At 36.2% G+C, this 144,179-nt stretch overlaps 10 protein-coding genes across 11 annotated transcripts; 4 read left to right on the forward strand and 6 right to left on the reverse strand.

Moving 5' to 3' along the window:
* Nucleotides 1-4,565: 4,565 nt before the first annotated feature.
* Nucleotides 4,566-16,921, reverse strand: LOC132561576 (uncharacterized). Of its 2 annotated transcripts, none has more exons than XM_060226263.1 (11): nucleotides 16,843-16,921; nucleotides 13,878-13,952; nucleotides 13,206-13,259; nucleotides 12,683-12,761; nucleotides 11,909-12,078; nucleotides 10,577-10,682; nucleotides 8,203-8,373; nucleotides 7,701-7,736; nucleotides 6,669-6,783; nucleotides 5,987-6,073; nucleotides 4,566-5,289 (listed from the first exon to the last, which is right to left on the reverse strand). In XM_060226263.1, the coding sequence occupies exons 1-11, from the start codon at nucleotides 16,893-16,895 to the stop codon at nucleotides 5,165-5,167; spliced, it is 1,071 nt and encodes a 356-aa protein (XP_060082246.1). In that variant the 5' UTR covers nucleotides 16,896-16,921; the 3' UTR covers nucleotides 4,566-5,164. The 2 variants fall into 2 exon arrangements, with proteins under 2 accessions (XP_060082246.1, XP_060082247.1); XM_060226264.1 differs by lacking the exon at nucleotides 16,843-16,921 and adding an exon at nucleotides 16,229-16,265.
* Nucleotides 16,922-17,262: 341 nt separating this feature from the next.
* LOC132561575 (eukaryotic initiation factor 4A-III) lies at nucleotides 17,263-20,217 on the forward strand. The gene is made up of 2 exons (XM_060226262.1): nucleotides 17,263-18,214; nucleotides 18,942-20,217. Exons 1-2 carry the CDS (start codon nucleotides 17,263-17,265, stop codon nucleotides 19,199-19,201), a joined length of 1,212 nt encoding a protein of 403 aa, XP_060082245.1. The 3' UTR covers nucleotides 19,202-20,217.
* A 2,421-nt stretch (nucleotides 20,218-22,638) lies between these two features.
* LOC132561568 (AN1-type zinc finger protein 4-like) lies at nucleotides 22,639-43,816 on the reverse strand. The gene is made up of 7 exons (XM_060226255.1): nucleotides 43,417-43,816; nucleotides 35,525-35,668; nucleotides 34,954-35,143; nucleotides 30,516-30,657; nucleotides 29,102-30,151; nucleotides 26,231-26,382; nucleotides 22,639-25,694 (listed from the first exon to the last, which is right to left on the reverse strand). Exons 1-7 carry the CDS (start codon nucleotides 43,520-43,522, stop codon nucleotides 25,559-25,561), a joined length of 1,920 nt encoding a protein of 639 aa, XP_060082238.1. The 5' UTR covers nucleotides 43,523-43,816; the 3' UTR covers nucleotides 22,639-25,558.
* A 1,994-nt stretch (nucleotides 43,817-45,810) lies between these two features.
* LOC132561570 (sodium/hydrogen exchanger 9B2-like) lies at nucleotides 45,811-57,982 on the forward strand. The gene is made up of 9 exons (XM_060226256.1): nucleotides 45,811-46,255; nucleotides 46,785-46,875; nucleotides 47,353-47,535; nucleotides 48,229-48,404; nucleotides 52,072-52,178; nucleotides 52,723-52,887; nucleotides 53,559-53,667; nucleotides 55,792-55,928; nucleotides 56,678-57,982. Exons 1-9 carry the CDS (start codon nucleotides 45,811-45,813, stop codon nucleotides 56,903-56,905), a joined length of 1,641 nt encoding a protein of 546 aa, XP_060082239.1. The 3' UTR covers nucleotides 56,906-57,982.
* A 4,662-nt stretch (nucleotides 57,983-62,644) lies between these two features.
* LOC132561571 (vitamin K-dependent gamma-carboxylase-like) lies at nucleotides 62,645-80,876 on the reverse strand. Its single transcript, XM_060226257.1, has 15 exons — nucleotides 80,837-80,876; nucleotides 74,926-75,081; nucleotides 74,518-74,683; nucleotides 73,794-73,872; nucleotides 72,454-72,560; nucleotides 71,183-71,346; nucleotides 70,635-70,807; nucleotides 69,079-69,207; nucleotides 68,767-68,898; nucleotides 68,034-68,191; nucleotides 67,338-67,516; nucleotides 66,771-66,901; nucleotides 65,318-65,465; nucleotides 63,933-64,095; nucleotides 62,645-63,430 (listed from the first exon to the last, which is right to left on the reverse strand). Exons 1-15 carry the CDS (start codon nucleotides 80,874-80,876, stop codon nucleotides 63,283-63,285), a joined length of 2,073 nt encoding a protein of 690 aa, XP_060082240.1. The 3' UTR covers nucleotides 62,645-63,282.
* Nucleotides 80,877-83,798: 2,922 nt separating this feature from the next.
* LOC132561573 (COP9 signalosome complex subunit 3-like) lies at nucleotides 83,799-96,955 on the forward strand. Its single transcript, XM_060226260.1, has 14 exons — nucleotides 83,799-83,883; nucleotides 84,410-84,539; nucleotides 85,075-85,187; nucleotides 86,374-86,516; nucleotides 88,491-88,565; nucleotides 90,475-90,579; nucleotides 91,892-91,981; nucleotides 92,306-92,356; nucleotides 92,741-92,842; nucleotides 93,141-93,212; nucleotides 94,377-94,463; nucleotides 95,278-95,391; nucleotides 95,609-95,689; nucleotides 96,084-96,955. The coding sequence occupies exons 1-14, from the start codon at nucleotides 83,829-83,831 to the stop codon at nucleotides 96,141-96,143; spliced, it is 1,278 nt and encodes a 425-aa protein (XP_060082243.1). The 5' UTR covers nucleotides 83,799-83,828; the 3' UTR covers nucleotides 96,144-96,955.
* A 553-nt stretch (nucleotides 96,956-97,508) lies between these two features.
* Nucleotides 97,509-100,766, reverse strand: LOC132561581 (active regulator of SIRT1-like). The gene is made up of 4 exons (XM_060226276.1): nucleotides 100,709-100,766; nucleotides 99,818-99,982; nucleotides 99,266-99,369; nucleotides 97,509-97,655 (listed from the first exon to the last, which is right to left on the reverse strand). Exons 1-4 carry the CDS (start codon nucleotides 100,764-100,766, stop codon nucleotides 97,527-97,529), a joined length of 456 nt encoding a protein of 151 aa, XP_060082259.1. The 3' UTR covers nucleotides 97,509-97,526.
* A 517-nt stretch (nucleotides 100,767-101,283) lies between these two features.
* LOC132561574 (calcium-regulated heat-stable protein 1-like) lies at nucleotides 101,284-107,497 on the forward strand. Its single transcript, XM_060226261.1, has 4 exons — nucleotides 101,284-101,360; nucleotides 102,507-102,623; nucleotides 105,208-105,339; nucleotides 106,143-107,497. Exons 2-4 carry the CDS (start codon nucleotides 102,511-102,513, stop codon nucleotides 106,312-106,314), a joined length of 417 nt encoding a protein of 138 aa, XP_060082244.1. The 5' UTR covers nucleotides 101,284-101,360; nucleotides 102,507-102,510; the 3' UTR covers nucleotides 106,315-107,497.
* Nucleotides 107,498-109,397: 1,900 nt separating this feature from the next.
* On the reverse strand, nucleotides 109,398-118,097 carry LOC132561567 (uncharacterized). The gene is made up of 4 exons (XM_060226254.1): nucleotides 117,878-118,097; nucleotides 114,206-114,405; nucleotides 113,032-113,245; nucleotides 109,398-111,169 (listed from the first exon to the last, which is right to left on the reverse strand). The coding sequence occupies exons 1-4, from the start codon at nucleotides 118,095-118,097 to the stop codon at nucleotides 109,398-109,400; spliced, it is 2,406 nt and encodes an 801-aa protein (XP_060082237.1).
* A 13,158-nt stretch (nucleotides 118,098-131,255) lies between these two features.
* On the reverse strand, nucleotides 131,256-141,763 carry LOC132561577 (uncharacterized). The gene is made up of 6 exons (XM_060226265.1): nucleotides 141,638-141,763; nucleotides 139,305-139,368; nucleotides 138,533-138,564; nucleotides 137,584-137,661; nucleotides 136,629-136,734; nucleotides 131,256-133,067 (listed from the first exon to the last, which is right to left on the reverse strand). Exons 1-6 carry the CDS (start codon nucleotides 141,659-141,661, stop codon nucleotides 132,928-132,930), a joined length of 444 nt encoding a protein of 147 aa, XP_060082248.1. The 5' UTR covers nucleotides 141,662-141,763; the 3' UTR covers nucleotides 131,256-132,927.
* Between the last annotated feature and the right edge of the window lie 2,416 nt (nucleotides 141,764-144,179).

The raw sequence follows: 144,179 nt of genomic DNA on the forward strand, positions 1-144,179 counted from the left end.
TTATTACTTTATCTCGGGTACTTTATCTCGGGTACTTTATTACTTTATCTCAGGTACTTTATCTGGGGTATTTTATTGCTTTATCTCGGGTACTTTATTGTATATGACTAAAATGATTATTATCTATGTAATATATGGTAATTAAGTTAAATAGTGTATAGTATTACTTAGTTCAATATTTAGGTCTATTACAGGTACTTTTCTCTTCATATTATAATAATTTTAGAAATATGTTAGGATGTAGTGCTAAACTTCATCCAAAATTATAATTTATTTCATTTACATATGTTTTAGTGCTAAATGAAGTCAAACTTAATTGTTCAGTATTTTTCATCAAATGCATTTAATCTAACATCTCATTCATATGAAGATAGCTGCTACACAGAATCACATGTACCGTAGTCGTCTATGTTTTAATTTCACCTGAACTTTGTCATGTACCACAGACATAAACTATTTTGATTTGTCCATGGACAGTATTGAAGTTTACATTACTTTTAGGTACTGTATAATAATTTTATAATGTCTAGAAAAAATTAAATAACGATATGTGACACTTCCACCAAATTGTTCGAATCCCTTGTTCATTCCATTTCAATGTATGGTGCTGGTAAATGAGGCTTCTCAGAACGACGTCATTTTAGCAATATACATAATCGTGTTATGAAAATATTCGTAAGATTAAGCAAACTCGCCTCTAATATCGGAACATGGGTGATATGGGCGTGTCGTCTTGTTTATCAAAACTACGTAAGGACGTATTCGGAGTGTATACTCGTTTTCAAAACATTGATTCACACAGAATTTTACATAAAGTCTTTATTTTGTCGTCAAGAAGAGGAAATTCATGGGAGTCACGAGTGAAAAATCTTTCGTCTAAGCTAAGCATGTCGAATATTCTCCACTGTACTGATTTGATTTGTGGGGGAAGGAATGAAGGGAGGAAGAAGAATGCGGTAGGAAATATATCTGTAATGTACACTGTAACAATATTACATTAAGTGAAAAAAATGCGCAACATTAATATTGTGCTCAATCTAGTTGATAAAGATACGTGGTATAGTAACCTCTGGAGAAACAAACCCAACCCAGGAAATAAACTTCGAACTTATAGACTGTTTAAGTCTGATAACTTTCCCGAATTCCACGTTACGTCATACATTCCACGCCATTACAGAAGTCATTTATCCCAACAACAACTCGGATGTCTACCTCTTACGATAGAGACTGACCGATATGTAAATTTACACTCTGTCCTCTTTGTAAAAATACTATAGAAGACGAAGTACATTCTCTGTGAATGTCCTATATGTAACGATATTCGAATTTCACTCTTTAAAAAAGCCTGTACGTTATGCAACGAATTTTACACTTTGTTGATGAAGATAATTTTTGTGTGTATTTCACAAAGGGAGAAACTCAATATCCTTTATCAAAATCAATATAACTAATGATCAGGAGTAGACGTTCTCTTTTGAATTGTTACCTTAACCGATACAAGTATAACGTAAAACACGTGTTTTCTTTTGATAACCATGAACTTTTAACAGTGTCTCGTAAGCCTAATCCGGCTGGACATCATTATGTTTGAACATATTTTTATGTGTTTTATTGGCAATGATGCGTGACACTTTAATAAAATACTATTGTATTATATATGAAGATAGGTTGTGAGAAACACAGGTAAATCTCAGGTAAAAATCCAGGTAAGAAAAGGGCATCTTATATGCAACAGTATATAATGACCTTGCTATTGTTTCCTAAAACAACACCATCCTATTGTATAAAAAATTGTTGGCATTCAAAGAACAACCCCACCTTCTGATCGTCATAATGGTGGGCCATATACTGCGATTTATAAGCAAACCATGAAAAAGAGACAAAAGAAGGACTTCAAAGAAATAAATAATTAGTTAAAAAATCAACAAGCATACTAAATAAAACATTACAAAGATACTCGATTGTTAAATTTCTTCCTTTGCATAATTATTGATTTCGTCCTTTTTTCTTTTTTTTTCTTTCATGTTTATGATTTCGGATGAACACCGGCCGGAATACTAGGACTTATCTTATTTACAAAACCTAAAACACCAAGAGTGAAAAGTTGGCACAGATTGTTAACAACAATTGACACTCCTCCATATCGACAATTAAGGACAGGTTTCAGAAACAAAACGATTCTATGCTGGTTCTAGGAGAACTTCTTTCTGGAGCAAAAGACACTTACCCTTCTATAACACCAGATATCCCGGTAGTTCAAAGACTGGTTCGAGACAACCAGTGGATCGTGGAAATTTTCGAAAACGTATGGAACAAAACTGAGATCTTTCTTTATAAAACAGTAGATTTGTTAAAACACGGTAGAATGTTTATTTTGCCATTTACCAAGTTTCAGGGGCAACAATCTAAATGTCTGACTATCCATTGTTAACTAAACTAATATCCGAGCAGCCGGGGCTGACTCTGTCTGTCTGTCTGTCTGTCTGTCTCTCTCTCTCTCTCTCTCTCTCTCTCTCTCTCTCCTAGGGTAACCAATGTTTTAAAAATGTCAAGTTTATTCGAAACTAGATCCGTCGTTATCACCAGTTACTCGAGGTTCTATTTAAAATGTCTATATCAACCAACCTGAACGAGAAAACCCTGACATTCATACCAAGGGGCCCTAGATCATACATCATATATTCAAAACTTCATGAGAGGACCTGTTAGAATCACACATCGCGTACGGTTTAACTTCATGCACAGAAAATAACGGAAATTCATCAATAACTGATACCATTAAATACAAACACCATTAGCATGCGTTCACAAAGAACCACAAGAACTGATCATGACTCCGTATACCGTAACACACATAACACGACCGCTTTCATAATAGCAATTTGGAATAGGGAGAACGCTGTTTTCGCGGGCTTTAAATTTCTTTAAAAGTGACAACCCAGGCTTGCTAGGAAAATCACACGTGGCTTTGTTTTGAAGATGTATTTTGGTCTCGCTTTTATCTTAAACGCGGCGTTTCATATCTATGTTTTCCAAAATACAATTATTTAGGAATACCAACGAAATCCGACAACGAACTTTGTAAATTTATGAATTGTGTGGAATTAAATTTCGGATTTCACCTCCGTTCAACTAATTTTAATTATTTTAACATTATATCACGAGATATGTAACGTACGTAAAACAGACCCACTACAACAGAGCTCATGGACTTAAAAAAAAAAAAATAAAAGTCGCGCAGAACTCAGTGGCGTCAAAATCTCACCGTATTTCAGCATTTTCGTGAAAATGTCGCTAGGTTGTTGGTTATTTCAAACATGAATGCCTTTCGATAGTTGGTTTGTTTGTTTTTTGTTTGTTTGTTTGTTTGTTTTTTTTGTGGCATCGAATCTCCAGGGAACTTTTAAACGTCACTTTATCCAAATTAGACAACAGCTTTAAATGAGTTATTTAAATATGCAAATTGGATTTTACCCCGATATTTCCGGTCTACGCTTGATCAGGAATTATGTATTATAAAAGTAATCAACAATGGCTAGGAAAGTTACATTTTAATTTGTCGGCGATTGGAACATCGAGAAATGCAGATATACTTATTACTTTACACTTTTTATCGAAGTTTTTATTAGTAATTATTGTTCAATCCAACCAGGGATGGCCTTTTCTAACGATTATACATAATTCATAAAAAATGTAAAACACATACGGAAGGCGTCGTCTTACACTGTAATACAGGCTATCTGTGGTATGACATTTAGAACACACTGACATAACAAAAAACCATTAACAAATACATTGTTTCCTCAATAAAGACCAAACTCGTGTAATATTGCTTCCAGGAAATGTTAAGTACAGCATTTGATAATACGGAGATAGTTTAATCTCTGTGATGCTAGCCTAAGTGGTTTTGCATTTCACACAAATACAAACACAGTATGTTTTCAATAATTGGAGGGAGATTTCAAAATGTTCGATCTAATGTCCCCTTATCAACTTTTTTTTGGGTTTTGTTTTAGTTTTTTTTAATCAAAAATCGGAAATGAAACTACATGTGGTATTGAATTTTTCACGATTCATTAAGGTAAAAAATGAACTATCTTCAAAAGATAAGTTACATGTCATCTTATATGATGTTTGGTATTTCAAGAGTCATCATATAAACCAGCCAATGAGTGACTATTTCTTAAGAAGGTAGGCACTATCTAGGTTTAGATTTTGTGAAACACTGGCCCCAGACAGTTCAGATATAAAATTGAAGGACATTTTTATGAAAAAAAAATTTGCATGTATTTGGAATTATTCTAAAGATATTTGAAAATCCAGAGCAGATTTACACTGTTTAAAATGTCTGGGTTTTCCCCAAAATGAGTTCGTTGAATTGAATAACTTTGATCCACTTTCAAGGGTCTCAGTGGCCAAATGTGCTTAAATCATCAAAGGAATAGAAGACTTAAAAATGAGTTTTATGAATCAGACTTCCCTATTGCTAGTTTTCCTGTTGTTGAAGTTAGTTTCATTGGTCATGTTGTAAAGAAAAGAAAAAGATCTTGGCATTTTCCTTTTTTTTATTTGATTTAAATTACACAGACAACTTTTAACAACAAACATTTCCAATGTGTAAATGTGTCTGTAGATAATCTTTCACAGAGATTTTTCAATAAATGACTTAACACTGATTTGGTGATCTGCTTTGGGCAACCTCTTCCTGGTTGGATGATCTGCTTTGGGCATTTTTCTTCCTTAATACTTATCTATAACGGTCAGAAATATAATGAAGTTCACTGATATGAAAACACTTACACAATGAATGAGCATGCTGGTCTATACGCACAAACACCAATACTTTTACAAATTATTGACTGAATTTGTAAATATGATGGTCCAGGTGCTTGCACTATTTCATGGATTTGTGCTGACAAGTTTCAGTCATAAATAAATATTTATGGAACAAGACGAAAAAAATCCCCATTGAGTATTAAACCATCCTGAGAATTCTGTCGTCTGCTGTGATGTTGATAAGTTAAATAATGTGATAATAGCTGTTTATCCTGGGATATATAATTCTCCATAAGGCTAACCTTCTGTCTTATGTATGTATAGAATTTCCCTATTGACTTCTGTGATGAGGTAATACATTCATTCATACATTGTTCATTGTCAAAAATCATTCAAAATCTGGCACATCCGGGAACGTACAGCCAGATCGCTGGATAACAAGGTTTGCTGCATAGTTTCCACACTTCACACATTTAGCCTCACTTTCACCTTTCACTAACTGAGCAAGGTAACCTGAAAAATCAAAACAAAAACTGAAATATTGACTCGCCTCATGATATTCAAAATACAATCCTAACTTTGCATTCCTGTGGTAAAAATCCTGGTGTCATATTTGTATCCCCAAGTATCCAAATACCAATTTTCCAGTCATCAAAAATTTTTTCCCTGCTTCTGTAGCATTATTTTTTTGAGGGGATGTTTCCCTTGGTTCACAAATTTACACAATCTATATAGGGAAACATCGGCCCAGGGTTTATTTTGCCGACACATGAAACATTTTCGCAGTCTTATACTCACCCTTAAATTACCATATACCTTAACTTTAAAATCAAACTTTACCCTACCTTTCATCTTTATTTACTCAGCCTTTTATTTTCATGTTAAACACAAAGGAAAATGAATGAAAGTTAAAAAAAAGTTTCATTCTCTTAAGTAAATATTCTCAGGATGACTGCTAGAGAATCTGCCACAGATATCAGTACAGGTATCGTGGGGCCAATAGAAGTTATTCTTTCTCTATCATTCTATCGTTAACAGATTTTCTTGAAATGGTAAAGTGATAGTATCCAGGCAAATTCACTTGTCGTCTCAGTCAACTACAGATACTACAAACACGCCAAAAATGCTGATGAGGAATAATGTCAGGATATTTTGATGCCTCCCTTCCGAGGGAGATAAGAACATCTGATATGTGATCGATTTTATTTACCTCCTACAAAGGCATCTCCTGCTCCATTGGTGTCCAGGATGTCCTTAGGTTTGATGGGAATGACCGGATATTCTGTCACTTCACCGTCTGTACAAACAAACATCGTTTACAAAACAAACACTGCAAGATTTCCGTAGGAAGGCTATAAATTAGGTGATTCTTACATCAACCAAGAGAGACATATAATGATCTTAACAAGGAAGTTAATATAGTCATTCACCACTGTGAGATGTAGACAGAAATATCTCTAACACAGAAAAAGGCTATTGGAAAGCTACAAAGAAATTTAATTTAAGACTACAATCCGATAGCCATCCCTTTTATCTGACCAGACACAAAATTAACCGTTAAGAGTAAAGGGACACCTACATTTGATATCTGAGAGTGATGACCACAATCCTGGGTTCTAGTTACTCATCCTTGACCACAAAGACAGAGTCAGCCCATTGCTTAGTGACCACTACCATTGGGTCTAGTTACTCACCCTTGACCACAAAGACAGAGTCAGCCCATTGCTTGGTGACCACTACCATGGGGTCTAGTTACTCACCCTTGACCACAAAGACAGAGTCAGCCCATTGCTTAGTGACCACTACCATTGGGTCTAGTTACTCACCCTTGACCACAAAGACAGAGTCAGCCCATTGCTTGGTGACCACTACCATGGGTTCAAGTTACTCACCCTTGACCACAATGACAGGGTCAGCTCCCTGAGTGATGACCACTGTTCTAGGTTTATCCTTGTTATCTTTAGGTAAGGCTGCAATTTTCTTTGCAATTTCTTTCCTGTCTGTTGTCTGAAAAATTCAGCAAAATATTCATATTTTGACCTGTCTCATAGTTGAACCATTTTTATTCTCCTAAAAGCCCATGCCTGGAAATAAGTGCATCCTCGACTCTAAGCTAAAAGTGGTGTATTGGCTCAATGGGCTGGATTTAGATAAATACAGAAGTAAGACATAAAGAACTATTATACAGTCTAACTTTATTAATTTGAATTAGTAAAACTTTATTTACCTGCTCAACTCAGAGTGAACTCAAACGCAATAAATACATCTTCACACTAAGAATATGATTTCCTAAATTTTGATTACAAGTAAGTCACAACTCCTAGTCACGCAGAACTTTCCTGCACAGCACTGGTCAGAAAATCAAAGGACATTGGTTACCAGTGGGTAGGTAATATTGAAAAGGTGTCAAGTGTAACATTTGTTTTTAAGTGTTATGTTGTACTGATGATTGCTTCTGTATGACCTGTAGTGCTCATTAAATATTTTCCACTACAAGGACATTCCAACTCGGTGATTTTTGTGTGAAGTGTGTGTTTTATCCATTTTTGTTTCTGGTTTGAAACTTCCATTTGTTTACTGCAAAGTTTAATGAAGTTGTGTATCTTTTCCTATTTCGGTGGAAATTGGTATGTGTATTGCTGAATCAATCACCAAAATAGCCTCATTTTTGTTTGCTTCTGAATGCTAAACATTATACATATTTTTACTGCAAAATTTGAAAATCATTTACTCGGTTAGACTCTCTCTACTGATATTCGAATACTCAGATAACTCGGAGTCGTTGGGCTGTGAAAAGACTTGGAGTTATCCGAGTAGTTGAGTCTTTTCACAACGCGACGACTTTGAGTTAACATAGTTGGACTGTATATGTACCAAATCTGCTGAAGATTGGGATAAAAGCTTTAACATTAAGATCAACTTACCCCAAAATCATGTTCTTTAGCAAAAGTGTCAGCTTCCTGTTCAAAAAATGATAAGTATCTGTAACTCTATCCACCAATTATGGTTCTAACGAGTGTAAACAGATCAGTCATTCAAGATTAGTACATTTAAAACATAAAAATTTAAAGCAAGTTCTTAGAAATGGACATGTATTGCTAAACCGTTCTGTAGTCGATGAAAGGTGACTGTTGAAAGAACTCATCAGAGCAATTTTTAATACACTTTCTGTCCAGTGTATATAGGTCAGATATTATGACTATGAGCCTATTGGTTCTTAAGAAGTCAATAATTTAAAAGGTGATGCTTGACAGATAGATGCCATGACATTGCAAAAGTTCAAATCCAATTACAGCATTGTTTCAGTATTGCTCTTAAATGCTTTTTATCTTGCTGAACAAAAAATGTAAAGAATTTTGGGGTCAAATTCTTTTATCGAACCACTGACAAAAAATCACTGTAGAAGGAAATTCTCATACAACTTACCGTTTCATTGCCAAACAGAATGTCCACATAGGGCATGACTTGCATCATGGGATCTTTAAAAAACTGGCAGAGGAATGGTGCTGATAAATTTGTAGTGAACGTCTTGCCCTTTTCTCCGGAGTGTTTCGCGATTCTTAGAATGGCCGAAGGACAAACCGTGAGAGGGAAACCCTAATCAACAGAAAACGAAAACTCCATCAAATAATTCACCGAGCTAACTTAACATTTGTTTAGTACAATTGTTGGCTTCTGCTTAATTATACGCTCAAACTCCTTCATATAATATACCCAGCTAATTAAATACACATCAAGTACAACTGTAGGGTACAGACTAACTTGTACTCTCAAACTCCATTATCAACTGGAGCTGTAAATCTCAGACCCAGCCCCTAAAGTTTCAAGTTGATTCAAAATGGCCATCCAGAGCCATCTTGAATATCATTTCACCCTTAACTAAGACAGACTTCAGTGAGATCTTGGTCAACATCACATGATCTGTATTGGTTCTGTGTACCTTTGATCTTTGCTCTTCTTTCCGCTTCTACATTCAAACACCATGATCATTTTTCTTTGATAAATACCAATAAAAAGCTGAAATTGTCGAAATCCAATGAAGTCTCATCTATGATTTTTTATATCCTATCATTATGGATCTAGGGAAACCTTCGAATCAAATTTGATTAAGATCCACCCAGTATTTTGTTGAAAACTCTTCTCGAAATATAGTAATGTCAATATTTTACAATGAAAATCAAAGATGGATACCTGATGTCTAAAACTTGAAAAGGTAAAATCACAGAGACAAAGAACTCTTCCTCCCAGGAGTTTTAGCAAAAGTCATTGAGGACTTCTGAAGATAACAAGAATCCTTGAAGGACAGATCAATAGTTGAGGGGCTACAGGTAGGTCACTAACAGACAGGCTACAGGTAGGTCACTAACAGACAGGCTACAGGAAGGTCACTCACAGACAGGCTACAGGTAGGTCACTAACAGACAGGCTACAGGTTGGTCACTCACAGACAGGCTACAGGTTGGTCACTAACAGACAGGCTACAGGTAGGTCACTAACAGACAGGCTACAGGTAGGTCACTTACAGACAGGCTACAGGTAGGTCACTAACAGACAGGCTACAGGTTGGTCACTCACAGACAGGCTACAGGTAGGTCACTAACAGACAGGCTACAGGTTGGTCACTAACAGACAGGCTACAGGTAGGTCACTAACAGACAGGCTACAGGTTGATCACTAACAGACAGGCTACAGGTTGGTCACTAACAGACAGGCTACAGGTTGGTCACTCACAGACAGGCTACAGGTAGGTCACTAACAGACAGGCTACAGGTAGGTCACTAACAGACAGGCTACAGGTTGGTCACTCACAGACAGGCTACAGGTAGGTCACTAACAGACAGGCTACAGGTAGGTCACTAACAGACAGGCTACAGGTAGGTCACTAACAGACAGGCTACAGGTTGGTCACTCACAGACAGGCTACAGGTAGGTCACTAACAGACAGGCTACAGGTAGGTCACTAACAGACAGGCTACAGGTTGGTCACTCACAGACAGGCTACAGGTTGGTCACTAACAGACAGGCTACAGGTAGGTCACTTACAGACAGGCTACAGGTAGGTCACTAACAGACAGGCTACAGGTCACTCACAGACAGGCTTGGTCACTCACAGACAGGCTACAGGTAGGTCACTAACAGACAGGCTACAGGTAGGTCACTAACAGACAGGCTACAGGTAGGTCACTGACAGACAGGCTACAGGTTGGTCACTAACAGACAGGCTACAGGTTGGTCACTGACAGACAGGCTACAGGTTGGTCACTAACAGACAGGCTACAGGTTGGTCACTAACAGACAGGCTACAGGTTGGTCACTAACAGACAGGCTACAGGTTGGTCACTAACAGACAGGCTACAGGTAGGTCACTAACAGACAGGCTACAGGTTGGTCACTCACAGACAGGCTACAGGTTGGTCACTAACAGACAGGCTACAGGTTGGTCACTAACAGACAGGCTACAGGTAGGTCACTAACAGACAGGCTACAGGTAGGTCACTAACAGACAGGCTACAGGTAGGTCACTAACAGACAGGCTACAGGTTGGTCACTAACAGACAGGCTACAGGTAGGTCACTAACAGACAGGCTACAGGTTGGTCATTAACAGACAGGCTACAGGTTGGTCACACACAGACAGGCTACAGGTAGGTCACTAACAGATAGGCTACAGGTTGGTCACTAACAGACAGGCTACAGGTTGGTCACTCACAGACAGGCTACAGGTTGGTCACTAACAGACAGGCTTGTACTAGTAGGCTAATAGTACAGCGTGGAGGAATATTATACATTTAAGTACTTACAGAGATATAATAGTATTTGGCCTTCTCCACAAGATTCCAGTTCTCCTCAACATCCAGATGTTCCTCTGTGAAACAGTTTGCAGCAGCCAGATTAGCACACAGAGATCTGTGATATAAAGAAACACAGGATATGGAATTAACCAGCTTGCAAACATGTTCAGTGGCACCTGTATACAAACACATGCAAGACCTGTAGGGCTGTCATTGTACATGACCAGTAAAAGTAGCCATTTCTTACAGCCCAACAATTGCACCACACAATAGATGACAAGTATCACAACAGGTACAGTCATTCATTTATATCACCTGATGACTGAAGGTTTGTTTGTTTGTTAAGTTCATTGCCCTGTGAACAGAGAGATTCATGTTAAGGAGGAGTCTCTAGTAGTAACTAGTGGCTATCTTAGTAAACAACACACAGAATGATCGTTAAATGTCATTCAGAGTAATAAGGGTGAAGAGTCTTGTCCAAGAACAAAGAGAATACATTTTAACTGACTGAGCTGTCGTGGGCCATGACCAGTAATTTGTATGGTATGGCAGATTAAATCTAGATAACCTCCCCTTAACTTAAACAGCTTTTAAACTTCTGTTCCTCTGTTCCTAGAGGTCCTTCTTACCCTAGAGATGCCTTTGACCCTAGAAGTCCTTCTTACCCTTGAAGTGCCTCTGCCCCTAGAGGCCCTTCTTACCCTAAAATGCCTCTGCCCCTAGAGGTCCTTCATACCCTAAAGGTGCCTCTGCCCCTAGAGGTCCTTCTTGCCCTACATGTGCCTCTTCCCCTAGAGATGCCATACCTTTGGTTTATACAACACTATACAGATTTAGATCAGTCAAAGTCCTTCATATTAACATTAACATCCAATGACAAGGCATGTTACTTATCCACATGGGCTTATCTTTATTTCCCTTTCCTTCTGACTTCCTCAACATCAGCCATCTTACCAAATAATCACTATTCCATTTTAAGTCTAAAGACCTGACCCTTGTATACCTTTTAATGCTTCCTTTATTTGGGGTGTCACACAAATTTTCACTTCAAATTGTTCCATTTGTGATGTATTGATTATCTTAAATTCATATTTAAGTTGTAGGATACTGTAAACTCCTGTGTTTTTGTGGGACACCAATTTCATTGTTTTTGATGAAGACTTATTTAAATAAAAAGTACTGAAGAATTTGAATGATACTAAACACACATTATCATTTCCTTAACAATTAATTGATTTGTAAACTAAAAATATTCACAAAAATCCACAAAAATAAAACCCCCACAAAAATAAGTGATAGCAGTGTATTCTAGTCTTATTATTAATTGGCACACTGTAATACCTGCTGGTGCCCGTAACGATGACGGCACATGTGCCAGTTGGCTCCTTATCTGTTTTCTGATATACAAAATTGACGTTGTCATTCTTTGCCTTTTCACACAAAATCTTGCCGTACTTGTCCTCATTTATACAGCCAAAGTATGTTGTAGCATTTGGTTCTCCACAAAGCCACTAAAAACACAATCATTATGCCAATAATCTGATATTCTCTTGTTATTTCAAAGTCAAGAAATTCTACAACAGTCTGTCTCCACATTAAACCATCATTATAAGTTCTTGACTGCAATAAGCAGAGACAGCCAATTCATTTACTGTATATCAATTATCAAGGAAATTGAAACATCATAACAAGAGTAATGAATACAGAAAGCATCAGTGGAGGTATTAATGGAGAAATAATGGTTCTATCATCAGTCATCAATGATAGAAATTACAATTTATCATTCACTGGGTTGTTTGTAACAAAAATAAAAATTCTATCACTCGCTGAGACATTAATATCAGAAATAACCATTTTATCATTCATTGAGTCATAATTATCAGTAATAACAATTCTATCATTCACTGAATCATTGATATCACCATCATTTTGCATGCTAAGGATTATATAAAAGGGTTAAGTATAACAATTTTTGCCTCCCATCTTAAATTCACCCTCCTTTTTCAAGGACAAAAAGGGCAAAAATTAAATGAAAATGAAAATTGAACAAGGGTGAAAATTTCCCTGCATACAGTGTCATTCAAGTAATCATGGATTAAAGAGTATGATCATTACCTGAGCGATTCTGATGGAGTTGAGTGTGGCTCCCCCTGGCACATACTCTACATCAAATGTCTCAGTCATGTCATCGTACCTGTTCCCATGTAAAACACATTTCTAATAGAACACTTGAGTACACAGAATCCCAACATTTAATCTTCATGTTATTCTTAAATGTTTGGGCCGACTCAAACTGAACTAAGGGAGGTAAATCCTAATTAACTTTAGGTAAAAAATATACAGTAAAAGAGAGGTGAGTACTGAGTACATAACTACATATGGACTTCGATTTTGAAAAATTGTCCTAAAAACTGTTCAGTAAAATTTGAAACAAAAATGTTAAGTCTTTAATGTGATGAAATATGTTATACATATATAACTTTTTTTTGGTTACATTTTTCAAGAAAGTATGTCTTCTCTAACATTGCTATGAGAGACTTTGGCAAACTTGGACAAATCAAAGTATCTATTTAATCAGATATATCAAATCTGAATCTCACTACATATTAATGGTTGTCAACATTATTTCTATACATACATGCCCTTGTGCTTATCCTCAGCTAGGATGGCATTGTCAGCTTTCAAATCATACCTGTAAATATGACAAACATTCACCTATACACCAAGTGGAATATGTTCATATTGATTTACCAAGTCCTGAACTCCATCTATAGCTGGCTCAACATTATTTTAACACAATCACTTCACCACTTTGTGCATTATTTATCATAAAGTGTACACATGATTAATAAGAGTGTCACCTAAAAAAAATCTGTCAATTTCATAAGCTTCACTGAATATCATAACATCACACGACACAAAAATTTCTGACAAGTCCTTAATAGGAAACTGTTTCAAAATACCAGATGATGTTGAGTCATCAACTTATGTATATGAGAATTCATACATGAAAAAGCTGGTCATGAAAACAACTGTTACTTATAAATACAATTACCTGTGGCTCTAAGCTAATTATTCATAAACCCTAATACCAATTTTACTGCTTAGAAATAAATTATACATTCTGTTACATATCTTATATATTTTTTCCCAATCCTATTGAGCTCATTCCAAACTGCAATAACTCACTTTTCCAGGAATTCTGTATTTATTTATAGAAATTTATAGAAATAAATTATACATTCTGTTACATATCTTATATATTTTTTTCCCAATCCTATAGAGCTTAATCCAAACTGCAATAACTCACTTTTCCAGGAATTCTGTATTTCCCTGTACGGATATGTCCAATAATGGGTTTCCATACCCCAATAAACATCCCTCTCTGAAACAAAAAAAAACTAATACATAAATTTTCATAAATATATTATTTAAGTGCCAACTGTTTGTGTGAAACATAAAAATACAAATGTAAGTTCAAATAAGGAAATAAAAAAAAATATTTTATAAAGAGCAGTGACAGTATCTGTAACAGTATGTATTGAGGAGCAGTATTAAAAAACGTGGGAAAGTATCAAGGCTGTGAAATTTATCTTAATGTCTACCTCCCGGATTTAGTTTAAACTTGTGATAACTGTAATATAATTACTGCCAAGCTAAAAAAATGTCACAAAGTTTCAAGTTCAATGGCTTTGAATAAACTGCAGTAACAACCTTCAAATTTCAATATTCAAGATGTCCCATGCACAACCAGAACCTATGAATAAAATGTCTCAATCAGAATCTAAAAAAAAAAAAAAAACACCTGCCAAAATACATAATGGATACTGGTGGCCATCTTGAATATCAAATCATGCATGCTCAAATGACAGCAATCATAATTAGGATCCATACTGTGCGTATCCCTGAGATAGATGTAAAATTTGTACACCTCACACAGGCAAATGTCCCTAGGGTCTAAAGATTATCTGTCCAGTGGATCATCAGAGATTTTAAGTACATGTGTACTAATAACGTCCACACACTGGAAAGAGAGTACTGAATAATGTAAATGTGGATAACAATGCAGCACTTCACATTACCTACACATACACCAAATTGAGTTTAAACTTACTTGTGTGATTACAATTCTCAAAAGTCACAACTTATACCATCTGTAAAAGTTCATTTATATTACTTAAGGAGAAAAAAAACATCCCCTTGATATCAATGATTAACAAATAAGCATTATCAAAAGGTCGAGTCTGTCCTTCAGCTCTTACAATCTATAGAACACAAGATTTCAGACCTCTGTTATCTGTGTGTCTTACTGATAGCGACTGAACCATAGGTCAAAACTGAGACATGTGTAAACACAGGTTCACATATTCCAAAAATAATCACTCAACACATTTACTTTTTTTGATATTTTAATTTAGGTTTTTTTTTTATTTGACTTACTTTAAACTCAATATGCCTGACTGATACTTTTACTTGTGTTTATATCTTGAAAAAGGTTAACTGCCCCAGGATAAATATAAAATACTGAAACAGGATATCCAAAGGGAATTTGACACTGTAGAAAATAAGTTTCTGTGTAAAAACTTAATATCATTGCCATGAGTACTGAATATATTGTATAAAAGGATCTTTTGAAAAAAAAATACATACAAAAAAAATATATATCACAAAGAACTTTCTGTGTGAATCTAAAGTCTGCACTGGATAATTATTCAATCAATGAAAAAAAACTCAGATTAATAGTTACTGTCTAATAGAAATGGGAACCACAAATGATATGACCTATCGGTTCCTTCAACAAGAGGCCCCAGGGGCCTGCAGGTCTGCATTGGAAAATTATTCGATCAATGATGAATCAATTTATCATTGAATAATGAAAAAAAAATCAAATTAACATTTACTGTCTAATAGAAATGGGAACCACAAATGATATGACCTGACTGTTCCTTCCACAAGAGACTCCAAGGGCCTGCTGTGTTTACATGGATAATCAAGTAGTCATATGTGAACATGATTCCTATCTAATTACAAATATTTTCTTAATTCAGATTTAGACAATCCTAAACATGGGAAACAACACCCTTCTTTCTGTTTAGCTCTCAAAATGATTCACTTTACTGGAGTTTCTTTGTCCAGCTCATCTTTCCTAAAGATGGGAGGAGCTAAGTTGGAAATGAAGAAGGGGGAAGCCAGGCCATCAATCATTTAATTATATAAGTACACAAAATTGATGCTTTAACTTCAGACCAAACTATATAAAAACATCTGTATTTGTACAGAAGGAACAGACTCCCCCCCCCCCACACCCCCAAAAAAAGATCATCTTGATATTTCAACAGTTAATTCTGTTTCTTAGAGTGAAATGAAATTGTAGTTAAAGTAAGGCCATTTGTAAATGTTGATAACATGTTCTATTCAGATATAGATTTCTGTCTACTTTATCACCTATAAACAACCTGATCATGAAGAATTAGACATTATTTACCTGCAATGGAAAAATCTAAACTTAATTCAGTATTCACTCTTAAATGTAGTTTTTCAGCACAGCTAATTTAAATCAAATCAAAGATTTTAAATCTGCAAAAAAAATAACCCTTCAAATAGCATATTCACATGTTTATAAAACAATTTACACACGTTACAAGTTGTGTATAAACTCACTTTGCCATTTCCAGGTGTACACACTACTGCTGTCGCCTTACTAAGAGGTTGAGTCCTTGATGTATATGTGTATATATACCAGTGGGACAGTCTATTTTATCATACTGGGGCATCCAAACCATGGGGAACTGAAGGCGACATCAAACGCTTTCCATTTTTCATAAACCTTATAGTACAATTTGGCAATAATCAATCATATCATAAACATACCATACATTTGTTGTACATAAATATGTCAGACATTCATTTCCTTGACGTTAAATATAGATATATATTATTGTTGCTTTCCCCATTGCACCTCAATGGTTTATCCAATCAGATTGGTTTCCACACATTGCGGGACCATTTAACGAATGGACAGTTGTGTCTTCATAAAGAGACATTAATCGTAAAGTCATCCATCCGCCGAGAAATAAGTAGACTGTCTGAACAGGCAAGGTTGATGAAAAATAATCTTGCAATGCATGGAAACTGTTATGCAGTCATGCACAGTAGTAGTACAGACAATGCTGCATGCACTTTTATTTTCAAGTGTGACAAGTTGGTGTAATTGAGATAAGGCAATTGATTACCCAATCAGTAATACATTATCTGTCGTTTTAACACACTTTTACCTGATGGCGATCTTTGGTTTCTTCACCGAGGGTGCATCGCCGGTATCGGCCATTCCTTTCGCTTTCTAGATACACGCGTTGTTGTTGCCGCTTGAGGAGTCTAAAGGAAAAGGTGGACGGTTTCCGGAACTTATTTTTTTTCTGATTGCATACAATCTAGTTTTCCAATAGATGGCAATTCAAATATCATAATATGAATTAATGATTTTTTATTTGATTATATTTTTCTTTTTTTCTCCCAGAGAATTTATGACAAGTAATAAATTGGAAAAATGTATGAAAATGAAGTACGAAAAGATATTTTGAAAGAGAACATTGAAACAGGCTATAAGTTTTTGGTCAGCGCTATGTTTTGTAGGCATATATACTAAAGAAGGCATTTCAAACACCTGAGTGATAGGAATATCGACAAACGCAAACATGGCGGAAAGGCAGGATAGACGCGTGGTTCCCGATGATATCATGAAAAACATCGAATTTGAGACGAGTGAAGATGTTGAAGTCACTCCAACCTTTGATAACATGGGTTTGAGAGAAGAACTTTTGCGTGGAGTATACGCTTATGGGTTTGAAAAGCCGTCAGCCATCCAACAGAGAGCGATAAAACCTATTGTAAAAGGTCGGGATGTAATCGCCCAAGCTCAGTCAGGTACAGGAAAAACGGCTACGTTCTCCATGTCCATCTTACAGTGTTTGGACACACAATTACGAGAAACACAGGCCTTGGTACTCTCTCCAACAAGAGAATTGGCAGTCCAAATCCAAAAGGTCATCCTGGCCCTTGGAGATTACATGAATGTCCAGTGTCACTCGTGCATCGGCGGTACAAACGTCGGAGAAGACATCCGAAAACTTGATTTCGGACAGCATGTTGTATCTGGGACACCTGGGAGAGTATTTGACATGATCAGAAGGAGGAATCTGAGAACCCGATCAATCAAGATGCTTGTCCTGGACGAAGCAGACGAAATGTTGAACAAAGGTTTCAAAGAACAGATTTATGACGTATACAGATACCTCCCTCCTGCTACACAGGTTCTGCTGATTTCAGCCACACTGCCCCATGAGATTTTGGAGATGACGAACAAATTCATGACAGATCCTATCCGTATCCTGGTAAAGCGTGATGAGTTGACGCTTGAAGGCATCAAACAGTTCTTTGTCGCTGTCGAAAGAGAGGAATGGAAATTTGATACTCTCTGTGATCTGTATGACACTCTCACCATCACCCAAGCCGTAATTTTCTGTAATACAAAGAGGAAGGTCGATTGGTTAACAGAAAAGATGAGGGAAGCAAATTTTACAGTTTCTTCCATGCATGGTGACATGCGACAAGATGAAAGAGATGCAATCATGAAAGAATTCAGATCAGGTAAACCATTCTATATGAATTTTAAATATCCCAACACTCAGACAGGTTTCTAACCCTAGTAAATATTAGCTGCAATATACTGCTCAATTAGGGAGAATTTCTCTTTACCTTGTTTGCAAGAGTGTCAGGCTGGAAAACTGTAGGTGCTGGGTTTGAATCCTGGCGACGGCATTGAAATAAGTAATAAAAAGAACCTTATGGTGAGATGGACTTTGGCTTAAATGACTGAAATATATCGCGTTGATGAATCTTAAACATTACATATGTGTAATTGGTATTTCACAAGATTTATACAGAAGTCACATAGTTTCTAGTTCTGTCTTGTTTAATTTTGAGACCGATTAGAAAGTGGCAAAATTTTTTTTATTTAAGTATGGGTTGAGTAGGCCATTTTCCATCAAATTTATTGGAAGACCACAAATAAAGTTTTACTAATTTTTCAGGCCTCGATAAGAAATACACACAGATTGAATTTGTTTTCAGCTAAGAAAACTGCAATATTAACAAAATCAAAGTATTCTCCATTTATTTTCTCAAGAAACAAGTATGAAATGTAAAATAAAGTGTATTTTCTGGACATGTACACAGATTTTGATATGGCAATTCAACAATTTTGTGAAAAAGTTGAATAAAAAAACCACCTGTTTTGTCTGAGAGTTCAGATTTGGAAACTTAAGAACATTAGCATCATTGTTAGATTCTTATAACATTCTGCTGTCTGTTTCAGGAGCAAGTCGGGTGTTGATCAGTACTGATGTGTGGGCAAGAGGAATCGACGTCCAACAGGTGTCATTGGTCATCAATTATGATCTCCCCAACAACAGAGAATTGTACATCCACAGGATCGGTCGTTCAGGACGATTTGGAAGAAAGGGTGTGTCCATCAATTTTGTGAAGAATGATGACATCAGGATTTTGAGAGACATTGAGCAGTACTACTCAACACAGATCGATGAAATGCCTATGAATGTAGCAGATTTGATTTAATTTTCCAAATAATGAATATGATGAAAAAACTTGGTGGGTTTGGGTGGGTATTTGTCACTTTCCTGAAGCTTAACATTTGAGATAACATATTACTTACTAGACATCTGGTGTTTCAGATCGTATGGTTTCAAATCATAGATGACTGAATGTGTATTTTTTTGTTTACATGTCTTGTACTGGTAAGGTTTAGATTATTGTAGTTAAATGGCATGTGTATATCATACCTGTCAGCCCTCCCAACCTTCACCAAAACTCCTATGGATATTTATTCCAAATTATGGCTTTTGAAACTCGTAGGACAGTGAGTAGAAGAAGTTTTCCACCATTAATTTGTCAAAGGGAGGTTATAAAGTTTAAAATTTCACAAAACATTTTTATCTCTTAAGATTTGTTAAAATTGACAGGTATGATAGGTTTAAAATGATTCAGGTTATTGTAGTTCAGCTGTCTTATAGATTTATCAGTGTTCTATCATCAACTTCATTTGTATTATAGAGACATCATTCTGACCTTGATCATGTTAAGTTGTACATTACTATTGAATCAGTGCTTAGGGGAGCTGTAATCATACTGTAATAATTGGTATTGATACAAAGGACAGTTAGGCTGTAATCAGTTACTGGTATAATCAGTGATATGTACTGCACTTCATGGGCGTGACTCGCCCCTCTTAATTATGGAACAGCAGCAGAAGTAAATTCTGAGTTGTTTTAGTTAGTAGTTCAGTAGACAGTGCTTTGGATTGAAAACCGTATTTGAAAATTACTCTGTAAAAGTTTCAAAATATTTCACCATAATTTTATTTTTTGAACTCTTATCACTAATAATAAACAGTACAGAAAACAATAAATGATATTTTCTGTCATTTTGACTTACTTAAAATGTGGAATGAAGGATATTAATCATCTGAAACATATACAAAGTGTATTTTTCCAGTAAAGAATGAAGTACATTGTGTTTTTATGTGTCATATGTTCACAAACTTGTTTTATATAATTAAACATCATTCAATTAGTTGTTTGTCATTAGTTTCATTTGTTTTGGTACAAGAAAGTGTATTTTTACACTGGAAAGATTTTATAATGTCCACCAGTAGTCACTGGGTCTCAGGACAGGAGCATTCCATCAGACATTTTGTCAAGGGCATTACTGATACTAAATTTCACTTAATACCTAACTTTACTTTCTTGGGATTGTGGAGAGTTGAAATGAAATATTATGGCTTATTTTTCATTTTTATCAGAGAAAATAGTCACAGTGAATGTTTATGTTATACAAGGTGCATATTTATCTCGCTGGAGTCCAAGTCATAGCCATGTGTTGTAGTACAGATTGTAACGCAGTGTTCATGGTGGGGAATGAGGTGTTCCTTCTTGAAACACTAGTGATTTCTGTTGTGAGATGTATGTTGGTGAAAAGTTCTGTATATGGAGGTTTTTGTGATAGAGGAATTCCTTTATGGAAAGGTGTATTTCAGTGAATGGTTCCTTATAGGGAGGTTTTTATGATTGAGGAATTCCTTTAGGAAAGGTGTATTTCAGTGAATGGTTCCTTATATGGAGGTTTTTATGATTGAGGAATTCCTTGTGGAAAGGTGTATTTCAGTGAATGGCTCCTTATAGGGAGGTTTTTATGAGTGAGGAATTCCTTTTGGAAAGGTGTATTTCAGTGAATGGCTCCTTATAGGGAGGTTTTTGATGGATGATTATCTTGTGAAAATTGTATTTCAGTGAATGGTTCCTTATATGGAGGTTTTTATGAATGAGGAATTCCTTGAGAAAAGGTCTATTTCAGTGAATGGCTCCTTATATGGAGGTTTTTGTGATGGAGGAATTCCTTTTGGAAAGGTGTATTTCAGTGAATGGTTCCTTATATGGAGGTTTTTATGAATGAGGAATTCCTTGAGGAAAGGTCTATTTCAGTGAATGGCTCCTTATAGGGAGGTTTTAGTGATGGAGGAATTCCTTTTGGAAAGTGTATTTCAGTTAATGGTTCCTTAATGAGAGGTTTTTGTGATAGAGGAATTCCTTTATGGAAAGGTGTATTTCAGTGAATGGCTCCTTATAGGAAGGTTTTAGTGATGGAGGAATTCCTTTTGGAAAGGTGTATTCCAGTGAATTGTTCATTATATGGAGGTTTTAGTGATGGAGGAATATCTTGTGAAAATTGTATTTCAGTGAATGGTTCCTTATAGGGAGGTTTTTGTGATGGAGGAATTCCTTTAGGAAAGGTGTATTTCAGTGAATGGTTCCTTATAGGAAGGTTTTTGTGATGGAGGAATTCCTTTTGGAAAGTGTATTTCAGTTAATAGCTCCTTATAGGGAGGTTTTTTTTATGATGGAGGAATTCCTTGTGGAAAAGGGTATTTCATTGAATGGTTCCTTATATGGAGGTTTTTATGATTGAGGAATTCTTTTTGGAAAGGTGTATTTCAGTGAATGGTTCCTTATATGGAGGTTTTTATGAGTGAGGAATTCCTTCTGGAAAAGTGAATTTCAGTGAATGGTTCCTTATAGGAAGGTTTTTATGAGTGAGGAATTCCTTTTGGAAAAGTTAATTTCAGTGAACAGTACCTTATAGAAAGTTTTTTGTGATGGAGGAATTCCTTGTGGAAAAGTGTATTTCAGTGAATGGTTCCTTACATGGAGTTTTTTATGGTAGAGGAATTCTTTTCGGAAAGGTGTATTTCAGTGAATGGTTCCTTATAGGAAGGTTTTTATGAGTGAGAAATTCCTTGTAGAAAGGTATATGTCCATGAAATCCTAACTGTTGCCAAATGATACATGTATACGGTTTGATTTAACATAAAGCCAAGGAACAAATACAATATAGTAACCCCCCCCCCCTTCTCACAAAAGAGATGGGTTTGAAAGGTTATGGTTTACTTTTTTAAAACAAACTTCCTAATACACAGATTTTCAATCATACTATCTTGACCTTACCTAAGCAACACTTTGTATCAATCCCAACAGAATACATCATGATGTTTTGATATCCACAATTTAAAGTTACACGTCAACAAATCCAGAACTGATACAAGACCTTTCTAAATGTGTACAATATGCTTCTGACCTCTCTTATCATTAGGTACATTATATTTTCTCTTGACAAGAACATGGCACGACACTGATTTGTGTTACCCTTTGCCACGAAAAGTGACCATGAAAAACAAGGCCCCAACACAACATGAAAGGATTTGTATTTTCTTCATTGATTCTCTACAAAAAAGAACACATTATCCTTATCTGACATAATTATATTAGGTCACTATTAAATCCATGCCTTGTAATAAGTTCCCACAATGTCTACAACAGTTTGGTAAAAACACCAACAAATGGTTTTTCATATCAATGTTCTGCAATAAGTCCACTCGTTTTAAATTAACCTCCTTGGGTTTATTACAGGATAGATATAAAAATAACAAGAGAAATATGGTATTTATAGTCAACTTGTTTATTCCACACTCAATTATCTGTCCACAAGTTACACCCAATGCATACAATGTATGCATGCACCTTACATAAACACATAAAATAAGGGAGATAACCTAAGAGAGTTATCTCCCCTGGATGAGTAAGATGCATTTAAATTGGTTATTGCTAACATTCTCTAACAATCACTAATTAACAGAAAACAAAAAAGAAATTACATTTGTTTCATGATTTCCTTAAAAGTTAACATACATTGTACTTATATAATGCTTATAGCGGATTCTGAGGCACTACACAGCTATCATAATCAAGTACCAGTCTCTAATCACATTGAACCAGTCACAGGTTCCCTGAGTGATCGCTAAGTCTGCTATTTCAGAATGTCCCATAATTTTCATTCAAATGAAAAATTCATTGCTTAGACACTTTGACTAATATTCAAACATTTTATCTTCAATTCTGTTTCACAATTAGCAATTCTGTCAAAAGTTGTTAATTATTTCAGTGAACATGTTGTGGAGTAATGAATGGTGGAAAGCTCATTTTATTTGGCACTGCTTACATCAACATGCAATCATATGAACTTATTCATATTAGACAATGTATGCATATCTTGAAGGTAATTATGAGTATATTTAAATCTGAAAACAGTACAATTTCATGTAACTGAGATATATATCCACCATGGTTGGCATTCATCATTATTTCATATATTTGAAATTTTAGATCTTAGGAATATTGGCGCCCACCATCACCAAATCTTCATTGGTTCTATGTATATTTCACCATTCCTCTTCTGTTGTTCAGAAATAACTTGTGAGATAACATTTTCACCAGAGATAGCAGTTTGAGAAACAATTTTAACAATGCAGTCGTAATTATCTTGCTAGATTTTTTGCTGAAACTGATTCAATAGTTTAAAAGGAGATGTCCGCACCAGACCCCAATCAGAGACAAGTTACATTTTGAAAAGTTTGATTCACAACTTTCTGGTGTCCTAATTATGCATATCAAGTTTTGTTGAAATTGACCAAAAAGGTTTCAGAGTTGCCATCAAAACACTAACTTCTAATCTAATGATGTTCAATATGTGGCATATACAACTGGTTGCTATCTTCAATATCTTCTAAAGATACCAAAAAAACACAACAGGAGATTTTAAGAAATATCATTAACAATACTTTTTATGAGATAGACAGACAGACAGATGGACGAAAATGACCTGAAAAGACATTAGCATCAACAAATCATTCAAACCATGTCCTTTTCAAACATTATCAAATGGAATGATTTTTGACTTGTGTTACACATCAGATATTTTTGAGGTGAAACAATATCTGACGTAAATCACTGTTAATAATTGTACAATTTAAAATGCAGATCAAAATGCTACCTTGTATTTCTGTAATGAACTGTCATGAATTTTTAAATCATCTGGTTTTATATTATAAATACATTTAAATATCGAAGCTGTAAATATGGTTCTATAATTTTGATTTTTTAATCACTTCTTGTAGTTGTAAATGACCCAGTAAATATTTGGCCTGACATTTCCAGGAAAAATACATATACCTATACAGATAACTTATGTTGTGTACTGCCAAACAGTTAAAACAACAGAATCAAGTGGACATCCCTGCTTCACTGTGTGACAAGTATACATATGCAACAAATTAGTGTGTATAGAAGTTGTTCGAATAAAGGCTATCTTTCATAATTAAAAAAATAAGCCAGATTCTCTATATAAAATAAACAAAACAACAAACAAACCAACAAACTCGTTACATTCTGTTTTATGTCTTCATAATTAAGAAAAGGAAAAGAGGTTTAAAAATTTTCGCACATCAGTTTTACTGAAACGACTTGTCATTATAAAATTTTCAGTAGTAAGAAGATCTGTAATTTTTGAAAAAGACATACAGAGATGTATACCTATGTTCTACTTCATGGAAAGTGACGATGATTTTTAGACTTTGTGACATTTAAAAACAATCTTTTTTTTGGTTTTCACTTTAAACAGACATTACAACAATGAAACTAAAAATCCATGGTCTGGCTTCAACTTTCCATAACAAAAAGTGTAAGTATCACCTCTATTATCATATTCTTCAGAAGGTTATTTGATCTTGTAAATAAAAAGCCTTTATATTTTGAACAACATATTTCATCCAAACAAAACTTTGGACTTCAAAAAACATAAAACACTAATGAAACACAGAGTTTTCATTAAAGATAAAATAACCTCTGCCAAAAGCAGATCATTACAATATTTAAGTTTAATTCATATTTCTAAAAAAAAAAAAAAAAAAACATTAAAAGAGGAAAATGAAAGATTTGTATTAAAATAGTAAAATAATGATTTGTACACTTAATAAACAGTTCCCTATAATGTGGGAAAAACATGAAAGACTGATAAAAATATAAAATATAAGCTATCACAATCATCAATCACCTTTTCAGAACATTCCAAAATTATACACCTGTTTGCTACAACACACCACAGAAAATAGCTCCCTTTCTCCAATTGAAAGTGATTTGGGGTTTCTTTTCTCAATACCTTTCTTCTCTCTGAATAATATGAACTTGTATAAAAATACTTCGTCAGAGATAAGTGATTGTTTTTTTAAAAAAAAAAAAACAATCAAACAAAGATCGCATATCAACAAGACTGAAAAAGTCAAGCTAATGTATATTTTCAATTTTCATGCAAGTATTTTAGAAGAATAAACAGTGGTTACATTACTTTTGTAACAGTGGTGAAAAATCTCACTGCATCTAACAATAGTAAATATTTATCAGGAAAAAAAAGAAAAATTAGTGCCAAAAATTAATTCCCAAGCTCAGGCAGGAGAGAAAGAGACAAAACACAAGGCTACAAAATCCGCTGTTTGGAGGCCAGTCCTACAGAATGTGGTTGAATCCTGAGTTATATCTTTGGAAGCTTGGGGGCACTGACGACCGGATTGCTCTGCTCCAGTAGCTTCCGTCCCTCTGTCTTGTAGTCAAATGTACATTCATGTGACTCTGCATACCGGTGTGTAGCACAGAAGTTATTTCCACACCTGTAATATAAATCAAGTTTAAATCGTAAATTATATAGATTTTTTTCTCTGAGTTGCGTTGCTCATTTGAAAATTGAAGCAATAATTCTCCTCAAGTTGTGTGGTAGAGTTGTCCATAGTTTGAACCCCAGCAGTAGTAGGGTGCGTTTCCTAACTCCTTCCAGTGCAATTTATTACAGATTACAAGGGGACACCTGAGTTGTAAATAGTTGTATCATTGGATCAAAGACTTACAAAAAGGAGGGAGAAATGTAACAGAGCTGGACGAAGTTGATTGTTGACAACTAGGTAGCTAAGTGTTCAGAGGATCTAGGTTCAAACCCTGATCTGCCCATTTATTTTTCCTCTCTCATTTTCCAAAAATAGAATATTTGATGGATTTCAATAAAAATTACGTGAGATCCATCAGCTTAAATGTAAACCAAAAAGAACATGCCTTCCTCGGTCTGCTGGACTGCAGTAACATTTTTAAAGCTGGAATAAAAAAACATAGTTGTTTGATTTACGATTTATCATTCAGTGCAGTTGATACATACCTACAAATATAGCTTGTTGCAAGTCCTGTCTTTTTACCACAAACAAAGCAACGCTTAGTGACCTTCTTTTTTGGTTTGACGGGTGGAAGTCTGTGTGAAGGAGACAGAAGACGACCATCTCGACTGTTTGTCACACGCTGCAGTCTGGCAGACTAGACATAAACAAAATTCAGGGATATTATGTTATGACAAATGTTGTTTAAAGGATTCATGTTAAGTTTCAACCTTACCCTTCTTAGTAGAAGGAAAATATAAAATTAGAGAATACTTATTATTAATTTTTAAATAAAGCTTTAAAAAAACTCAGTAACAATCACAATCCAAATTATCGAGAATCCACTTCACCAAGTTTCAAGAAATGAAAATATCATGTGTCCATGAATAACAAAACTCGTATAAACTTGATCGGTAATTAAACAAACATACATTTTTCTAACAAAAGTTACAAAGTTTTAAGGGATGTATACAGTAGTGGAATCTCATTCTGAACAAGATTTCCACAAGACTGTACATGTAATAGTGGTAATGAACATTCATATAAAGTTTGAAGTTGATCCATTGAAAACTACTGTCCACACTGTTTCTATAATTAAATAAAGGGCTATAACATCAAACATGTCGGAGCCTTCATGGTAATGAACCAGTCTATAAAGTTCAAAGTTGATCTGTTTATAACTACTTGTTTTGGTTAGTGAATAAGGGGCCATAACTCCATGAATTACAGCCCGAAAAATTACGATGATCAAACTTGTCTGATGATCTATCACAGTTCTGAACTTTTCTATGAAGTTTGAAGTTGCTCCATGGAAAAACTACTTGCAGTATCAAGTGGACATTGTTTCGACAATTGAACAAGGGGGCTGCAACTTCATGGATTAAGGTTGGAAAATTACAGTGATTTAACTTGTACAAGCATTCATGCTATTGAACCTTCCTATACAGTAAGTTGATCTGTTGAAAAATACTTTGTAATATCGAGCAGACAATAGTTTTGTAATTAAATATGGGGAAATAACTCCATGAATTACAGTCCGAAAATTTAAGTGTCGGACATGTCCGAGCTCTCTTGGTAATGAATCTCCTTATGATGTTTGAAGTTGATCTGTTGAACACCACTGAAGTGATCAAGCCTGGCCTACCTAGAGCCTTGATTTTAACTGTGTATAGTATTTCACGAGTTTTGTGACAGGTATCATTAACAATGCCTTGTGGTACATGTTACACACAACAGGTACAATATATCAATCACTGATTCGATAGGTAGCAACCTTCAGATCTATGGTAACTGGACTAACAGTTGTGTGATAAAATTATAGAACCACTACCTGTCATACTGTAGCTTATATGGCTAACTTAATTGTATACAATTTTTCTACTTAAATGTTCTTTTAACTTTTCTTACAATTAGCAGTATATACAAACATTTGGCAAAGATTACTCCTGAAAACGTTTAGTTTTTAAAAGGCAATCGGTTCCTAAATGTATATCTTATTTAGTACAGAGCGATTCTAAATTTATTTATTGAACTTGAAATAATTGTAATCCTTTAAACACAAGTGGAACAACATACTGTAAAACTCAAGTCTATAAAGCATTATCTGTATCGACGAATTAGACTTATCAGTTTCTGTGATCTGATCCTATAACCATTGAATACATTTTTTCTGCAATCTCACGTCCTGAGGTAAAGCCGTCCTGGAATTTTTCCAAATGTTGACATTAACCAATGACAAAATGTGGAACAAGCAAATTGACACCTACAACACCAATGAACCATGACACAACAGCTGGGTATAATTTACACGGCAGTCAGAAGTCCCTATATACATGTACAGATATATAACACGACATGTATAACTACCAATGTATGTATATAGGTATATGTGTAGCTTGTGTACTTTAATTTCTGTAATATACATCATTATCTCTGGTTTCAATGCACAATCGATTATGATTTGTATACCTGGTAATTCATACTGAATTTTATTGCTTGAAAATATCCACAAGTATAATCTACCTGAAACGTTTTTTATATTTTCTAAATTTTCAAAGCATAATTTCAATACCTGAGGTATGTTAACATCTGAGGAAAACTTCAGACCTTACATACCAGTGATAACATACTCGCCTTTCATCTAGCCCTCTGGGGTTCGATTTCCAGAACGAATGTGAAAACATAAAAAGTAATCTGCCGGACCACATGGGCATTTCCTGGGCATACCGGTTTACTCCCACAATAAGACCCTTTGCGCTCTTACATCCAGACCAACAAGGGTGATTAATATAAGCTGAAATAACTTCTTCATTTATACCAGATTCTATAAAACATTTCACTTGATGCCTGACTATAAGATCGTAAAATCATTATAGTTGCTATCAGGTCAGGTTCTGCCAAAATTCTGAATGTTACCTTAGGTTTGTTTCAGTGATTCTGAAAGACATGGAGGGGCTAGATAAAACAACTAAAGAGCTCTTTGTTCGTGCATCCTGACATCAATGGTATGTTAACAGTTTTTTTTAAAATTGAAAAAAAAAAGTAATGAAAAAAACAACCCTATTCCCCCATTCAAAAGGAATTCCATGATCTGGTCCCTCGCTTACTTGGAGAATATGAATTGCTATTTCTTTGCTGAAATCTTTCATACAAAATCTTCAAAATAGACAACAGACATGAAGGTTTTTTGGATGTTTGACTAATGTAACCTTGAACAACTTTAAGTGTTACTCAGAGCTGCTGATCAAATACTAAGACTCTATGCCTATCGGTTCTTAAGAAGAAGACAAACCTACGTAGGTAAGAGATGGCAGACACATATTGCAGTAGCCTAAGTCACCTTACTCTTAAGTGAACAGAGTACTCTGACAACTTACCACTAGCCGCCCTTCAGGCGTGGTGATCCTTCCATCAGGTAAGGCAGGACTTCCAAACGTGTAATTAGACAAACGAGACTTGCTACCACTGGGTACAAAGTTACTTATATTTCCTATCCGTGACGAGCCAATTTTTTCTAATGATGCTTGTCTTAAAAGTCCCGACATGGCACGTGCCTCACTTGTACTCAAACTTTCTAATGTTATTTCTTTCCGTCGTTCCAGTCCCTTGTACCGGGATGATGTGGTTGGCCGACCAAAGGTTTCTTGTAAACTTTCCAGAGTTAAGTCCCTTGATGACGTAGCTGGTCTACCTAGCACTTCCTTCAGACTTTCTATAGTGAGATCACTTCCTTTCAGTTTCTGTTTATTTTTAGACGATGTAGGAGGTCTAAGACTATCCTTGAAACTTTCCAATGCGAGGTCTTTCATTTTGCTACTAGTGATTGGCCGAGAACTAGATTCCTGTACATTTCCCACGTGACCAAGACGTTGTAGATCTTTACCATCAGCCCCTAAGTAATCTATCTTTTGACTTTCATGTGATATGGAACTAGAGGCTGCAATATCTGAGAGTTTTGGACTACTTTCCTTTGTAGAAGAAAGCAACCGATCTTTTTCATCACACTTAGCTCCCTCAGGTGAGTCAACTTTGATTTTTCTAGCGGTGTTATGTTCACTACCTGTACCAGTGTCCTCCTTAACACTTTCTAATGTTCGGCTTAACTTGGTTCCACCCTCTGCACTCTCCAAGTGTCTCATGCTGTGAGGTGACTTGGAGTTAGCGCCACCAAGATCCAAGGTGGATATGTCATTATCAGATGACTTAATGGAGGCAAAGCTATCCTTGCCTCCCATTGATGTGAGACTGAGGCGCTCCTCAGGGGAAAAAGGTGAGGCTAGTGTGTGTCCCACAGGGGGAAGGCACGACTTTCGGTTTAGGTGATGACCTACTGGGAGGCTTCTTCCAGAACTTGGAAGCTGTCGGTATCGTGTGGCAGCCCTTCCATTAGAGTGACCAGAAGTTGGGGGATGTGGTTTCTTTCTTGGCTGAGAAAAAAAATAATAAAAATTGTTAAACACATTGACTATGGCAATTTACACTGGTATAGTGTTTCTTCAAGATATTCAACTTTACCGAGTATCAAGTTTATATTCATTACACATATGGCAAAAAAGTTCTTTCTACCTCGGAAACCAAATAAGAAAATTATGATGCCTGTACATTCACCAGCCTTGGTATGCAGTTTTTCTAGATTTTAATCTTGATCTGATTGAAGTTTTGCACTTATTAGAATATAACAAGTTAAGATTCAAGCTTTTTGCTGCATACTGCCAAGAATGTTTGATTTCAAAATATTGCATGTTTGAATCTTAAGGAACCTTTGATGTCAATTACCATTGAATGTTGTACCTTTTTCGTTAGTGTGAGTTTCTCCATCTTGCCACGCAGTTGTTTCATCTTCTCCTTCAGCTGTTCATTCTCTTCCATTTTCTCCTTTGGAGGAACATCGTCCTCTTCTTCCTCGTCATTGAAATTGTACATTGATGCACCACTGTGAGACAGGAAACACACATATTAGTATTAGGAACTCTTTACAAAAAGTTACCTGAAAGTATCATTATCATAGGGAAAATGGAGAATATTCATAGGGGTTGTAAAAAAAATTCTAAAGGTACTCATCTGTATAATATTTCAAGTGCACAGATAGCGAGTACTAAAGGCAATTTACTTATAGTTTTTGAAAAAGAATTTTAAAGAAATATTAATAATTAAAGAATTTGTTTCATATATACGGATTGTAGACTGCTTATCTGGTATGATGGGGTTGGAGGGTTGTACTAGGTCAAAAAATTACTTGCCGTGAATTTTTTAGAAATGAAATAGGTAGTTCTTATGCATAAGAAAGATTGTCACATTATAAAGATGATTGCACAAGCAGTTTGCTTGCACTGATATATAAATCAGACAACTGAGTATTAGTAAATACACCAGACGACTGATTATAATGTACTAATAATTTTCTAGTTAACGGCAGAATGATTGAGTCTTCCCAGTCACACCTGTCTATGTAACAAACTATAAATAAAGGCTGCACGATGCAGGTGTTAATCATTAAGAGGCTTTCACTAGCCACTTAAGTAACCACGTAATATTGTGTGCAAACTTGACCTTCACAACCATGTCATGCAACTGTGATCAGATCAGCACATTCCATACATCAAAACATCATGAGGAATAGACATTTTATCATAACTGTTTTCATGTTATGACCCAGGGATTAGAATATTGTTAAGTCCTGAAGGAAGGACAGATCTCAGGGTCATGATCAATCCCAAAAGCCTGAACATACTATTCGTTTTGATTCACTCTTGTTTAAGTTTTATTGGCAGAGAGAGAGAGAGAGAGAGGGGGGGGGGGAGAAATAGAGAGAGAGAGAAAGGGAGGGAGAGAGAGAGAGAGAGAGAGAGGGAAGGAGGGAGGGAGAGAGAGAGAGACAAAAACATAATCTTCATCACCATTGTCATCATCATCACTGTTGTCATCCTGGGATCTCAATGAAAACTTACTAAGGAAATTGATATCAATTGAGAATATAGTTATGTGACACTACAACTTTAAATATATAGCAAAGGCACTATAACATTACTGACAAAGCAGGCTAAATTAAGTTTAGAATACATGTTTGTGTTCAGATTGTTCTTCCCATGCAATCAAAAGTCACTGAAATACTTGAACATGCTACAGCATTCAATCATTTTACTAATAAGGTTAACGATGCACACGTATCTATATATATGGTGTTCTTTTCAACCAAAAAGATTGGTCCAGATCAGGTTAAGCTGAAGTCAATTAATTGGGTATAAAGCTTGCTCTCATCCTCTGTCCAACCAAAGGTTGTAATACCTTTTCTTATACTCAAAGAGATATTCCTGTATTTCAATTTAAGCTTTGACACCCATCTGCTCCCAGGTGGTTTTAACCATTATTTAAATATGTTTCAATACTCTTGACCCAAAGTGCTACACACCAAATCAGGCTAAATCCTTTTATCATAACTAAAGAGGCAGTAATTTAATCCAAGCTATCTGCTCCCATGACTTATCCAACATTAATACCCTTAATCCAGACAATAGATCATTTTATAGCCGTAAAACCCCAATCATATCATGACTGAAGAGGGTTCCCGATTGAACAGCATTACTTCTGGAGTGAGGCTGTTGTGTCACTACTTTGTCATAGGTGTAGACAGATGTTTGTACTACTGGAGTCAGACTGTTGTGTCACTATTTTGTCATAGGTGTAGACAGATGTTTGTACTACTGGAGTCAGACTGTTGTGTCACTACTTTGTCATAGGTGTAGACAGATGCTTGTACTTCTGGAGTCAGACCGTTGTGTCACTACTTTGTCATAGGTGTAGACAGATGTTTGTACTTCTGGAGTCAGACTGTTGTGTCACTACTTTGTCATAGGTGTAGACAGCTGTTTGTACTTCTGGAATCAGACTGTTGTGTCACTACTTTGTCATAGGTGTAGACAGATGTTTGTACTTCTGGAGTGAGGCTGTTGTGTCACTACTTTGTCATATGTTTAGACAGCTGTTTGTACTTCTGGAATCAGACTGTTTTGTCACTACTTTGTCATAGGTGTAGACAGATGTTTGTTCTTCTGAGGTCAGACTGTTGTCACTACTTTGTCATAGGTGTAGACAGCTGTTTGTACTTCTGGAATCAGACTGTTGTGTCACTACTTTGTCATAGGTGTAGACAGATGTTTGTACTTCTGGAGTGAGGCTGTTGTGTCACTACTTTGTCATATGTTTAGACAGCTGTTTGTACTTCTGGAATCAGACTGTTTTGTCACTACTTTGTCATAGGTGTAGACAGATGTTTGTTCTTCTGAGGTCAGACTGTTGTGTCACTACTTTGTCATAGGTGTAGACAGATGTTTGTACTTCTGAGGTCAGACTGTTGTGTCACTACTCTGTCATAGGTGTAGACAGCTGTTTGTACTTCTGGAATCAGACTGTTGTGTCACTATTTTGTCATAGGTGTAGACAGATGTTTGTACTTCTGGAGTCAGTCTGATGTGTCACTACTTTGTCATATGTATAGACAGCTGTTTGTACTTCTGGAATCAGACTGTTGTGTCACTATTTTGTCATAGGTGTAGACAGCTGTTTGTACTTCTGGAGTCAGACTGTTGTCACTACTTTGTCATAGGTGTAGACGGCTGTTTGTACTTCTGGAATCAGACTGTTGTGTCACTACTTTGTCATAGGTGTAGACAGATGTTTGTACTTCTGGAGTGAGGCTGTTGTGTCACTACTTTGTCATATGTTTAGACAGCTGTTTGTACTTCTGGAATCAGACTGTTTTGTCACTACTTTGTCATAGGTGTAGACAGATGTTAGTTCTTCTGAGGTCAGACTGTTGTGTCACTACTTTGTCATAGGTGTAGACAGATGTTTGTACTTCTGGAGTCTGTCTGATGTGTAACTACTTTGTCATATGTATAGACAGCTGTTTGTACTTCTGGAATCAGACTGTTGTGTCTCTATTTTGTCATAGGTGTAGACAGCTGTTTGTACTTCTGGAGTCAGACTGTTGTCACTACTTTGTCATAGGTGTAGACAGCTGTTTGTACTTCTGGAATCAGACTGTTGTGTCACTATTTTGTCATAGGTGTAGACAGCTGTTTGTACTTTTGAGGTCAGACTGTTGTGTCACTACTTTGTCATAGGTGTAGACAGCTGTTTGAACTTCTGGAATCAGACTGTTGTATCACTACTTTGTCATAGGTGTGGACAGATGTTTGTACTTCTGGAGTGAGGCTGTTGTGTCACTACTTTGTCATATGTTTAGACAGCTGTTTGTACTTCTGGAATCAGACTGTTTTGTCACTACTTTGTCATAGGTGTAGACAGATGTTTGTACTTCTGAGGTCAGACTGTTGTGTCACTACTTTGTCATAGGTGTAGACAGCTGTTTGTACTTCTGAGGTCAGACTGTTGTGTCACTACTTTGTCATAGGTGTAGACAGCTGTTTGTACTTCTGGAATCAGACTGTTGTGTCACTATTTTGTCATAGGTGTAGACAGATGTTTGTACTTCTGGGGGTCAGACTGATGTGTCACTACTTTGTCATATGTTTAGACAACTGTTTGTACTTCTGGAATCAGACTGTTGTGTCACTATTTTGTCATAGGTGTAGACAGCTGTTTGTACTTTTGAGGTCAGACTGTTGTGTCACTACTTTGTCATAGGTGTAGACAGCTGTTTCTACTTCTGGAATCAGACTGTTGTGTCACTACTTTGTCATAGGTGTAGACAGATGTTTGTACTTCTGGAGTCAGACTGTTGTGTCACTACTTTGTCATAGGTGCAGACAGCTGTTTGTACTTCTGGAGTCAGACTGTTGTGTCACTATTTTGTCATAGGTGTAGACAGCTGTTTGTACTTCTGAGGTCGGACTGTTGTGTCACTACTTTGTCATAGGTGTAGACAGCTGTTTGTACTTCTGGGATCAGACTGTTGTGTCACTATTTTGTCATAGGTGTAGACAGATGTTTGTATTTCTGAGGTCAGACTGTTGTGTCTCTACTTTGTCATATGTGTAAACTGCTGTTAGAATTGTGGAAGGGTATTACTATCAGAATTTTAAAAGTTTTTGTAAATCACAGTTGCAATATATCATATGAGATACAATTTTTTTTTAAACATTTTATCAGAGTTTTACTGAAATGAAGTTGATTTTTTAACAAATTATCAAAATGATGGTTTGGTGATCTGTTTTGAGAGCCTTTTACTACAACAGACCACGGAGTTGACATAAACCCTTGGACTCACCTCAAAGACTCTGACAATGGGGTGAGGGTCCCATCACCTCGGTCCACAACACGAAAGAAGTTCAGCTGGTCACCCTCACGGAACACGAGTAGAGTCACCTGACGATTTCCTGGAACTTTCTCCCAGATCTCGTCACGGTTTGCCTCTACATACTCTGCCATTTCCCTGAGTGTGGGATCCTCCATAGGAACTGAAATGCACATCATACACCAATAATTGACACTTAAAATTTCAAAATTTGAAGGGAATGTTAAAAGTGAAAACATATTACCAGTAATCAAATCCAGTTCACATTTGTTGAATAGAACGAGATTAAAGTTTTGTTATGGTCTGAACATTGAAGCACTCAGAGTGGGATGAATAAGTATGACAACAGGTAAACTGATGCAATTTCACTGCCAGTATGCAGCATGAAATCAGCCATTTCAGTGAAAGGGCTGAATACCATCCTAACACAAAAGTTGTATCAATGAATTGAACACAGACATTTTGGAGAAATTAAGGCATGAATTATGCACTACATGCTATTTTGTCACAAGAACAGATTCATGATTTTAAGTCTGATACTTACTCCTGCGTGTGTTGATGGGTCCACCCCTCATAGCCAACACCAGCTTAAGTGTTGCCCCATCATGGATACTGTAGTCGTGGAGACTGTATTCATCTTCCAACTCCATGGACTGCCAGATGAGGTGCTGTTGTGCTATCGGAATTCCTGTGAAGAAAGCAAAAACAAGATCAGGTGAGAAGCGAAGGACACTGTTAAAAAACAGGGGAGACCACCCATAAACTAGTAAGACCACGCACAATTAGAGGAGACCATTGCCACTCATAATCAATAAAGACTACTCACAATCAAGGCAGAACTCTCTAAAGGGGAGAACAATCTTAATTATCAGATCTCGTGCATGTTCAGGGAAAATCACTCAAAACCTGGGGAAAATTCACATGAGCTGGGACCAATTACAATGTGGGGAAACCACTAAAAATCTACAAAGACCACTCACAATCAAGAGAGACCACTCTCAATATGTGGAGACTAATTACAATTTGGGAAGATCCCTCAAAATCTGCAAAGACTAATATCATTCAAGGGTTACCAAATTGTCACAAAGAATATTAGAAATTGGGAAATCACACACAATCAAGGGAGACCACTCACAGCTAGGAAAAGGCAACCTTGATTACATATGATAATTTATTAAAACCTCTTTTGACAAGGAAAGCTTATACAGAATAAGAAGTACAATTATAATGTGTAGGCAACATGTATAGTCATTTCCTGAAAGCATCCGTGCTGTCAGTAAAGGAATTCTAGCTGCATCACTGATACAAGTTTAGTCTAAATAGCAATTTTAAATTTAAATACTCATGAAATCCAACTTCTTAAATTGTATTTCACTGTGTTGATTAAGTGTGAAATATAGGAAAAGTTCAATAACCTTAAAGGTAACATGACTGTGTCTATGCTAACTACATATTTCTTCTCTAATTAGTAACCTCCCCTTGTATAAAAGCTTAGTAAACAACATATTTATCCTATGATAAGTCACCTCCCCTCGTATAAAAGCTTAGTAAACAACATATTTATCCTCCGATAAGTCACCTCTCCTTGTGTAAAAGCTTAGTAAACAACATATTTATCCTCCGATAATTCACCTCCCCTTGTGTAAAAGCTTAGTAAACAACATATTTATCCTCCGATAATTCACCTCTCCTCATGTAAAAGCTTAGTAAACAACATATTTAACCTCTAATAAGTCATCCCCCCTTGTGTTAAATCTTAGATAAACTACATGTTTATCCTCTAATAAGTCATATCCCCTTGTTTAAATCTTAGATAAACTACATATTTATCCTCTAATAAGCCACCTTCCCCTTGTGTAAAATCTTAGTAAAATACATATTTATCCTCTAATAGGTCACCTTCCCTTGTGTTAAAGCTTAGTAAACTACATATTTATCCACTAATAAGTCACCTCCCCTTGTGTAAAATCTTAGTAAAATACATATTTATCCACTAATAAGTCACCTTCCCTTGTGTAAAATCTTAGTAAAATACATATTTATCCACTAATAAGTCACCTTCCCTTGTGTAAAATCTTAGTAAAATACATATTTATCCACTAATAAGTCACCTCCCCTTGTGTAAAATCTTAGTAAAATACATATTTATCCACTAATAAGTCACCTTCCCTTGTGTTAAAGCTTAGTAAAATACATATTTATCCACTAATAAGTCACCTCCCCTTGTGTTAAAGCTTAGTAAAATACATATTTATCCTCTAATAAGCCACCTTCCCTTGTGTTAAAGCTTAGTAAAATACATATTTATCCTCTAATAAGTCACCTCCCCTTGTGTTAAAGCTTAGTAAACTACATATTTATCCTCTAATAAGCCACTTCCCCTTGTGTAATAGCTAAGCACTAAAGTTTAGGGAGGGCTTATTTGTGAACCACTTTTATTGCTTAATCAGGTATTTATCTTAAATTTTACAACCTGAAAAGCATAGTATATACCTGAAGTGGTATGTTTTGAATATACACAAAGTCCCCTTCAAGACAATATACTGTAAACATGAGAAAAATTCTCCCAAAACAGACCTTATAAGTACATATCTTTTAAAATCCTGCCATCGTGAAAAAGAAACATTGTCATATTTTATTAAGGTAATCTTTGCCATATATTTTGACCCTATCTCTTTTTTGAATTCTGTCCAAACGCCAAAAAAGCAGTTTAAAATTTTCCACTTCTCAAAATAGGAAAAAAATTTAAAATTTTTTATTCCACAATGGGTAGTATTCCCCAAATTCTAGATTAACCCATATTATTATTCCAAAATTGATGATGATGATGATGATGCAAAAATTAAGAATGGAGCTTATTTGTGGGCTGGGACAGCAGATAGATATAAATATTTTAATACAAAAGGAATATAAAATGGTACTTGTAACTTTGGCAGGAATTTGGCAGGGTTAAAATTATCATAGTAGTCTCATAATTTCAGCCCTTCTCCTGATACAAAATACAAGCTTAGTTTAAATATATAGTGTATGTTCAACTTTATTGTAACGAGACAGTATGAATTTTGTTCACCTCCTGTAACCCTGACTGAAATGTTAACACAGTATCTACTTACTGACCAATCTAGACCTTATACACCTTGTGAGATCAATATAGAACAATCCCCTGTTTTGTTTGTTCTGTTATCTTTGGGAAACTGCCAACTCGAGACAGTGAAACTCACAAAGTCTACAGGGGTTCTAATGTAAATTCAATAAATGTGTATTACTGGTGATTATAGCAGTTATAGAACTAAACCAGTGGGGTCCGTATCGTAGGTAAATCTTGATAGGTGTACCCTGATAGGTAGCGTCTACCATGGGCTTACAATACATAATCGTCGTCATATATATATATATATACATACATAATGGCACACCGCATACTGGTAGACACTGGCCACCCATAACAGGTGTTTAAAATATGGTCACAGGCTTGATCCTGCTTCACATCTGAGAACCTGTTTAAAGCTCGATCAAAATGCGTTTAAAAATCAAATAACTAAAGCTATTTCTATAAAGTGGTCAATGTTTTTTCTATTTAACTATCCCACTACAATCTTGACCTCTGTTCAATCTTGGAACCTCGAAAAAAACATCATCCAAAGGATATGTGTACCTAATACTCTCTTATTTTGCTATAGTGTCATAAATTAAATGGTTTTTTTCCCAGAACATTATAAAGTTTTCTAGCAGAAGACCGTTACAATTTTTCCTATCTAAAAGTTTTATCAAAATCATAACATGAAATTTGAGCAAAGTATATTTTTAATGCAGTAATGAAACCATTGTTCAACCAAATCAATAATATCTGGTAGGTGAGAATTTGTAACTTGTTGGTCAGGTATATATTAGATAGGTATGTAGTAATGCAAGATTTTTTCCCCCGAAGAATAAATAAATTTTTTTTTTTTAAGCAGTGGGAAGGCGTTGATAGTGACTTGCAAAACCTTCAACAGGTTCAGATCTGATATTCAGCTCAGGAGGTAGTAATAACAAAATTGCAGTCATGACAGCCATTGTCAAAATGATAGGGTCATAATTTTGGCCATGACTATCTGTTTACAACACTCCTAAGTGATCATAACAGTCCTGTGTGGTTTAGACAACTTTTCTTCCAGGAAATGTTGTGAAAACAAGATTTGCGTGAGGGTTGCAGTGGCTGCCATCTTGAGTATTGCATGCACCACTCAGAATTTTAATTAGGATGATCAATTACAGAACTGCAGACAAATCTGAGCCCTGTCTCAAAAATGACTCTTAGAGAAGAAATGATAATACATGTAATATATTTTCCAGATGGTGGCTATTTTAAATGTGGCATGCATCCGAAAACTACACCCAGTATTAAAACTGTCAGTTGAGCACCAGGCATCACAATATCTGGTGAAGGTCAGATTTGTTACAATATATTCCAATGGCAGTTTATGTGTCTCAGGTGAAGGTCTGTGTTGTGATAGGATTTCTACCCAGTGCCCTTTATCTGTCTCTGTGAAGGTCTGTGGTGTGGTACAATTTCTACCCAGGGTGGTCTGTGTGTGAAGGTCTGAGGTGTGGTACAATTTCTACCCAGGGTGGTCTGTGTGTGAAGGTCTGTGATGTGGTAAGATTTCTACCAAGGGCAGTCTATGTGTGAAGATCTGTGATGTGGTAAGATTTCTACCAAGGGCAGTCTGTGTGTGAAGGTCTGAGGTGTGGTACAACTTCTACCCAGGGTGGTCTGTGTGTGAAGGTCTGAGGTGTTGTACAACTTCTACCCAGGGTGGTTAGTGTGAAGGTCTGTGATGTGGTTCAATTTCTACCCAGGGTTGGTCTGTGTGTGAAGGTCTAAGGTGTGGTAGGATTTCTACCCCGGACGGTCCATGTGTGGAGGTCTCTGGTGTGGTAGGGTTTCTACCAAGGATGGTCAGTGTGTGAAGGTCTGAGGTGTGGTAGGATTTCTACCCAGGGTGGTCTGTATGTGAAGGTCCGAGGTGTGGTACAATTTTTACCCAGGGTGGTCTGTGTGTGAAAGTCTGAGGTGTGGTAGGATTTCTACCCAGGGTGGTCTGTATGTGAAGGTCCGAGGTGTGGTACAATTTTTACCCAGGGTGGTCTGTATGTGAAGGTCCGAGGTGTGGTACAATTTCTACCCAGGATGGTCTGTGTGTGAAGGTCTGAGGTGTGGTAGGATTTCTACCCAGGGTGGTCTGTATGTGAAGGTCTGAGGTGTGGTACAATTTTTACCCAGGGTGGTTTGTGTGTGAAAGTCTGAGGTGTGGTACAATTTCTACCCAGGACGGTCCGTGTGTGGAGGTCTGTGGTGTGGTAGGATTTCTACCCAGGGTGGTCTGTGTGTGAATGTCTGAGGTGTGGTAGGATTTCTACCCAGGACAGTCCATGTGTGGAGGTCTCTGGTGTGGTAGGGTTTCTACCAAGGATGGTCAGTGTGTGAAGGTCTGAGGTGTGGTAGGATTTCTACCCAGGGTGGTTAGTGTGAAGGTCTGTGATGTGGTTCAATTTCTACCCAGGGTGGTCTCTGTGTGAAGGTCTGAGGTGTGGTACAATTTCTACCCAAGGTGGTCTGTGTGTGAAGGTCTGAGGTGTGGTTCAATTTCTACCCAGGGTGGTCTATGTGAAGGTCCGAGGTGTGGTAGGATTTTCTACCCAGGGTGGTCTGTGTGTGAAGGTCTGAGATGTGGTACAATTTCTACCCAGGACGGCCTGAATGTGAAGGTATGAGATGTGTAGTAGGATTTCTACCTAGGACATTTTATGTGTCTCAGGTGAAGGTCTGAGGTGTATGGTATAATTACTATTCCAACTAATTTGTATTTTTCAGGAAGCTGAAATCACAGACTGTCCTACACAACTGTGGTTGAATCCTTAACAACATCACCCCATTTGCTCTTCTTTGATGATATGCAATTGAGCTAGATTACTAGGAGTTGTCTGGTAGTTTCTGCATCAAAATTCATTATGGAACTAATGTTGTACTATTGGTAACCCAAGGTGTACTGTTGGTAACCCAAGGTGTCCTGTTGGTAACCCAAGGTATACTGTTGTTAACCCATGGTGGACTGTTGGTAACCCAAGGTGTCCTGTTGGCAACCCAAGGTGTACCGTTGGTAACCCAAGGTGTCATGTTGGTAACCCATGGTGGACTGTTGGTAACCCAAGGTGTACTGTTGGTAACCCATGGTGTACTGTAGCATTGCTCAGTAATGACTAGCATATTCTGCTAGTGTAAATTAAAATAGGTTTAGCGGTTTTTGAGCAGATGGTGAAGATTTTTAAACTGTTTATTGATGCATGACAGACAACAGAAAACCAAATGCAACCACGATAAGACTTCATCTCAGGTGACTTATATGAAAATTTCAATCAATTTTGAATGAAAACAGTAATAAAGACAAAGATATTCTGACTAAAAGGATTCGAGCACCAACATGTATATCCTATTTCCCTTTTTAACTTCCATAGACTTACACAATATGGGCACAGCGCATTATGAACAAATTTTTCATTAAGTCAAGTACACCTTTTCAAAATTCTGAAATGACTCCCAATGCTTTGAGGAATAGTACCAGGTAAGTTCTCATCAGTTGAGCTAATCCCATAGGACAAGAATGTGTCTCTGTAACTCCAATTATATATCTGACCTCAGAAAGTTCAGTTAGTCCTTTATTGGAAAAGCACATGTCTCTGGCTCACATATATATGAGTCCAAAAATTTGTAAACTCTATTCCAGCAAGTTTGATTTAGTTCTAATAAATTACAATTAACTATGTCTACTTGGTAGCCAACACTGAGGCAATTGTAAGTGTTGGGGGGGAAAGGGGACAAAATGTAGGTCATAAGACCATGTTTTCTAGCAAATGTTGGCTCCAGTATCTCACGAAGGAAATTTTCTACAATACAGAAGTGGCATAACATTTTGGTAAAAATGACAGTGTTTTTGATCATATATAAATATATCCTCTTCGACTGCACATCAGAAGTGTCACGTCATCAAATTTATTCCTTCTGCTGAAAATGTTTTCATATGGTGGTGTGTTCTTCTGCAAAACAAGACTCTTTTTTTTTTGTTATAATGAGCTGAAATGAATGTTCAAACCTGCGTGAATGAATACTTATTTCCTGATGCATCTGAACAGTGAAATGGTATTTGAATATTCTGCTCAATCTATCCTCCCTTGTCGCAAAGACTGAAAAATGTTTAAGTTGGGTCCGAGAACATTTCGGATTGATTCAGATATATAAATCTCAGGGTAAGCTATGCTCTGCAGTTATCATGCAAACACAGCTAGTCATCTCCTAAACATTCAGTCAGTTTGAAGTAATGAATGTCAGGCTGACAGAGATGCATTTGTACAGCCTAGTTGATTACAGGTGCCAATTGACCAATGAAAATTCACCATGAGAGCCAGTTGCTTTCTCTCAGCATATTGATGCATGTTAAAGCATCAATATGTAAGTATAGGATGCAGATTTACAAATCCAATACATTGTAAATCAAAACTAGAATATTTTCCAGATTTGCAAGCCAATTGTTCCTTACTCTTTAACACAACAAAGACAAACAGTTAGGTCCTGAATTAGACTTTTGCTATACCGTTCACAATAGGTCTTTTTATAATATACAGCTTCTCATTTTTCAGAATATATATTAATAAGGATCCTAATTCTATTAGAAGGAATGTTTTATGGAAATTAAAAGCGAAATTTTGATATTTATTTTTCTCCTATTCATAAGTTAATATAAGCTGAATATTTGAATACCATTCAAATACATTATAAAAATATTAGAATACCAAAGTCTGCTATTCATTTCTGCTCTATTATCAGATATAAAGTATCAGGACCGTAGAAAACTTTGACTATACTATGTATGACTATAGCGATGGGACAACCCTGTGAAATCCAGCTATCATACTACTTATACAGCTACCATATGCAAAAAGCAAACGATTCCTGCTATTTTAGTAGTAAATCTATATTTCAAGTGTCTGATTCATGTGGTATGACATTGATGTCGAAATGTCAACTGTTTTTGTGTTTGTAGCTTGCTAATAAAGCCAGTCTAAGGGGGTAAAACTATCGAAAATTAATTTAAATTACAAACTGACGCCAATGACAAAGGAGTATTTTTACAGCAATCTTGCGTTTCCTTGAGTGCTAATTTGGTTATCCATGAAAATAATCCGAAATCTCATCCAGCTTTTGTAATGAGGCCTACTTATTTGTTTACATTCAACGATCGCTCTATACATACTGTAAGTATATACGTGACGGTGCATGGAGTGAAATTGACATACACGTATACATTTAGATTTGCCAGAGTTCTAGCACCCAATTATGAATACAAGTGATAACAAGGAAATGAAATTTTGGTGTAATTTGCGGCTGCGTGTTCTTACCTTCGAGCCGTTGAATTTTTGCCTTTACAGACATAATCGTCTCGAAAGGCGATACTCTAAGCTCGAAGAAAGTGCCCGTTAGCGTTTCAATATACAGCTCCATCATGGAATAGTCCGCGGCGTCTTTGAGGACGACTAAAGGCTAAAAACACCTTAGAAGTTTACAGCTTCATTGCAACGCCTCAAAGACATCATTTGCTTCCCCAGTACCGGAGAACAGCGTATTTTCCAAAATCCACTAAGTTATCGCCATATTTGGTTATATAATCCAGTTCTTAAATATCTGCACATTTTCACTGCACAGATGTCGCAACTATTAACGTCCTCCCTGGACGGGAATCGCGATGCCTTCGTATGACACCCAACACTCCATTGAACAAAATACACAAAGATGGTGGCTCCAATTTTCACGATAGGAATTCGAGGACACAAAAGTACCCGTATGTTGTAGTTACTGACAACAAAATTGGCACGTGATCTTCCGAATGGAATTCCGTGTATAAATATACGAAACCTATGACGTTTTGTGTCAAAATCATTGCGGACTTATCGGAGTTTTACCATTAAACCAATGGACTGCCCAGAACCTGACTTTGAGGGTTAATAATTTAGGTAAATATTGAACACGTGCGGTAGCATTTTTTAGTAGATATATATCATATATGATCTATCTGTAATTAATTTGCTTGCGCATGTCTTTGATTCCCGACTAGTAGCTGACGCGATGCGTTATCAATTTGCAAATTATTTGTGTCTGCAGGTTGTTTAGTCATGTCTGCAGAAAGTTTGGAGTGTTACCCGAGGAGATAGCTTTACCCAGAACGCCTTTCTTGTGGAATTTCTGCAGCCACTTAATGAATTTATACATATTATTATTACAATGCAAATCTCGACTTTTCATCCTTTCTATCCCCTTTTATGTAGAAAAAACATTTAATAGTGACTCGTCAAACAGCCGAGCTCTGGCGCATAAGCCGGCATGTATAGGCATAGACATATATAACATTTATAGTTATATATGTCTCTGGTAGAGGGCAGCGCATGTTAAATACAATGCACGGTTACTGTGACCTTTTATCCCAAATGGGGGTCCTTAGCATGCAACCCTTTGCTTTTAACTGTAGGAAAATAACATGCAGCATGGCAATAGGAAATTTCCAGTTACATTTTTAGTTTTTACTTCCTCTCATGATTACTAAACTACAACTAGTTAACAACATAAAAGTTTAGTAATTAAGAGTAAGGCTAGTAATTAGGTAGTCTGTAGGGTTCTGACTATCTATATGCAATTTTATTTTTGTCTATGTTCTGGATGATAATATGTACGATGCCATGTACAATACCAGCAATTTCACATATGGAATTATTTTTCAATTTATTTTCAATTTTGAATTTTTTGTTAATCATAGATAACAGGGACATATATATACGTCCCTGTAGAAAATATTAAAAAATGCCATGTGTTTGTTGTTATCTTAATGGCAGAAGTGCAATCAATCAGTTAATTTGTTATTATAATTGTATCACAAAGTCTTTAATATTAAACTTCTGTATGGTTAAATATTTCAAGTCAAAATTACTGACAAAACAGAGTCCAAATATAACCTGTATACACATCACAAGGGTTAAAATCATTATGAATTGTGACTGGCATATATGAAATAATGACATTTTATTAAAGATTGGAAACTTACAAATGTGTAGAAATGACTTGTCATCTCACACACTCACTCTCGTTAGGAAGGGACTACACTAAGGCTTTGGGGTTGTTTGTAATCTTGGGTGAAGATGCGAGGTGCATGGCTCTATACCCATGGCAGTTTATATTTCTAAGAAAGCTGAAAAGTAGATTGGCCTGTGCTGTATTGGGAAATAGGCAAGACACTTTATCCCAATTGCTTTAGATGACATGCCATGATGGGCCTCCAGTATGTTGTTCAGTTAGATAGACATCAGCTACATGTACAAATGTACTGATACTACAAGAAAGCCGCATGGCTGTTGATGAGGCAACAAGGTCAGCAAGTTATTAAACATACTTTATCTAATAAAAAAATAGTTTGCTCTCTATTTTTATAATACTTAATACATAATTCTTCTTAAAAGAATGCATTATTTCAACAGGTATTATCTTGAATATTGTGTTTATGTTCCAACACCATGACTCCATTAGATCAACTCCTTAGGTAGCCGAAAGTTTGTTAATTAAGTATGATGTTGTTATGGTTTCCTGAGAAAACATATTTCATTAAAGAGTGGGACAATACAATGATATTATGAATTATCTTGTCCTTTCTACATAAATAGATTAGTGAACTACATAGTTTGATAATGTGATTTTACTGAGAAATGCCTATGCATCTGATAATCAGGGTTTAATTTTTTCACAGAGACATGGCGTCAACAAAGAAAGATATGTCTGAAGTCTGTCGGGATACTAATATAGAATTAGATGGTGTGAACGAGTCAACTTTACTACAGAGCCAAAACAAACATTCCAGTGATGTTGACGCAGAGATAGCGACATCAAGGCGATGCATAGGACTGCGGATATGTTGCCACAAGTTTTCAAAACCAATGCGAACTAAATACCATCCATTACCGGAAAATCCGAGCATTTGCCAAAGACTGAAATATTCCTTTCTATGTCCTCCCCATGGGAACATCGCCTGGTACATGCAGTTCCTTATTCTAGCAGGCATAACATGGATAGTTCTTGTTTCCCTGACACACTCTGAGGCCCTCCCAGGGGGAAATTTCTTCTCACTGTTTGTACTATTTTACGGAGCAGTTGTTGGCGGCTACTTAATATCTTTCCTGAGACTACCACCTCTTTTGGGTAAGAAGGTGCATGAGATCGAGATTTCAATTATTGCTTTGGGATGAAGGGATAGCATTGGGATAATGATGATTGTTTGGGATAGGAGTTAGTAGTGGAAACTTTGATGGATGGTTTTGGATGGAGGTTTGGAGTTGAGAGTTTTGGGTGGGTAATTTTAGGTGAAGTTTTGGGGGGGGGGGGATGGTTGGGGTTGAGTTGAGGGATTTGGATGGAAAGTTTTCGGTAAAGTTTTAAGGGTTGGGGATGAGGGTTTGGGAAGGTGGTTGTAGGTGAAGGTGGTTGTAGGTGAAGGTGGTGGGATTTGGAAGAAGAGATTTAGGTGGATGGTTTTAGATGAAGGTGGAAGAGTTTGGGATAAGGGTTTCAGTTGGATGAATTTTTGGATTAAGGATGTGGGATTAAAGTTTTAGATGGAGGGGTATAATGTTGAGGGCAGTTTGGCTAGGATGTATGGGTATTGCAAGTTTTTTCTGTAATGCCTAACTTGATTAAACAAAATGTTATTTGATTTCGTACCTTTCTTCAGGTATGTTAATAGTGGGTGCGGCATTAAGAAACATCCCAGGGGTGAAAATTGTTGGCGAGAGCATTGCCATGCCATGGTCGTCAGCTCTCAGGTCAGTAGGAGCAATGATGTTTGTAATCGACCACAGTTGAGTTGTTTAATTTGTTCTGACAATCTTGTAGATTTTCTGATGGTGTCTTCTTCATAATTCATTCATTTTACGAAAATATCGTAAGCATTTTCTGACATTCATTATAATAAGTGTAAAACCATTTTCCTTAGAGAAATTGGATGAATTCCAAACGAATACTGTAAAATCACATATTTTCGTGGGGCACATGTACTATAATCCATGTCAACTTTTATCTATCTATTATTTGGTGGACATTTAAATTTTTCGAGGCAGAGTGTCTGCAAATTCAACAAAAACTAATCCCCAAAGAAATCAATGCATTTACAGTATATATCAAACTTACATATATTGTTCTTACCTTTTTATTAAATAATAACATCTAAAGATAATTAAGAAAGAATATTTGGTTTAAATAAAGTTTAATGATAGATAATGATAAAAAAATATTTATTACAGACAGATTGCTCTGACAGTGATCCTAATTAGGGCTGGTCTTGGCCTTGACCCAAAAGCTCTACGGAAGCTATCATTCACCGTTCTGCGTCTTGCTTTCATTCCTTGTTTGGCAGAATGTTGTGCTGAGGCGGTCGCAGCCCACTTCCTACTTGGGTTTCCGTGGGAATGGGGATTTATGTTAGGGTAAGTACAAAAATGAACCCTACATATAAAAAAGGGTTACAGAACCAAGAGACGGGAGAACCGATAACATACTGTAATGTTACATAAAATGCCCTTATCTTGATGTGGCTCAAGCAAGTGACCTCCCTTTGTAAAGGCACACAATTTTCAACTGGGATAATGGAGATTATTAAGGAGACCTATACTTTCTACAGCTGTATTCTAAATTGATCTGAGTGACTTGTGCCTCAGGAAGTTGAGATCAGGGACCCTCTTGTGCTGTCATAGTGCATCCTTGGGCAAGACTCTTTACCAATTTGCTCAGAATGAAATGTGGTGGACCTCCTGCATTATGTTCACTGAGGTTGACATGAGTTACTATGTAGTCACAAGGTAACCCTTACTCAAAGTGATTCTGAAAAATAAAAATGAACTCAGGAGGCCAGGTAGTTAAGAATTTTGGTGATATTTTGTACAGCATGCAGATGATGTGGAGAAATGTATAAAAAACATTAAGAAATGAATATTCATAAAAATCATAAATATGGTGAAATATAATGTATACATGGATACCATGTAATGGAACAAAAAGTGAACTCAATCACTGGTACTGAAGTGTTGATTGACAACAACTTCCTACTACTTACCTGCAGGTTCAGATTTACTGCTGTATCATGTAATCTTTGACTAACTAAGCAACTTTGATACCAACAGATTTGTACTGGCTGCAGTGTCCCCTGCAGTTGTTGTTCCAAGTCTACTCAGTCTTTCAGACCGAGGGTATGGCCTGGACAAAGGTATCCCCACACTGGTCATTGCCGCAGCCAGCGTTGATGATGTTTTGGCCATTACTGGATTTGGTGTAGTCCTGGGAATATCATTTTCTACAGGTAAGTCTCTAAAAATATCCTTCTCCAACCTTCTCTACAGGTAAGTCTCTAAAAATATCCTTCTCCAACCTTCTCTACAGGTAAGTCTCTAAAAATATCCTTCTCCAACCTCCTTCTCCAACCTTCTCTACAGGTAAGTCTCTAATAATATCCTTCTCCAACCTTCTCTACAGATAACAGTCCACAAAATCCCCTTCTCTACAGGGAAGTCTCTAATAATATCCTTCTCCAACCTTCTCTACAGGTAAGTCTCTAAAAATATCCTTCTCCAACCTTCTCTACAGGTAAGTCTCTAATAATATCCTTCTCCAACCTTCTCTACAGGTAAGTCTCTAAAAATATCCTTCTCCAACCTTCTCTACAGGTAAGTCTCTAAAAATATCCTTCTCCAACCTTCTCTACAGGTAAGTCTCTAAAAATATCCTTCTCCAACCTTCTCTACAGGTAACAGTCCACAAAATCCCCTTCTCTACAGGTAAGTCTCTAAAAATATCCTTCTCCAACCTTCTCTACAGGTAAGTCTCTAATAATATCCTTCTCCAACCTTCTCTACAGGTAAGTCTCTAATAATATCCTTCTCCAACCTTCTCTACAGATAACAGTCCACAAAATCCCCTTCTCTACAGGTAAGTCTCTAATAATATCCTTCTCCAACCTTCTCTACAGGTAAGTCTCTAATAATATCCTTCTCCAACCTTCTCTACAGGTAAGTCTCTAAAAATATCCTTCTCCAACCTTCTCTACAGGTAAGTCTCTAATAATATCCTTCTCCAACCTTCTCTACAGGTAAGTCTCTAATAATATCCTTCTCCAACCTTCTCTACAGGTAAGTCTCTAATAATATCCTTCTCCAACCTTCTCTACAGGTAAGTCTCTAATAATATCCTTCTCCAACCTTCTCTACAGGTAAGTCTCTAATAATATCCTTCTCCAACCTTCTCTACAGGTAAGTCTCTAATAATATCCTTCTCCAACCTTCTCTACAGGTAAGTCTCTAATAATATCCTTCTCCAACCTTCTCTACAGGTAACAGTCCACAAAATCCCCTTCTCTACAGGTAAGTCTCTAATAATATCCTTCTCCAACCTTCTCTACAGGTAAGTCTCTAATAATATCCTTCTCCAACCTTCTCTACAGGTAAGTCTCTAATAATATCCTTCTCCAACCTTCTCTACAGGTAAGTCTCTAATAATATCCTTCTCCAACCTTCTCTACAGGTAAGTCTCTAATAATATCCTTCTCCAACCTTCTCTACAGGTAAGTCTCTAATAATATCCTTCTCCAACCTTCTCTACAGGTAAGTCTCTAAAAATATCCTTCTCCAACCTTCTCTACAGGTAAGTCTCTAAAAATATCCTTCTCCAACCTTCTCTACAGGTAACAGTCCACAAAATCCCCTTCTCTACAGGTAACAGTCCACAAAATCCCCTTCTCTACAGGTAAGTCTCTAATAATATCCTTCTCCAACCTTCTCTACAGCTAACACTCCACAAAATCCCCTTCTCTACAGGTAAGTCTCTAATAATATCCTTCTCCAACCTTCTCTACAGCTAACACTCCACAAAATCCCCTTCTCTACAGGTAAGTCTCTAATAATATCCTTCTCCAACCTTCTCTACAGCTAACACTCCACAAAATCCCCTTCTCTACAGGTAAGTCTCTAATAATATCCTTCTCCAACCTTCTCTACAGCTAACACTCCACAAAATCCCCTTCTATTTTTAGATACTTAATGAGTCCAGAACAGGTAACAGTCCACAAAATCCCCTTTCTACAGGTAAGTCTCTAATAATATCCTTCTATTTTTCTACAGAGTAAACTCTAAGAGATTTACCTGGCTATTTCTCTACAGGTAGAACTCTAAGAGATTTACCTGGCTATTACAGGTAAGTCTGGCTATTTTTAATACTTTGAGTAGAACGTAAGAGATTTCTGGCTACAGATACTTTGAGTAGAACTCTAAGAGATTTACCTGGCTATTTTTAGATACTTTGAGTAGAAAAAGAGATTTACCTGGCTATTTTTAGATAATAACTTTGAGTAGAACAGGTAAGAGATTTACCTGGCTATTTTTAGATACTTTGAGTAGAACGTAATAAGATTTACCTTGGCTATTTTAAAAATACTTTGAGTAGAAGGTAAGTCTCTAATAAGATTTACCTTCTATTTTTAAGTCTCTAATAATATCCTTCTCCATCCTTTTACAGATAACAGTAGAACTCTAAGAGATTTACCTGGCTATTTTTAGTCTTTGAGTAAAATATCCTTTGAGTACAGGTAACTCTAAAGAGATTTACCTGGCTATTTTTAGATACTTACAGTAGAACTCTAATAAGAGATTTACCTGGCTATTTTTAGATAACATCCACAAAACTCTACAGGTAACAGTCCACAAAAACAGTAACTACAGGTAACACTCCAAAGATTTACCTGGCTATTTTTAGATACTTTGAGTAGAACATAAGAGATTTACCTGGCTATTTTTAGATACTTTGAGTAGAACATAAGAGATTTACCTGGCTATTTTTAGATACTTTGAGTAGAACTCCAAGAGATTTACCTACAGGCTAACTCTCCACAAATATTTTTACAGGTATTTTTAGATACTTTGAGTAGAACGTAAGAGATTTACCTGGCTATTTTTAGATACTTTGTAACAGTAGAACATACAGGTAGATCTCCTGGCTATTTTTAGATACTTTGAGTAGAACTCCTTAAGAGATTTACTCTCCACAAATATTTTTAAGCTATACTTTGAGTAGAACTCTAAAGATTTACCTGGCTATTTTTACAGATACTCTCCACAAATCTCCTTCTCTAGATGTAACTCTCCACAAATCCCCTTCTCTACAGGTAACTCTCCTCATATCTCCTTCTCTACAGGTAACTCTCCACATATCTCCTTCTCTACAGGTAACTCTCCACAAATCTCCTTCTCTACATGTAACTCCTCAACATTGTCCTTCTCCAAAGGTAATACTCGACAAATCCCCTTCTCTACAGGTAACTCCAAACTTATCCTTCTCCACAGGTAACTCTCCACAAATCTCGTTCTCCACAGGTAGCACTCCACAAATCTCCTTCCTTACAGGTAACACTCCACAAATTTCCTTCTCTACAGGTGATACTCCACAAATCTCCTGCTCTACTGGTAACTCTTCACAAATCTCCTTCTCCACAGGTAACACTCCACAAATCTCCTTCTCTACAGGTAACACTCCACAAATTTCCTTCTCTACAGGTAACTCTCCTCAAATCTCCTTCTCTACAGATAACACTCCACAAATTTCCTTCTCTACAGGTAACACTCCACAAATCTCCTTCTCTACAGGTAACTCTCCACAAATCTCCTTCTCTACAGGTAACACTCCACAAATCTCCTTCTCTACAGGTAACATTCCACAAAACTCTTTCTCCACAGGTAACTCTCTGAAATTATCCTTTTCCCCGGCAAGTCTTAAATAATATCCTCAACAGGTAAGTCTCAAAATTATCCTCCACATGTAAGTCTCAAATCATTTCTTCTGCACAGGTAAGTCTGTAAAATGTCCATCTCAACAAGTTAGTGGCCCTTGGTGAATGTATATATAAAAGAACACTGTCTCAGATGCTCTGATGACCTGACAATATACCTATCTGTTATTATGATATAAGTAATATTTTCCAGGTGACATTGCTTTGACAATTGTGAAGGGTCCTCTGGAAGCCCTGTTGGGAATTGTGTATGGGATTGTGGTTGGAGTTGTCATGTGGTATCTCCCATCTAAGGATACAGTGAGTAAAGTATCAGAAATTAATCAGGCTATTTTAAGATTCAGTTTGTAGAACATTAGAGATTTATCTTGCTATTTTTAGATACTTTGAGTAGAACGTAAGAGATTTACCTGGCTATTTTTAGATACTTTGAGTAGAACATTAGAGATTTATCTTGATATTTTTAGATACTTTGAGTAGAACGTAAGAGATTTACCTGGCTATTTTTAGATACTTTGAGTAGAACATTAGAGATTTATCTTGCTATTTTTAGATACTTTGAGTAGAACGTAAGAGATTTACCTGGCTATTTTTAGATACTTTGAGTAGAACGTAAGAGATTTACCTGGCTATTTTTAGATACTTTGAGTAGAACGTAAGAGATTTACCTGGCTATTTTTAGATACTTTGAGTAGAACGTAAGAGATTTACCTGGATATTTTTAGTAACTGGTATAAATTATCCGATATTTATGTGGCTAATTTTAGATACTTTGAGTAGAATACCGGAGATTTACAACTTGATTAATACTAATTTTAGTTAAAGCTTTCTTGTTTTATTCCAGAACAACCCTGCACTTTACCGGTCACTGTTGTTATTAGGAGGTGGACTGATGGCCACATTTGGGAGTTCTGCCGTCCATCTGTCAGGTGCTGGGCCTCTTGGCTGCCTCACTCTTGCCTTCATTGCAGCACTTCGCTGGAGGAAAGAAGCAGAAAAGGAAGGAGATGTATAAATATATTACATACCTACCTTATAGTTAAATAGCCTATGTGATACAAACTTAGATTACATACCTACCTTATAGTTAAATAGCCTATGTGGTACAAACTTAGATTACATACCTACCTTATAGTTAAATAGCCTATGTGATACAAACTTAGATTACACACCTACCTTATAGTTAAATAGCCTATGTGATACAAACTTAGATTACACACCTACCTTATAGTTAAATAGCCTATGTGATACAAACTTAGATTACATACCTACCTTATAGTTAAATAGCCTATGTGATACAAACTTAGATTTCATACCTACCTTATAGTTAAATAGGCCATGTGATACAAACTTTATATGGATCACTGAGATCAGGATGGTCAACTACTATACCAGGAAGTAAATATCTCATTCCGTAATAATAAAACAGTGATAAAAGTAAACAATAACCCACCAGTAAACAATAACCTGCCAGTAAATAATGACCCATCAGTAAAAAATGACCCACCAGTAAATAATAACCCACCAGTAAACAATAACCCTGACCCCACAATAATAGAAGTTTATGTGCAGTAGTTTCCTGACTCCAGGATTAAACAGAGATATGGCTTCTTTGTTGGATGATTGAGGCCAGATGAGTTATGAAATTGTTTCATTGTAGTTGTGTGTATATCATTATAGAATGGAATCAATGATATGGTGGCACTACTATGGATGATTTTCCAGCCTTTGTTGTTTGGTCTGATCGGTGCTGCAGTTGACGTCAACACCATAGATGGTGGCACTGTAGGTAAGCACCACATTTATTTTTCATTTTAATTCTGATAACCTAATATTGATGAATGGACTTAATGAGTTTGGTTTAAATTCCAAAATATTTCCTAACTTGTAAGTACTCTAGAAGACATACTATGTTATCTGGTGACCAGAGTTTGCTGAATTCTGTACCATTGACAGTATAGCTATGCAAAAGATTCCACTATACTGTACTGCATTCGAGATATTTTTCAAAATTATCAGAAATGATCCTTGCAACTTTAGCTTCACAATTAAAAAGCAATGCAAACAACCTGAAGTAGATTGTAAACATAATACATTTTTTGTAATTTCATTTAAATCCCTCTGAGTGTCTAGATAATGATAAGATGAACAAATCAATATATCGCTATATTGTGTATCTCGAATAGCTATAGAGTAATATAGATTTTCCCACATGGTGTATCTTGACCAATTCTGCTCTCGAATAAGGAATAAAGGGAGGTAATTTGAAAAATTAAAATCTTAATAAGCCTGAAGTTTACTTGAATAAAGTTGCAAAAACTTATGATTAGCATCCGACACATTTCTTAAAAGTGATTAACAGTGGTATGGCATTAGATATTCTTATATTTCATGTGTATGACATCACAAACACCTATGCTTACTGCCCCTACCCTGTGATTATCAGAAACTTTATGAGATTCCAAAATTGTTCAAAAAATTGTATGTTTTACAGCTGTAACTATGGAAATGTAATTTTATGACAAGGTTAACATGATTATATGCCTAGTCTATGAGAAATACGCACACATTATTGAGTAAAAATGATCAAAATAGAGAATTTATCCAAAATTAAAAAACTCATACTTTTCTTCATAGTTATCATGGATACCACACATTAAACTATTGGAATTGCCATGAAATTTAGTTTAAATACATTCTAAAGTTGTTACTGACTTATTTCATACCTGCACCTACTGTAGAACAGTTTTCCAACTGATATCAAGCCTTTGAAAAAAGCTGAAATTCTCACCCACAAGAACACCCAAATTACCTCCCTTTATGCACCCGAGATGAAATTGAAAAAAAATATGAACAAGTCTCAGTGTCTTTTTTTTTTATGTATTTATAGCAATTATGAATAGAATTAAACTTAATCAAACAAAGTAAAACACATTTTACATAGATTAAATTTTTTTAATGTGCTGTAAGGTAGCAGGAAACAGTTAATTTGCATTTTTCCTGAAATTATTGGTCATGTTTGAGATATACAGGTATAGCAGATTGGTTATGAAAAATACATCCTTACATGTACATATGTTTATAAACTACATAACAATTACATTAATGGTAGAGAGATAAAATTTGTGTAAATAAAAAATTTGCTCTGATTTCTGACATGTGATTGCCATCTTTACCTACTGAAAAAATGCTAAAAATGCAAAAATACTGCTTATTCCAACCTAACACTACAACTTTATAGAAGAAATTTATTTATAAACACCTATCTTAAAATCAACAACACTGTCATGGTAACAAACCACTTACATTTCAGCGAATTCCAACTCGAGGAAATCCTTCATAACATGACCACATGTAAACACTATGAAAATTTCTTTTCCTTTAAAGCTGGTTTTTGTTGCATAGACACAGATTCGTGACTGCCCAAATAGTAATCTCCAACAGAAAGCTAAGATATTATTCTGAAAAAAATGAAACCCCACGTTGTCCGCTTCAACATGACAAGACCAATTTTAGCATGGATTTATTTTTTAAATTTTAAATAAAACCTTTATAATGGGGGTAATCTAATGAACAAAAATATCACTCATGGCCACACAGAGAAACTGTGTACTGCTACCATTACATTTGACTGTCTATTTCTGGTGTCATTTGCCATGCATAAACTACTCACATTTTGAACTTCTCAAATGCTATTGATAGTGTTTTACCTGTAACCTTTCAGGAGTGATCCTGAGTTGAGTTGATCGCGGTCAACAATTGTGTAGGACATTTTGAATCCAAAAGCCCATAGACCTGTATTGTGTAAAGAATTTGTAAGTTATTAAATTGTTTGTCAGTATTTCGCTGTGGGAGGAGTTTTAATTTTACATAATTTCATAAATTGATTTAAGAATTGTGTTATTGACTGTAGGTCTAGCCATGGGAACCCTTGCCATTGGTTTGTTTGTGAGACTGTGTGCATCATTTGGAGCAGTGCTGTTCTCTGGTCTCAACGTAAAGGAAATGCTCTTTATCCCAATAGCCTGGCTCCCTAAGGCCACGGTACAGGTAAATACATTTATAGACCCTAATTGGTAATTTGGTATTTACATCAGTACTTCCATGATCATTGCACATTTTGTACAAAAAGATACAAGAAAGTGAAAATTTCAAGAGGAGATAATACAATATTAACAATGATGATATGTTTGTGTCAGGGAAATGATAAGAAAATTAGGTATCAAATTTTGAAGATTACTGAATACAAACTTGAATTAATATGTTTGCCATATTGATCTCATTGAGAAATATTCTATTTCTTTGTGTGAGGTGAAACTGGACGTGTTTGATGCGTGTTGGTTTGCCTGTTGGTTCTGTCGTTGTATACCTTGTTCTCATTTGAGAAAATGATGCTACTTACTTGGAACAACAAAGTTTTACATATGGCAGGTGTCATTAATGAAGCAGAAGATGCTTACTCTCCCTGAACACCTGGTCTTATTCTCCTTGTACATTTTCAGGAATCTCCCTGTAAATCGTTCTTTTGTTCATATTATGCCCTAGTTTTATGGAATTTGAGATTGTATTATGATTATGTTGCCATGTTGGTATTTTCTTGATTTTTTTTATTTTTGTATCTAGAGCATTTAAGGGCTGGAAAATAATCTTTACATTATCTATATCATACATAGCATTTTGGTGTACAGATGCATTAAAATCATAATTGAAGAATATTCATGAATGCCAACTTGGAGTAATCTCCCCTGGTTCCATATTATCATCATCATGTTTTGTCATTATAATTTGTATGGTTTCAGGCAGCCATTGGTGGAATAGCTTTGGACGAGGCAACCAAGCGAGGGGATGCCAATTTGATGGCATTGGGGACATCGGTACTGACGATTGCAGTGTTGTCAATTATAGTTACAGCTCCAATAGGCGCCGCCCTCATTGCTATTTTTGGACCAATGTGGTTGGAGAAACGAAAGGAGAACAAAGATGGTAATGATGATGACAATGAAAATGACAATGATAATGTCATTTGATTTACATTGAGGTTGTTTATTTCTGTCAAGAACAGTAATGAGGAAGATGATGACGACAATGGTGACAGGATTGCGACAATGATGAGGAGGAGGATGTCATTTACAACAACAATGAGGAGGAGGATGACGACAATGGTGACAGGATAGCGACAATGAGGAGGAGGATGACGACAATGGTGACAGGATAGTGACAATGAGGAAGAGGATGACGACAATGGTGACAGGATAGCGATGACAATGATGATGATGGCAACAATGTCAAAATTCACAACAAAGTCAACTTTTTCCTATCAGAGGAAATAACTATAAAATATGTTAAAGAGCAATGTAACAGTCATCCTAGAAGATGATAAGTTACATTTAGTATCAGAAAGAAAACAAAGTTTATCATTTCAAACATTCAGTGTTTACCTATTGTTGAATTTAAAAAAGGGATCAAGGAAATTTTCATCTAATGCAGTCCATTTTATCATTGAATGAACATGCAATTTTTCTGTACACTTCTGTAAAGATTTGATTGAACATATAATGCTAGGGCTTTGTCCATTTTTTACTTCAGTCTGTCTGTCATAAACTTTTTGTCCAGAGATTTCCAGTCTTAACTTTCAAACAATCCTAAAACTGTAAGGCCTTAATTACCAATAATTAAGATGGTAGATTTCCTAATCGTAACAAGAAGTTGTATTTTTATGATAAATGACATTTTGGTTGCTGAATTTTTTGAAGATTTATTGATCCTTTTTAAATTGTTATTGACATCTTGTCTAGAGATCTGTTTTTGACTCTCTTTGGACGCTGGTCGGCGCTATGACCATGTTTGACTCTCTTTGGACGTTGGTCGGCGCTATGACCATGTTTGATTCTCTTTGGAAGCTGGTCGGCTCTATGACCATGTTCGTCTCTCTTTGGATGTTGGTCGGCTCTATGACCATGTTCGACTCTCTTTGGAAGCTGGTCGGCTCTATGACCATGTTCGACTCTCTTTGGAAGCTGGTCGGCTCTATGACCATGTTTGACTCTCTTTGGAAGCTGGTCGGCTCTATGACCATGTTTGGCTCTCTTTGGAATCTGGTCGGCTCTATGACCATGTTCAACTCTCTTTGGAAGCTGGTCGGCTCTATGACCATGTTTGATTCTCTTTGGATGTTGGTTGGCTGTATAACCATGTTCGTCTCTCTTTGGATGTTGGTTGGCTCTATGACCATGTTCAACTCTCTTTGGAAGCTGGTCGGCTCTATGACCATGTTTGATTCTCTTTGGAAGCTGGTCGGCTCTATGACCATGTTCGTCTCTCTTTGGATGTTGGTCGGCTCTATGACCATGTTTGACTCTCTTTGGAAGCTGGTCAGCTCTATGGCCATGTTCGACTCTCTTTGAAAGCTGGTCAGCTCTATGACCATGTTTGACTCTCTTTGGAAGCTGGCTGGGTCTATGACCATGTTTGGTTCTCTTTGGAAGCTGGTCAGCTCTATGGCCATGTTTGACTCTCTTTGGAAGTTGGTCGGCGCTATGACCATGTTTGATTCTCTTTGGAAGTTGGTCGGCTCTATGACCATGTTTGACTCTCTTTGGATGATGGTCGGCGCTATGACCATGTTTGACTCTCTTTGGAAGCTGGTCAGCACTATGACCATGATATGAAGGTGAATTTTCCACACCGACTTTTGATTTATTGTTTTTAATGGGTACGTTTTTGTTATTTATCTTCTCTGAAGATCTCCTATCTCAGTTTTGGATCAGTCTGATGAGTTGGGTTTATCTTCACAACTAGTAGTTGTGCCTTCGTTGATGGCATTTTAATTTTTCAAGAAGAAAGAAATGTAATCCTGATTACCTACCTCAATTGTCAACCAATCTCTTTAAAAGTTTATAAACTTAATTAAAATAGGGGAAAGCTGTTTTAATTTAACGAGAGTTGTTATGACATGAAACTGACAAATAGTGATAGCTCCTCCCTGAATTACTGATATGAAAAACATAATGTACTTTCTTTTCAATGCCAAAATGAATGTTGAAGTGATTATAATGCTTTTGTTTGGTTATTGTGTCATGATACGGGTCCATTTTAAAACCTTTATTTGAAAAGACAGTAAGCTATAAGTCATCATCCTAGAGAACAGTTTCTGATTCTCCATCGTCCCTGTTAAGTTTATGCAACCCTCCTGTTAACCCCTTGTTGAATTTTTTGTCACTATTCCATCATTGTAGGTTTTATATTTTCATTCAAATTTGTTTTAGTTTTATAATGGATAAATGTGACATTCAGTCAATCTAGGGTCCTGAAATGGATTAAATAAAATGGGTTTTTTTTTTTTATTATTTTTTTCCCAAGTAGTGCTGGATCACTGCAGTGAAGATTTCATTGGTCTTTTGTATACAATTATGAAGTTAAAGTATTGATATTTAAAAAAACAGATTTTAAATATTGTTTTAGTAGGCCTTCTGGACCCAATCAGGTGACTGAGATCAGGTTGACCTTTTAGGTTTTGGTCCATTTATATATATAAACATCATTCCTATATTCACTAAACTTTGTTTCCTCACTAGGGTAAATGATGATATTACTAGATAATGTATGAATATTCATGTTTTTAACATTTTTATAGCGTTACAGTAACTGTAATACTTTTGTATGAGAAATATATGCATCTGTTTTTGCTCACTAATGAACTTATTCTCAGATTGATAAAGTTACAATGTAAAGGCAGTATTTATAAAAATGTTATACACTGTGTGAAAAAGTGAATGCATTGATACTAACTAATGTGATATAGAGTTGAAAATATTTGTCAGATTTTATTTGTATGCATCCCTGGTTAGTCTTATTAAGCTGTCAATGTTTGTGAGCCGCTGTCAACAGTTATTACTAGTCTATGGTTGGTGTTGTATCACCTTAATTATCAACAGTGTTGTAGGTGTTTTTAATTATTTTTGTTGATGAATGTGACACTTATTGTAACTGTTTCAGTCAATTATTGTATCATTCATGGTTTAGATATGTTGTACCCTACCATACAGTTACTAATTAGGACTCAGCCAATCAGCTGACATCTTAGTCACTACTCCTGACTAGTCACGTGATCCAATCATCTGGCCTCTAAGCCAATAATGCTGGCTAGTCACATTAGCCAATCAGCTGACCTCTTAGTCACTACTCCCGACTAGTCACATGGTCCAATCATCTTACCTCTAAGCCAATACTGCTGGCTAGTCACATCGGCCAATCAGCTTGCCACCCTCAGTGAAGTCAAAAGTAAGGGTAAACAATAGGATTTTGCAACAGTTATTGCTACACTAGCCAACAGGCAATCTTCAAGGTACCAATATATAGTATAGTAGACCAATATAGTAACTTTTACTCTATCATTCAATAATCGTAGAGAGTTGTCTCCCTTCGGCCAGTCATAATCACCAGTCTTGCATGAAAGAGTCTAGTCAATACATAGTGTGTTGCGAAAGTGGTGCTATACTGTCAAACAAATTATCAAAACACTGTGAACCTGTGTTCAGCACATGATGTGAATTTCGTATACTGGATAATATATTTTTATTCTTACATTGCTGTCTTGAGTCTTTTGTCATAAAATGGTTGCATTATTATCTAGCTGGCACAGAGGAACTTGAAACAGTTTGATATCTTTTGATGGAGCCATTTTGGAGAATTACACAAACATTTGAGGGAACATGTCTTTGAGATGACTCTTTCACCATTCATCAACAACTCTGCATTGTATTCACTATTCTCTGCAATGTCTAGAATGTCTATTGGAATACAATGTCATTGTCACCTGGAAAATTCTAGATGTCAAATACTGCTCTTGAAGAATTTCTCTTCAACTTCCTGGGTTGTGTGTAAGCCTTATTAGACAGAGGTGCCATGTTTTTATCTCTGACAGAGGCATTGGAATAATTAAACAATCTCTGTCCAACCATTAAAAGTGGATCAACAGATAAACTGTAAATCATTTAAATTTTGCGAATACTTTATTTCGCGAACTTACCTTTTCAGACATATTCATGAATACATGATTTTGCAAATGCTGACTAGAAAGGCTTAAAATTGGAATATATATAAACAATTCCTCAAAGCTTTTTTAACATTAACCAACCATTAATTTACAGCTGTATGTTAGTTAACACTGGCCAGATTGACATTTTTTATCAATCTATTTTCCTTTGAATCCCAGTTTATTTTGAGTAACAACAAATTTTTTTTTTTCCACTAACCACCGGTTAGTTTTGACCAACTTTTGAGCAACTGGAGCCTGGACTTTTTAAGACTCCAATATCAATAACCAGATAACTTGAACGCCAACCAGAAATATTTTTTTACAAGGAAGGACTTGAATTCGTGATTGACTCTTTTTGTGTATTAACTCGGAAATAAATCCCACGCAAATTATGAAAGATTTACATCAATAAAATTTTATAAGATAACGAGACCTGGAAATGGACTGATAATCGTTAAAATTTTATTTTCACTACTTTAATTGTATGTAGCCAAATTGTGACATATCCTTCCATGCCCAGTTCTATTACATTCCATATATTTTCTTAAACAAAACAATTCTTCAATTCAGTTAAATACTTTTGCAAATTTCATTTTATTTATAAATCCACATGACAATTCACAATGACAAAATACAACAACACAAATTCAAAGCATCAAAAATACAATATATGGAGTATTGCCAGCACAGAAACTACCAATGGTGTTTGCATTCCTGGCAATCTGAATGCTGACTGGATCAAGACAATTCCCTTTGAACCGTTTCCATGATTCATTGGATTTGCACGTATTTAGTTGACATTCAAATTTCCCAGGAATGCTTACAGTTCTATGCTTAACTACACACTCTCTAGAATATGGTGACTCTGATGATTTGATATTCAATCACCTTGAATTATTTTCACCGTTGAAATATTCTTTAACTTTATAAAGACTTTGGATTTAGATATATATCTTACATTCTTTTAACATAAAATACATCTTAATGTTACAAATTCTTTTTGAAAGTCACATCTATGGTTGAGATGATATATACTAAAGATGAATTTCTGAGGCTGACTAAAATTCTGGCAGTATTTTCAATCAGTTTGATGATCTTGTAACATAATACTGACATACCATGAAGGACAAAGTCTGTTTATACAAAATTTAGCTGTATTTTACCCAAATATGATCGAGACCAAATTAGATCAAAATCTAATTATGTTGTTCTTGACGTGTAAAACATTTAAAAAAAAAAAAAGAATTGATAAACGAAAAAAAGGATGGATGACCGACAAGAAAAAATGATGCTTCACCATTGCATACTGTGTATAAATCTGATCTTTAATGAACTAGGACTGACCAAAAAATAAATAATTTCACATTTATTATTTTCATTATATCTCATCTTGATCTCTTATGATATGTCAAACAAGGGGGGAATATTTATTGAATAAGAAACTTTTTATAAAAAATAGGTATTCTTTTACATAAGAAAAATAAACAAAGACAAACAAAGGCCAAAGATCTAGAAAAATTAATGCTGTTACGGCTTCTCATTTATAATATCTAAACCACTACTGATTATAAACACAAAAATAAAAAAAGAAGATAAAGAATGCATTCTTACTGATATGGAACTTGTATGTAGTTAGGTTCAAAACATGGTTAAAAAAACAAATAATTTTAACATTTAATTGTATATGCAAATAAAAATGGGACTTTGAAATGTAAAAGTGTACATGTAAAATCCTATGAAAAATAAATCCAATATGCTTCAATAAAAATTAATTTTGATACAAAAAAATATCTAAAACATATAATAATATTTTTTTTTAAAGAATTAATTGATTAAATATATGAAAATAAAATAAAATAATTCAATATTTGATTTCCTGTCGCCAAACTGTCTGCCTACACTCCAAATACTTTGTTATAATAATAATAATACTTTGTAAAAAGAATTTTCCGATAAAAGTTCAACAATATTGTGACAACATCACAGACAATACAACCGATATTCATGATTAAAGAAATACATGTTTTACAACTATCCTATAACAGTTTTAAGTTTGCCTACTAAACACTTGATGTCAAGAATTATTCTCCAGTCCAAAGTTCCTTGGCAATTCGTTGACCCTGTAATGGTGATGGCAGGACAAAACAGCTCAGGTAGTACATTGGTAACATACTCGTCATTCTCTGAGGTGACCCAGGTTTGTTTTCCTGTAAAACCACAAGTATCACCGTTTTCTCAATTGCTCTAGCCCTTTCAGCCTAGGATGTTACTTGTTTAATGCATGTTGCTTATTTCAACAAAAAGTACCCCAAATCATCGCAATGTTCTTTCTCAAATACCAGTTTCATCAGTAAAGTTCCATACAGTCTATAGTGGGGAGTTTGTCCCTTGCAGTCTGATATCCATTTCTTCTTGGTTTTTCTGGTCCATTTCCTCTTTGTATAAAGTCTGACAAAAATCATCAAAAGAATCACCAAAGATGATGCTCTTTAGGGCGCCGTGAACGAAGGAAAAACTGGAACCAGAGGAAAAAATCAACAATGAGACACCTCTAATCATGATCCACACAAATAATGTCACTTTAATGAGTTCACCTTTCCGTCTAGTGACTTTAAGTTTTTTCTTTAACTTTGAAATCAGTTTTCCTGATGTAACAAGCATTATTGATATATCAAAATGTACAAATAAACAAACAAACAAACAAACAAAGCAAACAAAACAAGTGACAAGGCTGAAAAATATTTTTCTTTATATCATACATAACATCAAACCATTTTGGTTGATACTGAATCTTTTAATCTTTTGTGTGGTCACATAGAATTCTGTTTATAAATAATGTAAATTTCTAACTGGATTGGGCTATATATAATTTTTTTTGTAAATTATATTAAAAACAGAAAAAGCATAATTTTACAGTTTGCATTGATAATTTGGATGAGAGTATTTGTGCAGGAAAATTAAGATAAAAGATTTGAAATTTTAAAAATTGCTGATCTGAAAGACGAATATGAAAATACCTGCGTGTAAACTTTTTGTATTTGCGCTTAAAAAATCTAGTTGCTATCTGCCAAGGTGAATACGTCTTTTCCTCCTTCTGCCTTCCTTCCTTTGCCAGTTTTTCACCGTACTGATGGAGGTTAGGATCATCATCAAATTGTTTCATCAATTCTCCTGTTTTGTCTGCTTAATGCAAAAAGATTGAGGCATTTGTGTAATAGAAAAGAAACTCTATTATTATTTTTTTTTCATCGGCTCATATAAGACACCTTGTTTAACAGAAGATATATTTACAATATGTTCATGTTTTGTCCATTATTTTGGGTTACTTTTCATTTAACATTGGTGTATATCTTCCTAATTTATAAGGGACTAACTATTCTCCTATAAAAACAAGGACACAATACACTACTCACTGCTAGATTTTTCTGTTTCGCCTGTCTGCCTGGTATCTTTGACACATTTTAAACATTTTTTTCTCATAATCAAGTCATTTGCCTTCCTATTCTTTTAAACAGTTTTCATGATGTGATTTTGCCATAATTAAAGAGAAAGGCAGAACATTTCCTCCACGACATTGACCTTTAACCTGGATCTACGGAAAAATCCATACAAATGGTGTCTGGGATCCCATCCTGCAACAACCATTCATTTGGTAACACAATACATGTATATACCACAGAAAGAACTTTTATGTGACCTCAGTGAGTTTCATCAAAGATATCAAGATAAAAAAGTACCATACCTCAGAAGCTCTCCTACAGCTGTTTAAAAACATCCCTATTGTAGGTTTCAAGAGAAAGCTAGTAAACTCAATTACCAAATTTAAAATGGCTGATAATTCCATGTTAAATATCTTATCAAGCTTTGAAAGTGTTGTGTACAAGGACTCAGACAACATGTGTCTCTTAAATTTGATTGTCAACATTCAAAATGGTCCCTGCTATGTATCTTGAAATTTCCGTCATATTCACAATATGTTCAAAAAGTTTCAAGAAGATTTCCGAAGAAAGTCTTGAAAAATATTGCAAACAAACATTATGTATCCGAATTAAAAAATCGTGGCCGAGGGCAATCTTGAAAATTCAAGCTTCAAAAGTAGCATTTGCAACACATACTAAATTTATCAGTAAAGTTTAAAGAAGATTCCTTCCTGAGGTCTGAAACAGCAGTAACAGTCTTCAAATATCAAATTTCAAAATGGTTGTGATGGCCATCTTGAAAACTGGGAAAGTTTAAAAAAGGATGTGCACTATCAAATCCTCACTGTGCATCTGCCAAATTTTTCTTTATGACGATCCTTTCCGTTACATATTCAGGAAGTGTAGTGGATGAAGGGACAAAAAAAGTGATGGACGGAGTAAGGAACAAGCTGAAAATTAAGTCTTAACATGATAGAAATTACCTGTGCCATTGGCCATTGCATTGACAGCATGCCTGTACTCCTCCAACTTGAGCTCGAAGGCTTCCATTGTGGTATTGATAAAAATATACATATAACAGGACGGCTCTGACGATACTGTGTGTACATTGTGGAAAGCAGCAGCAGGCACCTTCATAAACAAACAATAAAATACCATATCAATACATCACCTCTCACTACATTCTTGCGTTAATATTGATATCACCACATCATATATATAGATATATGCAGCTTCACAAACAACAAAATTGTTATTCAGATATACAGACTTTTGTGTGAGTGGTTACCAGTGGTGTAGTGAAGAATCAATGACCTTGTTCTGGGTCTGGGGTTGGAGAACAGAAACCCTGAGAAAAAGGGATAAGTTTTACTGTTAATTTACAAGATGGCTGCCCACTAACTATAATTTTATTTATTAAATTAAAGAATCTAACACATGTATATCAGGAAAAATCCATCTGATATGTAGCAGTAACAGCCTTTGGCTTACATTGACTGTTAAGCATTAAGTATGGTCAAGCTTCTCTGTGTAATGTGGTAACATACTGGTATGTCGATAGACTATAACCAATTACTGCCGTTTTTCTTGATGTCCACACAGAAAGAGCCTGGTTGCTCTTATCATGCCAAAGGAAATCGTCGGTTTCATTATAGACGTTTCGACATGCTTATCCAAGGTTTTTGTTTCTCTACATGTGTGAATTATAAACTACCATTGTAAATACAAGATAGCTAGATCAAGTTAAGTTAAGTTAAGTTAAGTTAATAATGGACACAGGCAGAACAATGCCTCTATGTCCATATCTAAAATTGATATATCATACAATTTAGGAGGAAATAAATCTTTACATAGTGACTTAGCAATTTACGGTTTTGAGAGATCAAATTATTGTTCATCATGAAAGATTGAGATATAGGTCTATTTATATTTCAGTGCTTAATATGGTATAACTTTCCTGGCTTAAATGTCTCGTTTTCTACTGATGCGAACAATTTTTCTGTTCCATGGTGGTCCTCGAACCCGATAGATGTAGGCTTCAGATTCTTGTTCTTTTCTTTTTGCCTCTTTATATAATTTACTTTCCTTTTCTCCTTCTAATTTAAGATCAAGGTTACTGCGGCTGATATACCTAGTACAAGTAGGTCAGAATCTGTCTATCTAATCTCCTAGTTCTACCTGTATAATTACAGAATAGGCCTTTACAGCAAAATATATATTATGATTCAAATACTGGCCCCTTGTGTAATTTGGTTGAAGTCTGACCAGCTGTTCTGGAACAGTAGACATGATTTTTTGAAAAATTGACAAATGGAATGAGGACAGCAGCAGATAAAAAAAAAAAAGACTGACATTTTGCCATTGAGGCGAGCTAGAAATTAATCAACCCATTACTGTTCATCAAGTGAAAGTATTTTGAAAGATTTTCGACAATACCTGAATCTGTTGTCCCTCCGTAAGTGTATAGTTTTTTTTCTTGTCTACAATCTCCACGATCACTTTGCCTTTTAGAAGCGTAATGCTTGTGTTGCCAAGGTCAGGCTGTATGTAGTTTTCCAGTGTAAGTCCTGAAAATAAACACATGTTTACTATGAATCTATTTTATTGTATTCAAATTTAAAAATATATAACAACGCAGCATCACATCTTTATCAGGGTGTGTTGAGACACATGTAGATTAAAAATATGCATCACCCTACTCTTGATCTGGAAATGGAACTTCCCAATACAAATCCTCTTTATTCTGAGCAACAAAACAGTTTTCTGTTCCAAATGGTTAAGATACATACTACTGACCACAACTAAGAGACCCTGACTGACTGACCAACACGTCCGATAAAGTAAAGAAATAAAGTAACTGATAAAGTATGCTTTGGGTCACTTGGTGTCTAAATATCTTTTATGTTTTTTTCTTTTTTTTTTTTGCATTTTCCAACAACTAACATACATGAAGTGAAGTTTGAAAAATAAAATTAAACATGATATTGTATTTTTATGCGATACCTGGAAAATCTGCTACAAACACAACATCAGTGTAGTTTGATGAGCTACTAAGTTCATCCTGAATCTCTGAGAGTTTCTTTCTCCAATCAGACAGATGAGTCAGTAAAGGAAAACTAAAGGAAACCTTTGAGAATGGTCCCCAGTGCGCTCGAAGTAGGTCAACCTTGGGGTCATATACCCTACAACATAAACAACACAAATTTATATCGACGTAACTCTAAAAGTACCCTATCCTGGAACTGAGTCTGAGGTGAAGGATATTATTGGCAAATTCAATCTCGGTTGCAACATTGGAAATGATGCTCAAGTCTAAACTCTTTGTCCTTCTAATGGACAGTTAGTGTCCAAGTACAATGAGTTCTTACCTTTGCTGGAAGCGGTCATTGAGAGACCTCCATACATCTAAATATAACTCGACACTGGTGATATTGTACTCGGTCAAACGGTCAGCTATGCATGTCATTACAATGAGTTCTTACCTATGCTGGAACATTGAGAGACCTCCATATATATAACTCGACATTGGTGATATTGTACTCGGTCAAACGGTCAGCTATGCATGTCATTACAATGAGTTCTTACCTATGCTGGAAGCGGTCATTGAGAGACCTCCATACATCTAAATATAACTCGACATTGGTGATATTGTACTCGGTCAAACGGTCAGCTATGCATGTCATTACAATGAGTTCTTACCTTTGCTGGAAGCGGTCATTGAGAGACTTCCATACATCTAAATATAACTCGACATTGGTGATATTGTACTCGGTCAAACGGTCAGCTATGCACGTCATATATTGCTTAACCATGTCAGCATGACTTGACCACCGGTTATTTCTTCCTGGTGCCCAAGCCTACAGAAGTAAATGTTGGATCTAAACATATGTAATTGCATTCAATGATGAATGACTGACCATCTCAATAGTATTGATGTTAGCCATGCAAATTTAAACTATATATCATCATTATCAATGCAATATTTCTTCGATGTATTCTCGACCTCTGACTTACTACACTTCAGTGTGTACACTAATGATCAACGTGAGATATCTGGCTTGCTACACTTTAATGTCTTACTAGACTAAAGCACAATCTATGCCAGTAGGAATGCACTTTTTTAGAGCTTATACTTGCCTCCAGTAAAGAACTTATCCTCAAGTTTTCTAAGAATAACAGTAATGCTTCTGAGTGAATGCAAAAATGAGATTTTTTTTTTTTGTCTTATCTTATCTTATCTTAAATATCACTACACCAATCTGACAGACAGAAAGAAAACTAACAATTGTCAAAATCTCATTTGAAAACCCTATCCTTTGTTTGCCTAAAATGTTATACTTTAAACTCAGTTCATAAAACTCTTTCAATAATTCAAACTTTTCTAGGATCCGGTAAATAGAATTGAATCCTTATTGAAAGGCCTGAAACTTACTTGTGGATCTAGGAAGCCCTGTTCACCAGTGTCACGGTCGTGGTAGGCGATACGGACATGCTGTGTGGACCAGGAATGTACCATCATATCCCATGAATACCCGTACAGGCCATTAGTCCATGTGTTATAACCCTGTAATTATTCAAATCAATGGCTCAAACAAACGATCACTCAGGGATCCTGCGTGATATGTATTTATGCTCTGAAAATATCATTTGATTAGCGCTGGCCAATGGTCAGTCACATCTGTAGTCTCAACGGCCAAACTGACTACTGGATTCTAGATTTTAAAGTGACTATAAAATTTGTTACCTTGGTGATGCCGTGGGAGTATGGTAGAAACAACTGGGTACTCAGGTAGAGAATGGCCACACAGGAGAAGAATTTATGGCGGAGACTCGGTGTGGAACTACAAGTTGACTTAGGATATGCGGAGATACCCTGTAAATGGACAAAATCGGGATAATGCATCAATGTTTCTCGTGTGGATTAACAAACTAAGAGGCAAAGAATTAGTTCGGATTTGTAGGTCATTGTCACAGATATTTTGATCTATCTATTCATTTTAACATATTTTACGCCCACTATTACGTCTCCAGTCACAGAAGGAACACTTGTCTTTCATACTGTCCTTACGCTACAGTAAGTGCACAGTGTTCAAAAATCAGGAAATGGATATATTACAGGCCAATGAAATATGATTTGATGCTAGTTCTTCAAATTAAATCAAATACATTTAAATTTTACACCTCTGCTTATTCAAAAAGCACATTCAGTGTAATATCCAGTCTGTTTTGATATACCCTACGAAAATATGTAACAAGTGAACAGACAGACACAAACATAAAACTGACAGTTTGTGGTACTTCCCCTTTTCCTTCAACAGCAAATTCAAACTGCCTTGCTCCGTTTTTCCTTATTTTATTTTTACCCTATTTACTTATTCATGTTGTAAGAGATCACTGTTTCTTGGGGATCCAAATTTCACTATTTTCAGCTTGAAATTAACAGAGAAAACGGTAGATCCTATTTTTGATGAAAAACAACTAATTTTTTATTTTATAAACTTCTGGTACATCACTTTTGGAAAATAGCAAATGACTTGAACTCTGTGAAAAACGTAAACCTTTGGTAAAACTGCAAAAAATACAAAAATACAAACAAGATTATCAGTGACACTGACAAATGCTCCTGGAAAAACAGCTTAATTCGGCATGAATGTTTGACAAAGGGCAGTAATTCTGTAATTAAAATGTTGCTGTCCCTGAATTTGATATGCTGCACATTCTCTCAATATGACCAACATCTACAAAAGTTTCATGATCCTAGTTTTAATGGAAGAAAAGCTATGTTCATGACACAAAATTTCAACAAAGGGCAATAACTCTGTACTGTGGGGTCATGGCCCCTGACCTTGCTCCACTGCACCCTGCTTTTGTATGACTTGTGTATACATCATGTTTCAATATCCTTGTTTAAAAAAAAGCAGGCAAAGTTATGCTCTGGACACAAAATTTAAACAAAGGGTAATAATACCATAATAGAGAGGTCAAAGGCCCTAAATTTGATACATTACACATCCCCTTAGTATGACTAATGTATTCACAAATTTTCATGATCCTTGCTTAACTATAGGCAAAGTTATGCTCCGGACATAAAAGAACAGACAGAAAGAAGGACATTTGAAGGATGGACAAGACAGCGACTATATGCTCCCCTGAAAATTTTCAGGGAGCCAAAAAAAACACTGCTCGAAAAGGCCAGAAAAATTTGAACCTGTGAAAAAAACATGAACTTTGGTAAAATTGAAAAAAAAAAAGATATTTGCAGCATGCTACAGTTTAAACAAACAACAACATGTTCTATACCTCTTGTTTGTTTGTCTGTGACTTGACCAACTTGTATACACAATGGCTATTTGGTTGTAAGTCCTCTGCTGACTTTGCGCCACCTGGTGAGGGACACCATTGTAATAATCTCCTTGGCCAATCAGGATAGCAGAACAATGGGAGGGTAGCCAGCATTGTGTACGAAAACATCCCTGTAGATAAAATTTTCATGTTATAATTTAAAGTTTCAGCTTCAAAGAATATTCTCATCCTAAAAATGCCCTTCATTTGTAGAAAAATTTACAACTTTCATAATTTAAAAATTTGAGGTAATTTCTTTGTCTCTTTGCTTTCCTGTAGATGTTTAACCTTTGTCACAACAAACTTTTCAGTTCAACAAAGAAAGTTATTCAAAAGTTGTGGTACTAACCATGAATTATTTTTGAAGCAATTTCAATTGACAAATTATGAATCATCTTACACAGTATCACTATGAAATGAACATGAAATTTTTTATTTCAGTGAAATAAAAGGAAAACAGTGTAAAATAATACATGCAGACAATCTTAATTTTATCTTACACAGACCTATGTTAAACATCTGGGAGTTCATCAAATGGAAAGATCCCCCGAAGAACATAGCTGCCGGTCTCGTCTTGTCAAAAAACAGGAAGAATCCAACAAACATATCGAGTGTGAGTCCCCCGATGTGGACTATGTACAGGTCGATCTGGTCATCTGTCAGCAGTAACCTACAACACCAACCAGGATTTATGTTTGAATTTTATGTACCGTTTAAGAATACTGACGTGGCAAAATAAGGATGTGGTATGTTTACCTTGCCACTTTACAAGACATCAGATCTAAGTTGCATGAAAAAGCGACCTTGACCTTTTGGAACTTATAAATCTCCAGTGCATGTCTCGAAGACCCGATCATTGATTTTGGGGGAAAGTTTTTAATTTTAATCAATTTTCTGGACTTATTCATATTTCGTTGAAAGTTTAGGAAGGAACTCAACCATGTTACTTTCCTTTTCCAGATAGCATCGCTATTTTCCCGAAGTCCTGATGTATGTTATTACATAAATATACCAGATGAAAATAAACACAAGCTCTCTAATAAATATAAACTTTATTTATTTTACAACAATTGAGAAACAGCTTATGTCAACTTATACTAATCACTCTTGTTGGCCCGGATGTAAGCGTGCGAGGGGTCTTATTGTGGGAGGAAACCGGAGTACCCGGGGAAAACCCACATGATCGGGCAGGTGACCCCTTACTTTTTCATGTCCGTTCCCGGAATCGAACCCCGGTCGGCTAAGTGAAAGGCGAGTGCGTTACCACTGCGCCACCCAACCACCCACAAGCTCTCTGCTTTATTTCACTTATGAAAATGTCTATCCTCAGATAAGATTTACTCTGTATGATTTTCAAATTAATTTTTACACAGTCACAATCTTTAAATACTGATGTCATCAATTGCACAGAGGTCACAGAAGTGGAAAGGGAAATAAAAAGTTGTCGTTTACATAGATGTCTTAACCTCTGCATAGGTGCAAGAAGACACGAGACTAGACACATGTGACTAGAGGAGGTGTGGCTAACACAAACACAATGTAAGGTGGAAGAACATACATACAGTTCAATCCGCATGCAGTATGAATGTGAAAATAATTTCTTTCCATAATTTCTAAAGATTTTACTATCATACATTGGACCCAGGTCAATGTCAAGAAAAGTTATATTTATATATATATATATATATATATATATATACAGCCAGTACTACAAGCCAATATAGACCTTACTGATACAGTGGGGTATATATAAATAGCTCGCCAGTATGTCACTGACCTGAAGGGATCAAACACCCATTTACTGGACAGGTACTGCATAGAGTAGCCTGATACCCAATCCATGTCTAGCTTCTTCAGTCCAGCTATGAAGTATACCAGGAATATCTGTAATGTAAACACAACTCCTGTTTTTATCATGGAATCAACTTTTACAATTCACTACTTAATCAGAAAAATTTTGCAGCAAATATGTCTATAGGATGAAAATAAAATAATGGCTGACAGTTTGATGTTGAAGCTGAAATATATGTACTTTAATACAGAGAAGGACAAATTTGATACTGGACACAGAAAACACTAAGCTAAAATTTCACAATATACAGCTGTAACTCTTTGTCCAGAGAGCTACCTTCACTATGAATGATAAGAAAATTCCTTATAGAAACAAGATATCTCATTAATGATCTTTACTGAAGGGACCAAGCGGAATCTACATAAACAATTTGAAATTTGAAAAAAAAAAAAAAAACTAGAACTGATATTCAGAGAATAACTAATACCCCCTACAAATTGACCACTATATACTAAATTTGGTCAAAACTCCATGAAAAATGTCAAAAACAGTTGAAAATTAATTTTTGGCATTCCCTAATACTTCTATAGAGTTAGGTAAAAATCTCAACCAACAAGAGGCCATAATTTGCCTCAGTATATTTGTCATGATGATAAAACATAAAAAATGATGTTTGGCACTCCCTAATTGCCCTATAGACCAAATTTTGTTGAAATTTTGTTGAAATAAGCCAATATTTTAATTTCAACCAATCAGAGGCCACATTTGCCTTAGCATGGTTGTCATGGCAATGAAACACATACAGTGGTATTTGGTATCCCCTTATATCCGTATATACCAGATTTGGTCAAAATCAAATAATATTTAAATTTTAACCTATCAGAGGCCAAGAAAATGTTACCATGGTTACAGTTTCTGAAATACCCAATGTATCCTCCTACTACTGGTCTGTTGAATAACCAAGGACTGGTTATTTGCAGTTAAATCTTACTTACAGTTACCAGTTACCATGGCAACTAAAATTACGGCCAAAATAAATTTCAAAATTTTGCTTAACCAATTTATGAGCCTCAAGGTGACTAAAAATTTTATTCATAAAAAATATGACTGCAATTCCTTTTTTCAGATACAGGTAAAATCAGTTCAAATCAGCAGTGGAATTTCCCCTGAGGAGTTATGCCCTAAAACATGACTGCTTTTCAGCAGGATGTTTCAGACCAACTTTGGTTAAAAACTCAAAAAAAAAAAAAAAGAAAAATTATATGAAATTTCCATCATTTTGACATCCCACATAAATTTCTTAGTTATGTTTGGTGCACTTTTACCTGTGATCTGAGGAGTGTGTAGTTCCATAGAGGTACGTGACAGTTTCTTATCTGAGGCCTCAGCAGTCCATCCAGTGACCTGTTTTCACAAAAAAATAAAAAAAACAGACTGATTAATTTATGATTGTGGAATGAAACTTTAATATTTTTAAGGCATTAAAATCACATTCAAAATTTGAGAAATTTAGCCCTTACTGTCTGAGTGATATTGCGACCCAGGTTGTTCAAAGGCTGGTAGGAGAGAAGCAGTGGTTAGTGAAAAATTTTAAACATGAATTAAACAAAATTGACAACATTCTTTACCACTTCAGAGCTGTATGTTGAGACAGACTAGATTGATATTATTTTGAGACTTTATATTGCATTTAACACTCTTGTTTGTGCAATGGTGACAATTAAAATTTTTCACTAACAACTGGTTAGATCTTATTTTTGAACAACCGGGACAAGACCAATTTATTGCAAATATCCGCAAACAAAGGCGATGTTACACTACAGGACTTAAGTTTCTATTATATAAGAAACATCTGGCCAGGACTTTAAAAGAGTGATATTAAGAAATGCTAACAGAATTTTAATTGGGGAGAATTTAACACAAAACAAGATGAGGGGTTTTAACCGGGGCCGAAGTGATGACCGAGGGCAATGTTTCCTTGTGTGCAGTAACTACTAATTTAGCTTTCAAGGTGATCTAAAAAGCCTGTATCAACTATAGAGTAAGTACCTGTATCTGTTGGCATCACACAGCAGTAGTATGAATGCCATGAGTCCGTAGAGATAGGAATGGTTGTTCCAGCTTGTTTTGTCCAGCAGAAACACATACCAGTAAGTCACCAAGAAAGCTACGCAGCTCAGTCTGTATAACAGACCAAGCATGATCCCTATTGCACCTGTATGGAATTAGCAAATGTAGATTATGATCAACCAAGCATGACCTCCATAATATCATAATGCCTTCAATAATATAACTGACTTAGCACAATATATAACATCAATAATGATCTATATAATCAATCAAGCATGACCCCTATGAATGTTCAATCAACAAAGCATGACCACCAAATTGAATGACATCTAAATCTTTCTAACCAATCTATACAGCATACATATAAGCAAGACTGTTTCTTCTTACCAAACAACATGATGAGGTAAACGACATACATCCACTTAAGGGGGAGGGGCTGGAGCCAGTCAAATAAAGGAAAATAACAAACAGAGTTGTCTCCCCAGCGAGAGTCAGCCACAGCCATCCCTCTCTCCTGGGGAATGTCAATCACCATCAAGAGACCTACAAAGACAGAAAATCAACCATTGTACCAGCAGTTTTTGACATTATTACATCAAGTTCTATTTATACAGTTTTCAAAGCTTTGTCCATTAGCAAAGAGTAAGAGACTTTTGAGTCATTTATGTCGTTATAAACATAATTAAGGACAAAGATAAATCATGTCTCATATGCAATTCTGTACTGTGATTAGGATGTTGTTTCAATATTTTAGCAAATTTGACCTTTGTATTGTGGATCAAGGTTATCTGGTCCTTCAATTTTTTTTAAACTGAGGTAATGACAATGAAATCAGCAAAGGTATTAAGCATCAAATATGTCAAACTCAACATTAGTCCCTGTGGAAACTTCACATCAGGCCCTGAGGAAGCTTTACATCAGGACCTGGGGAAACTCCACATCAGGCCCTGAGGAAGCTTTACATCAGGACCTGGGGAAACTCCACATCAGGCCCTGAGGAAGCTTTACATCAGGTCCTGTGGAAACTCCACATCAGGCCCTGAGGAAGCTTAACTTCAGGCCCTGTGGAAACTTTACATCAGGCCCTGGGTAAGCTTTACATCAGGCCCTGGGGAAGCTTAACTTCAGGCCCTTGGGAAACTTTACATCAGGCCCTGGGGAAGCTTTACATCAGGACCTGGGGAAACTCCACATCAGGCCCTGGGGAAGCTTAACTTCAGGCCCTGGGGAAACTTTACATCAGGCCCTAGGGAAGCTTTACATCAGGCCCTGGGGAAGCTTTACATCAGGCACTGGGGAAGCTTAACTTCAGGCCTTTGGGAAGCTTTACATCAGACCCTCGGATAACTCCACATCAGGCCCTGGGGAAACTTTACATCAGGACCTGTGGAAGCTTCACATCAGGACCTGTGGAAGTTTTACATCAGGCCCTGGGGGAGCTTTACATCAGGACCTGTGGAAGCTTTACATAAGGCCCTGAGGAAGCTTTACATCAGGCCCTGGGAAGCTTTACATCAGGCCCTGGGGAAGCTTAACTTCAGGCCCTGGGGAAACTTTACATCAGGCCCTGGGGAAGCTTTACGTCAGGACCTGGGGAAACTCCACATCAGGCCCTGGGGAAGCTTAACTTCAGGCCCTGGGGAAGCTTTACATCAGGCCGTAGGGATTTACATCAGGCCCTGGGGAAGGCCCTTTTCAGGAGCCTCAGGGGGAAGCTTTACATCAGGCCCTGGGGAAGCTTTACATCAGGCTCTGAGGAAGCTTTACATCAGGCCGTAGGGAAGCTTTAATTCAGGACCTGAGGAAGCTTTACATCAGGCCCTGGGGAAGCTTTACATCAGGCCCTGGGGAAGCTTTACATCAGGCTCTGAGGAAGCTTTACATCAGGCCCTGGGGAAGCTTTACATCAGGCTCTGAGGAAGCTTTACATCAGGCCCTGGGATAACTCCACATCAGGCCCTGGGGAAACTCCACATCAGCACCCTGGAAGTTGGTGTGTTTTGGTGTGTTTTATTGTTTTGGTGTGTTTACTTGTTTTGTTGTGTTCTATTGTTGGTGTGTTTTATTTTTTTGGTGTGTATTATTGTTGGTGTGTTTTGGTGTGTTTTATTGTTTTGGTGTGTTTTATTGTTGGTGTGTTTTATTGTTGGTGTGTTTTATTGTTGGTGTGTTTTATTGTTGGTGTGTTTTATTGTTTTGGTGTGTTTTATTGTTTTGGTGTGTTTTATTGTTGGTGTGTTTTATGTGTTTTATTGTTGGTGTGTTTTATTGTTTTGGTGTGTTTTATTGTTTTGGTGTGTTTTATTGTTGGTGTGTTTTATTGTTTTGGTGTGTTTTATTGTTTTGGTGTGTTTTATTGTTGGTGTGTTTTATTGTTGGTGTGTTTTATTGTTTTGGTGTGTTTTATTGTTTTGGTGTGTTTTATTGTTGGTGTGTTTTATTGTTGGTGTGTTTTATTGTTTTGGTGTGTTTTATTGTTTTGGTGTGTATTATTGTTGGTATGTTTTATTGTTGGTGTGTTTTATTGTTGATGTGTTTTATTGTTTTGGTGTGTTTTATTGTTGGTGTGTTTTATTGTTGGTGTGTTTTATTGTTGGTGTGTTTTGGTGTGTTTTATTGTTTTGGTGTGTTTACTTGTTTTATTGTTGGTGTGTTTTATTTTTGGTGTGTTTTATTGTTTTGGTGTGTTTTATTGTTGGTGTGTTTTATTGTTGGTGTGTTTTATTTTTGGTGTGTTTTATTGTTTTGGTGTGTTTTATTGTTTTGGTGTGTTTTATTGTTGGTGTGTTTTATTGTTGGTGTGTTTTATTGTTGGTGTGTTTTGGTGTGTTTTATTGTTTTGGTGTGTTTTATTGTTGGTGTGTTTTATTGTTTTGGTGTGTTTTATTGTTGGTGTGTTTTATTGTTGGTGTGTTTTATTGTTGGTGTGTTTTATTGTTTTGGTGTGTTTTATTGTTTTGGTGTGTTTTATTGTTGGTGTGTTTTATTGTTGGTGTGTTTTATTGTTTTGGTGTGTATTATTTTTGGTGTGTTTTATTGTTGGTGTGTTTTATTGTTTTGGTGTGTTTTATTGTTGGTGTGTATTATTGTTGGTGTGTTTTATTGTTGGTGTGTTTTATTTTTGGTGTGTTTTATTGTTGGTGTGTTTTATTTTTGGTGTGTTTTATTGTTTTGGTGTGTTTTATTGTTGGTGTGTTTTATTGTTGGTGTGTTTTATTGTTTTGGTGTGTTTTATTGTTTTGGTGTGTTTTATTTTTGGTGTGTTTTATTGTTTTGGTGTGTTTTATTGTTTTGGTGTGTTTTATTGTTGATGTGTTTTATTGTTGGTGTGTTTTATTGTTGGTGTGTTTTATTGTTGGTGTGTTTTATTTTTGGTGTGTTTTATTTTTTTTGTGTTTTTTTTTTTTTGTGTGTTTTATTGTTTTTGTGTGTTTTATTGTTTTGGTGTGTTTTATTGTTTTGGTGTGTATTATTGTTGGTGTGTTTTATTGTTGGTGTGTTTTATTGTTGGTGTGTTTTATTGTTGGTGTGTTTTGGTGTGTTTTATTGTTTTGGTGTGTTTACTTGTTTTGTTGTGTTCTATTGTTGGTGTGTTTTATTTTTTTGGTGTGTATTATTGTTGGTGTGTTTTGGTGTGTTTTATTGTTTTGGTGTGTTTTATTGTTGGTGTGTTTACCTGTTTTGTTGTGTTTTATTGTTTTGGTGTGTATTATTGTTGGTGTGTTTTATTGTTGGTGTGTTTTATTGTTTTGGTGTGTTTTGGTGTGTTTTATTGTTTTGTTGTGTTTACTTGTTTTGTTGGTGTGTTTTATTGTTGGTGTATTTTATTGTTTTGGTGTGTGTTATTGTTTTGGTGTGTATTATTGTTGGTGTGTTTTGGTGTGTTTTATTGTTTTGGTGTGTTTTATTGTTGGTGTGTTCTATTGTTGGTGTGTTTTATTGTTGATGTGTTTTATTGTTTTGGTGTGTTTTATTGTTTTGGTGTGTATTATTGTTGTGTATACATGTGTTGTCTATTGTTGATGTATACATGTGTTGTCTATTGTTGGTGTGTACATGTGTTGTCTGTCTATTGTTGGTGTACATGTGTTGTCTATTGTTGGTGAATACATGTGTTGTCTTTTGTTGTTGTATACATGTGTTGTCTATTGTTGGTGTATACATGTGTTGTCTATTGTTGGTGTGTACATGTGTTGTCTGTCTATTGTTGGTGTACATGTGTTGTCTATTGTTGGTGCATACATGTGTTGTCTATTGTTGTTGTATACATGTGTTGTCTATTCTTGGTGTATACATGTGTTGTCTATTGTTGGTGTACATGTGTTGTCTGTGTATTGTTTGTGTACATGTGATGTCTATTGTTGGTGTATACATGTGTTGTCTATTGTTGGTGTTTACATGTGTTGTCTATTGTTAGTGTATACATGTGTTGTCTGTGTATTGTTGGTGTACATGTGTTGTCTATTGTTGGTGTGTACATGTGTTGTCTGTGTATTGTTGGTGTATACATGTGTTGTCTATTGTTGGTGTATACATGTGTTGTCTATTGTTGGTGTATACATGTGTTGTCTATTGTTGGTGTATACATGTGTTGTCTATTGTTGGTGTATACATGTGTTGTCTGTCTATTGTTGATGTGTACATGTGTTGTCTGTCTATTGTTGGTGTACATGTGTTGTCTATTGTTGGTGCATACATGTGTTGTCTATTGTTGTTGTATACATGTGTTGTCTATTGTTGGTGTATACATGTGTTGTCTACTGTGTGTGTACGTGTGTTGTCTGTCTACTGTTGTCACATGATAACATATCTCCACTCCACTGGTGTATACATGTGTTGTCTGTGTATTGTTGGTGTACATTTGTTGTCTGTGTATTGTTTGTGTACATGTGATGTCTATTGTTGGTGTATACATGTGTTGTCTATTGTTGGTGTGTACATGTGTTGTCTATTGTTGGTGTGTACATGTGTGTTGTCTATTGTTAGTGTATACATGTGTTGTCTATTGTTGGTGTGTACATGTGTTGTCTATTGTTGATGTGTACATGTGTTGTCTGTGTATTGTTGGTGTATACATGTGTTGTCTATTGTTGGTGTATACATGTGTTGTCTATTGTTGGTGTATACATGTGTTGTCTATTGTTGATGTATACATGTGTTGTCTATTGTTGGTGTATACATGTGTTGTCTATTGTTTGTGTACATGTGTTGTCTGTGTATTGTTGTACATGTGTTGTCTATTGTTGGTGAATACATGTGTTGCCTGTGTATTGTTGGTGTACATGTGTTGTCTGTGTATTGTTGGTGTACATGTGTTGTCTGTGTATTGTTGGTGTACATGTGTTGTCTGTGTATTGTTGGTGTACATGTGTTGTCTGTGTATTGTTGGCGTACGTGTGTTGTCTGTGTATTGTTGGGGTACATGTGTTGTCTGTGTATTGTTGGTGTATACATGTGTTGTCTGTGTATTGTTGGTGTACATGTGTTGTCTGTGTATTGTTTGTGTACATGTGATGTCTATTGTTGGTGTATACATGTGTTGTCTATTGTTGGTGTATACATGTGTTGTCTATTGTTAGTGTATACATGTGTTGTCTATTGTTGATGTATACATGTGTTGTCTTTTATTGGTGTATACATGTGTTGTCTATTGTTGGTGTGTACATTGTTGGTGTGTACATGTGTTGTCTGTCTATTGTTGGTGTACATGTGTTGTCTATTGTTGGTGCATACATGTGTTGTCTATTGTTGTTGTATACATGTGTTGTCTATTGTTGGTGTATACATGTGTTGTCTATTGTTGGTGTACATGTGTTGTCTGTGTATTGTTTGTGTACATGTGATGTGTTGGTGTATACTATTGTTGGTGTATACATGTGTTGTCTGTGTATTGTTTGTGTACATGTGATGTCTATTGTTGGTGTATACATGTGTTGTCTATTGTTGGTGTATACATGTGTTGTCTGTGTATTGTTAGTGTATACATGTGTTGTCTATTGTTGGTGTATACATGTGTTGTCTATTGTTGGTGTATACATGTGTTGTCTATTGTTGGTGTATACATGTGTTGTCTGTCTATTGTTGATGTGTACATGTGTTGTCTGTCTATTGTTGGTGTACATGTGTTGTCTATTGTTGGTGCATACATGTGTTGTCTATTGTTGTTGTATACATGTGTTGTCTATTGTTGGTGTATACATGTGTTGTCTACTGTTTGTGTGTACATGTGTTGTCTGTCTACTGTTGTCACATGATAACATATCTCCACTCCACTTGGACATGATAAAGAAATACTCACCAATATGTGATGAACACAGCTTGTCGACAGGGAGAATCATCATGAGACAGATACGTATTGTATTGATTACTTAATATTGTCTAGGTCTTCTTCTTAATGTGAAAGGTTTCTCAGTGTGAAACTGATCAGCAAGATACCTTATCAGTACAGATAACACTTCAGTATTGTCATATTGAAACTACATATCATACAAATTTAGAAGGAGTGAGTGGATGTGGCTTGTAGATAGTCTTAAATATGGTCTTTGTTACTCAGCTGACAGAACATGCTTCTTTGGCTCAGTTGGTGCAGACAAACAATTATTATGCCACACACCCAGGTTTGATTTCTGGTCGGGGCACTTGAAAGGAAAATGTGTATTTTCCTTTTTTACTTCACACAAATAACACATGTATACAAAGCATAACCTATGTCTTTAAATAACATCGAAGAGATTTCCTGAAATAATATGTTTGTGCATAAGGTATAAAAATGATTGAGTATGACCATATAGAGATTAATAAAAAATACTGCTTTTAAGTCTAGATGAATTGAACCGTGGTAATTAGTACGAATTTTAAAAATTACATAAAATAATACATAATTAATTATGTAATGTTTACAATTCTTATGAATTTTCCCTATCTTGTTTACAGGTGAGAATATCTATGTTTTATAGCTAATTATCGCCATACTTCTCAAACTCATTCTTCATAATACTCTTAACTACACATGAGAATTACAAGAAAGTAGAAAAAAAAAACCTGGTAATTTGGGGAGAAAATTGGGAGGGTGGACTGGATAAAAAATATCTTGATGCTTAGAAATTTTTGCTTGTTGATACTGTACCATCTAAGTTATCTGGGTAATGTTAGCTAGATACAAATGGTTGCTCCGCTGTTTGTGCAGGTAAGTGATAAGAACATTTCCAAAATTCTTAAGTAAATATATTCACTGAACTTCAGCCATCAAACTAACATTGCAAATTTTTAAGATGTACAATAGAATGAATGCATCCTGACAAAAGAGAACATTTCATTTACAGAATTCTTTGTCAACAGAGAGTGTGCCTTACAAACTATTTGCATTAATATATATATATGTTTTGGATTTTCTGGGCATTTTAAAGCTTAATTTGAAGTTGATAACATTATCAGGGACCCAAAGGTTTGTTATGTGATGTTACAAGTAACCTTTGACATCATGTCTGATTGTAATTTGTTATAATCTATTTTTATCACATAATCTGACCTAAAGTAGTTTTGTTTTGTTTCAGTAAGATAAAGCAAAGAAGACTGAGCTGGTCATCTGTCAACCGTTTTGAAATTTCCTAAATCTTCTATGCCAAACTCCTTTAAGGAATCAGACCTAGATCTCAAGTGTAAAAATCCCACACAATCTGAGCCAAAGAAACATGCACTGTCAACTGAATGACAGATTGTTTTATACAATTTACAAGCCACATCAAAAACCAACTCCTCTGTTTTTCTTAATATTTCTTAAATTGTTCCTGTCAAGTGTCACAACAGAAATCAAACCCTTGTCTCCCAGGGATCAACCTAGGATATAGGTGAAGGTATCCTTTATGTGACTAGGGGAAAACAGTCTGTGTTCCAAAGGGCTACAAAACGATTAAATTTTTTTCAGCAAATTGTGGTTGACTGTTCAAACAACTTTGGAATAATGTAAGATTCTATTCAAAAACAATACAACTAAAAGATCGAAATATAATTTCTTTTGAAATAGAGGAATTTCAAAGAGTAAAACTGTGATTTATGAACAATCAAGGGCTATTGTAAGATTCCAAGGAAACATTCTGTAAGAAGGGAATTTTAGCTGCCAGGGTAAACTACCCAATACTGGTAGTAAAATAACCCTAGATTGATCCCCGTCTTCAGTGTGATAATTCTACCAACTCAGCCCCAGTCTGCTGGGTGAAAGAGATTATCAGCCCCTTTTCCATTACCCAAGATATTTTTTTTCTGAGTGCTCTGACTGGATCAGGCCCTGGTTTTTAACTTGATATACCTAGTTCATGACTCTACTAATCACTGCGCCAATAGAGCCTGTCTACCAGATAGAGGCATATTTATTAAGCTGCACAGTAAACGTAAAAAATGAAGTTTCAAATTGTTTCAATTTGAAATCTGTCCGTGTACATGATATTAGAAAGAGACAATAACAAAAGACATCGGGGAATAGATCTTGAATCTGATAAAGATGACCGCTAGGACCTGTACCAGAAATCTTCTCTAAGTAACTCTATATATAAGTAAACAAAGAGCTGCTGGGGCGAGAGAGTCTTATATACCTTGCATCCAGTCTCAAGTAAACCTCATCATATGTAGGGAAACTGAGATCCGTTCTGCCATTGTTAAACATCACATTCGAATAAAAGACTCACGGGGTATAAGGCCGATAGAGCATTAGTATAACTTACCTTGGACTATAGGAGCGTGACACGAGCGTACGAATATTCAGCCAGCTGTTTACTTTCACTTTGATCATGAGCGTACCCTTTGTTTACAGAGGTCTGTCGAAACGCGACAACAACGGACAACAAGAGACAACAAGCACTTTAAAGCGTCTATACTATGTATATAGATAGTCTATATCTTTATATATGTGATATATCTTTTACATATATATATTGTAATGAAGTTAGCGAAATCAAAATGTTGGAAATGCGACCATGATATACCATGTGAAATTGATCGATTATCTCCCTTACTAAACTATGTCATGAACCTTAATTTCACAAAGCGCACACTTTATACTATAGTCAAACAACGTGGATTTTTTTCTGCTTTTGTGTGTTGTTTCGGGTAAGTCATTAGGTCATATCATGATAAGCCTTTTGATGTCATCAACTTAACTGAATATCTTTAAAGATATTTTGTGAAGACGCTTTACGACGTATGTTGTCGCTTGATGTTACTTGTTGGCGCTTTTTAGGTAGACCGATCTACTGCAGTCATTTTGATTTCCAACTACTGGAGCGATATCATCAGCAATGGCCGGTGCACTGGAAAATTACGTGAACACCGTCCAGAACTTATCATCACAGGGTAAATACGTTTAAAAGATAACTCGGATCATTCGAATTTGGAAAGCTTCGTTATGGTATTAATTAATGTAGAACAAGGCTGTTCTGAACCGCATGTATTACATTGTAATATGAAGATGTTCACTATTAGATTCTTCTCGTGATATTTTTGGTTTTAAATCCTCAGCGCATCAGTTTCAGTCCCCTTAAGAAATCGTATGCGTATACTTATGTGTGTTACATGGTATACAGTTACGCCACGCCTCCGGGACACCGACATTCGTTGGTGAGACGACTCCTAAAACAGAGGGAGTCAATGCATGGAGACGAAAAGCCTGTTACAACCAACATACAAATATAATTACATTGTCAGCAGAACATGCGGCAGGCTTCCCATATTTTGTTCAGTGAGGTAGTCACCTGTCACATGTACTTCACGGAGACCCAGCCTTAAAATGCTCCTGTCTGTTTCATGAAGTATTAAGCTCATCAGGAAGTCTGAAATGGCTTTGGTACACACATATGATAAAACATTTATTTTGTTGTAGGTAACTTTGCCCAGTTATGTGAGTTTATTGGTAAGAGTGCTGATACATTAGCCAAGAATGCCAGTCACCTAGACAACGTGTTAGCTACACTGGACATCCAACAACACTCCCTTGGAATTCTGGGAATCCTGTATGTTTGTTTAAGATTTGAAATAAACATGATATTAAATTTGTATGTTAATATTAGATTTTGAAAATTTTATGTGTTTAATATTAATTTGATATGTTTTGTAGTTTTGTGTAAGTTTCATTTTGGGTTGGTAGGGTTTATGTATAAGTACTGACATTGTGTAGTTGTTTATATACAAAATTTGAAACAAGATCTTTGAAATATCTTTTTCCCCCTTTTTGTCGCTGTATATGACAGTATGTTTGATAAATTCAATGCTGCATTTTACTGTATTTAGATGTACTTAATTTGAAGCAGTGAAATTTTAATGCATCATCACATTTTGGCAAATTACCACAATGATAAATAGACAACATATAGAAACTACAGCTATTGCAATCACGTTTAAGTAAAATACTTTCGGTACAAAATATGTATGCTTGTAGTATGTGAAAAAATTGCATTGTTTAAATTACATGGGTAAACAAATATCTTCATATCATTTTTAGATTTTTCTCCTTAAAACATGATGAAATGATTGTGGTTTTTTTTCCAGATGTGTGAAGTACAACATGCCGAACATTCCTGATTTTGAGACGTTGTTTGTACAAACTCAGGAATTCATCAACAGTTGTAATGGAGAACATGTACGATACGCTACAGACAGTTGTAAGTTCTGATATAAAGCAAGAGAAAACAAATGAAATGGAAATAAAATAAAACCTAAATCACAGTCAAATTAACAAGTACGAAGTACATGATGAAGATTTTAACCAATGAAATAAAAGTAAATTATAATATCTGAGCTCATTGGAATTAGTGAGGGGATGATGATAAAATATGATTGATTTTATAATAGTGTAACTCCATCTGATGCAATGATCGATAGTGATTTTTCATGATCAGTATTTTGTACCTTGATATTTGCTTGCGTTTTAGCAAGAACAAAATTCATAATATGCATAATAAAGATTCTGATTGCCAATGATATTTATTCTTATGCAAATTCTAGGTAAATAAGGTATTTTAGCTTAAAGTTACAAAATAAGAAAATATTACCTTAAGGAAGAATGTATTAACTTCCTATGAATATTCATTAAACACTCAGTCAGCGATGATCAATTAAGAATTTGAACTACCGGGTAATTTCCCATCACTAATTGGAATGGCATTTCAGAGGAAGTTAATGAGATTTGAACAAATTAGAATATACTTATGATTCCGAAGCAAAAAATACATTGATCGGAATTGACTAATGAGTGAGAGATGTTGAGGGATAAGATATTCTTGTGATTGTTCTATAATAGTTTTTATATATGTAACTAAACAGATGAAAGTGTTTGTAGTTTTAGATCTTGTCCTAAATGTACCATTGTCCCTATGGAAACACAATGATAATGGCCTAGATTGTTTTACTGGATCCTTGTAGCAATATGTTTTGTTTTGTATTTTTTTTTACCTAAAATTTATAGCTGCTTGTGCCTGTATGAATTCAGGGGAAAAAATAACATTATTTAATTTGAAATCCCAAAGGTTTAATTGACTGGTTATTGAAAAATATTTTTTTACCGGTTAACATTTTTATATTTCTGACATCTTGAAACCACTGCAGTGATTCAAAAGAAATTTTGCAAATCAAAATTAGAAATTGTCCAAATTGTACAGTGGTTGATATTACAAAATGAAATTTTGGGAAAATATAATCCTAACTTCTTTGGTATTATCATTGGATATGTGCAAATGCTGAAATAAGAAAAGAAAAAAAGTAAATTCACGTTACATAAGACTCGAAGGACTTTCAGTAAATCCACGGACAAGTCAACTGTTGTGTTTTCATTGATATTTTATATTTCAGATTCAGATTTGTGTCATAAGCTGACGGTTAATCTTGTGGAACAAAAACAGCCAATGAGAGGCATCAGTATCCTGACAAAGTCCATCAACAAAATACAACTATTTGAGTCTCAGCTAACCTCTATACACGCCGACTTGTGTCAGGTAAGCAAGCACACCTCTATACATGCTAACTTGTGTCAGGTAAGTAAGCACACCTCTATACACGCCGACTTGTGTCAGGTAAGTAAGCACACCTCTATACATTTTCATTATTGACCGATGAGAATTAGGGAAACAGATAGATAAACTTGTACTTCACACTATTCCAATAAAACATCTATCCTACCCAAAACAAGCATATATTGGTGAGGGGTACCATGTACACATAATGATCTATACTGGTGTCAACTGTCAAAACACTTGCTGATCTATACTGGTGTCAACTGTCAAAACACATACTGATCTATACTGGTGTCAACTGTCAAAACACATACTGATCTATACAGGTGTCAGCTGTCAAAACACATACTGATCTATACTGGTGTCAACTGTCAAAACACATGCTGATCTATACTGGAGTCAACTGTCTAAACACATACTGATCTATACTGGTGTCAACTGTCAAAACACATACTGATCTATACTGGTTTCAACTGTCAAAATACATGCTTATCTTTACTGGTTTCAACTGTCAAAACACATACTGATCTGTACTGGTGTCAACTGTCAAAACACTTACTGATCTATACTGGTGTCAACTGTCAAAACAAATGCTGTTCTATACTGGTGTCAACTGTCAAAACACTTGCTGATCTATACTGGTGTCAACTGTTAAAACACATACTGATCTATACTGGTGTCAACTGTCAAGACACATGCTTATCTTTACTGGTTTCAACTGTCAAAACACATACTGATCTGTACTGGTGTCAACTGTCAAAGCACATGCTGATCTATACTGGTGTCAACTGTCAAAACACATACTGATCTATACTGGTGTCAACTGTCAAAACACATACTGATCTATACTGGTGTCAACTGTCAAAACACATACTGATCTATACTGGTGTCAACTGTCAAAACACATACTGATCTATACAGGTGTCAGCTGTCAAAACACATGCTGATCTATACTGAAGTCAACTGTCAAAACACATGCTGATCTATACTGGTGTCTACTGTCAAAACACATACTGATCTACACTGGTGTCAATTGTCAAAACACATACTGATCTATACTGGTGTCAACTGTCAAAACACATACTGATCTATACTGGTGTCAACTGTCAAAACACATGCTTATCTTTACTGGTTTCAACTGTCAAAACACATACTGATCTGTACTGTTGTCAACTGTCAATACACATGCTGATCTATACTTGTGTCAACTGTCAAAACACATACCGATCTATACTGGTGTCAACTGTCAAAACACATGCTGATCTATACTGGTTTCAGCTGTCAAAATGCATATAGCATATAAAACATGGTGTATTTAATTTCACATATGGTCACTCTAAGTAAAATAAATACTAGATATCACACTTAGAAGTCTAAAAAATAATCATCTTGTCCTTGACTTATGATGTACAAAGATGATAACAAATTTTATTTTATTTCGGGCCATGATGGACAAGTAATTAAAGCATCAGGCTGTCTTTGTCAGTAGCCCTCCAGCTCTGGGTTGCAGGTTTAAGACCTACATGGGGCAGTTGCCAGGAACTTCCCATAGATCACTGTTTTTTCTCTCAGATCTTCGACTTTCCTCCACCACCAAACCAAGCACATCCTTAAATGATTCTGGCTGTTATTAGGATGTAAAACAACTGATAAATAAATAAAAGATAAATAAATAAAGACTTTTTAGCAGTTTTTTATTTATGAATAGCTCTTAATTTGAAAAAAAAATTAAAAAATTGAATTAGAATGTACAAAAAATTTGACATTTGATAGTCCAGAAATGATAATCTGTAATGTATTAATGGCATGCTTGAGGGACAAAATTCCATTTTGACTGGGTTGTTTGACCAAAAGCAGCAGTCCTTAAAACATGCAATCCAGATCCTGACCCAGGAACAAAGATGTCCGGAGTAACAAGGTTACAATTATACATGTATTCCTGACTTTATATTACAGCTCTGTCTTCTGTCTAAGAATATGAAACCAGCGTTACAATTCCTGGATGTCGACATCACAGACATCAGTAAAGAGGTAGGTGTTGTACACATCACTTTCTGCATAATGTTAGTTGATAAGGAATGGCAAAACGCATTAGCTACTGGAGATTTCTTCTCAAATACTACAGCATTGAATATGATGAAATGATTTACATGTATGTTTCATTATACTCAATATCTGTGCTTCATCTGTCTATAATCTCTATTTTTTTCATATTTAACAAGATTCTGTGATGTATAATGTGAAATTTTATTCTATGTTATTCTGTGATGTACAAGATTTTGTCCCGTATTTTTCTGTGATGTACAAGATTTTGGACTGTATTATTCTGTGATGTATAAGGTTTTGTACTGTATCATTCTGTGATGTACAAGATTTTGTACTGTATCATTCTGTGATGTACAAGATTTTGTACTGTATTATTCTGTGATGTACAAGATTTTGTCCCGTATTTTTCTGTGATGTACAAGATTTTGTCCCGTATTTTTCTGTGATGTACAAGATTTTGTCCCGTATTTTTCTGTGATGTACAAGATTTTGTACTGTATTATTCTGTGATGTACAAGATTTTGTACTGTATTTTTCTGTGATGTACAAGATTTTGTCCCGTATTTTTATGTGATGTACAAGATTTTGTCCCGTATTTTTATGTGATGTACAAGATTTTGTCCCGTATTTTTATGTGATGTACAAGATTTTGTCCCGTATTTTTCTGTGATGTACAAGATTTTGTCCCGTATTTTTATGTGATGTACAATATTTTGTCCTGTATTTTTCTGTGATGTACAAGATTTTGGACTGTATTATTCTGTGATGTATAAGGTTTTGTACTGTATCATTCTGTGATGTACAAGATTTTGTACTGTATTTTTCTGTGATGTACAAGATTTTGTCCCATATTTTTCTGTGATGTACAAGATTTTGTCCCGTATTTTTCTGTGATGTACAAGATTTTGTCCCGTATTTTTCTGTGATGTACAAGATTTTGTACTGTATTTTTCTGTGATGTACAAGATTTTGTGCTGTATCATTCTGTGATGTACAAGATTTTGTACTGTATTTTTCTGTGATGTACAAGATTTTGTACTGTATTTTTCTGTGATGTACAAGATTTTGTACTGTATTATTCTGTGATGTACAAGATTTTGTACTGTATCATTCTGTGATGTACAAGATTTTGTACTGTATTTTTCTGTGATGTACAAGATTTTGTCCCGTATTTTTCTGTGATGTACAAGATTTTGTCCCGTATTTTTCTGTGATGTACAAGATTTTGTCCCGTATTTTTCTGTGATGTATAAGATTTTGTACTGTATTTTTCTGTGATGTACAAGATTTTGTGCTGTATTTTTCTGTGATGTACAAGATTTTGTACTGTATTTCTCTGTGATGTACAAGATTTTGTGCTGTATCATTCTGTGATGTACAAGATTTTGTACTGTATTTTTCTGTGATGTACAAGATTTTGTACTGTATTTTTCTGTGATGTACAAGATTTTGTCCCGTATTTTTCTGTGATGTACAAGATTTTGTCCCGTATTTTTCTGTGATGTACAAGATTTTGTGCTGTATCATTCTGTGATGTACAAGATTTTGTACTGTATTTTTCTGTGATGTACAAGATTTTGTACTGTATTATTCTGTGATGTGATTTTGTACAAGATTTTGTACTGTATTTTTCTGTGATGTACAAGATTTTATCCCGTATTTTTCTGTGATGTACAAGATTTTATCCCGTATTTTTCTGTGATGTACAAGATTTTGTCCCGTATTTTTCTGTGATGTGTAAGATTTTATCCCGTATTTTTCTGTGATGTGTAAGATTTTGTCCCGTATTTTTCTGTGATGTATAAGATTTTGTCCCGTATTTTTCTGTGATGTATAAGATTTTATCCCGTATTTTTCTGTGATGTATAATGTGAGATTTTGTTTGTAATTACAGGGAGGACATTATGATGCTAAGGATTTCCTACTTTATTATTACTATGGTGGAATGATCTACACGGCCCTTAAAAACTACGACCGAGCACTCTATATGTATGAAATTGTAAGTACGAGCACTACAGCGAAGAGCTTTATGAAAGAAATTCTGATCACAGGATCAGAACATAAACTGGGCATTTTACAGTTGTATGATATATAAAATTGTGTGTGTATATACATATATATGAGGTCATTAATTAGGTTGAGTGAACACTTTGCATTGTAATCATTATTGTGGGTATGTGACTCCTGCAGAAATATAATCTTGCTTTAAATAGAGGTTTCAAGAATAGACTGGAGCTCTCAAATCACCTACAAGCAAACAACACTTTTTCATCGTGTGAGGATTGACCTTGACATTCAGTGCATTGTTTATATATCCTTAAATCATGATTAAAAACCATTTTAAAAAATTAGCATTGAATTCTTTGGAGGGAAAAAGGATCTGTAGAACAAGTCTCTGTCTTAGATTAGCACTGCAATGCCTAGGTTCATCAAAATTTGATATGGGTTTTACTAAGTCATGGTTCCTGTTTGTAAGTTACGGAGTTAGTCTCTGTCTTGTATTAGTTCGGTAATGCCTGGGTTCATCAAAATTTGATATGGGTTTTACTAAGTCATGGTTCCTGTTTGTAAGTTACGGAGTTAGTCTCTGTCTTGTATTAGTTCGGTAATGCCTGGGTTCATCAAAATTTGATATGGGTTTTACGAAGTCATGGTTCCTGTTTGTAAGTTACGGAGTTAGTCTCTGTCTTGGATTAGTTTGGTAATGCCTGGGTTCATCAAAATTTGATATGGGTTTTACTAAGTCATGGTACCTGTTTGTAAGTTAAAGGCCTGAGATTGTGTATATACTACATGTCACTTACATGGTTTTTGTATTATGGTTTGGTCTACCAGAAAGTAAATATTTAATGCCTGTATCAGGGATTTGTGCCCTGAATGTTAAACAACAAAAATGCTATTTTAGCTTGATAGGACAGGATCTAAAATGATGATTATAATCATGAATTATGAGGTATGATATAGTACAGAGGTCAGTTGCTCTGCACATATTCATGAAAAAAGGTATGATTTGCTTAATGGTGATAATATGAATGATGGGCGGTAACCCAGAAATGTGAAAACAAAGTTTCACATCACCAGTTCTGTGTGTTCTAAGTATTAAAAGCTCATTGAAAAATAAAAATATCGAGAAAATAAATTGCTCTCAAAAATAATGAAATTCCAATTATAAAATAACTTTAAAAAGCTGCAGATTTTTCTCAAGGTCTTTCTTATATTGATGCTTCCTAATATGTACATGATTGTAAAAATTGTTTGTGGTTTCATCACCGACACCATGTAAAATTTCATGCTTTTTTATTATTACCTAGGTGGTCACAACTCCAAGCATGGCTGTCAGCCACATTATGTTGGAAGCCTATAAAAAATACATCCTCACAGCTCTCATTTTACATGGAAAAGTAAGTAGTCTTTGATTGGTCAGAGGTCAGATTCCATTGAGCGAGAGTGTCACGTGGAGAATCGGTCGTCCTCGGGATGTTCATGCTGTGTTCCAAGATCCCGATCTGTACTATGAATGATGCACTAAAGAGAAGTTTTAGTCCATACGTGTGAAGACGGATAAAAAATTAAAAAGATACATCAGTTGGTGTTCCAAGCTCCACATTGTTACAATTTTACACCAGTACAATGACATTAAGAAATTCTTGCTGTAAAAATATCACTGAATGTTTATATGTGTTGTTGTGTTTGAGAGCTTATATCTCATACTGTTTGGTCCTCAGGTTCCCAATGTTCCTAAATACACATCACCAGTTGTTGCCAGGTATATTAAAGTAAGTAATCTGCACTGTCATTACTAGAACCCATATACTTTAATCAGAGGCCTGTTTTTAACTCTGTCTTGGAATATTTGCTGACACATAAAATTTCGGAATTTCCAATAATTTACTAGTGATAAAGAGACAAATTAGTAGCTGTTTTGTATCTCTAGCATGGTCAGACAACCTTATGTTACAGTATTAAATTATTTTTTTTATTGTCTTCACTATGATTCTAGGCGGTAACACTCTCATAAAAATTTATAGCCCTTTTCTAACCTCATCATAGGTCAAAGGTCATTTTTTTTCTCCAAATGATATTGCTTTCATCATTATTTCTGTTTGCTTGTCATACTTTTGTAATGGAGGTGTAACAAAGACAGTCTTTATCGTTGACAGCCCCTGTGTCAGTCGTACCATGACCTAGCTTCTATTTATGCTTCAAACAATCCCGCAGATCTACACACAACTGTAACAAAACATGTGGAAGTTTTTATAAGGGTAAGTAATTAACTCATACTCAAGTTTGGTCTGGCTTCACTGGTCAGGAGATGTCAGTGAAACAGAACATACTTAGCATTCCAGAACGCCTGATGTTTTTCTCTCTCACCTGATTAACAGCCCTCTGGAAATCATTTGTGCATATTAAGTCCTTGTTATCACAGTTTGAGCTAGAAATTGACACTTTTGCTGATAAAAGAAGAGTTCCTTGTGCTGTATGGAATGGTAAATGATGAACTATCAGTATCTGAATTGCAGTTGGTTTATTACATTATATTTGTCATTCATTGTTTTACAGGACAACAACATGGGCCTGGTTAAACAGTGTATCACATCAATGTTCAAAAAAAATATTCAACGACTTACCAAGGTAGGTACCTCTGGATCAAGACTAACCTTCATTGATATCAAACAGTGATCTGTCCTCGGAAATGGAAAAAAAAAATGAAAACTAGTGCTTGTTTCTAACATGGCCTTATACTTACACCAGACCATGAGATTTACTGTATTTATCTAGCAATAAGCCCATGTCTGGTAATTAGCCCACCTATATCAGTTGTCTTTCAGTAAAATTACAAAGCAGTGTCATTTGAGTGTCCTGTAATAAGCCGACCCCCTGAGTAAGAGTATGTTGGCTACTTGGCCTATTGCAGGATACAGTTGATACATGTTTAAAGAGCTAGACCCACTCCTCGACCAATATTATTTTATATAAAAAAAAAGGCATGATTTTCTATTTTTCTCGGGTAGCAAAAGTTCTAACCCTGTAATGCCGCAATTTTAAAGTAAATCGCTACCAATCTTATGTAATAAACGGTTTTAAAAAAGAATTAGAAACGACTCGGTGCTAATTCATAATTACGTGGGAAGTACTGCCCTCTGACACATGCGCAAAGAACTGTAAATAAATCTGCCATATTCCAACATGGCAGAAAGCGTGTGAGGGAAGCGGGGGAAGAAAACGTGTTTTGACAGACACTGAGGTGAAAAGAAGGAAAATGGCTGGTTCATACTCTGTATCGCTCTCTGTTTGGTTCTCTCATGTAGTATCACTCTAAAATCATATTCATAAATACTCTTATCATCAAATATTCGCTTTAGAATATCTAAGCATTGAAAGATGTGATCAATACATACATTAGAAGATTTCCATACCATTTCCATTCCAGTGTATAGAGTATTGATTGCATTTATCGGTAAAATCTCTTTACAAGCGATGTCACATGGACGTACTACTTGCCTCTTCCTCCATTTTTGTTTTGGTCCTGACCGCGTCTGAATGTATCACATGACTTTCCTCATCAACATTCATATCCTGGTGTTGATTAATGAGACTTATTCCGGCACCGATATCTCCGGTACCCTTTCAATTTCAAGTTCGAAACGTTATACAAGTCTTTATTCATATATTATCTATTAGTATACAACAACATTTCCAGTCAATAAAATATGAAAAAAAATATCTATAATGGAGTGGGTCTGGCTCTTTCATGGTTTTGTTATCACAGCTTACTCTGTTTGTTTTAATTTTCAGACATTTTTAACTTTATCGTTAACTGACATGGCCAATAGAGTTCAACTTTCTGGACCGAAGGAGGCTGAGAAATATGTCTTACACATGGTATGTGAGCATTCTGTCTGTACATATACAATTTTTTTAAAGCTACAACACCTTATTCTAATTATACCTGTGACATGCTAACACAGGAGACTGAAATGTTACTGTTTTGTGGCATTAGGTTTTCAGCCATTATATTTTTTCAGTGAAAAACTTCTTTTCTAAAAGAGCACTTCAGTTTTTAACCACTAATGACATTCATTTTTAGTCAATTTTTGATTCAAATAGAGAAAATTGTGCCGTTTCTTGTCCAAGATGCTTTCAGATATTCTAAAAATGATCATTTTCTTCAGCAAGTTGATAAAGGCCTTTTTTCTTTTCAATATTGTTACTCTTTTGCTGCTCTTGGACTAGTATTGCTAGATGTTTTTCATTCGCTTACAAAGAAATTTTTTTTTACATGTTTGAAGGAATATTTTATCTAATGTAAGATCCTATGTTTTCGTGGGGCTCAAATTTTGCAGTTGAAATTGTACTCACAAAATCCACTAGAGCTAAAATGATAATGTAGTTCACTTACAGATAAATCAGAGAATAAAAAAAGCTTGTGGAATCTATGAAAATTATAATTTCTATGAAAATAAATAGTTTTACAGTACTGAAAATATTTACCCAACGTAAAAGATATCCCAAAGTCAGTACAGTCTCTTATCTAGTGTCACATATATTTACACATTGGTCAGCGCCATCAATTACATTAAGTTTTTAGTAATGATATCAACAGAGGAAGAACCCTACCCAATTCCAAAGATAAATTTAATTGTACTGAACAGAAGAAGCATGATAAAATTCTATTGTATACCAATTTAATTTTTAGATTGAAGATGGTGAAATCTACGCTACAATTAATCAAAAAGATGGCATGGTTCGCTTCCATGACAACCCTGAACAGTACAAGAGTGCCGCTGTGTTAGCCCAGATAGACAAAGAGGTAGGTGGCCAGTACATGTGTAACAGTTACAAATTAATGAACCCAGGGTACCAGTATCTGTGGACCAAAATTTGTTGTAGGCAAAAACACAGGTATTGCTATACCAATATTTATGATATAAATACAGGTATACCAGTATATTTAGGAATGTTTTCTAAAGTATATTTGTCGACAAATGAATATCTAAGATGAAAATTAGTGTTTTCTTCATTTTTAGATGCAGAAATGTATGCAACTAGATGAGAAATTAAAGGAGATGGATCGAGAAATAGAGGTGAACCCACAATATGTACAAAAGGTAAGAATATCAGAAATAGAGGTGAACCCACGATATGTACAAAAAGTGAAGTATTTCAGAAATAGAGGTGAACCCACAATATGTACAAAAAGTAAAATATTTCAGAAATAGAGGTAAACCCACAATATATACAAAAGGTTAGTATTTCAGAAATAGAAGTGAACCCACAAATGTAGAAAAGGAGAAAGTCTTAAGGCCAATCACAGAATCACCACCCAAATTGTTAAGCAAAAGCTTGTTGAACATGGCGTGCAAGTCGTTTGTAATATTTCACTGCTTACTTGTTTTGTGGCCTTATGTTAATGGGAATTAGCCATGTATGTAAAGTATTTGTGTGTTCAATCAGCATCTTTTTTTTATTGAGAAATGAAAATATGTTTTGTGGTGCTTTCAGAGTTCAGGAATGCATGAAGATGAATTACCTGGAAGTTCTACCAAGGGTCAAGGATATTAATGGATACTTAAACAATGGTGCAAATGTACTCAAAATGAGACATTTATATCAAAAGTGATACTCACTCGGATATGGAAGTTACATAAAGAGAACAAAATTTAACAATCCATAGAAAGTGCTTATTCAGTGTAGCGGGAAGACTCCGAGGAAAGAAGTCATTATGAGTTAGTCATTGTTGCTCTGAGGGATCATCATAGATCTGTAATCAACAAGTTTGTTTGTGTTAGCAATGACCTGTCAGAGGTGATAATCATAGATAACATATGTTGATGTTCTGTTGTGGAACTAAAGATTTGTATTTTTACAGATTCCATTGCTGCAAATTCCTCATATTGTCATTAGTTATTTACAAGTTCTGGTACACTGATACTTTTCTGGGTGTCAGATACATATATGCATACAAACCTGTAGATTTTGGATACAGACACAAGATATCTGCTATCCCATAGTGCTACACTAAGTGACAATTGCTATACCACAGTGCTACACTAAGTGACGTTGAAGTCTGGAACTACATTATTCTAATTCAAGACTTTGAAGTGCATTTAAAATGACATATATTTGCATTTGGAATTCCGTTGTCAAGTTTTAAGACTTTTTTTTTTAAAAGATGTCCCAGAAACGAGTCGTGATGTATACACAAAGAGTATGAAAAGTCTTCTGTTTGGTCTAGTTGCAGAACTTTCCGTAGGTTTTGAACTTCAGTGCTACACCTATGGGTACAAGTTCCCTATCTACATATATATTTATGAGAGGATGATTTCATAACCACATACAAATGGAATTAAAAATAAAAATTTCTGTGATACAAATAGCTGAGTTTATTGTTTTGTACAGGCCAACTACTTCTTGATGGTGTGAACTGGTAGGTGTTGTGTAAACCCAAAGGCCTAGAATCATAATGTTTGGCTGGAAGGCTCCTTGAATGAAGCAGTGATCTTGACCCACATTCAAGGTCACCGGGCTCAAATTTAATGAAATCCTTTAACAAGTTCTTCACAATGACCAAATGGCTTAGAATCATGATATTTTGCTGAAACATTCTATGCATGAGGCTCGACAAGTTTGTAGGAAAAAGGTTATTGATCCATTTTCAAGGTCACATGGGTTGAATTTGTTAAAACAGTCAAACAACTTCTCAATGATCATGACTGAATTTCAATGATGGGATATCTTTGTATTTGTGAAAAGTATTGAATACCAGGTAAGTAATGCAGGCTTATTGTGCCTCTTGTTATTTATGTCACCTAGCAGTGTCCTATTATTGGTGACAAATGTTCATCTTGCCTCTTCTGATATGATTGTATGTATTTAGGCCTCTACATTTTGTAATATCTTCACACAAGCCACAAAAGAGAATTTTTCAGACAAAGATTTTTAATTTCAAGAGAAAAAATCATATTCTTGTTCAAATTTGTCAAAGTCTCTATCTGTAAACACTGTATTAGATTCTTGTTGAGTCACTGGTGTTGGGATATTCTTGGCCAATTTTCCGTTGTTATGCTGAACAATCTGTAAGTAAAGACACAGGCTGGTAATACACAGATTTCTTCACTGTCGTTATATTTTGTCCATTACAAATCAATAAACCTGGATCAGATCACATGACCTGCAGAGAATTAATAATCCTAGACCACATGACCTACAAAGAATGAATAATCCTGGATCACATGACCTACAGAGAATTAATATACCTAGATCACATGACCTACAGAGAATCAATAATCTTAGATCACATGACCTACAGAGAATTAATCCTAGACCACATGACTTACAGAGAATTAATCTCATACCACATGACCTACAAAGAATTAATATACCTAGATCACATGACCTACAGAGAATCAATAATCTTAGATCACATGACCTACAGAGAATTAATCCTAGACCACATGACCTACAGAGAATTAATCTCATACCACATGACCTACAAAGAATTAATAAACCTGGATCACATGACCTACAGAGCTTGAATAATCCTGGATCATATGACCTACAGAGTATTAACAATCATTTATCACATGGTCTACTGAAAATCAATAATCTAAGATCACATGACCAACAAAGAATTAATAATCCTGGATCACATGACCTACAGAGAATTAATAATCCTTTATCACATGACCTACAGAGAATCAATCATCCTAGATCACATGACCTACAGAGAATTAATCCCAGACCACATGACCTACAGAGAATTAATAAACCTAGATCACATGACCTACAAAGAATTAATCCTAGACCACATGACCTACAGAGAATTAATCTCATACCACATGACCTACAAAGAATAAATAAACCTGGATCACATGACCTACAGAGAATTAATAATCCTTTATCACATGACCTACAGAGAATCAATCATCCTAGATCACATGACCTACAAAGAATTAATAAACCTGGATCACATGACCTACAGAGAATTAATAATCCTTTATCACATGACCTACAGAGAATCAATCATCCTAGATCACATGACCTACAGAGAATTAATAATCCTAGACCACATGACCTACAGAGAATTAATCTCCGACCACATCACCTACAAAGAATTAATAAACCTGGATCACATGACCTACAGAGCTTGAATAATCCTGGATCATATGTCCTACTGAGTATTAACAATCATTTATCACATGGTCTACTGAAAATCAATAATCTAAGATCACATGACCAACAAAGAATTAATAATCCTGGATCACACGACCTACAGAGAACTTCCACTCTGTCAGTATAGTAGGAAATGTACAAATACATGTACTTTACTTAGGTTACCAACACACTCCCTGTTCTGTGTAGATGAATTCATCCTGTTTTCTAGGGACATGTTTAAGGCTAAACAATAATAAGAATGTTTCCTATTACATGGTTGTTAAAATTAGACTTGGTGAGTGAACGATTCATGGTTTTGTTATGCACTTTTTTTACATCAAAAAATGTTATACACGACAGTAATCATGATTAAATGCCACAAGCAATTAGACCAAACAAAAAGTGCAGATAATTTTACATAAGATTTTGCAATTAAAATTAATAATACTTTATAATAAAGCCAGATAAAATGTACATGAATGAAGAGTAGTCTGATAATAAACAGAAGAGACATTTAAATGGATACATACTGTATGTGTGACTTTTGATGATGTTTTACAAACACGAGACATTTCTTGGATCCTTTTCAAACTTTCATTTGTTAAGTCCTCAGCTTGCTGTTGCTTGAATTCCTCTAAAAAGATAAAAAAAAATAATGTAATTTTCTTATTTTCTTTGTTATCTACTAACAGTTCCTTGTTGGACAAAATTACTATCAACTCTTATTGGTATACAGTTTTGTTGGACCACATCCACAAGAGTAAAGTGAGCTTCAGTTAAGAGAAAATATTGATAATTTTGTTTTTTGGATCATATATACCAAGGTACCTTTCAGCCTTCAAAATAACAATTGTTGCTACATTGTGAGACTTACAAATTAAGTAATCCCTAAAGAAATGGCTGTCATACATGAGTTGCTTGTGGTATAAGATGTACCTTAACACACGCAATCTGACAATGATCATAATACAACTGATAGCACTTTATTTATATGTTTTGAAAATTCTACATCAACAAAATAAAACAATAATGTAATAAGAATGGAGAAAAATAAAAAAATCATCCCGGTAAATACTACAAACCTATTGTTGATTTTACAAATATTTTATTTTTCTTGATTAAATTTTCTTCTTGTCTTCTCTTTTGCTGTTTTTTTAACAGCTGACGCCTCTTCTGGACACCTTTCTTACTATTTGTCTTTGAACCCTTACATTCCACTCGGGATCTTGATGTACTGGTCCCATCACCTAAGCAATATTCAAACCAACTATTGTCAATTCAACCTGGGCCTGTAATAAGTGAACATTTAACAACTTTTTAAGGAGCTTGTCCACTGAGAGGCTGAACGTGTATGTAAAAGTTTAACTTTTTAAGGAACTTGTTCACTGAAAGGCCGAAAGTAGACGTATAACCTGTTAAATAGATAATTTTTCAAGGATATTGAGATAAAAATTTCCGTGTTTATTTTAAATGTCTTTAGATTGCTAGAGTGACTGTGACTGTTATAACACACATTGAGCTAAGATTAATCAAACTCTCTGCCCCTTGACAAGACAAGAACTTTACCTTTCATCATACACACACTTCAGCACTTAGATACAGAGAAGAAATTCCTTCAAGGGCCGGTGCCCAACTTATATCGACTTTTATATTTTGTTCTGCCAGTAAAAAATGGAGGGGATGTGTGGACATTCATTAGAACTATGTTGAATTATAATGGCAATGCATTTCAAGGTATTATAAATCAAAATATCATTAGCATGTTACTGTCAAATTCACATTTCTGATGTGGTTAAAGTGAAAGATCCATGCCGTACAAGCTTCGTCATAAAGCTAAATTGGGCCAGAAGGTCCGTTCCTGTTTCATAAATAAACAACTTTAGTCTAGAACAGTTGCCAGAAAGACTAAAATCGTGATTGACGTGGGAAAAATCATAAATTTTATCGTCAACGGAATTATCATCAAACATTACCGTCAACCAAATCGTCGTCAAACAATTGTAAACACTGCTGTGTTATAGCGGCAGACATTGCACGTTTTCTCCCCGTTTGTGAATTATACTGTCCCGTTAATTAGGCGCTTGAAATAATTTTCCGGGTACGACGACATACGAGATCATATGAATAGTGTATTTTCGTCCTGCTCTAGAAATCAATTATGTAATTCTGAATACGGGCTAATGTTTTTATTTACATGATGTGTTTTTCGATATACTTGCTTTCTGTAGTATGATTTAAAACCTCTTTATTAAGAATACACAATATTTCAATTACATTTTGACGGTAATTCTGGTTTTAGCCTTGCCTTTTCTAGCAATCATACAAATAACCTAGATCGAAGAAACCAATACTCTCCAAACGATATGTATCTTTTATAATAAACAAACTGTATGCTGCTAATAGGTGACCTTATACAGTGAGAGTGTAGATGTTCCTTTGATTTTAATCGGTAATTTACTTTTCCGAACTCAAACATATCATAATACGTTTCTTCTTCACTATCTCTTGTATTCCAGCTTCTATTCCCCATGCCGAGGCCGCCATATTTGATTTCCTTTATCGTGTTTACATAGGCTACATCCGGCGCTTATATCTGTTGCTTATCGTATTTGATTTCCATATTGGGTAAGAAAGTTAACAATAGTAACGTTATCACTTGATGGAAATCTTACTGTGTAATGTATTTGTACCAATTTGGCATTTGTTTATGTGATCCTACCCAAACAAAACCACGCAGAAAAGAGGGTGTGTTCCCATGTTTAGATATTGGTGAGATAAATTCAGAGTTAGAACTATTTTGGGTTATGATGGATGACATGTAAGATTGATATGGAAAATGCAAAGCCACAAACAGCTGTTGTATTTTTTTGCTTACATTTAGCATTTCATATTGGCATATTCGTGAGGGAGATATGGAACATTGGTATATTTATCACAGCCTAAATGTATTTATAATTAGTCACCATTTAGCTCTTTGAAAATAAGGATGATCACAAATATATTGACCTTAGAGTCATGTGACATTGAAGGTTAATAACAAAAAATTGTTATGTTTGAACTGATATTTCAAGGTATTGACTGCTATAAGAAAGTGAGTAATGATCAAACTTGTGACCCGTAGTTATATATATATAGTTGTTCACCATTTAACCAATTTGGTACCACACTTGCTGTCAGTAAAGTGTCAAACATTGTTACAATCTATTACCATGTAATTCACTGACCTGTGTCAGGGCTCTCACACCCCATTTGGGGACTGGGGCCCAGGGCCCTTAGAATTGGGGAAAAATAGAGGTGTTTTCCTTAAAATTGGGAAAACTTGGGGTCTAAATTGGGAAAAAAAAGATACTATTTTGCATTGGATTCGGCCCCAAATTTGGCAGATCGAGAGCCCTGCGTGTTCCTTGCAATCTCGCCTAGCCCAATCAAACCACCAACTGGAAATGGTTTGTTAATCATTACACTCAATGATATTATGATGGCACTTTTATTATAATGGGTTGAAATATAAGACATCAGTTCAGAATTCAATAGTCCTCCAGTTATCAAGATGAATACTGACACGACTATTGGATGTAACATACTCGTCCACTACTCTACTGATCAAACCAAAAGGAAATTCCATCTAGTGCAGAACTTACAGATGGCGAGATGGTATCATTGTACGATCAAAATTGCTTCACACAGGAATGAGCTAATATTTCTTGTTGTGGAATATCCACAGTGTACTATACATTATTCATGAGTATTTTAATTTTGTTTGTATTATAGCAACATGGACATGCCACAAGGTCAAGCAGTTAATAATGCAATTCTAGCAGGTTCGCCAAGGCATGGTTTCCTGATTCCAAGTCCCATCCCGACCCGCCGAGCCAGAACGCAATCCCAGTGAGTAAGACAGGAAATTTATATTGTTTCTGTGGTATATGTGTGAAATTATAAACTATGTGTGCTAATTCTGGTCACACACTTGCGTAGGTGAAGGCTACATCTGTTAAATGTTGCAACACATAAAAAAAGTATGGTGGGTGAAAAATACTGCAGTGAAAGGTTAAAGTAGCTGATGGCTACAGCAGGTAATGTTGGGACAGTGATCAAATATTATTGATTACCTTATCATTTCACTTTGTCCAAATTCGATGATCAATTTCAACTTTTTATAAATGACCATCAGTACCTAATATTTTCTTGTATTTTAGCAAAAACAAAATTTGTACATTGCACATATTAAAGATGCTTATTGCCAATAATAATCATTGTTAATATGTAAATTCTCTGTAAGTAGGTATTTTAGGTTAAAATTACAAAAAAGAAAATACTATTGCCGCAAAACACATCTTTTTTTTATGAATATTGAACACACAGTCAGCCGATTTTGTTTATTAACTATATCAAGAAATCAAGTTAACCAATAATCAGTTATTGATTTTAACTGATTTCCCATCACTAACAAGAGGAAGAAGTTACCCCAGTTAAGTTTACAGTGGAACAAAGGTCACAGAGGGTAAAGGTCATCATAGCTGAAAGTTACGCAGGAAAATGTAACATTGGAAAGGTTACTACAGGATAAAGAATACAGAAGTATAAAGGTGACATTGGGGTGAAAGTTACATCAGAGTAAAGGTTACATGTCTTAGGGGTAAAGATTACAGAGGGTAAAGGTTACAGTGAGGTGAAGGTTACATTGGGATGAAGGTAACTCAGTTTGAGATCAAAGGTAATAGCACTTAGGGGTAAACTTTATAGAGGGTCAAGTTTACAGCAGAGAAAATTTATAAAGTTTACAGACCTTAGGGGTAAAGGTCACAGAGTTAAGGGGTAAAGGTTACTGCAGGGTTATGATTGAAGCAGGGTAAAAGTTACAAAGTTCAAGAGTAAAGGTAACAAAGGGTAAAGGTTATAGCAGGGTAAAGGTTACACCCTAGGTGGTTGGATCATGTAACATCCTTGGTGATTAGATTACGTAACACCCCAGGTAAATGGATCATGTAACATCACAGGTAGATGGATCATGTAACATCACAGGTATGGATCATGTAACATCACAGGTAGATGGATCATGTAACATCTCAGGTAGATGGATCATGTAACACCTCAGGTAGATGGATCATGTAACACCTCAGGTAGATGGATCATGTGACATCACAGGTAGATGGATCATGTAACATCACAGTTAGATGGATCATGTAACATCACAGGTAGATGGATCATGTAACATCACAGATAGATGGATCATGTAACATCCCAGGTAGATGGATCATGTAACACCTCAGGTAGATGGATCATGTAACACCCCAGGTAGATGGATCATGTGACATCACAGGTAGATGGATCATGTAACATCCCAGGTAGATGGATCATGTAACACCTCAGGTAGATGGATCATGTAACACCCCAGGTAGATGGATCATGTGACATCACAGGTAGATGGATCATGTAACATCACAGGTAGATGGATCATGTGACACTCCAGGTGGGTGTATCATGTGTATGATGAAGGAGTGAGGAATTGGAAGGAAAAAATCTGGATTTTTTCTTGGTCATTTAAAAGATTGTTCAAAAGAGAAATTGTCTTCTTAATTATATCAAAATGTCAATCAGCAGTGATCTTTGGGATATTTGAGTTCTGGATTCATGTGTGACTCACTCAGATTTTGAGAACTCTACTTATCTCTTTATAACTGGACTCATCAAAACTTTGGTAACGGTGCTCTGAATGCTGCAGTCAAAATAACCCTGCAAAAATTTCTGATCAGTAATAAACGTAGCCCATCCCTTCAGATTTTATGGGATTAAACACAATTGAAATTACTTTTGTTTACTCACAGCACAGACTACTCATAAACACATTTGTCACCACATCGCTTTTAAACATACAGGGACATACTTATGAACTGTGTATCCAGATTATGATTATTGTATGGCATTAATTATTTAGTTCCTTAATTCTCCTTATGAAACATAATAAATATTGTGTGATTATCATTGTTGTCAAAACCCATGTTTTTTTCTTATTTTCTATCTTTTATGGGAAATTAGTCTCATTTTTTTTTTCAATTTCTATTAAAGTTGACATAAATACATGAAAAATACACACAAAAAACCGAATGAAATCCATACACCATGTCTGTAACATTTATTTCTTTATTCTATTATTTTTCATTTATTTATTTGAGTTTCTATTTTACACAATTTTTACGTTAAGGTGCAGTGTGGAAATGGCTATTTGCAACACAGGGACTAAGTATGAGTTCCGTACCCATGGTCCATATATGTATTATTGTCACTATAATATTGTCGCTATGATACATATATAAAGACTATGGATCAAGAATTTGTGCTTAATTCTTGTGAGTTGCATTGTACTGTAGTTGAAGAGGGAAAAATAGGTATCATAGCAGAAAATGCTTTGGAGAACATAGCAATCAATTTAAGTGTGAACAAATATGTTGACACAAACTTTGTTGTTTAGGTCGGAAGTTGCTGCCAAAAGTGAAGTTTACAAGGGTACAGTGCAGAGATTTTGTCGACAGAAAGGACATGGCTTCATCATCCCTGAGAATGAAAAAGAGGATCCAGAACCACTGTTTGTTCACATTTCAGAGTAAGGGTCTCCACAAATAATTGTGTATCTCTAAATATATGTTGATGTCTCTTTAGATATTTGTGTCTCCACAGATGTCAGTGTGTCTCATCAGATGTCATGATCAGTGTCTACTTAGATGTCATTGTATCTCCTGAGATGTCAGTGTATCTCCTCAGATGTCATTGTATCTCCTGAAATGTGACTGTCTCATCAGATGTCCGTGCGTCTCCTCAGATGTCAGTGTATCTTCTTAGATGTCACTGTCTCCTCAGAAGTTTGTGTATCTCCTTTTATGTCAGTGTCTCCTCAGATGTCAGTGCGTCTCCTGAGATGTCAGTGTATCTTCTTAGATGTCAGTGTGTCTCCTTAGATGTCAGTGCATCTTCTTAGATGTCAGTGTGTCTCCTTAGATGTCAGTGCATCTTCTTAGATGTCAGTGTGTCTTCTTAGATGTCATTGTCTCCTCAGATGTCAGTGTGTCTTATATGTCAGTGTATCTCAGATGTCAGTGTGTCTCCTTAGATGTGACTGTCTCCTCAGATGTCAGTGTCATTGTCGGTGAAGCTTAGGAGGTGACTAAGAAAAATCCAAAGTGATCAGAAGAAATGTCAAAATCTAGGCGGGGAGATGCAACAGACCCATTATTAAATAAATTTCATATTTTTCATACATCAAATAATTTTAGAACAGTGTCAAGTACATGTTACTTTTAACAATGATCTTACTGTTTGAGACAGTGTTATTGTTTATGACAATATTACTGTATAAGGTATTTTTACTATTAAGATACTGTTAAAGCTTACAATATTATATTGTTTCAGTATTGACGGAGAGTATGTTCCAAAGGAAGGTGACCATGTGTCCTATAAAAAGTTGTTGATTCCACCGAAGATGGAGAAATATCATGCTGTACATGTGGTGATCACACACCTTAATGAAGGTGTGTCACACGAGAAATGGGACTCGCCTTGTTCTTCTCCACGCACCACGTAGGAAGCTGAAGCATCAGGTGTGGTTTTAGGTGTATACATTGAGTGAGGAGAAGTAGAGGACCAGTTCAGGGATGGGAGATATTACTATTGTTAATCTTAAATGTCGATATTGACACTATTGAGATTTGGTTTAGTAACATTTAGTTTTGAGATAACTGAAATTAATGTTTCAGAGCAATGCGAAGTGGGACAAGTGAACCTTTGTTTATACAACACGACCAATTCATCTTTCTCTGATGTAACCTTTGAGTAGAAAATCAAGTCGGACTGCCAAAATGTTCAATTTTGATTCAGGTATTGAATGTCTTTTATGGTCTAGGGATACATTTTGTCATTCATGTGAAGATAAAACAACCAGAAAATACATGTGTGGTTCCTAAGAAGGCTTTGGAGAGTGCTGAACCTCAATAATCTTACCTCAAACAGGTTTTGTCAAATTTGTGTAGGTCTGTTTCCTTCAACCTGATGTCTGCCATTAACTTAACCATAACATCTATTTCTAGTCGTATGGTGTTCAGTATGACTAGATAAATATGTTGCACGAAATTTCACATGGAATAAATGATAATTTTGATTCCTGGCTATGTGAACCTGTTAATTTCGTGCTCTTTTTATCAACATTGACTCGCCTATGATCAGTATGATTATAAAAGGTGAACACGGATTGTCATCTAATCTAACTCTACAGGAAGTGTATATGCATTCTTAAGACATCATTCATACAACTTACAGCAGTGACTGTCCTGATTATATAAAGTCTGGGACTAAACAGGACTTGTAATGTGCTTTTATGATTTTTGTATGCAAGAAAAAATTTTTGCAAAAACTGTTCTAGGAATTACTTCCTATTTTGCTTAATATAGTGATGTTTATTTACTTGTGAAAACTTTGAACTCTGTTGGCACTTGTGTTGTTAAAGATTCCAGACAAATGGGAACATATGGTACACCTTATTAATTACTGATGTATTCACTACTTTTTTTATACACTGTATATCTGGAAATATGAAAACCAAACAGCAATTTCCTTGTATCTGACAAAGTTGTTTTTAAAAGAAATTATAATCATGGGAAAATTATTATATGAAATTATTGTATGGTCCATTATATTGTACACATGTTATTTTTATGTATTTCGTTTTAAGAAATAATTAGGGGAGATAACTTATTCCTCAAATACAGCTATATATATCTCGTTTTTTCTTGATTACTGCTACTTCTGTCTGCCAACCTAATACATTGTAGGAGATACAGGTGAGACACATGTAATACTATTTAACCTACAATTTTATACAGGTAGAATGACCTTGTGTTCAGGACTGAGAAATTTTTTTTCTGGATTTGTCTTTAAAGTGTTAGGGATACAATACAGTAAAACTTTGCGGAAAAAATTGTGTAGAAATGAATATAATTTGTCTTTGGAAATCATGTTTTGGTAACTGATTGTTGTCAGGAGATAATGTTTGTACTGTTGGAAGGAGATGATGTTTGTACCTGGCATACTGTTTAAAAGAATCTATGCTATTACATTCTATGGAAAGCTTCATAATCATAGGTCTCCATTGTAAATCTTCTGAAATTAACACCACATCCTCTGTTTTCCATGTTTTAACTTCATATTATCTTCTAATTTGAAGTAAGCTTAAATCCTTTTTTAATTTTGATTTGTTTGGTGTAAAGTTAAGAAATTACATTTTTTCAAATTAGAAAAAATAAATACAAAGAAAAATTGAAATTTTTTAGAAATCAAACTCTTTGATAATCTGGATTTGATAATGCATCATATTATTCCATTGTAAACACCAAATAATAAAAAAAATTCTCTGTCATTCTTTCTCATTAGATATCTATTCTGTGATTGAGATAATTACTGTTACAAAATGGTGGCATCCTGTTCTACAAAGTTACGTCACATAATATTGGGCATTGTCAGAATTTTGTTTAAGTCAGTCTTATTGAAATTGAACTGAAATCATTGTTTTTGCCTTTTTTAAAACATTCCTTAGCTGATTACTGTAAAGGTTGCTATTTTTCAATGGTTCTAATTTACACTAATTGCAGGAATGAAACAAGGTTCCAAAATTTTATACTCTGAAAATGACATTTTTTAGAGAATACCACACTTCATGAAATGTTATATGTGCAATGTGTTTCAAGTTTTCGATAAAACCAAACAATTTTGAACCATCAAAAATAATAACTTTTACTGTATGTGACATCACATATTGGACCCCAGCCATCTGTGGATATTTTAACTGTGAACAGTGACATACTCCAGTTGAAACAACAAGGTGTGATTAGAGTTCACAAATGATTAGTTAAAGTTAAAACTATGAGAAAACAGCTAAGTTCATCCTTCATCACACTGTGACATCAGATCAATATAAAGTGTGATGCTATAAATAGTAACAGTCTGATATAGTCTTGTTTCTGTAAGTGTGACGTCAGGTCAATATATAGTGTGATGCTATAAATAGTAACAGTCTGATATAGTCTTGTTTCTGTGTGACGTCAGATCAATATATACTGTCATGCTATAAATAGTAACGGTCTGAAATAGTCTTGTTTCTGTAAATGTGACGTCAGATCAATATATACTGTTATGTTTGAATAGTAACAGTTTGATATAGTCTTGTTTCTGTGTGACGTCAGATCAATATATACTGTCATGCTATAAATAGTAACAGTCTGATATAGTCTTGTATCTGTAGCTATGACGTCAGATCAATATATACCATTATACAATAAGCAGGGATATTCTGATACAGTATGACGTCAGACCTATCGTTATGCTATATACCTTAACAGTCTGTTAGAGTCGTCTTTCTATACAATGCGACATTATACTATAAACAGTAACATTATAGATATACTGTCCTTCTAGACTTACAAGATTGTCTGGAGACACCATTTCAAAGCGACCAACAATTCTATTTGACAAAGAAGAAACATTAATAACACGTGATTTTCTCATGATTTAATAAGGAGGTGTGCGTGCATTATGCAATGTTTGATTTCTCATTCGGCCTACACTGAAGTATTCTTGAGATTTCCTTGTTCGATCTCACTTTAAATGAGATGGCGCTTATTCTCTGTGTTTGAAGATGGATTGTTTCGTGAAGGTTATGTGGGTTGAACTTTTCCCACCAATATTTGACACCACACGCTCTTTCCTAACGACGAAGTCGTCGAGTGCCTTGACGAGGTTTGCACGAAATATGTCCATGGATAGACTGCTGAAATCGCATGGGTCAACTTCTGTCCTAGTTCTCTCTCTGTGGTACAAAAAGTTGTAGGGCTTCAGTTTTCCAATTATGTCCGTATCCGAGGCTTGCTTTTGTTTGTCTTTATTAAGCAGACGTTGAAACACGGATTTGCGTTGAGATTTGCGTCCTGAAAATGCATCGGCCACTTTCTGCATCTTGTAGTATTTCTTCAAGACGCCGAAAAAGGCTGGTTTTTTCTTGTGGTAATTTTTCCCTCGCAATCGTTCAAAACTGTACTTGGTGTTCAGCTTTCTAGAATCAAACAGATTCTGGAAATCTGTCGTGTCATCTTGATCATCTTCACTTGAGTACACGTTGTCTTTCGTTTTTTCGGAAGGGTCCTGCTCAAATTCCACCTCCGCAATTGGTCCTGACGTATTGTCAGTGTGTAGCGTTCCTTTCCGTTTTGCATCTGACTTCTTACTAGCAGGCTGATATAGTAGATAGTTAGCACCAGCAGGAGATGTTAAGTATATGGAAGGAGCTGTATCTGGTGTTTTTTTCTTTTTCTTGGCGTCCTTCACGGGTAAAACTTTGCAGAGGGATGCTCTGTGAGAACTGCGCCTACCATAATGCTCAAGCACGTGCTTTTCACAAGACTTTGAAGCGGTCACAACTCCTACTTCGTGAGCTGTTTTTTCATTGTCCACTTTCTCGCTACCATGCACACTAGTAACACTGCTTCTGGCGACCGCCGATATTCTACGAGAACCAGTTGGTGTCTTTGTCGAACTCCGGAATTTATTATCACCTGTGCGGAAATTTTTTTTCATTTGTGTGCCTTTCTCTGAAATTGGCGGTAACCTTGAAACAGTATTCGTCTTTTTCTGGTCGACCTCTACACTAGCTAATCCCGATATATTTTCTCTCGCGATGTTGTATCTCTTCGCGATTTTCCTGCTGATCTGCTTCGCTCTTTTAAATCTTGGATCAAATTTTGAATCCTCTTCCAGTATGAGGAGAAAATCCTCAAAATCAGGAACACAGTCAAGAAAGCGGTATTGGATACCGGAAGAGCTACTGCTTTCCTCGGCGTCCATTTCAGCATACTTTGATACGGGTTTGAAGGCTGAAATCCTTCGTTTTTCCCACTCCTCGTGCATCTCTTCCATTTCTTTCTTCGCCTGATACTTTTCTGCCATATAACGTCTTAGTTTTCCCGACACAGTCTCCATGGCAGTCTTTGATTTGATATCGCTTAAGTACATCATTTTCTCCCACAATTCCTCTACTTCATTAACGTTCATATTTTCACCAGAAGTATCATTTTCGTCCATCATGACATTGCCCATATATGAGGTTCTTTCCGAGCAAGGAAGCCGAGAAAGATTCCGAACGATTGAGTTGGTTGTCCGAAAATCGCTGCTTTCACTGCTGATGTGAGATTGTTGACTATTCCAGACACCGGTAGTTTGAAAATCATTGATTTCCAAAAGAAAATTTCGATCAGGTTGCCCGTCATCATCGAAATTTGCCTTTTCTTCTTCTAATGTGTTTGGAAGGCGGGACAGACGACGTTGTGTATTCTTTGGAACGTTTTTCCGAATGTTTGGAGCACTCTTACGTCTTCGGCGTGAAGGCTTGCTCACATCTGAAAAGGGAGAAATGGCTATCGTAAAGGAACATATGAAGGCAACCGGAAGTAGTGAAATTTTGTGACAGTTGGTTTAATCGATGTGAAAACAAAGGTAGAATACTGATCATGACCGCACGGTTGGAAAAGGGCGTGTCACATACAACCGGAAATAAACGTGTATTCCGTACGGTCGTTATGACGCATGTTACGTAACCGGAAGTAGATGTCCCGTACAGACGGAAGGTACCTGTTTACATATAGAGTATGGGGATCCCAAAGGAGTATTTAGTATCGTACACGCCTAAAAAAATAATGTTGGCGTCGGCTTCAAGTTTTTTTTTTTCCACTAAATCTTTCTTGTGCTGCAATAGAGCTTTAAAAAGATATATCACAGACTACCCTTAAAAGATATCCGCGTTATTGTCTAACAAAGTGCTGTTTTTAAGTGATGCACGACCACTTGATTTCGACACACAGACTTTGCCATCGTATCATACAAATTTTCCACTCAATCATTTTGACGTTTTGTATCATCAGTAATGTTTCGATATGCAATTCATACATTCGGAGGCATTCGATGTATGGACTACGTCAGCTGTTGGCATATACATAGGATACAGACCCTTAAATCGAATCAACTGCGACATGTAAACACTATTCTTTGAGAAAGCAGGTTGGTTACATTTTGAAAACTAATAATTCGAAATAAGCTTTGTAAAAGATTTATCAAATGGGTTCAAAGTTAAGACCGGGGTAAGCGACTGATTTACAAGAATGTACCGTGTCCCTGTACGGACAGAAGGGCAAAAAATTGTTAAATTGATCTTGTCCACATATATCCGCTCGGTTCTCTGCCAATCTCTTGTTAACTTTGCGGATTCTGATATGGAACTTTGTTTTCCTGGATATTGTTTTGATTGTTTTCCAGCTTGTAAATTTTTTTTGGAGATCACCTCCCATTGTGTTCAATTAATTTCCTTGAAACTTGTAAGACTTACCTACCAAGATATTGAATTGTGCTATTTTAAACGGACGATATTTAGATTCAACAGTTTTTTGGAAGAGTTATTGCCCTTTGTTATTTTTAGCAATTTATTGTACAAATATTTCTTCTCGCAGTTTTCCTTTCCGTGAAATTTGGTAGCCTTTCTTATAATGTCGTGAGATTGAGCTTTCGTAGTAGCCTTTTGATCAGCAGTAATGGGTTTATTTCTGTGTGGTATGTTCCGTCATGAAACATTCTGGTTACTCAAAGAGATCTCGGAAGGACCTTGGCGCCCACCATTGCTTGATCTTTATCTGATCTTTAAATTTTTTCCCTTTTCTGTTCTTTTCTCTCCCATTATTTCCTCTGTGTTTGCAATTTATTATATGAAATTTGAAACTTCTTCGTAATCAACAAGGGACCAAATTGAACCTACATACCATATATGGGAAAGTTCCATAAAATACTTATCAAGAAAAAAAAGATAACACATTATGATTGTCAAAAACCAAATGGAAAAGACCGGACCACAGACAAAGGCAATTTAAACAGTTCACCACTGGTGATGTTAGGCTAATAATGCATTTGTTGGTAACGAACCATTTGTTCATTTCATCAAATTTTGAATGCACTTTCGTGAATTATATAAAAAAAATAATAACTAAATGCCGACCAATGTACCTTTGACCTTTGACAACCGGAAGTTAATTTATAGGTGTAGATTGGAAGATGATGTGTTGGTAACAGCCGAAAGTAAAACATGTATCAATCAAAGGTAGAGACTGCTGTAATTGATGCAGGATGTCCGTTTCGAATCAAAGTGATATAATATAAGCGAACATCAATACGCTGACATACATCGTGGAATAATGTCTTTATATTATCTACTTACTTTGTGGCTTTGGCGTGTCGGCGAATGTTGGAACTGACGTAAGCATTTCGTTGCCAGAAGGACAGGAAGGAGATGCACACGGCCATGTGGTGGTGGTACTTCCGTTTCCTGGGTAACCACTACTGGAGTCCGACGTACATTGCGAGGGCCGTGGTTTTCGGCGACCGTAATATGTAAACTCCAGGAGAAGTATTTCCTGCACTGTATCACAACCCTGAAATTGAGAGAACTCAGCACTCGCAATGTCTTGAACTATCAGAAATAATCGTTGTGCAAGATTAATGTGATTATTGTACAAGACGAACGTTTTGTCAAATACTTCGTAGAAAGATCAATTATCAAGTTCCGGAATAATGGATGACCTCAGATTTAACAAAAGCAGAAGATTACAGCTGGAACCAATTGACATATCGACAAGTGTTTGACAACCATGTCGTATGGATGTAGGAGGACGACCGTTGCTAATGAAACAGTTTTGAACTACATGTAACAAGGCCTAGTTAGATAGTGCGGAAGAGTAACGCGCTAAATACTACATTGTTATGTGACTGTGGGTTTACAGTTATTCGAATATACTGTAAACCTCTTAGATTTCGCGAATACTTTTTTTCGCGATCGTCAATCTAAAATGACATCCGCGCATGATGACTCTACAAGACGCCGATATTAGTAACCGCGCCAACATTGATACTATCGAGTTATTTTCGTACTTTATCGCGAGGGATTTAAATTCGCGATTGACTCTCCCTCCTTGTTAACGCGAAAATAAATTCCAAGCGAAATATACATTATTTTCAATAAAATTTGAAGAATGAATATGAGAAGTCACAACACTGACACGATAAAACGGTAGAACCGGTGTTAATAGCATCGCTATGTTTTCAAGTAAGCAAGTCCTACTCAACTTTCATTAAGTACATTGTAAACGTGAAATATAAACTCAAGTTTGCCAACTCGAAATAATTCTGATTGAATCGCCATTTTGTACAAATGCATGATAGTGTATTCAAAAATACGAGCGCTCGAGAGAAACCCACATATACGGGCAAGTTGATCATCTGCCTTTCTATGTCCAATCGGGAAGTCGAGCAAAATGACAAAACTCAAAAAAGACCTACTACTTAGTATCAATAGTATTTGCAGTGTGTGATTGGTCATTAATTGGCTAGGTTACCTCCTGATTGGCTAGTCTGTAACAACCCCGCCTCTCGCGCTCATTCCTGGCATACGCATGCGTTTTCTTGTGAATCACTTCTCCATCTCGTTCCAGCACATGTAAGACAGCCATCATGGTTTCCAGTAATTGTCCTTCCATAACTCGGACCGAGCAGTGACCACGCCATTTGTCAGAAAACAAAAAATCCCAGAATCCATCTGCAGAAATTAAAAGGTGAATCGAACATGTCCTTAGATCATTGTTTCTTCGTAGGTAAGGGGATAGTTTTGTGCCTCAAATACCGAACAGTACAACTGAATTTCTTAAATATTAATCGAAATTAATTATGACCTCCATCATTCTATCAGAATGTTTACCTTTCATTATCATCTATTGATTACAGGCGAATGAATAGCCAAATCTGAAGCATTAGGAGACCGTTCCGATACAGAAATACGAGTATCACAGTATCTGATACAGAATAACGAGTATCACAGTATCTGATACAGAATAACGAGTATCACAGTATCTGATACAGAATAACGAGTACCACAGTATCTGATACAGAATAACGAGTATCACAGTATCTGATACAGAATAACGAGTATCACAGTATCTGATATAGAAATACGAGTACCACAGTATCTGATACAGAATAACGAGTACCACAGTATCTGATACAGAATAACGAGTATCACAGTATCTGATACAGAAATACGAGTATCACAGTATCTGATACAGAATAACGAGTATCACAGTATCTGATACAGAATAACGAGTATCACAGTATCCGATACAGAAATACGAGTATCACAGTATCTGATACAGAAATACGAGTATCACAGTATCTGATACAGAATAACGAGTATCACAGTATCTGATACAGAATAACGAGTACCACAGTATCTGATACAGAATAACGAGTACCACAGTATCTGATACAGAATAACGAGTACCACAGTATCTGATACAGAATAACGAGTACCACAGTATCTGATATAGAATAACGAGTACCACAGTATCTGATACAGAATAACGAGTACCACAGTATCTGATACAGAATAACGAGTATCACAGTATCTGATACAGAATAACGAGTATCACAGTATCTGATACAGAATAACGAGTACCACAGTATCTGATACAGAATAACGAGTACCACAGTATCTGATATAGAATAACGAGTACCACAGTATCTGATACAGAAATGCGAGTACTACAGTGTTCGATACAAATACGTATAGGAGTATCACATTGTCCGACACAGAAATACAAGTATCAAAGTATCAATGCCCAATATCGATACACGAGTATTACAATGACAGATATAGGTACACGAGTATTACAATGACAGATATAGATACACGAGTATTACAATGACAGATATAGATACACGAGTATTACAATGTCCGATATTGATACACGAGTATCAGTGCCCGATATAGATACACGAGTATTACCATGTCCGATATAGATAAACGAGTATTTCAATGTCCGATATTGATACACGAGTATCAGTGCCCGATATAGATACACGAGTATTACAATGCCCGATATTGATACACGAGTATTACAATGACAGATATAGATACACGAGTATTACAATGCCCGATATTGATACACGAGTATCAGTGCCCGATATAGATACACGAGTATTACAATGTCCGATATAGATACACGTGTATTACAATGACAGATATAGATACACGAGTATCACAAGGACCCGATATATTTGTTACTATTAGTGAAATTGTTTTCTTCTTCGTCTTACCTATCTCCTACTCCCTGTGTTCTTCCTCCTCCCGACACTATCCCATAACACATCTTACCTATCTCCTACTCCCTGTGTTCTTCCTCCTCCCGACACTATCCCATAACACATCTTACCTATCTCCTACTCCCTGTGTTCTTCCTCCTCCCGACACTATCCTATGACACATCTTACCTATCTCCAGCTCCCTGTGTTCTTCCTCCTCCCGAAACTATCCTATGACACATCTTACCTATCTCCAGCTCCCTGTGTTCTTCCTCCTCCCGAAACTATCCCATAACACATCTTACCTATCTCCTACTCCCTGTGTTCTTCCTCCTCCCGACACTATCCTATGACACATCTTACCTATCTCCAGCTCCCTGTGTTCTTCCTCCTCCCGAAACTATCCTATGACACATCTTACCTATCTCCAGCTCCCTGTGTTCTTCCTCCTCCCGAAACTATCCCATAACACATCTTACCTATCTCCTACTCCCTGTGTTCTTCCTCCTCCCGACACTATCCTATGACACATCTTACCTATCTCCAGCTCCCTGTGTTCTTCCTCCTCCCGAAACTATCCTATGACACATCTTACCTATCTCCAGCTCCCTGTGTTCTTCCTCCTCCCGAAACTATCCTATGACACATCTTACCTATCTCCAGCTCCCTGTGTTCTTCCTCCTCCCGACACTATCCCATAACACATCTTACCTATCTCCTACTCCCTGTGTTCTTCCTCCTCCCGACACTATCCTATGACACATCTTACCTATCTCCAGCTCCCTGTGTTCTTCCTCCTCCCGAAACTATCCTATGACACATCTTACCTATCTCCAGCTCCCTGTGTTCTTCCTCCTCCCGAAACTATCCCATAACACATCTTACCTATCTCCTACTCCCTGTGTTCTTCCTCCTCTCGACACTATCCTATAACACATCTTACCTATCTCCTACTCCCTGTGTTCTTCCTCCTCTCGACACTATCCTATAACACATCTTACCTATCTCCTACTCCCTGTGTTCTTCCTCCTCTCGACACTATCCTATAACACATCTTACCTATCTCCTACTCCCTGTGTTCTTCCTCCTCTCGACACTATCCTATAACACATCTTACCTATCTCCTACTCCCTGTGTTCTTCCTCCTCCCGACACTATCCTATAACACATCTTACCTATCTCCAGCTCGCTGTGTTCTTCCTCCTCCCGACACTATCCTATGACACATCTTACCTATCTCCAGCTCCCTGTGTTCTTCCTCCTCCCGACACTATCCTATGACACATCTTACCTATCTCCAGCTCGCTGTGTTATCCTCCTCCCGACACTATCCTATAACACATCTTACCTATCTCCAGCTCCCTGTGTTCTTCCTCCTCCCGACACTATCCTATAACACATCTTACCTATCTCCAGCTCCCTGTGTTCTTCCTCCTCCCGACACTATCCTATGACACATCTTACCTATCTCCAGCTCGCTGTGTTCTTCCTCCTCCCGACACTATCCTATAACACATCTTACCTATCTCCAGCTCCCTGTGTTCTTCCTCCTCCCGACACTATCCTATGACACATCTTACCTATCTCCAGCTCGCTGTGTCCTTCCTCCTCCCGACACTATCCTATAACACATTTTACCTATCTTAAGCTCCCTGTGTTCTTCCTCCTCCCGACACAACCATCTTTTAACACATCTTACTTATCTCCAACTCCCCATGTTCCTCTTTCTCCCGACACCTTTCTATAACACATCTTACCTATCTCCAGCTCCCTGTGTTCCGCCTCCTCCCGACACTATCCTATAACACATTTTACCTATCTTAAGCTCCCTGTGTTCTTCCTCCTCCCGACACAACCATCTTTTAACACATCTTACTTATCTCCAACTCCCCATGTTCCTCTTCCTCCCGACACCATCCTATAACACATCTTACCTATCTCCAGCTGCTTGTGCTCCTGAGTTTCATGGTTCAGTAAACTTTCACTCAGGACAGTGGACTGAAGAGGCTGAATAAACCGCGTCGGCGACTCGGGATGCGCGTCGAGTGTGTCTTTCTTCTCCAAATAAGGATTGACCATAAACCAAAGCCGCTTGATGTTCTGGTTGAGAACGCCTCGCGCTCGGTTGTACAAGGCATCATGACGTTCGTTCATGTCGTTTGAATGGTCATAGCTTAGCCATCGTAAATATCAACACTAAACGCAACCGTGCAACAAGGTTGTTACGGAATCATATGAACTATGACGTCATAATGTGGCAGGAATGATGACGTCGTTCACAAACAATGCGAAATGATGAATAGTTACAACAATTGAGTTGTCTCCCTATGTCTAATCAGGGGCAGACAATTAATTCTTTTCTTTTTGTTCCCCGTTTTTTTCTAACAATTTCCTTTAAACTCCGTATGTGTGATCAGGAGGGATCCGACGCATGCGTCTCCACATGTGTGATCAGGGACGATCCGATAGTTGTGTCTGTGTAAGTGTGAAAAGGGACAATCCGACATTTGTGTCTCCAAATGTGCGATTAAGGACGATATGACATTTGTGGCTGTGTATTTGTGATCAGAGACGATCCGCCACTTGTGTCTGTGTATGTGTGATCAGGGACGATCCGACACTTGTGTCTGTGTATGTGTGATCAGGGACGATCCGACACTTATGTCTGTGTATATATGATCAGGAACGATCCGCCACTTGTGTCTGTGTATGTGTGATCAGGGACGATCCGACACTTGTGTCTGTGTATATATGATCAGGAACGATCCGCCACTTGTGTCTGTGTATGTGTGATCAGGGACGATCCGACACTTGTGTCTGTGTATGTGTGATCAGGGACGATCTGACATTTGTGTCTCCGTATGTGTGATCAGGGACGATCCGACACTTGTGTCTCCGTATGTGTGATCAGGGACGATCCTACACTTGTGTCTTTGTATATATGATCAGGAACGATCCGACACTTGTGTCTGTGTATGTGTGATCAGGGACGATCCTACACTTGTATCTTTGATCAGGGACGATCCTACACTTGTGTCTGTGTATATATGATCAGGGACGATCCCACACTTGTGTCTGTGTATGTGTGAACAGGGAGAATCCAACATTTGTGTCTCCAAATGTGCGATCAGGGACGATCTGACACTTGTGTCTCCGAATGTGCGATTAGGGATGATCCTACGCTGGTGTCTGTGTCTGTGTATGTGTGATCAGGGACGATCCGGCACTTGTGCTTGTGTATGTGTGATCAGGGACGATCCGGCACTTGTGTCAGTGTATGTGTGATCAGGGACGATCCGACATTTGTGTTTGTGTATGTGTGATCAAGGACGATCTGACATTTGTGTCTGTGTATGTGTGGTTAGTAACGATCCGACACTTGTGTCTGTGTATGTGTGATCAGGGACGATCTGACATTTGTGTCTGTGTATGTGTGGTTAGTAACGATCCGACACTTGTGTCTGTGTATGTGTGAAAAAGGACGATCCGACATTTGTGTCTCCAAATGTGTGATCAGGGACGATCTGACATTTGTGTCTGTGTATGTGTGAACAGGGAGGATCCGACATTTGTGTCTCCGAATGTGCGATTAGGGATGATCCTACGCTGGTGTCTGTGTATGTGTGATCAGAGACGATCCGAAACTTGTGTCTCCTTGTGTGTTGTTAGTTACGTTCCGGCACTTTTGCTTGTGTATGTGTGATCAGGGACGATCCGACACTTGTGTCTGTGTATGTGTGATCAGGGACGATCCGACACTTGTGTCTGTGTATGTGTGATCAGGGACGATATGACATCTGTGCTGTGCATGTGTGGTTAGTAACGATCCGAAACTTGTGTCTGTGTATGTGTGAAAAGGGACGATCCGACATTTGTGTCTCCAAATGTGCGATTAGGGACGAATTGACATTTTTATCTAGGTATTTGTGATCAGGGACGATCCGGAAGTTGTGTCTGTTTATGTGTGAGCAGGGACGATCTGACATTTGTGTCTGTATGATCAGGGACGATCCGACACTTGTGTCTCCGTATGTGTGATCAGGGGCGATCCGACACTTGTGTCTGAGTATGTGTGGTTAGTGACGATCCGACACTTGTGTCTATGTATGTGTGAAAAGGGACGATCCGACATTTGTGTTTGTGTATGTGTGATCAGGGACGATCCGACACTTGTGTCTGTGTATATATGATCAGGAACGATCCGCCACTTGTGTCTGTGTATGTGTGATCAGGGACGATCCGACACTTGTGTCTGTGTATATATGATCAGGAACGATCCGCCACTTGTGTCTGTGTTTTTGTGATCAGGGACGATCCGACACTTGTGTCTGTGTATGTGTGATCAGGGACGATCTGACATTTGTGTCTCCGTATGTGTGATCAGGGACGATCCGACACTTGTGTCTCCGTATGTGTGATCAGGGACGATCCTACACTTGTGTCTTTGTATATATGATCAGGAACGATCCGACACTTGTGTCTGTGTATGTGTGATCAGGGACGATCCTACACTTGTATCTTTGATCAGGGACGATCCTACACTTGTGTCTGTGTATATATGATCAGGGACGATCCCACACTTGTGTCTGTGTATGTGTGAACAGGGAGAATCCAACATTTGTGTCTCCAAATGTGTGATCAGGGACGATCTGACACTTGTGTCTCCGAATGTGCGATTAGGGATGATCCTACGCTGGTGTCTGTGTCTGTGTATGTGTGATCAGGGACGATCCGGCACTTGTGCTTGTGTATGTGTGATCAGGGACGATCCGGCACTTGTGTCAGTGTATGTGTGATCAGGGACGATCCGACATTTGTGTTTGTGTATGTGTGATCAAGGACGATCTGACATTTGTGTCTGTGTATGTGTGGTTAGTAACGATCCGACACTTGTGTCTGTGTATGTGTGATCAGGGACGATCTGACATTTGTGTCTGTGTATGTGTGGTTAGTAACGATCCGACACTTGTGTCTGTGTATGTGTGAAAAAGGACGATCCGACATTTGTGTCTCCAAATGTGCGATCAGGGACGATCTGACATTTGTGTCTGTGTATGTGTGAACAGGGAGGATCCGACATTTGTGTCTCCGAATGTGCGATTAGGGATGATCCTACGCTGGCGTCTGTGTATGTGTGATCAGAGACGATCCGAAACTTGTGTCTCCTTGTGTGTTGTTAGTTACGTTCCGGCACTTTTGCTTGTGTATGTGTGGTCAGGGACGATCCGACACTTGTGTCTGTGTATGTGTGATCAGGGGCGATCCGACACTTTTGTCTGTGTATGTGTGATCAGGGACGATATGACATTTGTGTCTGTGCATGTGTGGTTAGTAACGATCCGAAACTTGTGTCTGTGTATGTGTGAAAAGGGACGATCCGACATTTGTGTCTCCAAATGTGCGATTAGGGACGAATTGACATTTTTATCTAGGTATTTGTGATCAGGGACGATCCGGAAGTTGTGTCTGTTTATGTGTGAGCAGGGACGATCTGACATTTGTGTCTGTATGATCAGGGGCGATCCGACACTTGTGTCTGAGTATGTGTGATCAGGGACGATCCGACATTTGTGTTTGTGTATGTGTGATCAGGGACGATCCGACACTTGTGTCTGTGTATATATGATCAGGAACGATCCGCCACTTGTGTCTGTGTATGTGTGATCAGGGACGATCCGACACTTGTGTCTGTGTATGTGTGATCAGGGACGATCTGACATTTGTGGCTGTGTATGTGTGATCAGAGACGATCCGCCACTTGTGTCTGTGTATGTGTGATCAGGGACGATCCGACACTTGTTTCTGTGTATGTGTGATCAGGGACGATCCGACACTTGTGTCTCCGTATGTGTGATCAGGGACGATCCTACACTTGTGTCTGTGTATATATGATCAGGAACGATCCGACACTTGTGTCTGTGTATGTGTGATCAGGGACGATCCTACACTTGTATCTTTGATCAGGGACGATCCTACACTTGTGTCTGTGTATATATGATCAGGGACGATCCCACACTTGTGTCTGAGTATGTGTGATCAGGGACGATCTGAAACTTGTGTCTGTGTATGTGTGAACAGGGAGAATCCGACATTTGTGTCTCCAAATGTGCGATCAGGGACGATCTGACACTTGTGTCTCCGAATGTGCGATTAGGGATGATCCTAAGCTGGTGTCTGTGTATGTGTGATCAGGGACGATTTGAAACTTGTGTCTGTGTATGTGTGATCAGGGACGATCCGACATTTGTGTCTGTATTTGTGTAATCAGGAACGATCTGACACTTTTGTCTCCGAATGTGCGATTAGGGATGATCCTACGCTGGTGTCTGTGTCTGTGTATGTGTGATCAGGGAAGATCCGTCATTTGTGTCTGTGTATATGTGTGATCAGGGACGATCCGGCACTTGTGTCAGTGTATGTGTGATCAGGGACGATCCGACACTTGTGTCTGTGTATGTGTGATCAGGGACGATCTGACATTTGTGTCTGTGTATGTGTGGTTAGTAACGATCCGACACTTGTGTCTGTGTATGTGTGAAAAGGGACGATCCGACACTTGTGTCTGTGTATGTGTGATCAGGGACGATCTGACATTTGTGTCTGTGTATGTGTGGTTAGTAACGATCCGACACTTGTGTCTGTGTATGTGTGAAAAGGGACGATCCGACATTTGTGTCTCCAAATGTGCGATCAGGGACGATCTGACATTTGTGTCTGTGTATGTGTGATCAGGGACGATCTGAAACTTGTGTCTGTGTATGTGTGAACAGGGAGGATCCGACATTTGTGTCTCCAAATGTGCGATTAGGGACGAATTGACATTTTTATCTAGGTATTTGTGATCAGGGACGATTCGGAAGTTGTGTCTGTTTATGTGTGATCAGGGGCGATCCGACACTTGTGTCTGAGTATGTGTGATCAGGGACGATCCGGCACTTGTGCTTGTGTATGTGTGATCAGGGACGATCCGGCACTTGTGTCTGTGTATGTGTGATCAGGGACGATCCGACATTTGTGTCTGTGTATGTGTGGTTAGTAACGATCCTACACTTGTGTCTGTGTATGTGTGATCAGGGACGATCCGACATTTGTGTCTGTGTATGTGTGGTTAGTAACGATCCTACACTTGTGTCTGTGTATGTGTGATCAGGGACGATCCGACATTTGTGTCAGTGTATGTGTGACCAGGGACGATCTGACATTTGTGTCTGTGAATGTGTGGTTAGTGACGATCCGACACTTGTGTCTATGTATGTGTGAAAAGGGACGATCCGACATTTGTGTTTGTGTATGTGTGATCAAGGACGATCTGACATTTGTGGCTGTGTATTTGTGATCAGAGACGATCCGCCACTTGTGTCTGTGTATGTGTGATCAGGGACGATCCGACACTTGTGTCTGTATATGTGTGATCAGGAACGATCTGACACTTGTGTCTGTGTATGTTTGATCAGGGACGATCTGACATTTGTGCCTGTGTGATCAGGGACGATCCGACACTTGTGTCTCCGTATGTGTGATCAGGGGCGATCCGACACTTGTGTCTGTGTAGGTGTGATCAGGGGCGATCCGACACTTGTGTCTGAGTATGTGTGATCAGGGACGATCCGACACTTGTGTCTGTGTATGTGTGATCAGGGACGATCTGACATTTGTGTCTGTGTATGTGTGATCAGGGACGATCTGAAACTTGTGTCTGTGTATGTGTGAACAGGGAGGATCCGACATTTGTGTCTCCAAATGTGCGATCAGGGACGATCTGACATTTGTGTCTGTATTTGTGTAATCAGGAACGATCTGGCACTTTTGTCTCCGAATGTGCTATTAGGGATGATCCTACGCTGGTGTCTGTGTCTGTGTATGTGTGATCAGGGAGGATCCGGCACTTGTGCTTGTGTATGTGTGATCAGGGACGATCCGGCACTTGTGTCTGTGTATGTGTGATCAGGGACGATCCGACATTTGTGTCTGTGTATGTGTGGTTAGTAACGATCCTACACTTGTGTCTGTGTATGTGTGATCAGGGACGATCCGACATTTGTGTCTGTGTATGTGTGGTTAGTAACGATCCTACACTTGTGTCTGTGTATGTGTGATCAGGGACGATCCGACATTTGTGTCAGTGTATGTGTGACCAGGGACGATCTGACATTTGTGTCTGTGAATGTGTGGTTAGTGACGATCCGACACTTGTGTCTATGTATGTGTGAAAAGGGACGATCCGACATTTGTGTTTGTGTATGTGTGATCAGGGACGATCCGACATTTGTGTTTGTGTATGTGTGATCAAGGACGATCCGCCATTTGTGTCTGTGTATGTGTGATCAGGGACGATCCGACATTTGTGTTTGTGTATGTGTGATCAGGGACGATCCGACACTTGTGTCTGTGTAGGTGTGATCAGGAACGATCCGCCACTTGTGTCTGTGTATGTGTGATCAGGGACGATCCGACATCGGACATTTGTGGCTGTGTATGTGTGATCAGAGACGATCCGCCACTTGTGTCTGTGTATGTGTGATCAGGGACGATCCGACACTTGTTTCTGTGTATGTGTGATCAGGGACGATCTGACATTTGTGTCTCCGTATGTGTGATCAGGGACGATCCGACACTTGTGTCTGTGTATGTGTGATCAGGGACGATCCTACACTTGTGTCTGTGTATATATGATCAGGAACGATCCGACACTTGTGTCTGTGTATGTGTGATCAGGGACGATCCTACACTTGTATCTTTGATCAGGGACGATCCTACACTTGTGTCTGTGTATATATGATCAGGGACGATCCCACACTTGTGTCTGAGTATGTGTGATCAGGGACGATCTGAAACTTGTGTCTGTGTATGTGTGAACAGGGAGAATCCGACATTTGTGTCTCCAAATGTGCGATCAGGGACGATCTGACATTTGTGTCTCCGAATGTGCGATTAGGGATGATCCTAAGCTGGTGTCTGTGTATGTGTGATCAGGGACGATTTGAAACTTGTGTCTGTGTATGTGTGATCAGGGACGATCCGACATTTGTGTCTGTATTTGTGTAATCAGGAACGATCTGACACTTTTGTCTCCGAATGTGCGATTAGGGATGATCCTACGCTGGTGTCTGTGTCTGTGTATGTGTGATCAGGGACGATCCGTCATTTGTGTCTGTGTATATGTGTGATCAGGGACGATCCGGCACTTGTGTCAGTGTATGTGTGATCAGGGACGATCCGACACTTGTGTCTGTGTATGTGTGATCAGGGACGATCTGACATTTGTGTCTGTGTATGTGTGGTTAGTAACGATCCGACACTTGTGTCTGTGTATGTGTGAAAAGGGACGATCCGACACTTGTGTCTGTGTATGTGTGATCAGGGACGATCTGACATTTGTGTCTGTGTATGTGTGGTTAGTAACGATCCGACACTTGTGTCTGTGTATGTGTGATCAGGGACGATCCGACACTTGTGTCTGTGTATGTGTGATCAGGGACGATCTGACATTTGTGTCTCCAAATGTGCGATTAGGGACGAATTGACATTTTTATCTAGGTATTTGTGATCAGGGACGATTCGGAAGTTGTGTCTGTTTATGTGTGATCAGGGACGATCTGACATTTGTGTCTGTATGATCAGGGACGATCCGACACTTGTGTCTCCGTATGTGTGATCAGGGGCGATCCGACACTTGTGTCTGAGTATGTGTGATCAGGGACGATCCGACACTTTTGTCTGTGTATGTGTGATCAGGGACGATCTGAAACTTGTGTCTGTGTATGTGTGATCAGAGACGATCCGACACTTGTGTCTGTGTATGTGTGATCAGGGACGAACCTACACTTGTGTCTGTATATGTGTGATCAGGAACGATCTGACACTTGTGTCTGTGTATGTCTGACATTTGTGCCTGTGTGTGATCACTTGTGGATGTGTGATTTGACACTTGTGTCTGTGTAGGTGTGATCAGGGACGATCTGAAACTTGTGTCTGTGTATGTGTGAACAGGGAGGATCCGACATTTGTGTCTCCGACACTTTTGTCTGTGTATGTGTGATCAGGGACGATCTGAAACTTGTGTCTGTGTATGTGTGATCAGGGACGATCTGAAACTTGTGTCTGTGTATGTGTGAACAGGGAGGATCCGACATTTGTGTCTCCGAATGTGCGATTAGGGATGATCCTACGCTGGTGTCTGTGTATGTGTGATCAGAGACGATCCGAAACTTGTGTCTCCTTGTGTGTTGTTAGTTACGTTCCGGCACTTTTGCTTGTGTATGTGTGATCAGGGACGATCCGACACTTGTGTCTGTGTATGTGTGAACAGGGAGGATCCGACATTTGTGTCTCCAAATGTGCGATCAGGGACGATCTGACATTTGTGTCTGTGTATTTGTGATCAGGGACGATCTGACATTTGTGTCTGTGTATTTGTGATCAGAGACGATCCGGCACTTGTGTCTGTGTATGTGTCTGTGTATATGTGATCAGGGACGATCCTACGCTACACAAAAGTTCGTCGTTTCATTGCCCCCAATGTATTAATGGTACTCTTCTTTAATTGAAATTGCATTGGTAAATATAATCTTAGACGTGTTTGTTAAATATGGAATCATTATAATTTTTCTACTCCGTTGTTCATACTCGATTGTTAGATCATAAGTTTACAGGGTACTCATAACCACTGTATATGCATTGCACATTTAAGTCATAAAAGGCGTTTATCTGTCAATATTTACGGGTCAAAGGTCACATCATCATTAGTTACAAATTTCAATCTCATCTATCATTGCTTTTAAATTTCCATCTAGCTAATATCAAGATAGCTTTCAAGTTTCTTGTATTAATCATTTCATTAAGTCTTTTTCTGCCAACATTTAGGGGGCAAAATTTCTAAAATTAAAGTTTTGTAAGGTTGATATTATGAAAGTAATCCAAAAGAGTGGGTGGGAGGAGGGGGGGACTGATGTGTTGAAGCACTCTTTTTAGATGCAATTACAAACTTTTATGGTAGGGTGTCCTCCTCCTGGCCTGTCGTCTGTTTCATTTGTCTATTGATCTCCCTATTTTCAAACTTTTAAAACTTAACAATCATGATATGAAGTTGTGTTTTTGAACAGCAGGTTGATTTGGTTTTATTTGGAAGAGATACTGCCAGTTATTCTGACAAGGATATTAAACATGATTTTAGGTCTCTCTGTTTTCATCCAATCTCTTATCAACTTGGTAGGCTTTACAACTATAACACGAAATTGTGTTTTCCTGAACAACAGTGTGATGCAGCAATTTTTGAAGGAGTTATTGCCCTTTGTTCTGTTAAGCATTTTATCTTGTCCTGATATCTCCTCTCTCAGATTATAACAAATTAAACCTTAATTGGCTTGACTTATCATCTTAACATGTGGCACTGTTTTCTCTCTTTCGCCAAATATTACCATTTCAATATCTGTATATTCATTACAATACAAGAATTCTTTGGTATGACACAATCATATATTGTTCAACCCTGCCAAACTGTTGCTGTTGCTTATAAAGTTAGGTAGGACCATCAATACACATAGTTTTATACAATTCAGTTTTTGTTTACATTGTCCAACATTATGATATTTGGTTTTGGTTTACATTGTCCATCATTATGATATTTGTTTACATTGTCCATCATTATGATATTTGGTTTTGTTTACATTGTCAATCATTATGATATTTGGTTTTGTTTACATTGTCCATCATCATGATAATTGTTTACATTGTCCAACATTATGATATTTGGTTTTGTTTACATTGTCCATCATTATGATATTTGTTTACATTGTCCATCATTATGATATTTGGTTTTGTTTACATTGTCAATCATTATGATATTTGGTTTTGTTTACATTGTCCATCATTATGATATTTGGTTTGTTCACATTGTCCATCATTATGATATTTGTTTACATTGTCTATCATTATGATATTTGGTTTTGTTTACATTGTCTATCATTATGATATTTGTTTACATTGTCTATTTTGATTTTGGTTTTGTTTACATTGTCCATCATTATGATATTTGGTTTTGTTTACATTGTCAATCATTATGATATTTGGTTTTGTTTACATTGTCAATCATTATGATATTTGGTTTTGTTTACATTGTCCATCATTATGATATTTGTTTACATTGTCCATCATTATGATATTTGGTTTTGTTTACATTGTCCATCATTATGATATTTGGTTTTGTTTACATTGTCCATCATTATGATATTTGGTTTTGTTTACATTGTCCATCATTATGATATTTGTTTACATTGTCCATCATTATGATATTTGGTTTTGTTTACATTGTCTATCATTATGATATTTGGTTTTGTTCACATTGTCCATCATTATGATATTTGTTTACATTGTCTATCATTATGATATTTGGTTTTGTTTACATTGTCCATCATTATGATATTTGTTTACATTGTCTATCATCATGATATTTGGTTTTGTTTACATTGTCCATCATTATGATATTTGGTTTTGTTTACATTGTCAATCATTATGATATTTGGTTTTGTTTACATTGTCCATCATTATGATATTTGTTTACATTGTCCATCATTATGATATTTGGTTTTGTTTACATTGTCCATCATTATATTTGTTTACATTGTCCATCATTATGATATTTGTTTACATTGTCCAACATTATGATATTTGGTTTTGTTTACATTGTCCATCATTATATTTGTTTACATTGTCCAACATTATGATATTTGGTTTTGTTTACATTGTCCATCATTATGATATTTGGTTTTGTTTACATTGTCCATCATTATATTTGTTTACATTGTCCATCATTATATTTGTTTACATTGTCCATCATTATATTTGTTTACATTGTCCATCATTATGATATTTGTTTACATTGTCCAACATTATGATATTTGGTTTTGTTTACATTGTCCATCATTATATTTGTTTACATTGTCCAACATTATGATATTTGGTTTTGTTTACATTGTCCATCATTATGATATTTGTTTACATTGTCCATCATTATGATATTTGGTTTTGTTTACATTGTCCATCATTATATTTGTTTACATTGTCCATCATTATATTTGTTTACATTGTCCATCAGTATGATATTTGGTTTTGTTCACATTGCCCATCATTATGATATTTGGTTTTGTTTACATTGTCCATCATTATGATATTTGGTTTTGTTTACATTGTCCATCATTATGATATTTGTTTACATTGTCTATCATTATGATATTTGGTTACATTATGATATTTGGTTTTGTTTACATTGTCTATCATTATGATATTTGGTTTTGTTTACATTGTCTATCATTATGACATTTGGTTTTGTTTACATTGTCCATCATTATGATATTTGGTTTTGTTTACATTGTCTATCATTATGATATTTGTTTACATTATGATGATATTTGGTTTTGTTTACATTGTCCATCATCATGATATACATTGTCCATCATTATGATATTTGGTTTTGTTTACATTGTCCATCATTATGATATTTGGTTTTGTTTACATTGTCATCATTATGATATTTGGTTTTGTTTACATTGTCCATCATTATGATATTTGTTTACATTGTCCATCATCATTATGATATTTGGTTTTGTTTACATTGTCCATCATATATTTGTTTACATTGTCCATCATTATGATATTTGTTTACATTGTCCATCATTATGATATTTGGTTTTGTTTACATTGTCCATCATTATGATATTTGGTTTACATTGTCCATCATTATGATATTTGTTTACTTTGTCTATCATTATGATATTTTGTTTTGTTTACATTGTCCATCATTATGATATTTGGTTTTGTTTACATTGTCCATCATTATGATATTTGGTTTTGTTTACATTGTCCATCATTATGATATTTGGTTTTGTTTACATTGTCCATCATTTGGTTTTGTTTACATTGTCTATCATTATGATATTTGGTTTTGTTTACATTGTCCATCATTATGACATTTGATATTTGTTTACATTGTCCATCATTATGATATTTGGTTTTGTTTACATTGTCTATCATTATGATATTTGGTTTTGTTTACATTTACATTATGATATTTGTTTCCATCATTATGATATTTGGTTTTGTTTACATTGTCCATCATTATGATATTTGGTTTTGTTTACATTGTCCAACATTATGATATTTGGTTTGTTTACATTGTCCATCATTATGATATTTGGTTTTGTTTACATTGTCTATCATTATGATATTTGGTTTTGTTTACATTGTCTATCATTATGACATTTGGTTTTGTTTACATTGTCCATCATTATGATATTTGGTTTGTTTACATTGTCCATCATTATGATATTTGTTTATATTGTCCAACATTATGATATTTGGTTTTGTTTACATTGTCTATCATTATGATATTTGGTTTTGTTTACATTGTCCATCATTATGATATTTGTTTACATTGTCCAACATTATGATATTTGGTTTTGTTTGTTTTGTACATTGTCTATCATTATGATATTTGGTTTGTTTACATTGTCCATCATTATGATATTTGTTTATATTGTCCAACATTATGATATTTGGTTTTGTTTACATTGTCTATCATTATGATATTTGGTTTTGTTTACATTGTCTATCATTATGATATTTGTTTACATTGTCCATCATTATGACATTTGGTTTTGTTTACATTGTCCATCATTATGATATTTTGTTTGTTTACATTGTCCATCATTATAATATTTGTTTACATTGTACCTCCATCATTATGATATTTGGTTTTGTTTACATTGTCTATCATTATGATATTTGGTTTTGTTTACATTGTCCATCATTATGATATTTGGTTTTGTTTACATTGTCCATCATTATGATATTTGTTTACATTGTCTATCATTATGATATTTGGTTTGTTTACATTGTCCATCATTATGATATTTGTTTATATTGTCCAACATTATGATATTTGGTTTTGTTTACATTGTCTATCATTATGATATTTGGTTTTGTTTACATTGTCTATCATTATGATATTTGTTTACATTGTCCATCATTATGACATTTGGTTTTGTTTACATTGTCCATCATTATGATATTTTGTTTGTTTACATTGTCCATCATTATAATATTTGGTTTTGTTTACTACCTCCAACATTATGATATTTGGTTTGTTTACATTGTCTATCATTATGATATTTGGTTTTGTTTACATTGTCTATCATTATGATATTTGGTTTTGTTTACATTGTCCATCTTTATGACATTTGGGATGATATCCATCAGGATAGCTCTATGGATAAGTAAACAGGTTTGCTCACTTATAGAGTAATATAAAAACCAAAGCTTTTGAAAATTCTCTTTATTTAACACTGCAATGGTCAACCTTGTTCTGGAAACGGACGCAAACGTAACATCTCTATCGACAACAAAACAAAATAATAATTGCTGTTTGCAAAATCATAATTCAAATACATGAGGCAAGGGCAAAACACCACTAAAACAATAATTTACAATAAAAACCGGATACTACATTTCATATTTGATCTTAGATCTAATCATGGCACCTGTTGCAGAAATGCAAACTTCATTGCGTAATCAGGATTAAAATGTGTTAAACTTTGTATCACAAAAGACAAAAGATCAATCCTCGACGAGATCATGATGACTCTTCCACTGGACCCTATGTTGTACGTTTTTCTGTCAGCAATCAACAGCTACCACAGAAATTCTGATACTGAGCGGAACTTCTGGCTTAGCAATGTTAAAATGGAAAAATGTATGGTTTTTTTCAAGTGTTAGGAATCAGATGAGGTGAATGATTTTCTGAAAAAAAAAATTTAAAAAAACAATAAAATTTTCTTTGTAAAATGTGGTACTGTTATTGGTATTGAAATAGACACTTTTCTTCTTTTTAAAAAAAAACAATATTGTAAAACTTTTGTGTTTAACAAAAAAAACAGGCAATCATTGTCTAATACAACCTTTAAAATATAGCACTAGGCATTAATTTACAAACAAACAACTATCATTGATTTCCTACCTGCCATTTCTTCTAGAATAAATATCTTTTTTTCTTCAGTTTTTCCTAACACTGAGGGCGGAACAATGATGATGTCAGTTTATAATGACATAAATGACATTGATATGCACATATCCAACATTTGTCCAAATTAAAAGTTGTAAAAAAATTAGATAAACAAACAAACAAACAAAATAAAAAAGACCATAATGTTAATATATATAGCTAATATTTATCTATTGTTATTTACCCACAATAAGTCTGTGGGGCCATTCTTCTACAAATGTGTGTAACATAACAATGAAATAGGATATAAGTAACAACGATAGGGTGGGCCTATTACAAATCAAGCCATTATCACTGGATAAATGCACTTTCATAATCACGCTATTTCACAGTACATAAAAGAGGCCGCAAAAATTTAATCTATGAAATAATGAGACACGTGTATATAAGATGTTCTTTTACATCTACATTGCAAAAGTTTCTTTCATTAAAATATAATTTGGTTGTTATTAAAAAATTCATGAAAATTTTGACCCCTGAAAATTACAAGTTGTACAGTACTTAATTCCGCTTTACCTTAAATGGAAGAACATCTATCAGTGTACATTTCATCATTAACAGAGATGTTCATTTCAATTAGTTATATGCTTGTTGGCTGGTTACAAGTTTTGCTATCTCTGTGACTCCTCCTATCTCTAGGTGTTGTCTGATTGACGAAGGTTAGTGTTTTAGTGTGTGCATTAGTTATGTAATGAAATATCAGTATTGGACAACAAAAAAATTGTTGAGTTAAAAGTGTCATGTGATTGAAACAGCAAACCATCTGATGATAGTAAGCTAATTGCTGAAGCTTCTATACATTAAAGAGAAAATCTCTTGGTAATACTGCCAGCTTTCAAATATATACAGCTTTCACGTATGTCAAAAGCTTTCATCTCGATTGTAATTGACATCAGCACACCTAACATGAGAAATGTAACACAGATGTCATCACATCGCATACTCTTTTGTCCATTGTCTAGCATTGGCATCATATTGTGTTCGGTTTGTTACATAGAGCTGAGCGAGATCAGGCATCAGTGGGTGGTTAGGGTTAGGATCCGAGAGTAGGGAACTCACCGACAACAGAACTGTAAAAATATCAATAAAAGGAGTTTTAAATATGTAACAATATTTCGAGGTCATCGAACAGGACATCATTGTAAAGGGATCCGTGTATCAAACATCATCTGATCCTTATTCTTTTCTATTTATAGATTGTGTTCAAGATAATTATACCAACACAACATGGATTAATCTTTTTGTAAGATTAAAATATTATCTAAATATGAAAGTTCACAAAAATCTTTGCAGAATTTCAAGAGATAAAATGGTTGTCCTTAAGAATGAGTGGATACTTTAACTGTTGCAGGCTACAATGTAAGATATCGACAAATTGGTGCTACAATCTCGTATGTTAGAAATTAACAATCATCAAACTTTTCAAAAATCCACCGTCAACCATTTTATTAACTGGATCATGATTATATAATGTGAAGAACACCTGCAACTAGGACTCATAATAACCATGTTCAGAATGGAAGTAGCTGCAAAAACTTTAAATATCAAAAGCTATTTTAAACATTGAGTCATGCCTAAATTAGACAGACTAAAAAGATTACTGACCAACCAGATGACTGACCAACCAGATAACTGACCAACTAGTTGACTGACCAACCAGATGACTGACCAACTAGATGACTGACCACCAAATGACTGACCAAGCAGATGACTGACCAAGCAGATTCTGACCAATTAGATGAATGACCAACTAGTTGACTGACCACCCAGATGACTGACCAACTAGTTGACTGACCACCCAGATGACTGATTAACACGATGACTTACCAAGCAGATGACTGATCAATTAGATTACTGACCAACTAGATGACTGACAAAGCAGATAACTGACCAACTAGTTGACTGACCTATTAGATGACTGACCAACCAGATGACTGACCAAGCAAATGACTGACCAACTAGTTGACTGACCTATCAGATAACTGACCAACAAGATGACTGACCAAGCAGATGACTGACCAACTAGTTGACTGACCAACTAGATGACCGACCAACTAGATGACTGACCACCAAATGACTGACTAACCAGATGACTGATCAAGCAGATCAGTGACCAACAGATGACTGACCAAGATGAATTAGATGACTGACCAACAAGATGACTACCAAGCATATGACCAATTAGATGACAGACCAAGATGACTGACCAACAAGATGACTGACCAACTAGTTGACTGACCAACTAGTTGACTGACCAACCAGATGACAGACCAACAAGATGACTGACCAAGCAGATGACTGACCAATTAGATGACTGACCAACTAGATGACTGACCAACTAGATGACTGACCAAGCAGATGACTGACCAACTAGTTGACTGACCAACTAGTTGACTGACCAACTAGTTGACTGACCAACCAGATGACTGACCAACAAGATGACTTACCAAGCAGATGACTGACCAATTAGATGACTGACCAACCAGATGACTGACCAACAAGATGACTGACCAAGCAGATGACTGACCAACTAGTTGACTGACCATCCAGATGATTGACCAAGCAGATAACTGACCAACTAGTTGACTGACCAACTAGATGACTGGCCAAGCAGATGACTGACCCATAAGATGGCTGACCAACTAGTTGACTGACCAACTAGATGATTGACCAAGCAGATGACTGACCACCAAATGACTAACCAACAAGATGACTGACCAAGCAGATAACTGACCAACTAGTAGACTGACCAACTAGTTAACTGACCAATTACATGACTGACCACCCAGATGACTGACCAACAAGATGACTGACCAACTAGTTGACTGACCAACTAGTTGACTGACCAACCAGATGACTGACCAACAAGATGACTTACCAAGCAGATGACTGACCAATTAGATGACTGACCAACTAGATGACTAACCAACTAGTTGACTGACCAACCATATGACTGACCAACTAGTTGACTGACCAACCAGATGACTGACCAGCAAGATGACTTACCAAGCAGATGACTGACCAATTAGATTACTGACCAACTAGATGACTGACCAAGCAGATGACTGACCAACTAGTTGACTGACCAACTAGATGATTGACCAAGCAGATGACTGACCACCAAATGACTAACCAACAAGATGACTGACCAAGTAGATGACTGACCAATTAGATGACTGACCAACTATTTGACTGACCACCCAGATGACTGACCAACAAGATGACTTACCAAGCAGATGACTGACCAATTAGATGACTGACCAACTAGATGACTAACCAACTAGTTGACTGACCAACCAGATGACTGACCAAGCAGATGACTGACCAACTAGTTGACTGACCAACCAGATGACTGACCAACAAGATGACTTACCAAGCAGATGAATGAACAATTAGATGACTGACCAACTAGTTGACTGACCAACCAGATGACTGACCAACAAGCAGATGACTGACCACCCAGATGACTGACCAACAAGATTACTGACCAACTAGTTGACTGACCAACTAGTTGACTGACCAACCAGATGACTGACCAACAAGATGACTTACCAAGCAGATGACTGACCAATTAGATGACTGACCAACTAGATGACTGACCAAGCAGATGACTGACCAACTAGTTGACTGACCAACTAGATGATTGACCAAGCAGATGACTGACCAATTAGTTGACTGACCAACCAGATGACTGACCAACAAGATGACTTACCAAGCATATGAATGACCAATTAGATGACAGACCACCCAGATGACTGACCAACAAGATTACTGACCAACTAGTTGACTGACCAACTAGTTGACTGACCAACCAGATGACTGACCAACAAGATGACTGACCAATTAGATGACTGACCAACTAGATGACTGACCAAGCAGATGACTGACCACCAAATGACTAACCAACAAGATGACTGACCAAGTCAAAGTCATTCATATCCCCTACCAGGGCTCACTGAAATTGCCCCCTTGGATTCCTTCAATTTGAGTAATCACAATCGTAGAAGTGACAGGAGTGTACAATCATTGTCGTAGAAGTGACAGGAGTGTACATTCATTGTCGTAGAAGTGACAGGAGTGTACATTCATTGTCGTAGAAGTGACAGGAGTGTACAATCATTGTCGTAGAAGTGACAGGAGTGTACAATCATTATTGTAGAAGTGACAGTAGTGTACAATCATTATCGTAGAAGTGACAGGAGTGTACAATCATTATCGAAGAAGTGACAGGAGTGTACAATCATTATCGTAGAAGTGACAGGAGTGTACAATCACAATCATAGAAGTGACAGGAGTGTACAATCACAATCATAGAAGTGACAGGAGTGTACAATCACAATCATAGAAGTGACAGGAGTGTACAATCATTGTCGTAGAAGTGACAGGAGTGTACAATCATTATCGTAGAAGTGACAGTAGTGTACAATCATTATCGTAGAAGTGACAGGAGTGTACAATCATTATCGTAGAAGTGACAGGAGTGTACAATCATTATCGTAGAAGTGACAGGAGTGTACAATCACAATCATAGAAGTGACAGGAGTGTACAATCACAATCATAGAAGTGACAGGAGTGTACATTCATTATCGTAGAAGTGATGGGGATGCTGTAGCAATAAGGAACTACCTACCCTTGGCAGCTGTGATGACTGAGGACCATTGATCTTGTAGAATATCTATACATATATTACCGTTCACATTAATGTTGATGTGGTAGATCTTGGTTTTAAACTGAATCTGTAATTAACAAACAGGCATCAAACTCAACACAACAACTGAATAGAAATTTGAAATAGACTTTTTTTAAGCCAATTATGAAAAGGATCATCTTCGCCAATTCTCAATGCTGGAAAGACAATGACATAAGAGTGAAAAGCCAAAAGTTTTAGATGGCCAACAGGAGGCACAATGACCGTAATGGTCATCTGAATTTAAAGACCTATATATGATATGAGACTCGATGGGCCTGAACTTGTCATCTGTTCAACAGCTTACACAGAAAAGTCTTTATCTGTAAACTTAAACTCCTATTCCTCAAGTATAATACTGCATAAATTCCTGATTTAGACATACTTGGTAATTCTTCATCTCAACATGATACAGGCCTAATATCAGCACCCTTGTCTTTTCGGTTATTGAGAAGAAGTTGTTTAAAGATTTTAAACACCTTTGACCCCTGTGACTTTGAAAGTCAGTCCAGGTCATTTATTGGAACAAACATGGTCACTTCTATGCTACAGGCCTAATATCAGCACCCTTAGACTTTTGGTTATTGAGAAATTGACTGAAAATTTTAACACATGACTTTTTTTGGCCTTAAAAGCCGGTCAAGGTGATTCATTTGAACAAATACTGTAGTCCTTTATTCCAGCATGCTACAGGCCTAATATCAGCACCTTTGGTAGACGTGCACAGCACAGGATGACAGAAGAAACACAATGGCTATAGGACATAATATAATAAATGAATTTCTGAATGAGCTACAGGATAATACTCATACAAGACAAAGCACAGTGACACGTGCTTGTAACATCATGTTAAGAAATTACATATAGAGGACTTCGACATGTAGAAATAAGGACTTACCTTGAGGGGTTTGAATGGATAGTCTACTGGAAAATTGATATCCAGCTTAAATTTACCTCCAGCGTATACTGTATCTGCCTGCAGTGGAAAACAAGAACATATTACCAACCTCTTTAAGAATCAAATGTACCTAGCTGTCATGTAGACAACTGTTGAACCTGACAGCTCGCGCAACAAGAGTCTCCTATGGACTGGTATTGCTTATAGTACACGAGTATCAGCTAACAATAATGTTTAACAAAAAACATATCGAGCCTGAGACTAGATTCTTATCACTGTAGCATGATAGAATTCATCTCTTCATGGGCAGAAACTTTGGAAAGGGATCTTAGCTTCACGTTAAGATTCAGAACAAGGGACAATCATAGCATTGGGAACACTTCCCATTCCTTCAGTTTTTATAACAATACATACTGTTTGTAACATTGAGGAAGGCAGAGGCTGATCCGGTAGATTTTAATTTTGTGATTAAAAGACTAGTGTGTGGACAGGAGGACCCAAACACCAATAGGTCACTTGTAGCAGGAGTGCATTCCCATCTTCATACAAAGCGATTGTATCAATCATTTGGACTACTCAAGGTAAAACCCTGATTGTTGAGGCTTTTTTTATGGGACCAGATCTCATTACAATGGCAACATGCTTTAGTTAGTCTCTTCAGGTTCAGAAATTGTACATGTTGTCATGGGTATCAACTTATGTACTAACCACTAAGGATTTCCCCCTGTCGAACAGATGGTATGGACACCATTTTTTCTTTGGTCAGATATTTATAAACAAAGAAATAAACATAAATTTAAAGTGTTATCTTCCTGACTTTAAGGCTTCTGTATAGGTAGAGCAGTAAGACGGAATTAACTTTGAGCACAATAGATAAAATAAAAAAGGATCGTTTGCTGATTAAATACTTCGGGAAAGAAATACAGTATTTATTTCAAATTGTACTTACTGGGCCCATAATGGTGGCTTCCCAGTGGTAGACTAGAAAAAGAAGAAAGCAATTGTCACATAGATTCAAATCTGGAATGAAGTACCCATATACTTAGAATGTAGTTCAATAATTTAAAAATGTAGTAGATGTTTCAGTGCAGAATGAAGTCAACATATACTCCAGAATGCAATGAAGTACATTTATTCTCATGAATGAAGTGTATATCTACTCAGAAATGTAGCACATGTTCAGTGCAGAATGAAGACAATTGTACTATTGTTTCCAACATTTTGTGCCTTCAAACATCAATTTTAATGTTATTTGAAAAGGTAAGGTAAATATATATATATATATATATATATATATATATAAATATATAAAGCAGTAGCAATATTTGTTTGAAAAACTGAGGCTGTGTTTCATTGTGAAGAAGGACAAGATGATTACACTAGTTAATATTTGACAAATGGACCTTGGGATTAGAAGAGATGATGTTGATGTTGTTTTACAAATGGACTAGGGGATTAGCAGAATTGATGTTGTTTTACAAATGGACCTGGGTATTAGCAAAGGTGATGCTCGTTTGAAGCAACCTAACAAAATTGTACATTTCAGAAATATGATGTCAATACTCAATAAAGCCATTTTCAAATTCCATCTAAATGACAAGAAAACATACACAGGAATCTATCTTCATGTACATATATATACATATATTCCTTTGCTTCCTTTTCAAAATAATCTCAAATTTTATTTTATTATCTGACACTTCATAAAATTGTTTACTTACGATCATCCTCTACTGGTTCAGCTGTGATGCCTTCTGGTGGATCAGTCTGCATTGCTTTCAGCTCCTGTGAGGACCAATTCTTCAAGTTAAAATACACTACAGCCTAAACAGCCTTAACTGGGTCTGAGTGATAATTCATATCAATACTGAGCTCCAAGTCCTATAGATGAAGTGTTGTCTGAATTCTTACAGGTAATATATAGGTAGGTTACATTTGAACTGAGTGTGGTCCTAAATCCCACAGGATGGTAAAATTTTACTGAGTGTTGTCTGAACGCCTACAGGTAATATACAGGGAGGTGACATTTTACTGAGTGTTGTCTGAACTCCGACGGGTAATATACAGGGAGGTGACATTATACTGTGTTGTCTGAACTCCGACAGGTAATATACAGGGAGGTGACATTATACTGTGTTGTCTGAACTCTGACAGGTAATATACAAGGAGGTGACATTATACTGTGTTGTCTGAACTCCGACAGGTAATATATAGGGAGGTGACATTATACTGTGTTGTCTGAACTCCGACAGGTAATATACAGGGAGGTGACATTATACTGTGTTGTCTGAACTCTGACAGGTAATATACAAGGAGGTGACATTATACTGTGTTGTCTGAACTCCGACAGGTAATATACAGGGAGGTGACATTATACTGTGTTGTCTGAACTCCGACAGGTAATATACAGGGAGGTGACATTATATTGTGTTGTCTGAACTCTGACAGGTAATATACAGGGAGGTGACATTATACTGTGTTGTCTGAACTCTGACAGGTAATATACAGGGAGGTGACATTTTAGTGAGTGTTGTCTGAACTCTGACAGGTAATATACAGGGAGGTGACATTATACTGTGTTGTCTGAACTCCGACAGGTAATATACAGGGAGGTGACATTATACTGTGTTGTCTGAACTCTGACAGGTAATATACGTCCGACAGATAATATACAAGGAGGTGACATATACTGTGTTGTCAGACAGTGTAATATATAGGGAGGTGACATTTTAGTGAGTGTTGTCTGAACTCCGACAGGTAATATACAGGGAATTGACGTTTTCACTGAGTGTTGTCTGAACTCCGACAGGTAATATACAGGGAATTGACGTTTTCACTGAGTGTTGTCTGAACTCCGACAGGTAATATACAAGGAGGTGACATTATACTGTGTTGTCTGAACTCCGACAGGTAATATACAGGGAGTTGACGTTTTCACTGAGTGTTGTCTGAACTCCGACAGGTAATATACAGCGAGTTGACGTTTTCACTGAGTGTTGTCTGAACTCCGACAGGTAATATACAGGGAGTTGACGTTTTCACTGAGTGTTGTCCTAAATCCTACAGGTGTTATACCGTGAAGCAACATTTTTCTGGCGCTGTCCTATGTCCTGCTAGTCATGTCTATCAAATATTGACCTCAAAATTTCCCAAAAGAGAACACTGAAGTACAAGTACATCATTTCATAAACAGATTTGTTAAAGTTATTCATCTCTGGCAGGTTTTATTTTTACACAGAGATATGGTCACCATCTAGCTTTGCACTAGATGGAATTTCCTCTGAATTACACTGATTGAGTGTCTGACCAGTATTCCAGGGTTTGACATTTAAGTAAGGTTTGTTCCTCAGTGAAGACACACTATTCCTTTAATGTTAAAATATCTACAGATGTAAATATCAAAAAGAAATTGACTTCAATGTATATAAAAAGGTAAGAAATAAATATTTTATTCATAAACTATTTTTAAATACTACAGAATAATGATTTCAGGATACTGTATGAAGTTCTCTGTAGAGTTTTATGTGGGTTTTTTTAGGGGGGGGGGCTGGGGGCTGTGGTAATTTAAATATCCATGTGTTAGTGCGAGTTTGAAGCAGCTATCAAATTGACTTATACCACAGAAGGCACACTCAGCAGGACATCCTTTTCAGTAACATTATACTGAAACGGGAAAACTAGTTACAGCAAGGAATACGTAAATCTGACAATGTGTTGTGTTGTTGTTCCTAACGTCACACACGGACCTGTAGATTTGCCAGGGAAAAGAACCAGAAGTATTCTTCACACTGGAGACATTTGCAAAAACAAACAAATTCAGGAAGAAGGCAAATTACGATCATACTAAGAGACAGTGTGTATCTACATTGTACGCATACACACACATATATATATACAACTGTACTCCTTTTCGTCATTATTAATTACTCTTTTTCGGCCCTTTTCGTGGTTTATATCCCAACTGACACCGTACACCGACGGTATACTGATGTAAGCATGCTAGTTCATCTCTACTTCGACTAAAGGTATATCTCGATCAGGCGTAATACATTACCCTTTTTAGTCTTCTCTCCGCCATTTTAACTCCTCACAGTAATAATATACAAAGCAATTGCGTGTGACAACTCAGTAATAGCCTACTAATAGAACCGACGAAAGAACATAATTAAATATTGTAGTGTTTAGTTTCGGTTCCTGTTTATAGTACAAAGTACGGTCGTGTTTAGGTCCGGAAGCACTGTAAGTTTCTAAAAGTAAGACGCGGAAAATAATGGAGTTGCATCAATGTTGGGGTTTAACTCATACGTATCAACTATATCTATTTTAACGAAATATATTTATTGGAGAAAAATGTGTAAAATATTGAATTTACATATTGATTTTTTAAATGGCGCAAATTCATATTTATCGACTATGTGTGCCTATCAAGGAAAAATCCCACGAGCTATTTATAGATGTTACGCATAGCCAATATCTGATCTACACCTGGCCCCGTCTGACCACTCATATGTCTCGCAGTTTCTTTTATTAAACTGCAAGCGCACATCAAACAAAAATCTTAACAACAGATATCGCGACGAAAAAACATTATCAGATCACCAATTTTATTTTTTAAAACTTAGTATTTGAATTTCAAAAATGTGGTTTGGATAAAAACATTTGGGTTCCATAAAAATAATAGGTTTGAAATAATAATATGTATTTTTTGTAAAGTACTGAAGCAAATCTGGTACTTTAGGGAATATATATTATTTAATTTATTGACATGATATAGAGATATATTAAAACTGAAACTACCAAAACCATCACAGGTGACTTTAACTTGCCAACACTAGTCTCTATTCTTTTCTGCAAAAAGAAACGAAATTACACAAACGAATGAATTGAAGGCAGCTTGGTAAATTATGTATAAATATTTACTTTATCTTTTTCCTTAAAATATTTCTGAATACTATTATCACCACATCATATTACCATCCTTCTCTGCTCAATTAAAACAACGTAGAATATCTTATCTGAATACATAAGAGACCTTCATTCCACTCTCAATGAAAATGCACAATATCTTATCTAAAACAACAGCCTTTTCATTCCTTCCCTACTCAAATAATACGTAATATATCTTATCTGAATACATAAGAGCCATTTCCCTCCCTACTCATTTAAAACGTAGAATACCATACTTGTAAAAAGAGAATTATTTCCTACCGTGATTACATATAAAATATTTGATACAACTCTACTTGAAGTATAAAGAGACCAACAGTCTATAGCTACGTACTGAAGACTGCATTGGAAATACCTGATATTGAACACTTCTTACACGTCCCTACAGACTTGCAGACATTGTACATTGTACTCCCATGTCCAACTCTTCACTCATAATGTAAGCTTTTATTGCAAATTCATTAATTCGCTAATAAAACTATTGGTAATTCTCTATTCTGTTATTCTTGAGGATAATGCCTATTAGTATTTACAAGCTGCAATGCATTTTCTTTACAACGACAACAGTGAGTTAATTCGTTTTTATTACAAGCATAATCTATCTTATTATGGAATGTCACCAATCCACCATTCGAAAAAATGAAAACGAAAACGTATTTGTTGACGTCCAAGATTTTATTTTAGAAAACAATTATTCATTGATGATGCCGTGTTCAATGAAATACATTTCGATAACTAATTCCTTCCTGTGTATTACCCTACTACACTGAATCGTATATTCAAACTGTGAGATTTTATTTATCTATCTATCTATCTATCTATCTATCTATCTATCTATCTATCTATCTATCCATCCATCCATCCATCCATCCATCCATCCATCCATCCATCCATCATATCTATCTATCTATCTATCTATCTATCTATCTATCTATCTATCTATCTATCTATCTATCTATCTATCTATCTATCTATCTATCTATCTATCTATCTATCTATCTATCTATCCATCCATCCATCCATCCATCCATCCATCCATCTTCTACCTACCTACCTACCTACCTATCTATCTATCTATCGATTTATTTATTTATTTATTTATTTAGCCCTTTCAAACTGAAGAATCACTGCATTAACGTTTATTGTTTAAAATATAAATTTTCTCTTTAAAAGTGTTTTCTGTCAATAAATCGCATAAAATATTTAAAACAGGAGAAGAATAGGTAGAGAATTTTAAATCACAAATGTGTTAGATAAAGTGATATCCATCTATACGCTCTTATAGACTTACTGTTATGAAAACGCGGATGAATGGTAAACACTTCAGTTAGCAGGTTGTAAACACTGCTGGTAGACTTTACGTCCAGTCGAGGTTTTGCCGCAATCTGCTTGCCACGTTTGAATTCTCTCGAATACTGGCACGGTTCAGAAAATGCACATGTATTTGACACTGTCCTAAAATTATCTGGTGTATAACGATTACGAAAAATATTCAATTATGGGGCTGATGCACCTCCCTCCGTCTAGATTTTGACTTTTCTTTTGATCACTTTGGATTTTCCTCAGTAGCCTCATAGGCTTCTAAGTAATATGTCCTTAGCATTGCTGACGAGTCCTAGGAGGACGAAACAGCTGCATGATACAGTTTA

The sequence above is a fragment of the Ylistrum balloti genome, unplaced genomic scaffold, assembly GCF_031769215.1.
Source record: "Ylistrum balloti isolate Yb309-2 unplaced genomic scaffold, AGI_CSIRO_Ybal_v1 Utg371226, whole genome shotgun sequence".
In the NCBI taxonomy this organism is placed as follows: Eukaryota; Metazoa; Mollusca; class Bivalvia; order Pectinida; family Pectinidae; genus Ylistrum; species Ylistrum balloti.

Coding starts and splice junctions, on each gene's coding strand:
- LOC132561576 (XM_060226263.1), bottom strand. CDS start 16,895: ATGGCCGATACCGGCGATGCACCCTCGGTGAAGAAACCAAAGATCGCC. Junction 12,079..12,682: donor ACTCCATCAGAATCGCTCAG/GTAATGATCATA, acceptor TTGTGTTTTTAG/TGGCTTTGTGGAGAACCAAA. Junction 10,683..11,908: donor ATCGTTACGGGCACCAGCAG/GTATTACAGTGT, acceptor TTTATATCACAG/ATCTCTGTGTGCTAATCTGG.
- LOC132561575 (XM_060226262.1), top strand. CDS start 17,263: ATGGCGGAAAGGCAGGATAGACGCGTGGTTCCCGATGATATCATGAAA. Junction 18,215..18,941: donor CATGAAAGAATTCAGATCAG/GTAAACCATTCT, acceptor TGTCTGTTTCAG/GAGCAAGTCGGGTGTTGATC.
- LOC132561568 (XM_060226255.1), bottom strand. CDS start 43,522: ATGATGGAGCTGTATATTGAAACGCTAACGGGCACTTTCTTCGAGCTT. Junction 35,669..43,416: donor AAAAATTCAACGGCTCGAAG/GTAAGAACACGC, acceptor CTTTCTTCACAG/GAATTCCGATAGCACAACAG. Junction 25,695..26,230: donor GCAACAAGCTATATTTGTAG/GTATGTATCAAC, acceptor TTTATATTACAG/GTGTGGAAATAACTTCTGTG.
- LOC132561570 (XM_060226256.1), top strand. CDS start 45,811: ATGGCGTCAACAAAGAAAGATATGTCTGAAGTCTGTCGGGATACTAAT. Junction 47,536..48,228: donor GAATGGGGATTTATGTTAGG/GTAAGTACAAAA, acceptor TGATACCAACAG/ATTTGTACTGGCTGCAGTGT. Junction 48,405..52,071: donor GGGAATATCATTTTCTACAG/GTAAGTCTCTAA, acceptor AATATTTTCCAG/GTGACATTGCTTTGACAATT.
- LOC132561571 (XM_060226257.1), bottom strand. CDS start 80,876: ATGATTCTCCCTGTCGACAAGCTGTGTTCATCACATATTG. Junction 67,517..68,033: donor AATGACCGCTTCCAGCAAAG/GTAAGAACTCAT, acceptor TTTATGTTGTAG/GGTATATGACCCCAAGGTTG. Junction 63,431..63,932: donor TACAAAAAGTTTACACGCAG/GTATTTTCATAT, acceptor CTCTGGTTCCAG/TTTTTCCTTCGTTCACGGCG.
- LOC132561573 (XM_060226260.1), top strand. CDS start 83,829: ATGGCCGGTGCACTGGAAAATTACGTGAACACCGTCCAGAACTTATCA. Junction 90,580..91,891: donor CACTCTATATGTATGAAATT/GTAAGTACGAGC, acceptor ATTATTACCTAG/GTGGTCACAACTCCAAGCAT. Junction 92,357..92,740: donor TTGTTGCCAGGTATATTAAA/GTAAGTAATCTG, acceptor TATCGTTGACAG/CCCCTGTGTCAGTCGTACCA.
- LOC132561581 (XM_060226276.1), bottom strand. CDS start 100,766: ATGTCTGCCGCTATAACACAGCAGTGTTTACAATTGTTTGACGACGAT. Junction 99,983..100,708: donor TGACGACGATTTGGTTGACG/GTAATGTTTGAT, acceptor AATATTGCTTAG/GTGATGGGACCAGTACATCA. Junction 97,656..99,265: donor CATCAAAAGTCACACATACA/GTATGTATCCAT, acceptor CTTTACTTACAG/ATTGTTCAGCATAACAACGG.
- LOC132561574 (XM_060226261.1), top strand. CDS start 102,511: ATGGACATGCCACAAGGTCAAGCAGTTAATAATGCAATTCTAGCAGGT. Junction 102,624..105,207: donor CGAGCCAGAACGCAATCCCA/GTGAGTAAGACA, acceptor TTTGTTGTTTAG/GTCGGAAGTTGCTGCCAAAA. Junction 105,340..106,142: donor CTGTTTGTTCACATTTCAGA/GTAAGGGTCTCC, acceptor ATATTGTTTCAG/TATTGACGGAGAGTATGTTC.
- LOC132561567 (XM_060226254.1), bottom strand. CDS start 118,097: ATGAACGAACGTCATGATGCCTTGTACAACCGAGCGCGAGGCGTTCTC. Junction 114,406..117,877: donor GCACAAGCAGCTGGAGATAG/GTAAGATGTGTT, acceptor TAATTTCTGCAG/ATGGATTCTGGGATTTTTTG. Junction 111,170..113,031: donor CGACACGCCAAAGCCACAAA/GTAAGTAGATAA, acceptor CTCCCTTTTCAG/ATGTGAGCAAGCCTTCACGC.
- LOC132561577 (XM_060226265.1), bottom strand. CDS start 141,661: ATGGCGGAGAGAAGACTAAAAAGG. Junction 138,565..139,304: donor TGAACCAGTAGAGGATGATC/GTAAGTAAACAA, acceptor TTCTTTTTCTAG/TCTACCACTGGGAAGCCACC. Junction 136,735..137,583: donor ATCCATTCAAACCCCTCAAG/GTAAGTCCTTAT, acceptor TGTTAATTACAG/ATTCAGTTTAAAACCAAGAT.